Here is a 144,179-nt window from a genome sequence, read left to right on the forward strand (position 1 = left end):
TTATATGTTACAAACATCAGCACAAATCCAATATACCCTCCCCACTAAAGTGGTGTAGGGTATAAATATGCGAATGTCGAAATTTAAATGTTATTTATTTTTCCCAAAATTTTTATGTACGATTTTATGCAAGTATACATTCTTAAAGTTAGGTACCGAATGACAACTCCTTTAGGTACCAACTGACAATTCCCAATTTCTGTAAGAACTGTTAATTTTAAGTTCTGACAAAAGCAAACTCATTTAAAGTGGCCAAAATAAATTTTAATTTATTTTTTCTACAAAGTTTTACTTATGTATAATTTTTTATAAAAATGTTCATTATTTATATTTAAGAACCCGGATTCACAATGCTAGCAACCAAAACTCGCGATTATCTTTCAGCCATAATATCAATATTTGAATTACATGTTGAACTTTTCTTAAAGAACGTCAGTTACACTTTTGTACTAAAAATTAAAGAAAAATATATGACAAATAATGAACAAGAAAGGGATGTGAAAAATACAAAATTGTTGCTAGCATTGAGAATATGGCTTAAAAGAAAAATTTTACCTACTTTATAAAATGGGCTTTTCATAGATATATTAAAGTTTTATGTATTTGATTTAATATTAATTCATATTAAGGGTTTTTATTTAAACCTTCAATAACAACATTTAAACTTCAACAATCTACCTGCCTCCCACCAATTAAATAACAACGAATGGTTAAAAATTGAAAATTTAGTATCAGTATTAGCTCCAGTACATGAGCTAACTTTAAAATTACAAAATTCTCAAATGCTCTTAAGCGATTTTTACAAATACTGGATGCAGATGGTTTTCAATTTGAAACACATAAACACAGAAGACAGCAAAACACTTTTAGATCGAATTGAAAAGCGCCAAAGTTTGTTATTAGAAAACGACACCATGTATGCAGCTCTATATATTGATCCACGATTTCGACGGTTATTATCGTCTGAAAAAAAGGAAACTGGTAATAAACATTTGAAGAAATTTTTTTTTTACAAATTCAAAACTTTGAAAAGGTAAGTATTAAAAACATTTATGTTTTAAATTTTTTCATATACATTTTATTCCCCACACCACTATATTATAAGAATATCACCATATTAACCCCCTGTCCCCATATAACCCATCATTTAGAAAATTCCTTTTTTGTCAACAAAAATAAAGACCAAATTTCCAAAAAGGACCATGTTAAGCCAGCAATTTGTTCTTGTATTCTAAAATCAAAATTTGATTTTACAAATGGTAAAATCTTGGCGAAATTCATGGAGAAGAATGCTTTGAAAATCGGATGTTACCATTTGTATGATTTCACACTTCCAACCCGTCATTTTGTCCAGACATATCCATTTGTCGTTATTCCAGAGACACAATTAATTGATCTTCGTAATCAAATGAGTTAAAATGAACAAAAAAATCGTCTTTGTTACTGAAGGAAAATAATCTCACAAATTAACCATTATTACGTCCGATAAACAAATATTGGTTAATTATAAGAGAATTTTTAAACTTTTCGTTTAAGCTATGAAGCCATTTCCTACAAAACTACATGAAATATCAAAAATCTATTTACTTGAGCAAAATTAGGAGACTAAAGGCTTTTCAAACCCAAAACTTTATTTGAATTGGTCAATTAGTTTTGTAGATACAAACGATTAAAAATTTTTAGATTTTGGTGGGCTCAACCTTTATTTCAAAATTAAGGTAAAAATTAAATAAAATTTTTTATTACCTTATAGTCGGCCATGCCCGACTATAAATTCTTACTTGTTAATATTAATATACATATCAATTTTGATAAATTTTAGGAAAATGCCGAACTTCAGACAAATTCCAATTCAATAGAGGAAGAGTTCATCGATGAATCCAGTATGTAGCATACTGGATTCATCTTATTACTATTTAGAGATATTATTCACTTATCTACTTCAATCAATATGTACAATATGTAAAAAAAAAATAAAATAAAAACAATTTTATAAATAATAAAATGTATAACTAAATAAATCTGTATTTTATATTATTTGATCTTATAATAAAATAATGAACAAATAAATAAACAAACAGACAGACTAACGAACAAACAATTAAATAAACAAAGACATTGACGAATGAACAAATAAACAAACTAACGAACAAACAAAGAAACTATCTAAGATCAAATAAACAAATAAGCAAAGAAAAAAAATCAAGCGAATTAACAAACAAATGAATAAACAAAAATTATATTACCTTAATGATTTTTATTTCTGCCAAAAATATAAAAAAAGAAAAAAAATGCGCAAATTTGCTCAAATATTTTTTGCGATTTTTTGAAAAATTAAAAAATTTACCCTTTTTCTACCAAAAAACGAAACACACAAGACTTTTAAAACTGAAATAAAATACGAAATCTATAAGATTGCGCAAATTTGAGCAATTATTTTTGGCGATTTATTGAAAATTTTACTTTTTTTGAAAAATGAAAAAATAAACTTTTTCTACCGAAAAAACAAAACACACAAGATTTTTAAAACTGAATGTAGCAAGTGCCCAAAAATTGTAATCCTACGAATTATGCGAGGAAATTCAGCAGAAGCGATACCAATCGAGATGTCCTGAATAGGTTACTTTTTGATTTATTTGATATCGGACTTAGTAAAAAATATTAAAAAGTTACAATGTAACAGTGGGAGCATACCATTAATTATTCATAGAAATGTAAATTTGAAAGATATTACACTTTCGGTTTATAGTCTTGGTAGATCGTTTAAAAACTGTAACAAAAAATCTTGATGAAGTGGTAGAATAATGCTAAATTAAGTTAAATTTAACACAAAAAGTTCACAAAATTAAATTTTTTTTTTAAATTCTGGATTTCGTACGTAGATTACTGTTTGGTAATTGATAATAATATAGAAATAGTACGATTTTTTGTAAAAATAGAACATAAAATTCTAATAAAAGAAAACAAAATTTATGTTTTTATTTCATTATCGTTTTCTGCAGAAATCTGCGTTTATTTTGTTAAAAAAATCAATAAAAGTGAAGATTTTATGTGACATTTTTATACTATTACTGTTGGAGGCTTAATTTCTCCAACTGTAATATCCCCTTTTAATATTAATTTGTCTTATTTCAGCATTATTCGATCTGTTCATCAACATTCGTTGTCCAATAAAATTTTGAAAGATATGAATAAATAATAATGATATAGTCGGAAAAATTATATAAATTTTATAAAATTAATATATTTTAAATACACAATGGTGAAGGGTATATAAGATTCAGCACAGCCGAATATAGCACCCTTACTTGTTTCTAGTTCTAAGTTCTTCAAAGTATCATATACAAATTGTTTATATAAGGATGGGGAAAAATTTCAGTTTCTAATGAAATACATTTTGTTTCAAAATTTTGGCAAAATAAAATTCGAATGTTTATATAGCTTCGCCTCTTATAGGAGTAGGTCCACATGTCAAGGACTAGCGAAATGTTTGCTGGACATTGGTTATTTAAAAATGTTGATATAGTGGTTTTATAAGTTCTATAAACATCCTCAAGAGCAGACCGACTAAATGTTGTAGACGATGGCAATGTCAATAAATCCTGGTTGCTCTACTAGATTGAATGGCCGTAAGTAAGGCACATCTGTACAAGCAGACGTGCGTTAACAAAATTTTCTGTATCTGATTTTTCAAAAATTTTTTATTTTCCAGATAAAACGGATTTGGTTTTCGTGTTTGAAGTTTCCATATTTTTAGATTTCACCTTAAAGGTCCCTTCAGACGATCACACTTTACGTACGACAAGTCTAATGGAAAAGTAAAATGAAATTACATCCGTATGACAAAAAAGAGAATAAAAGTCGTATGATTTATATTTTTAGTGTTTACACGATTGGTATAAAACAGACATACGCGAAGAGCCACCTTAAGAGCTCTCTGGTTTCATTTTCTTTCACACGTACGTACTTGACAAAACAATGAAAAGAAATCATTCTCGGTTGAGACTTCATGCAAGTGTTGTGTTGCTATTTTTAAAGTTTTTTTCTGGTACACATAGAGAAATGTTTGATAACAACTATGAAGATGAGTTCTTGTTTGCCGAAATTTTTTTTTGGTAAACTTGAATGTTTGGTATGCCAACGTACCATTTTATATAAAGTTGGTAATTTGAAGAGACATTTTCTTTTGTTCCACAGCGAATATGCAAATATTGCTGGAGACGAAAGAAAGTGTCTGATTTTAAATTTAAAAAAAGCTTTCTTCAAAAAAATGATTATGGATTCCGAAGAATCCAAAATGGAAGAATCACCAGAACATGATTTGAAGAGGAAAGCCTCGTACATTATTGCTTCTTACCTTGCAAAACGTTGTCGTCCTTTCGAGGATGGTGAATTTTATAAGGAGGTAAGCAATGAGGTACTAGGGTGCCTTGCGGAAAAGGCAACTGAAGTTCGGAAAATTATTAATGACATTCCCCTTTATTCTCGGACGATTTCTCGACGGACTGAAAATATCAGTGAGTTCATCTACTCAAATATTAAGAATAGAATTTTAAATTGCAAATTCTTTTCTATATGTTTGGATGAAAGCACTGATATTACAAAAAGTAGGCGGACTAGCATTAGGGGGCGTGGTACCTCCTATAAAATTAAAAACAAAAATTCGTTTATCTGAGAAACTAATAGAACTAAATTCTTAAAATTTAGCACGAAGAACTTTAACATCCATGTAAACATTTTGGGTAATAAATTGGCGGACTACCCATGAGGGGAGCGGCACCTCCCATATTAATTAAATACAAAAATTCGTTTATCTGGGAAACTAATAGAACTAAATTCTTAAAATTTGCACAAAGAACTTTAACATCCATGTAAACATTTTGGGTAATAAATTGGCGGACTACCCATGAGGGGAGCGGCACCTCCCATAGTAATTAAAAACAAAAATTCGTTTATCTGGGAAACTAATAGAACTAAATTCTTAAAATTTTGCACGAAGAACTTTAATATCCATCTGAACATTTTTAAGGAAAAAAGAGCGGACTTTCATCTGTGGGGGCTTGGAGCCCCCATATGAATAAAATAGAAAAATTCGTATATCTGAGAAACTATTAGAGCTAGAATCTTTAAATTTTACTTGAAGAACTTTGACATTCATCTGAACATTTAGAGTATAACGGGCGGACTTCCAATGGGGTACTTGGTACCTCCCATATGAATTAAATACAAAATTTCGTTTAACTGGGAAACTAATAGAACTAGATTCTTCAAATTTTGAACAAATTATTTTAATATTCATCTGAACATTTTGGAGAAAAAAAAAAGGGCGGACTTTCATCCGGGGAGCTTGAAGCCCCCACATGAATTAAATTCGTATATCTGAGAAACTATTAGAGCTAGAATCTTCAAATTTTACATGAAGAACTTTGACATTCGTGTGAACATTTAGAGAATAACGGGCGGACTTTCAATGGGGGGCTTGGCACCACATATATGAATTAAATACAAATTTTTCATAGATAGATAGATAGATAGATAGATAGATAGATAGATAGATAGATAGATAGATAGATAGATAGATAGATAGATAGATAGATAGATAGATAGATAGAAATTGGCGAACTTGCAATAATTTGCTTGGCATCTCTCATATGTAACATATTGTTAATCTGGAAAACTATTATAGTTAGAATTTTCAAAATCGTTAAGTGGGTTTTTTATTTAATCAGTTTAAACGGCTAAACTGATTTTCTTGAAATTTTCACAATATCTTCCTGTATGTCTGGAAGGAGTTATAAATGCTTTTTATGTTAAAATTTCAGATGAGCGAGGTCCCACGTATAGAGTCCCCAAATTTTGTACAAGTAACTTTTGTTTAAATACAAATATTTTGGACAAAAATAGGGTGTTCAGCAAAAGCGGGCGTGCCACCTCCCATATGAAGTAAATACTAAACTCTAATTATTAAAATCTGTATATCTAGAAAACTATAACAGCTAGAGTCCCCAATTTTGGTGCCTCTCACGTGAAGTAATTACAAAAAATTGTATATTCCTATCTATATATATAAAAATGAATGTGTGTTTGTTTGTATGTTTGAACGTTATAGACTACTAAACGGCTGAACCGATTTTATTCAAATTTTCACAGGGTGTTTCTGTATCTCTGGAATAGGTAATAGGCTACTTTTTATTTTGAAATTCCAAGTAGGCGTGGAGCCACGCCTATATTAAGAAAATATTAAATCCGTATATTTTAGATAATATAACAGTTAGAGTCCTCAAATTTTGTCGGAGCAACTTTAGTGTCAATATAATTATTTAGGACAAAAAATAGGCGGACTATCATTAGGGGGCGTGGCACCTCCCATATAAATTAAATACAAAAATACGTTTATCTTCGAAACTATTACAGTTAGAATCTTCAAATTTTGCACGAAAAACTTTAACATCCATCTAAACATTTTGGGTAATAAATTGGCGGACTACCCATGAGGGGAGCGGCACCTCCCTTATTAATTAAAGACAAAAATTCGTTTATCTGGAAAACTAATGGAACTAAATTCTTCAAATTTCGCACGAAGAACTTAAATATTCATCTGAACATTTTGGAGGAAAAAAAAGCGGACTTTCATCTGGGGGGTCTTGAAGCCCCCACATGAATCAAATAGAAAAATTCGTATATCTGAGAAACTATTAGAGCTAGAATCTTCAAATTTTACATGGAGAACTTTGAAATTCATGTGAACATTTAGAGCATAACGGGCGGACTTTCAATGGGTGGCTTGGCACAACATATATGAATTAAATACAAAATTTCGTACATCTTGGAAACTCTTATATTAGTCAAATTTTTTATAGATAGATAGAAATTGGCGATAGATAGAAACTGGCGAACTTGCAATAATTTGCTTGACATCTTTCATATGTAACATATAATAAATCTGGTATTTATTTATACATATTCCTTTTAGGGTAGCAAAGCACACTGGGTATAGCTAGTATTAAATAAATTGTCATAGTTTAAAAAGCCATTGATTTATAAATTGGTAAGTTATTCATTAAATCTCAACAAAAAATGTATACATTTATTGTCGTGGTCTATTTGTTTATTCCTTGTAGATAGACGTGGATTTTCATCAATTATATCAAAAAGTAGAGTGTTTTCATGACAATTTTGAAACTTTCTTCTTAAAAATTGACTCCGTGTTTGCAGATCCCATAAAGGGCCAATCATGTAAACATTTATTCCTAAATATGAAACAAATGGATAACATAAGTCAAAGTAAGTGTTTAAATATTTTATCCAAAAATATCTTTAAACATAATTTTACTATTATTTGTTTTGGTATTTTTTTACATAGTTTTTTGGTGCCATCTCAGCGAAGCTTTTTATTGATAGAAACACAGTAGTCACTTGTGAAGAAGAATTGATGAAAAAATATCAAACAAGCCTTAGAATTTAGCCACTATTCAACATTAGAACCAAAAGAAATCGTAATTTATTTGAAAGCATAAAATACCGCATTAAGTGCAATTGATATCTGTTTTAAAATATTTTTTGTATTTAAAGCATTTATATAATATTAATTGTTAATAAATTTTTTATGAACAATTTTTCTATGTTTACAAATAATTTTTAATTTGATTAATATTTAAAAATAATTTATGTTTAAAGCATAGTTCATACCTATCAAACTTAAAATCGTATTGCTTATTTATTTTATTTATATGAATACAAATATCTATTCATGCATGTATTAAATATTTATAAATATCAATAATATTAATTTTTTATAATAAATTTTTACTTTTATGTTAATTATAAAATTTTGCTTTGTTCAATTTTATTTTGTCAATAACATTTTATTTCATTATAAATGACAACTTTATATAACTTATAAACAGTAAGGAAAAATTACAAGAACTAAATACATTAGTTAAATTGAAGAAATTTCTTCATATTTACCACCCCTAAACAACGAAACGATATTAGTAAATATGAAGAAATTTCTTCATATTAACTATTTACTAAAATACAAAAAATTAACGAACAAATCTGTAATCTGGAATAAAATTTTCGTTGGCTGTATAATAACAAAATTTCTTCATATTTACACCCCATTTTGCAGTATTTAGGTAAATTTTTGGTTCAGTGTACATAAAAATACATCGCTGATCTAATGCGACTTGCTTGTTTTTTGAATCATTTCAAAAAATGAAGAGAGCCATACGACTGTCAAATTTTATATCCGCGTTTTCTCTCCATGTGTAATGATTTCGTTACATATTGCGTTTAGACGATCCCATTCGTTCTCTTCTACACAAAATTTTGACAGATCATATTACTTGTGTGCTCGTGTGAAGAGGGCTTAAGCCGCGTGAACTTCTTAAATGGTTGCACAGGTTTGTGGTAGAGGTGGAAACGCCTTCCTAGAAATAATATATTTACTCACCCCTTTAGTCGCATGGGAGTCTCATCAAAGCAAACTTTGCATAGTTGGAACTTTTTTAGCACAGGTTTGTTTGCAATTACCAATTGACCAAAATAGTGCCAAACCACTGATCCTCCTGAGGATTTCTTTGTTAAAACAATTTTACTTTTTTCTTTTATTTGGTTTGTACTTGATAATATTTTTTTCGTATTCATTCATTATCTAATCCATTAAAAACATCCAGGTGGTCATCGGAATTGGATTCTGAATTAGATTCATTTAAAACATTATTATTTTAGAAAAAAAAATGTAATTTTTTGGCTCGCCATTTTGGTTAAACTTATTTTATCTCATAAAAAATAACGTACAGTTAAAACCAACCCCAAAACCGAAAAGGGTAAAAAATTAAAGGTTTAAGTCGACCCAAGTAAAATTTTAAATTTATTTTTAATACTTTTTAAGCAATATAAAAAAGTAATATATTCATATTTTTAGTTTTTTCATTGTTATTACGTCAGCCGACTGAAGCCGAAAATTTTTTCGTCGACGGATCGGCTTTTATTCGACCCTAGCCCCCTCTGAAATTTCTTGAACGTCATTAAACTACGCGGACCGTAGCAATATCCTAGCGGCTCCGCAAAAATGATCGAAAAAAATAGAAAGAATAACTATATTTTGCTTTTATAAATATATCCAAATTTTTCAATTCGTAAAAGCACACTAGATAATTGTGCTTTACTATATGGGCAATTTCGTGTAAAGTGACCCAACTTAAAAAATTGATTTGGATGAATTTGAACCAAGGATAGTAGTAGTGGATAATAAGTCAGAAACAAATTTTCAGCTCTATCGGTCAAGAACTTTTTCAATAATTTTTCTAATTTAAATAAAATTAATAATAAATAAATATGTATAAAACGAATGAAACATCTACCAAAAGAAAAAGAAGACTTGACAATGAAGAAATTAAACGTCAAGAAAAGCTTAGTATGGAAACACCTGAAGCGAAGCGTGAACGTTTAAGCACAAGGCCTTTATCTGATTGTAAAACAATATTATATTTGGTTTTTGTTTTATATCAGATATTGTGTTGTCACATGGCATTGTCGATAGTAATATAACCGATTTGTTCTTTTGTGATACATAGGAACAAATAGTTCTGTTTTCCCCATATCCGAATAATGTTGTATATTCTGGTCGCTGTGGTGATGCTTTGAACTCCGAGGGTATACAAGCTTTATTTTTTTTCTTCGACTTCATTCTCATTGTCGGAGTCACCCCCGTGTCCCCACTCGACAGGATATGAAGTGGTTTCAAAACAGATGCCTCATTTTCCACTTCTTCAAATATTATTGGTTATTACTCTCATCTGTGGAAACTGGTGGCGTAACGTCTGCTGCCATTTCTTCTTCATCAGAGTCAATGTTGTCAACCAGGTCATGAAAATATCTTATTTGTGCATGTAGTAGTAGTATTCATCTTCTAAAAAATTCATAGTTTCTTACCGAGACACTGACGAAACGCTCAAAAGGTTAAATTTTTTATCTTTAGGTTCCATTATGGTTTTAGATGCCAGAATGATAAAATAAGAGAACATAAACTGAACAACAAACTTGAACATGAAGAAAAAAATTATAACGGGACTTTCTAACAAATGAGTATCAAATACTTGGTTTCTCGGGTTATCGGTATCAAAATGTGAATGTTGGATGAATTAATACACTCTACTTTTTTCCGTTATTTTAATTTTTTTTAACACTTTAGAAGTTTTAATTAAAATTAAACACCCATATACATATATATTATCAAAAAAGAATGAAAGGTACACTTATTCAAAACATAAAGAATAATATTTGATTAAAACCATACTTATTTCCCCATTAAAAATATAAAATTTAAATAAATTTTCCATACAAACTGTATAAAATTAATCATATTTACATATGTAAATAGTGCCTCTATTTACTGATAATAAAGTTAAACATAATGTAAACATTTCCTCTTCAAAATGATGCAATTCACACGTTTCTGAAATATTAAATAATCTCAAAGTACGGGAATATTTAAGATATAACATCTCTACTATTATTCGAGCTGGATATTTATGGACAATTTTTGGGCGAAAAATCATTTAGATATCAAAATATGTATGGGGGTCCGTGAAGTTAAATAAATTCCTCAAGGGGTCTGCGAAGTAAAAAACTGTGGGAAGCGCTGGTCTAAACACAATATGTAATGAAACCATCACACATTGAGAAAAAATATGGATGGATAATTTGACAGTCGTATGACTCTCTTCATTTTTTGAAATGATTCAAAAAACAAGTAAGCCGCATTAGATCAGTGATGTATTTTTATGTAAACACATACAAAAAAGTGAAACAGCTGTTTCTATCTTACTTTGTTATTGTTTTATGCCAATCGTGTAAACACAAAAAGTATAAATCATACGACTTTTATTCTCATTTTTGAAATACGGGTGGAGTTTCATCTTACTTTTTCATTAGACTTTATCAATTCCGTTATAAACACATGTATTTCGATGAAATTTCACATAATTAACTTTTATGTCAACAAATATCCCTCCACCAAAATTTGTAAGGATGGGTTCTTATTTGACCCTAGCCCCCACATATAGCGTCTCAAAAACTCAGTTTTTCATCAAAAATGTATTGAAAATAATATTATATATAATATACAATATATAAATAATATTATATATAAATTTCGAATCGAAATTAATTTCGATAGTGCGTAATTTTCTTATGATGTTACTCGATACGAAACGAATTGAGTTGTTGCTTCAGTGTTGTAAAAACTTTCATAATATGTTTTACAATACTGAACGAAATGTTAACAAAACTCATATGTTTCATTAAAAATCAAAAATTTAAAGCAAAATTAAAAAAAAAAAAATTCAATTTCATGCAAAATATCGAGGGACTATATTTAATAGTGTCTATCTGTAATTTTCATGAAAATTAGATTTTGATGGCAAAATATCCAGCAAAAAATATATTTTTTGGCAATTTTATAGCAATTTTTAAATTTCTCTATATTAAAAAAAGAAAAATTCTGAATGCAAAACTCTCTATCTTATCCAAAAATTGCTTCAAACTCTATTATTTTGGATAATTTTCTCTTGCAAAACAAGTGTTTTTACTAATTTGGACATGCTGAACACAAAACCACAAAAATATTTGAAATCGGTTTAATAGTTTTCGAGATATTGCTCATTATGAAACTAATTTGATTAATTTTATTGCCGTGTTTAACCATATAACATTGATTTTGGACCAAAACCATATAATCGGTTGCTTTTTCAACAATTTGGTTTATATTGCTTCATTAAATTGCATAAAATATAATATTTATTGGTATTAAATCAAATAAAAAATTTATATTTTTATGCAAAACTCTCTATCTGAAGGTTGTAAAAAAATTTTCGTAGAAAAAAAGCTCTATCTGATATAAATTTAGGAATAATTTTGCAGATAATGCAAAATTTTAAATTCTTTTTATATAACGATTTAGAATATGGTCGTAAAAATATATTGTAGAAGAAAAAAACTCAAACATCTTCACGTACCAACGAAATAAACAGTTTTTTTGCTCTCTTGGAAACTTGTGTTATTTTAGATAGAGACTATTGAATATAGTCCCTCGATATAGTATTCCAAGTGATATGTAAATACAACATGGTGTTTTTTTTTAGTTATTAACTTTTATTTATTTGGCAGATATTTTCCGTATTGATTGGACCCATTTTGAATTATAGGCATCTTTTATTGGTGGGTCACAAACATTTGTTCCCATCGTTGCACTGTAGTTCCACATCAAAATCTAGGTGATATTATTATTAAAATTATTTTCTGAATTCGGATAAATAAAGGGTTTTTCAAATGGACGTTTCATGAGAGAATCGCGAGAAATTCAAATAATGGATCATATTTATACCTACCCTATTATGCGATTGTGCTAATATTTGTAACACCCAAAAATATTGGTCCTACACCTTCCTTAATGTATACGAATCGGCTCTGAGTCGATTTAGGTATGTCCGTCCATCCGTCTGTGTGTCCATGTAAACCTTGTGCGCACGCTACAGGTCGCAATTTTCAAGATAATTTGATGAAATTTGGTATATACTCTTTTCTTGACCCAAGGACAAAGCCTATTGAAGTGTTAATTGGTTCATTATTTCGCCTAGCCCTCATACAATCGTACCCCCCGAATACTGCTTTAGAGCTCATAATAATGTTAAATATTATTGTATCTCTGCAAAAATCGGTAATACTTAGTTTTATACAAGTCTAAATGATACTGCAGATTTTCGTAATGTCGGAAATCATTTGACCCTTAGTCCCCTTCAGAAAATTACTTGAAAGGTCAAAATTCACTTATAAACATTAATATCACGAAGAAATTCTGCATAAATAACTTTAATGAAGATCTAAATCCCTCTATCAAATTTTATAAGGATAGGCCCATATTTACCCTTGCCCCCTTATTAGCTCTCTTTCAGAAAATTACTTTTTTTACCAATAAACGACTTAAATGGTTTATTATTTAAAATAATTAAAATTATTTACACACTGGTGTAGGGTATCATATGACATATTTTACCACATAGAAATCCATATTTCAAAACTTAAACAAGGAATGTCTGCAATAAAATTATAACCGTCAACACCCGCCGAAATAGAGTTATTTCCCTTTTTATACCCTCCACCACCATCAGTGGTGATAGAGGATATATGTATATAACTTTGTCATTCCGTGTTTGCTATGAGTCGATTTAGCTATGTCCGTCTGTCTGTGTAAAATACGCTCACCGTATATTGCTCATATACAGAGAAATATTACTGTGAAATTTTTTTCGATCGGTTAATAATTGGTTATAGCTCCCATACAAGGTCCCCTCCCGAAAATCACTTAAACGCACATAACTCATTACTAAATTAAGATATCCATATAAAGTTTGGTACAAGTATTGCAAATTTACACAGAAATATTACTGAGCATTTTTTTCCGATCTGTCCATAACTGCTAATAGCTCCCATGCAAGGTCCCCTCCCGAAAATTAGTTAAACGCATATAACTCATTACTAATTTAAGGTATCCATATAAAGTTTGGCAGAAGTATTGCTCATATACAGAGAAATATTACTGTGAAATTGTTTTCCTATCGGTCCATAATTTATCATAGCTGCTATACAAGGTCCCTTTCAGAAAAACACTTAAAGGCACATAACTCATTTTACGATCGGTCCATATTTGGTCATAGCTCTCATACAAGGTCCCCTCCCGAAAATCACTTAAACGCACATAACTCATTACTAAATTAAGATATCCATATAAAGTTTGGTACAAGTATTGCAAATTTACACAGAAATATTACTGAGCATTTTTTTCCGATCTGTCCATAACTGCTAATAGCTCCCATGCAAGGTCCCCTCCCGAAAATTAGTTAAACGCATATAACTCATTACTAATTTAAGGTATCCATATAAAGTTTGGCAGAAGTATTGCTCATATACAGAGAAATATTACTGTGAAATTGTTTTCCTATCGGTCCATAATTTATCATAGCTGCTATACAAGGTCTCTTTCAGAAAAACACTTAAAGGCACATAACTCATTTTACGATCGGTCCATATTTGGTCATAGCTCTCATACTAGGTCCCCTTCAGAAAATCACTTAAATGCACAATATTCATTACCAAATAATGATATAGATACAGAATTTTGAAATTTTGTCTTTATATACATAATTGGTCATAGCTCCCATACAAACAAAGTCCTTTTACGAAAATCTCTTAAACACACATTACTCATTACCAAATAAAGCTATTGATACAAAATTTTGCACAAAATCTTGAAAATTCTATTTCAAGATTTTTTCACGATCGGTCCATACAAGGTTACCTTCAGATTATCATTTGTGTAGAACAAAATTATATATATGTAATATATATGTATTTACTAATTTGCATACATGCAAATTAGTAAATATTGCTAAGCGCTATAAAAATATAAAAGAACATGGAGTTTGCAATGTTCAATAAATCTTGGAATTGTAATATATTTAAGTTGTTTAAATCTTGGGATTTTTCTATTTAAGACATGAGAAAACTTATTACTACAAATATTTGATCAATTAGAAAAGTATTAACATAAAAGTAGGTGGTGGAGGGTATTTAAGATTCGGCTCAGCCGAATATAGCACTCTAACTTGTTAAGTATGTATATGACATTAACCTCTTGTGATTTGCAATTAAATTGCCAATGATTTATTTTGGCATAATTCATTTTTGACCTAAAAGCATTCGATTTATTATTTTTTCCCCGGATTTAATAAAATTCATATTCTTTCTCATTAATTTTTTTTCACAAACGATTGCTCGTTATCAAATGCCATCATAAGAAATTTCGATACGTTTTATTCGTAATCGAATAAGAGAATCCAAAAAGTAAAAAAAAACTTGTACGATCGAATATAAATTCGTACGTATACGAATGTGAGAATTAGCCCCCTGAATTGAATAATGTTTATTTCAAATGAAAAATTCTATTCCGGCAGATTAATTTTCAAAATTTAAATAAGTGCTTGAAATTATGTAAAACTTATTTTATTGTGAAAAATTAACATAAATTAGCACAAATTCACGAAAAGAAGATATTCCGCATGAATGAATCTTTATTGCGAATGGATAATTCTACTCCGGCTATCAATTTTCAAAGTTTAACCATATCATAGCTGCTGCTATCCGGGTAAATATTTCATATGCGGTTTGTTACTAAAGCATTCCGGAACAGATTCTTTATATAATGTAGGTAATCCGGAACAGACTTTTTTAGTTAATCACGTTAATCAGCATTAAAATAAAATATAAAACAATATTGTTTAATATGTTAACATTTAATTAAAAAAAAATGTGTTTCTTAAATAACATTTTTGTATACATACTAGGGCGATCGACTCGGTTTTGCAACCGGTTTTAAATCCGATTTTTCCTGTTATACCAGTGTCGGGTTTTTTTAAATGCTGATTTTTCGAATATCGAATAACACGGTTTTTTACTTTTTAAAAACCGTTTTCGAATACTTTTATTTGCTTTTATTCAAAGATTACTAAAACTAAATTTTAAAGTAATTAAAAATACAAAAATAAAAATATTGGAGTCCAGGAACTAAAGTATATTTTTCTATCGATTTTTATTTGTAAAATTTATTGGAATATCCTTTTGATAAAATTGTATTAATCTTAAGATTCAATTACAATAATTAATTTGCGGCTAAATATTACGGAAGTGTTGTAATGCCTATGAAAATTGTCTAAATAGAATATGCCAGAATTACATAGTTCCTAATCATAGTTGCCAGATGATTTGGATGCAAATCGTCAAATTTCAAGGAAATAAATCGTCAATTGATTTTTGGAAATCGTCATTAAATCGTCAAAACTATTTGTTATAGATAATAAACATATTTGATGGTATATAGTTTAACTATCAAGGCGTTTTTATCAATTTCGATTGATATTAGTTATCATTATCTGCTTAATTTAACAATTATGCTTCAAAATACCTAATATTGAAACGCAAATGGCCCTAACTAACCAAAAATTCAAAATCGATTTTATTGTTGATTCTAATATATTGCATCAAAACAAATGTCCACACCAAAAATTGGAGTTCTCCGACAAAAATTATCGATTTTATTGACAAAAAACAAAAGGCCCTATCTACCAATTTATACATTTTTATATACGCCATTGTCAACTATCACAACAGATGATAGGTTTCACTATTAAACAATTTGTTCATTTACTACAAATAAATCGTGTTGATAGAAACAAACTTTTCAATTTAAATAGTTTTTTGCTTCTCCTGTAAAATTTTAAAAATGTTAGGGCCGTTTGCGTTTTAGGTGACGATATGTGATATGATATACAGTAAATATGAATATAAGATACATATTTTCGTATTCAACTTTTTTACATGTTTTTCATGAATTTTTTAATATACATACATATTTATTGAGAATTTTTTTTCATAATTTTTATTTAAATTAAAAAAAATTAAGAATAAAATATGATCTAAAAAACTCGAATATGCCTGAAATATTCTATTAAAATTGAATCATGTATATTATGCTCTTATGGGTTAGGTTGATAGAAGTGTGTTTACTACATCAAATCAGAAGAAATACACCTAGGCCACTATCGGGCCTGTTGTGTTCTCCTTTTCATGAACTTTTTTTTCACTGAATGTATTATTCTTCAATGTTCAGAAACTCAATTTCCTGAACGAAATTCCTAAGAATTTTCCAATCAGTGTTAGTCAGGAATGTTATTTCCAGCGTTTAAATATGCAGCACTAGCACCACCTCTCTTGTATATGGCTATAAAATAAATATGAAAGTTTATAATTTTTGTATCACTTTGCTACTAAAAATTGCAGTCATATATATTCGTATTAATATAAAAATTGCAACTCGTGTTTGCAATTTCTAGTAGCAGGCAGACATAATTGCAGGCCAACACAAATATATTTTTGTGCTTTAGCAGCGCACACTCAAATTTGTTAAACTAATATGGCGAGTATTGATGTTATTTTTGTTTGCGTTTAGTTTTTCCTAGCAGCAATGTAACTTTTTAGTTTTGCTACTGCCAGTTGTAGTTTTATTTATTATTTTTTGGCAATATTAATGCTGCAATTTGTAAATAAACATACCTATGTAGGTATATATATGTAAGTACACAGACAGTTTTATGACATTTCATGAGCTTAAATTCAGTATTACACTCAGTGATGCCAGGAGATTTTTTTCAGAAATCCCTACGCTTATGAGAAAAAATCCCTTTTTTCCCTACACCCACTTTTTATTTTCCCTACATTTTTCCCTACACTACTTTTTTCCATTTTTTTAAAATAATATTTAAAATATTAGCTCCGTTTTATAATATACATATATGTATGTATTTTTTTTAATTTTTAGGAATGAAATTTCTAGAATTTAAATTTTAATTTTTTTTTCTTTCAATTTTACATCATACAAATCTTCCAACCCTGACTCTTCAGTTAAGATTAAAAAAAAACAATTGAAATATTTATGGCAGTATATCGAATCGTGATAAAAATTTATTTTATGTGCCTCCAACAAAAAAATTTTCATAAAATAATTATTTAAAATAAGGTTTAAGGCCTAACTATAATATGCTTAAACAAACTGAAGTCAGCTTAAGCAACTGTGCGAACACATATAAAATGTATGTGACAAACTATAATGTACTTAAGAGAGTTTCGTCAAGTTTCGTCAAATTTTATTTGCTTAAGCAAAGAGCGATACTGACAGCACATTACGTACGGAATCAATTGTTTGTTTATTATACACAAAGAAAATAAAGAAAAAAATGGAAAGCTAAAAGAAAATTAATTTATTTCAATAAAATATTTTGAAATATGTATTTTTTTTATTACGTGTGTCACATAAATGTGTAAATGGAGCTAAATTGTTTTGAATACACGTAAGTACATTATAGCCACCTAAAAGTTTCCTCGGATTTTCTTAAACATTTGAGAGACTTTTCGTTCGATTGTTACATTACCTTAAGCAAGCTTATGCACATTATAGTTGGGCCTTTACTTTTGCGTTTACTTTTTGCGGTTTACTTTTATAAATTTTCAGAACATTAAATTCATTTTTTCAATCCTGAGTTACTGCATTAAGCCCCCGACTACTCTATCTATAAGGAGTCAGAATATATCGCCCTACAGGATTGGCATAATCCAAAAAGTCGTTTCAAGAAAAATGGATATGAATATTTAATGACATTTAACTATTTTTTTAATAACTTTTAAACAAATCAAGGGGTTTTAAAAATCCAGATTCAGATAGTTGAGGTTAATATGTTTCTCATCTAAATTGAAATTAAATTTTTAGTTGTCTAATATTCACAAAAACGTGGGTTTTAGTTTTTACGTTTACAAAAAATCGACATATTTGAAATTTCATAAATCTATATGAAAGATTTTAGTATGTCGCATGTTTTGAAGACCTTAGTTCAAGAAAGCCGAATTTTGGATTATGCCAGTCTTGTAGCGATATGTAGGTACATATATTGTAGAAATTACAAGCGGAATTTTTACTAACGATACACTTAAAACTGATTTCATTTTTAATTTAAAAGTTTAATACATGAAAGAGTATATTTTTAGTTGTTAAAAACTATGAAATTGAAAAATCCCTACAATTTGACAATAGTAAGTAGGGATGCCAAACGGGAATTCCCGATTTCCGAAAATCCCGGGATTTTCGGGATTTGAAAGTACCGAAAACCGGGATTTTAAAAAATGAAATACCGGGAAATTTGGGGATTTTAAAATCCCGAATTTTTAAGTGTTTTTACGCTATTTTATACATTATAAACTATTAAATAAGAGAATTTTAAAAGTTTTTGGACTTAAGATGACTATACTAACTTACAAGCTGAAATATCAAAAATAAAAAGGGCAACAAATAGACATAGATACTATCGGATATATAAAAATAACAAGTAAGAAATTATTGGCGGGCGAGGACGACCATATAACCCCCTGCACCAGTTATGAGAGTAAAATGTGATTTAGTTTTCATAATAAATCATTTAAGTTGATTTATACCTCGCCTCCGATATATTTTAGCAATTTATTGTTAAAAAACTATTTTCTGAAATATGCTTGGGGGAAGCCTTCACATGAGTCGATCCTCATAAAATTTGGAGGAAGAATTTACGGTTACATAAAATTTATTTATGCTGAATTTCATTACGGCACTTCTCTTTTTAAGCGAAATGTGGACACTAGGCTAGGATGAAAAGAAGCCCGATAACTTCAAAATTCATCAGGGTATTTAAGGACAGTATAAAACAAAAGCAATACTCCGAAGATACCCAATATACCTTCCCCACTAAGGTGGTATAGGGTATAAAAAGGGCAATAATCGGATATCTAATGGGTGTATTAGAATCTATAATGGATGTCAATAAGATGGCGAGATGATAATTCCCTTATTTGGGTTAGAGAACACGGCAAAAGCTGGAATTACTATGGAATTACCATTTCTCTACTGACCATTAAAAACCATATATCTGATATTCATCTCAAGACGAATGGTCTCATGAGTACATAGGTGCAGTACAGGAGCTTTATGTAGCCTCGTATGGATCCTCATTACGCATACTATCTAAATATTAGGTTTCATCAAATTGTAAATTTAGAAACCATTGTAAATTTGGATATCATGGGTATTATTTTATATTTATAAGATATAAAAAGCTTTTGCTCAAAAGTAGGTTTTTATTCTACTATTCAGTACCTGGGATGGAAAGATTTTTATTATAAGTACTTTGAATTAATTTGTTTTTCTTTTCACAAAATGCTTATTGGAAAGTAAACACCTTCTAAGTGTATTCATATTGCAATATGAAATAGAAAATGTTATTTTTGTCGGTGAATTATTAAGATTTTTTTGAATTTTTTTATATTTTTCGGGATTTTGAAATCGGGATTTATTTAAAAATCCCGAATCCCGGGATTTCTAAATATCAGTCCCGATTGGCATCCCTAATAGTAAGAAATCTTTCCCTTTTTCCCTACACGTGAAATTTTTGAAAAAAATCCCTACAAAAAGGGAAAAATCCCTACACTTGGCATCACTGATTACACTTCACATTTGTACGCATGTATGTATGTATGTATGTATGTATGTATGTATGTATGTATGTATGTATGTATGTATGTATGTATGTATGTATGTATGTATGTATGTATGTATGTATGTATGTATGTATGTATGTATGTATGTATGTATGTATGTATGTATGTATGTATGTATGTATGTATGTATGTATGTATGTATGTATGTATGTATGTATGTATGTATGTATGTATGCATGTATGTATGTATGTATGTAATACAGAAAATACTACCTTGATATTTGTTTGTTTTTTTCCTTAATGTATTACACAATAATATTAACTACATTTCTTCAAAAAAAAATATATAATAATCTTCCACATTTTAACAGTGTGATTTGAATAATTTGTAAAGTAAGCTCATTAGAATTGAACGAAAAATATTTTAATTATGTGTGTTTACCCTGTTTTATACAAGGTGATTATAAATTTATTAATTTCTACAACAAAAAATATTTAAAACTATCATTTGGTTATAAAATTGTTATAAGTACAAGCATATTATCTTTCAACTACATTGCTCAAAAATGTTTATTCATTAGAACAAAATAATAAAAACATCTAAAGAACGCTTTTAATTTGAGTTGTGTTTTATGGGGTAGCCATATTTTCAATAACATACGTAGTTTTCCGATTTAACGAACCCATATGTTGTCAGGCCTGTTCGTAAAATTGAAAAGTTCGTTATATGCAGTACTAACTAAAACGTGGGTTTTTGGTAGGAAAATATTTAAAAATAAGTACATAAAATATTTTTTAAATGTATTTTATAAAAATTAATTCTTTTTTTATAAAAATAGCACAAAACACAAAATTCCGAATCTTATATACCCACCTTCAAACCATATTTGTGTCGAATTTAATGGCTGTATTTTTAATTCTGTCATGAGCTTTAAAGTTATTTCTCGAAGTTCATTACTTTACTCGTATTTTTAAGCGAGTAATGAGCGTTGAAGTAATTTTCTTAAGGGGGCCTGATATGGAGGGTAAGGTCAATTATGGACCGATTCCCATAAAATTTGTTAGAGATATCGGTTAGTATAGAACATGTTTGTATCGAATTTCATCGGCGTACTCGTATTGTTAAGCGAGTATTGAGCGTTAAAGTCATTATCTGAAGGACGGACGGACATAGCTACATCGAACTAAAATTTAATAAGAACCCAGAATGTGTTACAGTTTTGGGTATAAAAGCACCGCTTGCTACAACTTAGGTTATTTGTTATTTTTGATAAATGTCATTTTATCTTCATTTAAATAATAATATTTTTATTAGTTCGTTAAACAGAGTACAAAAAACAAGTTTTGTTTGTTATTTAAGGTAGTCAATAGGAAAAATTAGCTTGTTCGTTAAATGCGATGTTCGTAGAATTGAATGGTCGTTAAATCGGAAAACTACTGTATACATATTTATTTAATTCATATGGAGGTTCCAAGCCCCCTAATAAAAGTCTGCTCATTTTTTCCCAATGTTCATAATGAAGTTAAAGTTTTTCGTCAAAATTAGAAGATTCTGACTCTAATAGTTTCCGAGAAAAACGATTTCTGTATTTAATTCATGTGGGAGGTGCCACTATGTATATTTTACAAACTATTTTTTATGTTGCGAATTATCCTTAATTAGAGATTGTGGTAACACTGGTATAACTGTTTATTCATAAAATAAAATATAAAAAAAACAATAAATAAGTTTGCAGCTAGCAGTTGCAAAACAAAATTTAATTGCTGCTAGGAAAAACTCAGCGCAAATAAAAATATCATCAATACTAGCCATATTAGTTTAACAGATGTGAGTGTGCGCTGCTATAGCACAAAAATATATTTTTTTTTCTTGTACAAAAACAAGAGATTAATACTGTTCATTCCTGCTGCTAGAGATTGCAGTGTAACGTCGCAATTTTTCTAGTTAAACATAAAAACAGAGTGGCAATATTTAGTAGCAATGTTTTTTAAATCTGAAAAAGTTTAAATATTTTTAGTATGACTAGTGATAAAAATGTGTATTTTGCGGCAAATGCTGACTAATATATTAGTAAAAGTAAACACTGGTTATTTCCAGAGTTTCACTGTCCTCTCCACATGCTCTACATTCGTCTGAATCCGCACTTTCAATTTTGTATAGATGTGCTCGTAATTGTGTGCTTCCACTCAGAATACGTACATCTCAGATTTCTCGTCTTGCTCTCATCAGGGTCACCCCATAATGATTCTCTTATCCATATTTTTAATTCAGCTTTTGTTACCGAGCTCCCTTCCCTTTAAAGCTATTACATTCGCACTTTCGTTGCCGACTAATTTGAAAATTTGTATAAAAATCCTTTATTAAAAAATCGTCAAATTTAGATGTAAAATCGTCAACAGGCTACTTTTGACACTGAAAATCGTCAAAATTACGATAAAATCTGGTAACAGTGTTCCTAATGTTGAACAGAAGTGTTCCACTTTTTCCATTTTTTACATTAAAGAAATAATGTAAATCAGACGACTAGATCTAAAGTTATAATCTTTTAAACTCTTAAAAATCAGCTCGGGAGATGTTATTGATCAAATTTAAACATAAACGTCAATTTGTATATCCTCCACCACCATCAGTGGTGATAGAGGGTATATACAGTGTCTCTCATAATTATTCGAATTTGGGTAAACTATAAAAAGAAACCAAGTTTAATAATATATTTTGTGTGCAAAATAAATAAATTAATTTGTTATATTGTCTAGATAGTCGTTATGTTTGATATCACGCTTTTAAAACTTGAAAAATTTGCATTGACTTAAATTAATTATGGATTTTTAAAAAAAGTCCATGAAATTGCCTCTCAAAAGTATACGAATTTTTCCTGTATTTCATATTTGATCATATTATACGCAACACAAATTTTAGAATCGAATGGTTTTTATGCGTAATATTGTTTTAAGGGGTTATTATCCACGGAAAGGATATATTTTTGGACCATTTGGTCCACAATTTTGGGGAATTTATACCTTTTTTCAAGTAATATCATTAAAATGGCGATTTTTGGCCATAATTGTAAATTTTTCTCCTTATTTCCAGAGATAAAACAAAAATTTGATATTGGGACTTATAAGACCCCTTGGGGTATATAAAAATAATATTTTTTGTTACAAGAATCTGTATTTAAACGTTCCAAGATAAATTATTCGGATCATTCTTCTGTCGCTAATTCAATATATTGGAACTTAAGTCCATTTTTATAATACTAGGATCAACTATTTTCGGGGAAGTTTTCTGGTATATATTCTTTTAGATATCAGCTTTTATACATTTTAAGTTTTCAATGTGTTGTGGAAGTGTACAACTCCAAAACATGCCTCGAAGAAACACCATTCAAAATAGTAAAATCATTATTTTTAGATACCAATGGCCTCCATGCTGCATGGCACAATATCATTATGATCTAACTCAAAAATATTGATATATGTTTAAATATTATTTACTATGATCAAATTAAAACCAAAATTTTGGACTTACAGTGTTATTGTAACGGGCAACATAAGCGTGAAAGTTACGAGTAGTAAAAACTGAAATCTACTATATAGGATGACGTTTTATTAAGGCATGTTTTGGGGTTGTATACCGCTATAATATATTGAAAATTTAAAATATATTAGTGCCAATATGTACATGAATATACACTAGACAACTTTGTCGGAAAATATCGTCCCTAGAGGTACGAAAAGGGACTTATGATCCAGATAATTCAATTAGAAACTGAAAAACGATACCAAAAATACATCTTGGAACGTTTAAGTACAGATCCTTATAACAAAAAATATTATTTTTAGATACCCTATGGGTTCTATTAAATTCCAATATTAAATTTTAGTTTTATCTCTGGAAAAAGGGTGAAAACATTACAAATATAGCCAAAAATCGCCATTTTAATGATATTACATGAAAAGAGGGTACAAATCCCCCAAAATTGTGGACCAAATGGGTCAAAAATATATCCATGCGGTTGATAGTTACCCCTTAAAACAATATTAAGCATAAAACCACGCGATTCTAGAATTTGTGTATCGTATAATATATGAAATACAGGAAAAATTCGTATACTTTTGTGAAGTAGTTTCATGGACTTTTTTAAAAAAGCACAACTAATTTAAGTAAATGTAAAGTTTTCAAGTTTTAAGGGGCGTGATATCAAATCTAAGGACTATCTAGACAATATAACAAATTAATTTATTTATTTTCCACACAAAATATATTATTAAATTTGGTTTTTTTCGTAGTTTACCTAAATTCGAATACTTATGAGAGACACTGTATAAGTTTGTCGTTCCGTGTGTAACACCAAGAAATATTCATCAAAGCATATATATTCTGAGTCCTTATGAAATTCTGAGTCGATTTAGCTATGTTCGTCTGTCTGTGTAACTCACGTTAAAACTAAGCAAAGGAAATCAACCAAATTCACCCAAAATATTTATTACTAGCTGCGAGTACCCGGCGCTGCCCGGGTTTCTTCTAAAAGTAAAGAGAATATTTTTCTATCTGTAATGACTTTTTTTGAAATAGATATCAAAATTTAGCTTATAACGATAAAATAGTTATTATATTTTTCTGCCTTTTTTAATCCTTAGTCAGTTTCTAGACCAAAAAGTCCCTTAAAAATGTAAAATTGAAAATGAGCTTAAATTAGGAAATTTTTTACTAATTTGTAGAACAACTTAAGAAACTTTTTTTGAGAAATTATACTGAAATTCGCATTTTCAATCACTGGTAGGGAACTAAGGACACTTTCAAATTATTTGTTTATTTTTTCCATATGCAGTAGATTTAAAGAACTGTTCAATTTAAATTAGGTCACACCGTACTTTGAATTGTAGTGCTGGTGTACTTTGAATTGTAGTGCTGGTGTCTTCAGGGGTACCGTACAAAATTTCAAGCGATTTTTTTGCTGTTTGAAAAAGTACATGTAATTGAAAAACTCTGAAACGATTATAAGAAATTCTGCACAAAATCATAAAAAAAATTGCGCTCATTGATTTCAAATTCCTTTAAAAAGAACAAAATTAGTTTTTTTTTCTGTCCTAGGAAAATATGAAGAATCCTTGATCTTGGCAGAGAAAACAAAACTACTTTTAATTTGGAAAACAATTTTGAGGTGTTCATTAAAGAGTAAAACCACTGTTTTTTTGTCATCGTTTCTCAAAAATACATCCATTTATAAAAAAGTATGTTTAAAAATATTATTTTTATTATGTAAATGTATTTCTTCGGATTTGATGTAATATACATCCACCTATCAACCTAACCTAACGGATCTTTATTGTTTTCTCGAATTGAAAGTTATATAAATATAAATTTTAAAGGGAGATATGAACGACTTTCTAGATGGATTTGTAGATTTAAGTTTAAAATTCGAATTTTTGTGAAAAATGTAATATGAATATATTATTAACCCTATTTTAGGAGCGGTGATCAGTAGTTTTTATTCTGCATACCAAAGTGGCATCGTAGGTGGAAAATATAAGCGATGGGAGTAATATATACGGATCTACTACAATATAACATTGAAAAAAAAATTTCATATGCTATTTTTCGATCGTAGTAAACTACATCCGATTCTGTTTTAAAATAGTTTTACAGGTTTTGAAATAAGAATAGTTTTCCGGTGGAAAATATACAAATCTACAACCGATTTTACGCTTTAGATGAAAATCGATTTTTGATAATAAATTAAATTGATTGCAGATTTTTATTTTACATAATCGTAAAGTAAGTTAAGGGCCTTCAAACGTTTAAGAGTTTTCAAATAAAAATAAATTTTTGATTAAAATTTTAACTACCTAAATAATAATTCTGATATACAATAAGAAGCATATATCATGAGCATTATAAATGTAACAAAAAATGAACGGAAAAAGGTCATTGCATTTCATTAAGATCGCAACAGACCCGAAATTAGTGGTATAGGTGTATTTATTCGGATTTGATGTATCCTGTGCACCCTGTAGTAGAGCTACCAAATTAAAGAAGAAGCACATGAAACTGGTGGCAACTGTAAGAAAAAGGCAATTTTTTTTTTATTTGGAAAGAAGAAGAGGAAATGAAAAAAAACAAATAGCTGTAGAAAAAATTTGTATATAGGCAAACAAATTGCTGAACAATGGAATTTTGATTATAAAAAAGTCTTTAAATGTGCAAATTATGGAGTATTATTCAAAAAATATTGGTACTTTTTATATTCAAAAACTTTTCATAATTTAAAATATTTGTACTGAGAATAAGGAATAGTAAACAAGCAGATATGCCATGAGTTTTTCTACTTAAATGGTGTAAATGCATCTTATTGGACTTACTGGTTTGACTTATATCCCTTAAAAAAAAAACATTTCATAAAATTATAAAATAACGCATATTATTAGAAGAAATTTTTGTTCTATTCTTTGAACAAAACATGCTAACTTAGAACAAATATTTGTTTTTTTGTCGACCAAAAAGTGGTATCTTAAATAAGTCGCTAAAATGTGCAAAATATTAAAATTTTTTCATAGGTAAGAATTAGTAAGGATGTTAAAAACGTATTCTGGAAGAAATATTGTCTTTTAGTGCAATATTTCACGAATAAAATAGTTTTTTTACTTTCCTGAAAACTAGACTTTATTGATTTAGCACTTTTTGAATATTCTTGTATCTTATGAAAAAAATTCAACTAAACAACAAATTTAGTTTCAAATACAGAGTCATGTGTTCTTTATTCATAAATTTGAATGAGAAATATTTGTGGACCCTGTAACATTAACAAATATGGGCCGATTTTGATGAAACAAGTTTTTTTTGTATATTTTAGTAAAGTAAAATTATGCTGATTATAATAATTTTATTCTCATATAAACAAAAATATTTAAGTTTAAATTTTAAAATTTGAATTTTTGACCATGACTTTGCAATCTTTTTTTGCAAAAAAGTTCCCTACTAACGAAAGCAAAAACAATTTCTTTAATGGTAATCAATTATATACACCTTAATAAATAATATATAAAAAGTTTCGTTCAATTATCTTTCCCGGTCACTGAGTAATAGCTTCTTGAAGTTAAAATTTTACAGAGTCAAATTTTGCATAATGTATGTATATTATACGTTATGAAGGCGTTTTTCTTTAGGTTTTTGCATATGATATTTTTGTTAATAGGAAAGAAATAAGAAAACTTAAAAAAAAATGCTAAAATTTAATAGTTTATGATCAAAAACTATTTAGTTTATATATACAGACGTTTTATTAAATTAGTTTTAATAATTATCTGAATTATACACTAGAAACGTATAAAAAGATGAAATAGCCATATAAATTGTATGACATACCCGGGTTGTTGTGAAAGTTGCACATGAAGGGGGAAATAGGCATGTGGGTAATTCAAACTTAACGGGTAATTATGTGTGGTTTACTTGAGAAGTATTTTGCTGTAATCAGTCAAAAGGTATATTTTAGAAAAATTAAATTAAATTGGGTAAAAATAAAGTCCACACCTAAATGGCTGGGCCGACTTTAAGAAGTTTTAAACAGAGTTTCAATTGGTTATATCTATATTCCAATAAATCAGAAAGGGAAAAAATACGGAACGCGGTAAAATTATTTTTTTAAATGAAGAAACAAAAGTAATTTCTACTTATTTATATATTTAAAATTTTATATATTAATATTTTAATAAACTAAAAATTTACAGATAAAAGGAACGAATTTTGTTTTGTAATTTTAAGATGATATGAAGTTTGTGAATTTGTGAAAAGTTATACTCAATATTTTAAATTTATAAATATCAATATTTTTGACAAATTAAACTGCAAAGGAAATATTTGTATTTTTGCTACTTTTTGTGATGCAGTTACGTTTTATTATGACAACGACTGACTGAACCAAATTTAATGAAATTTGAACCCCAAACACCAAAATTTGTTTAGAAGGATACGGATGGGATCATCTAAACACAATTGTTCAATTCACAATCGATGTTGTAGCGTTGTATGCGTTGTATGTCAGCAGCTGCTACAATAGTCATAACAATGTTGTTGGTATTTTCTATGCAAAAGCTCTATACAACTCCTACGACAATTTTTCATATGTTTTTCGAATGTTGTAAGAAAGTTTAGTGTTGCCAATTGTTTATTTCAACATATAAACAAAAAATTCAAACGATTTTAGCATAAAAAACGATAAAGTGGTAACACTGAAATCAAAAACAAACAGCTGTTTACCAAAACAAAAAAACTTAAATTTTATTAAAAACTGTTTATTTATAAGTTTAAAATGTGGAATAAAGAAAATAAAAGAATTGAAAATTCAAAGAAATTAATTTGGTTTACTTCGCATGTTTAATTAATTTAATATTTTTGATTTTTTTATCTTTTGACATTCTTATGTATATTTGTTTTGATTGTTTTTTTCATTGAGAACATAAGCTTATGACTTGCTGCAAAGATCTGTTCACAATCACTGTTACTACACTTTAGTAGGTACAACTTGTTTGTGAATTGAACAAATATGTAATGAAACATTCATACATTTACACAAAATACGGTTGGAAAATTTGACATTCGTATGGCTCTCTTCGTCGCATTAGATCAGGGATGTATTTTTATGTAAACTCAAAAGTGAAACAGCTGTTTCCATCTTACTTTGTTATTGTTTTATACCAATCGTGTAAACACAAAAAGTATAAATAATACGACTTTTATTTTCTTTTTTTTAAATACGGATGGAATTTCATCTTACTTTTTCATTAGATTTTACGCACGTAAAGTGTTATCGTGCGAAGGCCCCTTAAGAAAATATATTTTGGTTTTAGCTTTCTCAATTTTTAGTAAAGTAGCTTTTCAAATGCTTTGAAGAGTTTAAATCATGCTTTAAAGGAGAAAATGATTAGAAATCAGAAATTTTAAGTATTAGTATTTTTTATAGCTTTATTAAATTAAAAATTTTAAAGGTAATTTTTTACCATTCAAGCCTTTGAATGTATATTTTAATTTAGCCATATAAATTTCAGGAGTAAAAAGCAAAGTCCATGTTAGTTTGCATATATTGATCTATAGACTTAATATTATTGAAGTTATTTTATTTTATAAAAAGGTTTATTTATTATAATAACTTCTTTGTACAAAATTTATTTGTTGAATGAAAAAATTATAAAGACAAGTTTGAAAATAAAAAAATATAAAACTTGATTTAAAAACATAATAACATAAAGTAAATAATACAAGTTTTTAAAAGAAATAGAAGTATGTAGTGATACACTACATTACTCCCCCACCAGTAATAGAATTAAAAGAAAAATAACTTATTATTGAATGTGGAAGGTTGTGTTAGGTTTATTATTTGATAGTTGTGTTGATTTGTCAATATGTGCTGGTTTTAGTAGATCAATTGAGTGAGTTTTAATAACATTACCACATTGGATATTAAAAGTGTTTTTATTCTTTTGAATAACTTTAAAGGGTCCTTCATAAGGGCATTCTAAACTGTTCGGTCTAAGTATTTTAACAAAAACATATTCACAATTCCAAAGATCTTTAGGTATAAAACAATTATTACTATTACTATGATGAATAACTTTGCTTTGAACTGTATTAAAATGTGATCTTAATCTTTGGAGTAGTTCATCAAAAGTTGGAATATTATTATTTTTAACTACCATATCACCAGGTAGTCTCAATGTTTGACCATAAACTAATTCAGAAGGACAACATTTGAGTTCTTCCTTTATGGTTGATCGAATTCCCATCAAAATAATGGGTAATTGTTCAGACCAATTTTTCATATTGTTACTAGATTTAAAAGCAGTTTTTAATTGTCGATGAAAGCGTTCAATCATTCCATTCGCTTGCGGGTGATAACTGGATGTATGGATTTTATGTGTTCCTAAAAGCTTCGTTAAATCGTTAAATAATTTAGATGTAAATTGTGTTCCTTGGTCAACCGTAATTTTAAGTGGAACGCCAAATCTAGGGATATAATTGTATGCGAAAGTGTTTACTATTGTTTGGGCTGTAATGTCTTTAATTGGGTATGCTTCCGGCCATCTAGTGAATCTGTCAATTATTGTCAAAATATATTTATTTCCATTTGAAACTGGAAAAGGTCCGACGATGTCCATGTGTATGTGTTCGAACCTTGCTTGGGGAATATTTATTTTCTCAATGTCAGATTTGGTATATCTTTGGATCTTTGATTTTTGACAATCAATGCAATTAGAAGCCATAAAATTTATATCTTTTCGCATTGATGGCCAAAAATATTTACTTTGTATCAGTTTTCGTGTTGCACGAATTCCTGGGTGTGATATAGAATGTAAATTATGAAAAACTGTTTTTCTTAAAGAGAGTGGAACAAAGGGACGATTAGTTTTATCTAAAATATCACACCATATTTTAAAATTATGTGATGGAATATCAACTTCTTTCAAATTATTTTTCGTTTTCTTATCACTTATAAGATTTTTTAATTCCTCATCTGCTTGTTGTTCTTTATAAAGTATTTCAAGGTTAATATTTTGGTTAGAAAAAGCAAAGATTTCAGGCGGTCTAGAAAGTGTATCGGCTACAATATTATCCTTTCCATTTATAAAACATATATTTGAAGTAAATTGGGCTATGTATTCTAAATGACGTGTTTGTCGTGGTGATCTTTCAACTTTAGAATCCAACACATATGTAAGGGGTTTGTGATCTGTTAGAATTGAAAATTCTCTTCCCTCTAAGAAGTGTCTAAAGTGTTTTACGGATGAATAAATCGCTAAAAGTTCTCTGTCAAATGTAGAATATTTGCACTCAGTTGGAGTTAATTTTCTAGAAAAATATGCAAGTGGTTCAACTTTATTGTTTTTACGTTGTTGTAAAACAGCTCCAATGGCTAAATTAGAAGCATCTACAGCTAAAGTTAGGTAAGCGTTTTTATCAAAATGAGTAAGTAAAGTTTTCTCGGAAAATTTAACTTTCAGTAAATCAAAAGCTTTTTCAGCATCAACATTCCATACTAGTTCTTTGCTTTTCGTTTTAGAAGCTTTGGTTATTATTTCATGAAGAGGCGAAAGAAACTTGGCAACCATTGGTACATATCGATGATAATAGTTTATCATTCCAATAAATTTTTGTAGTTTTGTTATCGAATTTGGTTTCTGATATGAAAGGATTGCATTAATTCTTGCATTGGATGGTTTTATACCCTCAGCCGAAATCTGATAACCTAAAAATTCGAGACTTGATACGCCAAAAATGCACTTTGATGATTTGATATTGAGACCATATTCGTCAAGTCGTTGGAAAACTAGTTTAAGATGTTTCAAGTGTTGTTCTTCATTTTCGCTAGCAATTAACACATCGTCTATATAAGTGAATACAAAATCTATATCAAAGAAAACTTCATCGATAAATCTTTGGAATGTTTGTGCACTGTTTCTAAGACCGAAAGGCATTCTGGTAAATTCAAACATCCCAAAAGGTGTAGTAATGGCTGTTTTATGAATATCATCTGCAGCCATGGGAATTTGGTGATATGCTTTTACTAAATCAATTTTTGAGAAGATTCTCTTACCTCTAAAATCTGTTGTAAGATCTTGAATATGAGGTAAAGGATATCTATCTGGTATTGTAATGCAGTTTAATCTACGATAATCCCCACAAGGTCTCCAATCGTTAGGTTCCTTTTTTGGAACGAGATGTAGGGGGGAAGATATATATGAATGTGATGTTCTACAAATACCAGATTCTACCAAAAATTTGATTTCGGATTTTGCTATTTTAAATTTTAAAGGATCTAATCTGCGAGGTTTTGAAAAAGGAGGATTTCCTTTAATTTCAATTCTGTGAACTGTATTATGTTTAATTGGTTTCGAATAATCTGGTTCAGCAGTAATTGAAGGAAATTCTGTTAAAAGTTTCAAGTAAATGTCCTTAATTGGTAAGATTTTAAGTGAATGTATTTCTGAAATTCCTAATGAAGCAATAGTAGAAATATTTGTATTTGAATCTTTAATTAGTTTATTTTTTATATCTATAATAATACCGAATTTTTCAAAAAAATCGGCTCCTAATATAGGATGAGAAATATCAGCTAAAATGAAAATGAATTCGAAAGTTCGATGAAGACCTAAATCAAGTATCAATGATTTTGTTCCATATGTATTAATAATAGAACCGTTAGCTGCAGATAGTACTATATCTGAATTGTTTTTGAATTTACTATATTTAGATGCAGGAATTACCGAGACTGCTGCACCGGTATCAATTAAAAATCTTAAATTATTATGTTTATCAAAAATAAAGAGGCGACGTGATTGTTCATTTTGGGTCCCTTTATTCATCGCTGCAATATTGGGATAATTTAGTTTAAATTTTTGGTGTTATTCTCAACGAAATTGCAAGGAGAAATGCATTTTGAAGCTTTGTTGCCAAATTTGTTATGGTACCAACAAAAGTTAAGATTTTTATAATTTCTTTGATTTCTATTTTTGCTATTTCTATGATTCCTTATTTCCGATACTTCAAGAGATAATTTATCTATATTTTCTGCTAAACTTGAGGTAATTTTAATCAAATTATTGAAGAGATCTGAAGATAATGTAAAAGTAGATGGACTAACAGAAGATATTTGAGTTTTATTTGACAATTCATACATTTTATCAGCTAAGGCTAATTTATCAGTTAAACATGTTAAAGTCGATGCTGTAAGATGCATTTGAATAGCAGATGGAAGCTTTCGCATCCACAATTTTGTTAAGAGATCATTATTTACCATCGAATTATTTATAGCAAGTTTCTTTAAATCATGGAAAAACTCAGATGGTTTCCTATCTCCAATATCAGATTCGTTGAGAAGTTTTTCAAAACGAAGATCTTCACTCATAGAAAAACGTTGAAGTATAATTGTTTTAATATATTCATATTTATTTTCTAAAGGTGGATTGTGAATAACATCTATCAATTTACTTAGAACTTCTTCAGATAATGAAATAACAACAAGTTGATATTTAGTTATGTCGTCTATAATGCCTTTAAAATTAAATGTTAATTCTGTTTGTATGAACCATGTTTCAGGACAAGAACTCCAAAATTGTGGTAATTTTATAGAAACTTGTGTTGGGTTATGGGTTTGAGTGTTTGTACTTGAAGTGCTATTAGAAAATGGAGTTGATTGAGCATCCTGAAATTCTGTATTATTTGTATTGTTGTTTTGTGTTGTATCTTGTTCTCTCATTGATCGTGTAATAACCATTTTGGAAATATGTAATGAATTACTGGTGAAGGGTTTACAAACAAGAACTTGTTCTATATAATGTTCACTATAATTGTGATAAAATTACTATTTATAACAACAATTAAATATGTATATAAACAAACGTACTTATTTATTAATATATACCTAATATTTATTCTTTATTTTGTAGACTGATTTAGTGATATCTTCTTAAATTGAATAATTTCTCTTGATAAACAATCTTGAATAGTTTGAGATCTTGAAGTTTTCTTGAATTGAACAATTTCTCTTGATGAAGTATTTTGAAGTTTAATGTTTGTTGAGTTAATAGATTCAAATGGCAAACATTTTTTTTAAATATTCCTTTTTTTTATTTATTTATTGATCCAAGTACCACATACATATATAATTATAAAGCTGGGTTATTCACAATTGAATGCTGAATTTGTAATGATTGCTTGAGAATATTGTTATTTAATTTATATATTTTTGCATCTATTTAATTTTTGCGTTAATTTATTTTGTTTTTAATATTGGTTCGCTATTTATATTTCATATAATTATTTGCAGGATCGCCAATGAAGTTATTTTATTTTATAAAAAGGTTTATTTATTATAATAACTTCTTTGTACAAAATTTATTTGTTGAATGAAAAAATTATAAAGACAAGTTTGAAAATAAAAAAATATAAAACTTGATTTAAAAACATAAAGTAAATAATACAAGTTTTTAAAAGAAATAGAAGTATGTAGTGATACACTACAATTATAAATCACTTAAAATCCCGGCAACGCCGGGTACAAAAAAAAAGAGCAAAACCACCAATTATAGCGACTTTTTATGAATATTAGAACTAGTATCAAACTGGTTCTAAAGAACCCAATTGGGTCCAACTGTACTAGTATAAGTCTAGAACTAATGGTACTAGTAATTTTTCAAACATACTCAATGTTAATTTGAGCATTATGATGATATAGGAAAATTTACAGTTGGGAACTAGTACTGGTGATTTTGGTACTAGTAAAATACTAGTTTGGTACAAGTTCCATTTCCTGCAGGGTATGTTCTGTGTATAGATAAATCATTCTATTAAAATGTTTTCGAACTGGCCTATATATATATATTTTTGTGGACCCAATCAAAATTAGTTCGACAAAAATTTTGGCAAGTTATCTAAAAATTAGATAGTTAAATGGCTTTAAATAAAAAGTAGCTTGCTGGTGGAGGGTATTTAAGATTCGGCATAGCCGAATATAGCACGCTAACTTGTTTCATATGATATGACTTTTAAACGACTTATACCTTCATATAGGAAGTTGGAGCACCGAACTTAATTTCATCCAAAGTGTTATTGGTCTCCACCAGAAAAAATGGTCTCCACCAGTTAAAAACATAACCTCACTCTGGGGTAAAACGAAAGCACGCGTTTAATGAAGACAACGCATAACTTAGAAACAGTTATACGATGTAGTGCATTAAATTTGTGCGGGGTGAGAAGTAATTCTGTCGAAAGCTCGGCAACGAGCACAAGCCTGACCGTCCTTAAGGAATAAAAACGATGACGCGAGAGTTGTTCCCCAACTAGGCTTGCCAGACGTACTGTTTTCAGCAGTACGCGTACTTCTTTTTAGTAATTGTACTTTTAACTGCATAACCCCTAAAGAAGTACGCAAATGTACTTCTTGTTAGTATTTGTACTTCTTTTTTGAATTTAACCATAATTTTATAGATGTAATCATGACCATATACAAATATTCTATAGAATCGCTAATTAAGGACTTCAGAGATACATAGTTTGAAAGTGGATTTACTAAGCTCAGAGAGTCAAATTCACTGTATTGAAAGTTTTTAATAAATTTTCGGCATAAAAAAGACTGCAAGTGTGAAGGACATGTTTGAATGTTAAAATGTAATGCATAATGCTTCGTCGTGTAGGTACCTATTCGATAGCTTTATCCAGTCCCACTGTGGGACGATTTATAAAAAACTATACTGCCATTCTTATTTTTCGTAGCAGGGTGGCAAATTTTTCGGAAATTAGGTATCTGAGGATGTTTGAAGAATGACAAATTTGAATAACAGAGTAAAAGTTGTAACGTTTTTGTAACAGTTAGAGATAGAGAACTTTTATATTTTACTGGACATTTTTTCTCCATAAAAAGATATCAAACATATGTTCACATCAAATGGTTAATATTTGAAAATGTAAACAAACCAAACGAAACTAAAATTAGGGAATTTTACACTTTTTAAAGAAAATATATAAATTAATAGCACACTAATATTAAAAAAATGATTTATAATTGGATTATTTTATTGTCATAAATTAGTTTTATATAAGTTTTTTTGTGAAAAATCATAGCAACCAATGTCAATATAGCGTTTTTAGAACAATTTAATTTATTTTTTTTTATAAACAATTGTACTTCTTTTATTCAATTGTACTGCTTTTTTAACTACGATGTACGATTTTCGTTGATTTCAAATCTGGCAAGCCTATCCCCAACTCAGACCTGAATTACAACTGAGTAATAAAAATTGAACATCATTTTTATGTTTTTTTTCGCGTTACGCCCAATACGCAGTACAATATTTTTTTGTTTTTGTAAAATAGTCATATTGTTTTGTTTAAGTATATTTCTAGAAGACTAAAATTCGAAATCAATTTATTTTGTTTTTATAAAATGTGCGTTCTCCTCTGACAATTGTCCAGAATGCCCAACAGTTCTGCCTTCTAAATGTTTGGAGGGAAGAAGTACAGGCAAATCCCGGTATAATGAATCTCACTTTAACAAAAATCCGATATAACGAACAGCCAAATTTTGAACATTAACTACCTTATATAGCGAACGTTTTATACTCGATATAACGAATAAAAAGAAAAATACCAAAAAAATATTTATAATGTCAAAAACGTGATTGAGCAATTAGAATATAATATAAAAATGAAAGAATTCGTTCGTAATTTTAGATATTCTGTTATGAACACGAACAAAGAAACTAAGTTTCTGTACAACGCAAGTTTCAACAGTGGTTTTGTTTTTATAGACTCCCTATTTAGATAAATGATAAAAGAAAACTATTGCCGGGCCAGGATGACCATAAATCTTTTCTACTGCCCGTTTATGTCAATGGAAACAAAAAACTATTGCGAAACATATATTATCATTCATTGTATTCATTCCCAAAAGCTTCTTCCAGCTGTTGTCGGTGAGCTTGGTCTCTTTACCCCTTCCTTTCATTGTCTTAGCGACAATTATCCATATTTTAAGACCCCTAAAGCAAACACCTAAAACAATTCCAGCCTTATTGAAAAGACATAAAGTTTATTTCATCATTGTAGAAATTATTTCATTTATTAAGAGAATTCGCTTGAGTTTGTTTACTTATCTTAGATGATAGGTTAGGTTAGGTTGATAGGAGGATGTATACTACATCAAATCCGAAGAAATACACCTAAGCCACTATCGGGCTAGTTGTGCGCTCCAATTCAAGAAAAAAAATTGTTCACTGAATGTATTATTTTTCCATGTTCAGAAACTGAGTTTCCTGGATGTAATTCCTAAAAATCCTCCAATCGGTGTTGGTTAAGAATGTTATTTCCGGAATAACATCACTTCCAAGATACTTGGATCTAACTTCGACGAATGCCTGACAATGACAAAGAAAGTGCTCCAGAGTTTCACTGTCCTCTCCACATGCTCTACATTCGTCTGAATCCGCACGTTCAATTTTGTATAGATGTGCTCGTAATCCTGTGTGTCCACTCAGAATACGTACCATCATACTAACCTCAGACTTGCTCATTTTGAGGAGATTTCTCGTCTTGCTCTCATCAGGGTCACCCCATAGAATCTTTGTAGTTCTACACACCGTTTCATTATTCCAAGAGGCCTTATGGGATTCTCTCATCCATATTTTTAATTCAGCATTTGTTGCGTCGAATGGTTTTGCGTTTGTCAGGTTAACTACATCGAGCTCCCTTCCCTTTTAAGCTATTACATTCGCCCTTTCGTTGCCGACTACTCCCGAGTGGCCTGGTACCCATATGATGTGAACCTTACCTCTGGGAGAGTATTCAGTTAAAGCTTTCTTACAATCCAATACGGTCTTAGATTTAATTCTATCACCTGATATCGCACTAATTGCCTTCTGGCTGTCGGTAAATAGATTAAGCCATGTGGGCGCAATATTTATTCTAATCCAATTTACACATTCCGTTATTGCTCGTACTTCTGCCTGGAAGCTTGTGTTATGATTAGGTAAACGGTGGTATATTTCTGTTTCTGGGTCTTCAATATAGAACCCCAGGCCCACTTTGTCCCCTAATTTAGAGCCATCCGTGTAGCAACGGATTCCTACTGGTATTTGCTCTAATGTTCCGCTTGACCAAGACATTCTATCTGGGATTAGCGTTTCAAAGTTTCCGACATATTCTATGTCTGGTATGCGATCAAGCACGTCCGATGAATGTGTATAACCTTCCAATGTGTCCAGTATACATAGATAACGTGTCCTATAACCGTTTTTGGCCAGTTCGCCTAAAGTAAAGAGCCGTTCGGCTGTAAGTGCCGCCTCATATCTGATATATGTTTCAATGTTTGGAATATCTAGCAACGTTTCCAGAGCCTTGGTTGAAGTAGTACACATGGCACCACTTATGTATACCCAAGCAGCATGTACGCTGAACTCCCTGTAGTCGTTTGATATTACACTTTTTGTCCAAAGCAGTCCACCAGATTATTGAAGCATAAGCTAGAATTGGTCTAATTACACTTTTATAAAGCCAATTTGTCATAGTAGGACTAAGACCCCATTTCATGCCTATGGTTCTCCTACATATCGCCCAGCACCGATGTGCGTTATTGATCCTATCCTCTATGTGGTGTCTCCTTTTTAATTTCCGGTAAAGTATTACACCTAAGTACTTAACTTTGTCTGTCACCGGTATCTTCTTGCCCAGGAAGCAAGGTTCAGTACATGTAGAAATTTTTGTCTTTCTTGTGAAAAGACAGATTTCCGTTTTCGCCGGGTTAACATTGAGGCCTCTCGGATGAGCCCAGCTCAAGGCCGTATTCAGAGCCTCCTCAGCTCTTCTACACAAGTAATTTGGATCCTTTCCCTTTAAAAGTATTACGACATCGTCTGCATAGCAGACAGGTCTAAGTCCTTTCTCGGTTAGGGTCCTTAGGAGGCTATTAATCGTGGTAACCAAGAGTAAAGGTGACAAAATGCCACCCTGTGGTATACCGCGAAATACCTTTTTCCTGATAGTTATATCGTACATCTCGCAGCTTATCGATGTCAATGCATACCGCCAGTGTATACAGTTTGCTATCGAAAGATTCAGCTATGTAGTGGACAACTTCGTTTAAAGCGGTTTCCACCGATCGTCCCTTTACATAAGTATGCTGCTTATATTTAGGGTCTTTGTATGGTATGCTGCTTTTAACCATGCTATCGACTATCCGTTCCAAGGTTTTAAGTAGGAAGGACGTAAGACTTATCGGTCGATAGGACTTAGGTGTCGCATAGCTATGTTTCCCTGGTTTGGGTATAAATATTACCCTTGCATCCTGCCATTTAACTGGGGTATATGCCAATTTTAAGCATGCAGTGAATATCTGTGACAGATGTACCGAAACCAGTCCCGCCTCCATCTGCAAAAGTGCCGGGGAAATTTCATCCGGCCCTGCAGCTTTATAGGGAGCAAAGCTCTTGATTGCCCCTTTAACCATGTAAGTTGTAATAACTATTTCCGTGTTACCCTCCCCTTCCTCCAATATCAGTTCATCTATGTTATTCGATATACCGGGTGGGAAATGAGAATCCATTAGGAGTTTCATTGTCTCCTCCATATCCTCAAGCCTCCTGCCCGTGTCATCGATCATAGATTCCGGTTGGACATGAGTTTTGGATAGGAATTCTTTTATCTTCGATACTTCATTTACGCTATCTACCTGTTAACAGAAAAGTTTCCAGGAGTCTCGTTTGGCTTTTCGAACGATTTTCTTATATTCACCAAGTTTATTACGATACTCATCCCAGTATACTGCGGTCTTTTTACGCCGTGCCCGGTTAAATAGTTTGCGAAGAGTCTTCCCAAGGTTCCGGATCTCCCCAGTTACCCAGGGTTTTTCCTGGGCAGATCTCCGCTCTCGCAGAGGGCAGCTGTCCTCGAACGATTCAACCAGGGCACTTGTGAACGTTTCCACTTTGGCATCTATATCCTCTTTATTTCGACATTGAAAAGTGTCCTGACCTAAACGGTTCTTTAGTAAGGTCCCGAACATTGTCCAATTAGTTTTAGACTAATTCCGAAACTTTATCGGCTTTGGTGGTGGCCTTAGTATTTTTAATCTTATGTACCGATGATCAGAAAAGGAGTGCTCGTCCGAAACTCTCCAATCCTGAATTTCGTTTATAAGGTCTTCTGAACATATAGTTATATCTAATACTTCTTCTCTGATTCTATTGACGAAGGTAGCTTTATTACCTAAGTTCAATGTTATCAAGCCTTTAGTATTAAGGAAATCCATGAGGGCTTGTCCCGTACAATTGGTGTTTGTACTACCCCAAGCTACATGATGCGAGTTGGCATCACAACCTATTACAATTTTCTTATTATACCCTACACCACTTTAGTGGGGAGGGTATATTGGATTTGTGCTGATGTTTGTAACATATAAAAATATTCGTCCTAGACCCACCTTAAAGTATACCAATCGGCTTAGAATCGTTTTCTGAGTCGATTAAGCTATGTCCGTCCGTCTGGCTGGCTGGCTGGCTGGCTGTCCATGTAAACCTTGTGCGCAAGCTACAGGTCGCAATTTTCAAGATAATTGGATGAAATTTGGCACGCATGTTTTATTTGACCCAAGGACGAAGCCTATTGAAAATGGTTAAAATCGGTCCATTATTTCACCTAGCCCCCATTGAAGAGAACCCCCCGAAAAGGGCTTCTGAGCTCATAATTATGTTAAATATACAGATATATCGATAAAATACGGCATAACTAAGTTTTATAGAAGTCTTGATAACCCTGCCAAATTTCATAAAGATCGGGCCCCATTTGACCCTAGCTCCCATACAAAGTCCCCTTCAGAAAATTACTTGAATGTCCCAAATTAACTTATAAACACAAATATCGCGATGAAATTCAGCACAATAAAATATTATGTAAATATTAATATATTCACAAAATTTTATCGGGCTTGGTCCATATTTGCCCCTAGCCCCCATATAAAGCCTCTTTCAGAAAATTAGTTTTTCATCCGTAAATTGCTTAAATGTATCGGAACAAGGGAATATTGAAGATAAATGCGATATTATGAAAAATAAATCACATTTAATATTCATAACTGGTGTAGGGTATCATATGGTCGGCCACGCCCGACTATACTTTCTTACTTGTTTTTTCTTTGTGCCTCTTCAACCAGTTTCATCAGATCCGACGTTGGTGGTAGTGTCGGAGAATCGAATGGCAGGTAAACAGATGCAAGGAATATGTTACCACGACCTTGCTTCAGCACCGTTGCATCCGATGTTGATAATCCTGTTGAGAGGAGAAAACATAAGTTCTTGTGACATAAGATACATGTTCTCGGGCGAGATCCTGTATCAGCGTAGAAAAGTTGGAAATTTACGTGATTTAATCCAGAAACCTTGTTGCGAATCGTCCAAGGTTACTGGATTAAAGCTATATGTATTTTACCTGTGTTGATTTTAGCCATCAGAGCGTTGGTAGCTGTCTCGCTCCGATGGAGGTTTATTTGGATAACCTCAATCATGGTCATCCATTAAACTGTCTTCCAGCGAGTTGTTGGTCACCTCCTCGCTCTTTGGATTTGACTCCTCCGGATAGCCTGAACTGGCTATTAATGCAGTGGGTGTAGCCCTTTCAATCGGCGCCTTCCCAATTTTGGAAAGGGCAACTACACTTTCTTCTGGCGAGTTAATGGTAAATTCCTCGATTTTAGGATTTAACTTCTCAACGTTAACAGAAAAGTTTCCAGGAGTCTCGTTTGGCTTTTCGAACGATTTTCTTATATTCACCAAGTTTATTACGATACTCATCCCAGTATACTGCGGTCTTTTTACGCCGTGCCCGGTTAAATAGTTTGCGAAGAGTCTTCCCAAGGTTCCGGATCTCCCCAGTTACCCAGGGTTTTTCCTGGGCAGATCTCCGCTCTCGCAGAGGGCAGCTGTCCTCGAACGATTCAACCAGGGCTCTTGTGAACGTTTCCACTTTGGCATCTATATCCTCTTTATTTCGACATTGAAAAGTGTCCTGACCTAAACGGTTCTTTAGTAAGGTCCCGAACATTGTCCAATTAGTTTTAGACTGGAGGTTTATTTGGATAGCCTCAATCATGGTCATCCATTAAACTGTCTTCCAGCGAGTTGTTGGTCACCTCCTCGCTCTTTGGATTTGACTCCTCCGGATAGCCTGAACTGGCTATTAATGCAGTGGGTGCAGCCCTTTCAATCGGCGCCTTCCCAATTTTGGAAAGGGCAACTACACTTTCTTCTGGCGAGTTAATGGTAAATACCTCGATTTTAGGATTAAACTTCTCAACGTTATCAGTAGTGGATACTGATGCTATGGTCTTAGGTTTTTTAGTGTCCTTTTCGAGGCTTGTTGTTACAGCCCTTCCAATCGGCACCTTCCCAATTTTGAATATGACAGCTTTCTTAGATGATACTAAATAAAAAAATGATCAAATTTTACCTCTCTTTGTTTGAAGGACATTTTGAGACCATTAAATTTAATACTTGGAATTAATTTAAGTATCAAGAATAACAATAGGAAATACAAAAGCTAAATTACAAAAATAATAATAAAAAAAATCAGAAAAAGTAAATAAACCAATTCAAAAGTTACAAACAAAAATTAAAAAAATATATAACAGAAGAAAAAAAAATTAAAAAAAAATTTTAACAAAATTCAAATTAATATAAAGAAAATAATAAACAAATAATAATGTAAATTAACCAAACAATTAAAAAAAATTAACAAAAATCAAGATAATATAAAGAAAAAAAATAATATAAATTAACAAAAAAAAAAAAATTAACAAAAATCCAAAATAATATAAAGAAAAAGAAATCAAAATATATAAAGAAAATTAACAAAAATTTTATAATGCAAATTAAAAAAAAAAAAAAACAAAATTTAAACTTTCTACTTCAATAAGCAAAAAAAAAATAAATAAATAAACAAATAAAGCATATAAAAATTGGAAAAATTACCAAATTTAAAATAACAAAATTAAGGAAAGCAGTTGTTGTTGTGTCGAAGTTCTCGAAGGCCTCCGGATCTTGATGACAACTGAAATTTGGAATTGTGGGAATACTTAAAATTTCGGATTTCTAATCATTTTCTCCTTTAAAGCATGATTTAAACTCTCCAAGGCATTTGAAAAGCTACTTTGCTAAAAATTGAGAAAGCTAAAACCAAAATATATTTTCTAAAGGGGCCTTCACACGATCACACTTTACGTGCGTAATGTCTAATGAAAAAGTAAGATGAAATACCATCCATATTTAAAAAAAGAAAATAAAAGTCGTATTATTTATACTTTTTGTGTTTACACGATTGGTATAAAACAATAACAAAGTAAGATGGAAACAGCTGTTTCACTTTTGAGTTTACATAAAAATACATCCCTGATCTAATGCAATTTTTTACCCAATATAATTTAATTTTTCTAAAATATACCTTTTGACTGATTACAGCAAAATACTTCTCAAGTAAACTACACATAATTACCCATTAAGTTTGAATTACCCACATGCTTATTTCCCCCTTCTGGTGCAACTTCCACAACAAATCTTTCCCAATACATATTTCTGACACTTTAAAAGCTAAATCGAAAATATTTAGCTTTAGAACAGACAAAAAATCACTTTTTAATAACATAACAGCAATTTTGCCTGTTTTGCATCATTTCTCCCATTTTTTACCCGTTTTGGTCAAATTTTCGCCGCGGAACTTTGCTAATAAAAATTTCTTACACTTTAGATGGCTAAATCGAAAATAATTTCGCGACAGAATATACAAAAATCAGTTTTCAAGCACAAAAGTACCGATTTTCCCAGTTTTTCGCCCTTTTCCCAATTTTTGGTACCCGTTTTGTTCCTACTTTCGCAACGCAAATTTGCTAATACATATTTCTGATACTTTAGAATGTTAAATCGAAAATATTTTCGCATTAAAGTACACAAAAATAAATTTTTATGCACAAAAGTACAATTTTGCCCGATTTTCGTCGTTTTCATCCATTTTTTTTATCCCTTTCTAGTCCAATTTTCGGAAAGTAATATAGCCTATTGACGCTTCCAGACATATATCTTTCTATGTTCCAAATTTGAAGAAAATCGGCTCATCCGTTTAGGCGTGATTGACGCACAAACAAATAAACAAACTAACAAAGAAATTTATATTATATGTTAGGATTAGGATTATAGACTACACTTCCTTCTTGCAACAGCTTTTTCCAACTCTTTCGGATGAATTCTTTCCAATCACAATTTCAGCTTGACCCTAGGTACTGTCTCGAGGAAAACCTCGTGGCCAAGTCTTAACACTCTTTTCCAATGTATTAAATAAGATTCTCTCCGATTAGTTGTGACAGAATTGAATTAATATTTCAATTAAACTTTAAACTTCATTAGATTTTAAAATTATCTAGGTTGTTATATTTTTTTTTTCATTTAAATTATATAAAATTTCTTTTAACGTTTAATTTTTTTTATAATTGATTTCCTGGTTTGATCTTGTTTTTCAATTATTATATTTCTCGAATGATCAAACCGACGCCGTTTTTTTCTTATAAAACTAAAAAAAATTCCAAGCAATCAAAAAACAAATAAGTCCCGTTAGGATTTAAGAAGAATGAATTAAAGGAATACGAGTATAAATGTCATTGCCAGATTAAAATTTCCTTATAAAGAATATCAGGGTTGTTATATTTCATGTCATTATTTATGTTACATGTTTGGCTATAATACCCCTAGAGAAATTAATTGTATCAATGTTATTAGGTAAATATTTCATATAAAATAAATATCTAAATAGATTAATTTTCAGTATTAAAGACCAAATGACCAAATAAATAAAACTGACAACTGAGACAAGCCAAAATAACTTCTTAGCTAATAACTGTTCATTACAATTCTGCATATCTGACCTATCGAACAAAATGCGATACACTATAATCTAAAAAGCCTAAATCCGTTAGATGTGAATTTAATGATAACTTTAGCTTGAATAAAGTTTAAACCGGATACATTGAATTAATACAATTTTACAGCAAAATAAATTATTTCGAGGAGGACGAAGATAAAACAACATAGCATATTTATTCCAGAGGTTTGAAATTATCAGCACGAGACTCAGTTGCCGATTCTCATGTTCAGTTTTCTCCTAAAAAGAGTTTTATTTTATATTTTAGATTGAATTTGGATCTAACAAATAAAATTAAGTTAAAGAAATAGCAGGAAATTAAAATAGTTAGAAAACAAAAACAATCAGAAAAATTTTCAAACCGTCTAGATGTTCAAAATGGAAAAACGTGTACGTTGTTCTTAGTTATTTTAAATAAAATTTAAAGTAATAATTTCCTACATTATTTTGAATAGTTTTTTGTCCATTAAATAAAGAAATTTACAAGAAAAAATAATTCCGATATAACGAATTTTCCTGACATTCGTTATACCGGGATTTGCCTGTATAAACAACATGTACACAATTTTTGATCAAACTTTTGACGTGTGGCCATACAGCTTAATAATTCCGTCCGTTTTTTACTTTTCGTTTGGCTTTACCGTGCCAGAAAAATATGAGTCAAAATATTTCTGGCAACACTGTTAAGAATTATTAACAGGGGTTGTGAAACCGGCTATAACATAGTAAATTACTTGAGTAGTACGTTCATGAACCAACAAACCTGACGCGTTGTCATATAAAAGGTGAAAAACTTTTGTTGCAGCTATGTGGTGAAAAGCTAAAAATCACAAATTGAATACCATAGAATATTACCACAGAAGGTCAACTCTTCCGCAAAAAAACCTAACTCTGCTGTCAAAAAAACCTAACTCTAAATATGTATTAGTAATTAGTAAAAAGTACCAAAAAGTCCCCTACTACATGTTCTCACTAACTCCGGGCCCTACATGTTGAATTTCATGTTTCTATGTTCAATATTATAGAAAATTCAAGATGTACCTTTTGTAGAACGAAAAAGTACCCTTTTATAGGTTCTTACCTAGTCAAGGCCCTACATGCTAAATTTCATGTTTCTAGGTTCAATATTATAGAAAATTCAAAAAGTACCTTTTTTAGAAGGAAAAAGTACCAAAAGTCACCTTTTATGTGTTCTCGCCTAATCCGGCCTCTACATACTTAATTTCGTGTTCCTAGGTTCAATAGTATAGAAAATTCAAAAAGTACCTTTTGTAGAACGAAAAAGTACCAAAAAGTCACCTTTTATAAGTTCTCACCTATCCGGGCCATACATACTTAATTTTATGTTTCTAGCTTTTGTTTTTTTATAAACAAGTAATACAATAACAAAATTTACCATATGGTTATGTGTGTTATTGTTTATAATTTCTGCATCAGCATTCACGAGAAATCTCAATTTTTTATGAAATTTTCAGAGGTTGTCTCCGATTTTTGCTCATATCTCTGTTATTTATGAACCGATTTTGCTGAATTTAAATAGGAAACTTTTCGAAATGTCTGACAGAATTGTTAAAGATTTGGATCCCGAAGATATCTGGGGTCTTCAGAAAATTGATTTCAACAAACATACATACAGACAGGCGGACATAGCTTAAACTCCGCTATATATAAGATATTACAAACGGAATTACAAGCTTCTCACGAAGGCAAAGGGTATAAAAAGAGAATAAAAGTAGTATGTAAATTGGGTAAAAACGGGTAAATACCCAGGTGTTTGCCAAAAAGGTGGGAATAAACTATGTGGCAGATAATGTGGAAAAGAAACACATCATGCAGTATAAATTAATACAATTTATATTATTTTTTTAAAGAAAAATACAATTTTTTACATATCATTTGCCAAATAAAGACTTAAGGCGATGTCCTATCCTGATGTATTTACACTGTGTCGCTAAAACTTCCATTATCAGTTTCTCTTTATAAATACCAGTTGAAATGGAAGGTTCATGATCAAATGAATCAGCAAAATTTTAGGGAAAAGTTCTTCTGTTTTGTATATTTATTGATGATTTCCAATTGTGTGAATTTATCGACAATTAATCAATTGAGTCCTTTGAATGAATGAAGCTATGCAAGCAATGGTTGTTCTGTAGCTGAAGTGCATGGAATACCGCTAATTTATATGGACGCGCAAATACGTACTTTTCCACCAGGTGGATGAAGATGTTTCTTATATGTTGCTACATACAATATCTCTTGTCCACATTTCCATTCTTTAACTAAAGAACAGTGTTGCCATAACGGCATTTAAAGTGCAATTCTAGCACTTTTATTTCGTCAGCTGCACTTTTTTTTTAAAAAAAAGATGCTAGATGCTTTTTAGCACTTTTTGCCATTTATTCTATTTTTTAGCATTAAAAGTGCATTTTTTCAACCATTTTGCACTTTTTTTAAATTTAAAATTATTTTATTCACATACATATTTTTTTTCTAAGTGTTTCAATTGTGACAGACAAAACAATACTTTTTATTTATTACCCTGTAACAATATACATTTATTTACAACGTTGTTAAAAATTCCACGCCAAACGAATAACGGAATTAAGAAAATATAAAATTTATTCTACATGTTTTCTGTGGCTTAGTTTTAAAAAGTTAAATAATTTTGTCGAGTTTGTTAAATTTTTTATTTTCTAAAATATGTAAGTAGCTATTAATTAATGTATAAACACCAGCAGACGTTATGAACATATAAATAGAATTTTTGCTGTTTGTTATATGGAGGTAGTATCAATTTGGACATCATCCTCGCTAGAAATTTTAAAGTGGATGTGAAAACTGTACTGCTGGTGTGATCATGATTATTTGAAACTTTTTAAAAAAAAATGTTTAATTGACTTAATTACCTCTAGGAATCGGGATAAGAAAGAGCCCCCAAAAAAAGCTAACACTTTAGAGAGGTAAGCATTAAAATCTTTTAGAATCGATTTATTTTATTAACTTTTTTGTTTTTTATATACTAGATTTCTTTTAAAAAGCAATCCTAAATGCAATGACAAGCCTTGAAGGTAACATCTGTGGAAGAGGAAAATTACACAAAGGAACATCAGGCAGCCCAGACCATATATTTATTGATAACAGTGATACATATAGTAATGTATCAAATGGTTCTACCCATGTATCAAATTGTTCTTCCCAGAAAAATGCTTTAGAAGTCGAGGACAATTATCAGGGAACACAAGGAAATCGGGGGTAAGTTTTACCTTTGATTATGAACAGTGAACCTTTTATAAAATAAATTTTAAAAATAGTGTATTTGTTTAAATAAATCGTTTGAATATTCACATTCCATATAACACTAAGTATTGCTTCAAACGATTCATTTGTTATTCAGAAATGTCCTTTTCTAATTGCTTTTCAGAAATTTTCAATTTTCTAATTGAAAAAATTTGTTCTCCTTTTTTGTAATTTTTTTGTTTTTGTTAATTATATACTAGATTTCTTTTAAAAAGCAATCATGAATGCAATGACAAGCCTGAATGTAACATCCGTGGAAGAAGAAAATTGTTCTTCCCAGAATAATACTTTAAAGTCGAGGACAATTATCAGGGAAAACAAAAAAATTAGGGGTAAGTTTTACCTTTAATTATGAACAGTGGCCCTTTTATAAAATAAATTTTAAAAATAGTGTATTTGTTTAAAAAAATCGTTTGAATATTCACATTCCATATAACACTAAGTATTGCTTCAAACGATTCAAATTATTCAGAAATTTCTTTTTCTAATTGCTTTTCAGAAATTATCAATTTTCTAATTGAAAAAATTAGTTTTAACGTAAAATTTTGAAATAAAATTTCATTCTTTATGCCTTCAGACTACAGAAAATATTATAGACTAGAATATAGACTAGACTATAGACTAGACTATAGACTAGACTATAGTCTAGACTATAGACTAGACTTAGACTAGACTATAGACTAGAGCAGCCAAGCGCAGAAAGAGAGACGATAAGAAACTGTTATTGTAGTAGTGATAAAATACTAAAAAACACTTAGAAAAAATATTGCCTAATTACGCTTGTTATGATCAAATTTCATAACAAGTAAAATTGTAAATTTTACAGATAAAACATATTCAAAGAAAAGAAAAATATATCGCACACCTAGTACAAAAGTGACACAAATCAAAATTTTATTTTTGCGTTTAAGCCTTAAACTATACACAAGATACTTGTTTAACTCTACAAAAATATTAGCGTATTTTGTTGCTGTTAACTGTTCAAGAAAAACGTTATGTCTTTCTTTATCTTTCAGAATTTGTAAAAAATTTGTTTCCTGTATTAAAAATACAGTTTTTATGTGTTTTCATTCTTATGCATTAGTAAAATTTTTTTGGAGTTTTTTGCAAATAATTATCTTGTTTACAAATTGTGTTGTTGTTTTTACAAATTGCTTTTACAATTTTTGAAACAAAGCGACATCAGCCTTCATTGTTGAATGCTGTTAAGCAACTGAAGATAATTTGTTTGTATTTTTACGCTCTTGCTATGAGTTTTGTTTACGATCGGGTAGTGTGCGTGTGAATTGCCGAAAATCTTCGTAATTTGAACATTATGAACGAGCAACGCTGGACTAGACTAGACTATAGACTAGACTATAGACTAGACTATAGTCTAGACTATAGACTAGACTATAGTCTAGACTATAGACTAGACTATAGTCTAGACTATAGACTAGACTAGACTAGACTAGACTAGGGTTCTATAGTTGAAACGAAAAGTCGACTTTTCGACTTTTCGACTTTTTGCATTTAGTTAAAAGTCGACTTTTCGACCTTTCGACTTTTTCCATTTTATGAAAAGTCGATTTTTCGACTTTTCGACCTTTTTCATTTATTTAAAAGTCGACTTTTAGACTTTTCGACTTTTAGTATTTTATAAATGGTTGACTTTTCGACTTTTCGACTTTTTCCGACTTTTCGACTTTTTCCGACCTTTTTCGACTTTTCGACTTTTTCCGACTTTTTTCGACTTTTCGACTTTTTCCGACATTTTTCGACTTTTCGACTTTTTTCGACTTTTCGACTTTTTTCGACTTTTCGACTTTTTTCGACTTTTTTCGACTTTTTCCGACTTTTTCCGACTTTTTCCGACTTTTTTCAACTTTTCGACTTTTTCCGACTTTTCGACTTTTCGATTTTTTACGACTTTTTGACTATTTTCGACTTATTTCGACTTTTTTTTGACTTTTTTCGACTATTTTTTACTTTTTTCGAGTTTTTCCGACTATTTTAGAGTTTTTGACCTCTTTTCCACTTTTTTAAAATTTTCGTCTATTTTCGACATTTCGACTTTTTTCGACTTTTTCCGACTTTTCGACTTTTTTCGACTTTTCGACTTTTTTCGACTTTCTTCGACTTTTTTCGACTTATCGACTTTTCGACTTTTTTCGACTTTCCGACTTTTCGACTTTTTTCGACTTTTATTTACAAAGTCGACTTTTCGACTTTTTCATAGACGATAGTCGAGTTATCAACTTTTTTGGAACAAAATAGTCGACTTCGACTTTTCGACTTTTTTCGACAAAAAGTCGATTGTTCGATTATTCGAAAGTCGATTTATAGAACCCTACTATAGACTAGACTTAGACTAGAATATAGACTAGACTAGACTATAGACTAGACTATGGACTAGAATATAGGTTTCTAATTATAACTGCAAAATAAATAAATATACTATACACTGTATAGTATACAGTCGATCATGACTAGATTAGATCGCCTTAGAACTTAATTATATGTACTTCTGGGGGTATACGATCAATATTTAGATATGTTACGAAGGGAATGAAAAATCTTTATATCCGCCATCTCATTTTATTTCTTTTTTTTTTAATAAAACATTTTTAAATTATAAATTGATTATGAATTAGCTATGAATATAGAAAGATTTTTTTATAATTGGTCGCACTGTACGTAGAGAAGTACATACATATCTAGAATTGTTCATAAATGCTTTACGATTGTTTATAGAAAAAGTAAGTAGGGTAGAAGGAGGACCATACGCCACTTTTTTTTTGAGGCGGCCTCAAATTAAAACCACAATACATATTCTTAATTTTTTTCTTGATTTAGTTTTATTCCTTTCAATCATTCCTAAGTCATCCCCATGTACATATTTTTTTAACTTTTCCGCACTGACCAAAAACGGCGATACCGCCCCATCCATTGGGTAAATGCGCCAAGGGGATGGGGCAGATTTGTCATTAGTAAAATGAAAAAAAAAAAAATACAAAAATAAAAACTTATTTTGCTGTTTTATACTTTGATTCATTAAACAAAGTATAATAAACCAGATATTTATTGTTTATTTCACAAAACTTAACAAAAAAATTTAAAACAAATTATTACTGATTTTTTCTATATTTTAACCAAATTTTGTTCTACATCACAAGCATTACATATATTTGGAGCATGTGCCCCACGGGCAGTTCTGGCGCTCTAATACTGACGCTCTAATACTGACCAATATATTTTTTCTATCACAAAAACTAAAAAAGTTAGCACAAAAAGTTCACACACTGAAATATTTTCACAGCCCTTTGAAAAACAATTAATCCTGTCTGCCTCCCATCACACAGTGGTATAGGAAAAAAAAAAGAGGGAAATAATGAAATTTGGTATGCACAAAGAGGAGGTGTTGTCGAGTTTAGGTTTTGAATTTGGACCTTATAGGCCAACCAGGGGCCCGGCGGGGGGTCCTCAAATTAGGACACCTCGGCTATGTTAAATTTTTAAAACGATCCTATTTCTTCATTTGAGTTCCGATTTAAAAAAAATTTCGTATATAGAATCTCCTCATCGAGCACTATAAAAAATGTAGCAGTAAATTATCTCTTATAGTTTAGGAGATATTCGCATTTGAAAATTAAAATTTTAAAATTTTTACCGTTCTTACTTTAGTTTTTTGATAATAGCGGGTCCAAATATTCCCGATTTTCGCCATTTCTTTTTTTTATTCGCTTAACAACAAGTTTATATATCAAGCAGTGAAAGAATTATGTAAAAATCATGACTGAGTCCAAAGTTATAGGCATTTTAATTTAAAAAATTAAAAAAAGGCGATTTTTTGCCATTTTTTGGGAAAAAAGTATCTTTTTCTTTTTAAGTTATCTAAAAAGTTTCTAAGAAGATGTATATAGAATTTATACTTTTTGAAAAGCTGACTTTACATAAAATACGATAAATGAAACAAAACCTAAAAATTTTTGATACCGAGGGGACCAGGTCCATCCAAAAAACCCTATTTTTTTATAGAAAATTCAATTTTGAGCATAAATTCTCAAATCGCATAGTCGATATCAAATTATAGTGACCTGTTTTATATGACCCAATATGTTCTTAATCATTTTGTAACGGGTTTCGATAACCCCGCCCCTGGTATGGATATAATAGGCAAAAAACCAAAAAATCCCATTTTTGGGATTTTTTAAAACTTTTTTGGGAATTCCGGGATTTCTAATAAGAAAATTCGAACTTTTTATTTAATTTTAGATTTTGAGTAAAAAAATCTACCTAACTGTAAAATTTCATCAAAAAATATTCATAAATAAAATTTTTATTGCAATTTGAAAAATTTGTATCTTCGCAAAAACTGAATAAAAAACATTTTTTAATTTTTTTAAAAAAAGTATTCCGCGAATTTTTTAATTTTCAAAAATTATATACAGTTTTGAAAAATAGACAAAATTACCTTTCCATTGATATATAACATGCCTACCTAATGTTTTTTAAGTGACAAATTAATTAGGGAAACTCAACATCTTTTAGAAAATTTACCTAGCACTATTATTTTCATCCATAACGTTAACTCTTAAATTTGTTACATATATTAAAAAATTTTCAGGTATTATTTTTTAAACTGTAATGATTTTTACCCCTATAGGTCACTTTAATAGGTAGCTTATTAAAGTGACCTATTGAGGAAAAATTCATTACATAAGGATACGTTAGACATATTAGGTAGAATATCATAACCCTTTAAAAAATAATTTAATTTAAGTACCTGTAATTAATATATAAGACAGGTTTATATCTGTTTGTAATTATTTGTAATTTTCTAACCATGGCGATCGTACTGAAAAAAATGATTTGTGCTCCATTTTATTTGAACACTCTTCAGCTCCTTTTCAAGATAAAGTGAACTTCTTATTGAAATATATTGAAACTGCACATAAAAATAAAGTGGATAAAACTGATATATGTAAAATTGAAAATTTTATAAAATCAGTTGATATAAAACTGAAGAGTGTTCGGTATTCCATTGCTAAATTTCGATCGAAATTTTCTGATTGGCTGGATGAATGTGTAGAAGTTGCTATTTGCGTATCAACTGTTGGTGCTCCCTGTAAGCAGTATGAGGATTTGAGCTCAAAATCTAAGAGGAAAAGGTTATCAACTTCACTAGAAACCTTATCTAACGAAGAAGTTTCGGACACTTTTAAAGCAATGTTAAGAAAAGAAAAACAGCCTTTGGATGCCATAAAAATTGCAAATATTCTTCCAACCGCATCACCAAGACGACTGAAAAGAATTGTAAAGAGTATACCCACACCATCATCTGATACAACGTTCACTGAGGAAGAAGCTATTGCGCTTATGTTGCAGCTGGGATTAAGTCGTGATAACTACATAACGTTAAGAAAGGCGCTATCTGAAAAAGGAGTGGATGTTTTACCATCATATGACAAAATAAATGAAAAGAAGAAAAGCATTATACCACCTCCTATTGAAATAACTGATCGGAAGGCTGTTATTGGACTCGGCGCTCTACTCGAAAATACTGCTTTAAGGATTGCTTCTGACTTTTCTTCAGACCAACTAAAAAAAATAAATTCTTGTGATCTTCAACTCATTTGTAAGTGGGGATGTGATGGATTATCAGCACTCTCGGAATATAAACAAATCAACACAAGTGAATCATCTTCCGAGTATAAAAGTGTATTTATGGCATCGCTAGTTCCATTAAGAATTCGAAAGTATGCTGACAGCGATTCTCCATCAACCAGTTTCGATGATATTTGGAAGAATTCGACTCCAGGATCCAAAGCTTTTTGTAGGCCAATAAGCTTTGAGTATATAAAGGAATCCAAAACAACAACGCAAGATTTGATAAATCGTATTGAAGCAGAAATTAAAAACTTGGAACCTATAACAATCGAAATAGAAAATTATTCGTTTAACATGTCCTATGATTTAAAACTTACAATGATTGATGGGAAAGTTGGAAATGCCATTACAGGAACATCATCTACTTGGTACTGCTACATATGTGGTGATAAAAAATCAGAATTTTCGAATATTTCCAAGCAAAGATCAATAAATGAGGAAACATTACAATTTGGAATATCCCCCCTACATGCTCGCATACGATTTCTGGAACATTTTCTACATTTAGCATATGATTTAAAGTACAGAAGCATACCGGAAAATGCAAACAAAAGTGCAAATAACAATAAGGAGTTAATGGAAATGAGAGCCAGTGAGAAACGAAGAATTCAAGAGGAATTTAAAAAGCGGATGGGATTAAATATTGATAAACCACTCACAGGATATGGAAGCACAAACGATGGTAATACCGCTAGACGTTTTTTTAAACATTTTGAAACTACTTCCGAAATAACCGGAATTAGTATGGATTTACTGCAAAAGGTCAATATTATTCTAATGGCGATAAATAGCAAGCATAAAGTGAACGCAACAAAATTTGGAGAGTATTCTACAAAAGTTTCTAAATTACTTTTGGAATTATATCCCTGGAAAGAAATGACACCTACAGTTCACAAGATATTATGTCATGGAAAGGTCATCATAGAACATAATATTCTGCCTTTAGGAGAGCTTACAGAAGAACCCCAAGAATCGAGGAATAGAGACTTTAAGCATATTCATCAGTTTAGCTCAAGGAAGTGTTCTAGGCAGTCTCAAAATGAAGATATTTTTAATAATCTGATTCTATCTTCTGATCCTGTTTTATCTACTATAAGGAAACGTTGGATTTGCTACAAAACGTTAGCATTTGAAAATATTCATGAATTTAAAGATTTACTTTATCTTTTAGATATGGACTACTGTGATACCGATTATTTTACAAAATTATATTAATTTATAAAAAAAAAAATAAATAAAGACTATTTTTATATAAAATAAATACTTGTTAATTTTTTTTAGGGATAAAGAATAAAAGATTAATCGTAAAAAGTGGCTGTAAAAATTCATAAAAATTTAGGTAGTAAAACATGCCTAACAAATGTATGGATGAAAATAATAGTACTAGGTAAATTCTCTAAAAGATGTTGAGTTTTCCCTAATTAATTTGTCACTTAAAAAACATTAGGTAGGCATGTTATATATCAATGGAAAGGTAATTTTGTCTATTTTTCAAAACTGTATATAATTTTTGAAAATTAAAAAATTCGCGGAATACTTTTTTTAAAAAAATTAAAAAATGTTTTTTATTCAGTTTTTGCGAAGATACAAATTTTTCAAATTGCAATAAAAATTTTATTTATGAATATTTTTTGATGAAATTTTACAGTTAGGTAGATTTTTTTACTCAAAATCTAAAATTAAATAAAAAGTTCGAATTTTCTTATTAGAAATCCCGGAATTCCCAAAAAAGTTTTAAAAAATCCCAAAAATGGGATTTTTTGGTTTTTTGCCTATTATATCCATACCAGGGGCGGGGTTATCGAAACCCGTTACAAAATGATTAAGAACATATTGGGTCATATAAAACAGGTCACTATAATTTGATATCGACTATGCGATTTGAGAATTTATGCTCAAAATTGAATTTTCTATAAAAAAATAGGGTTTTTTGGATGGACCTGGTCCCCTCGGTATCAAAAATTTTTAGTAAAGTCAGCTTTTCAAAAAGTATAAATTCTATATACATCTTCTTAGAAACTTTTTAGATAACTTAAAAAGAAAAAGATACTTTTTTCCCAAAAAATGGCAAAAAATCGCCTTTTTTTAATTTTTTAAATTAAAATGCCTATAACTTTGGACTCAGTCATGATTTTTACATAATTCTTTCACTGCTTGATATATAAACTTGTTGTTAAGCGAATAAAAAAAAGAAATGGCGAAAATCGGGAATATTTGGACCCGCTATTATCAAAAAACTAAAGTAAGAACGGTAAAAATTTTAAAATTTTAATTTTCAAATGCGAATATCTCCTAAACTATAAGAGATAATTTACTGCTATGACGACATTTTTTATAGTGCTCGATGAGGAGATTCTATATACGAAATTTTTTTTAAATCGGAACTCAAATGAAGAAATAGGATCGTTTTAAAAATTTAACATAGCCGAGGTGTCCTAATTTGAGGACCCCCCGCCGGGCCCCTGGTTGGCCTATAAGGTCCAAATTCAAAACCTAAACTCGACAACACCTCCTCTTTGTGCATACCAAATTTCATTAAAATCGGATTAACCGTTTAGAAGTTACCGAATTATTTCCCTCTTTTTTTTTTCCTATACCACTGTGCATCATATGTAAAGTTAATGTTTCAAATTTTCAGGGATGATAGATAATCGATAAACGAAAACAAAATTTGATAATGCGATAAAATCGATTACTCAGTTTTCAAGTTATTCGCTATTGGCAGATGTGCCCCTATGGCGTATGATCCCCCTTCTACCCTATGTTCAGAAGATGAGATCAGTATGGTTGCAAAATCCAAATTTCAAGTATTGGCTTCAAGGATGTGAAAATGATGAGAACTTCGTGACATGTAAATTTTGCTCGTGTGAAATGCAGGCGAAACTATCGATTATAAAAAACATTCTCAAAAGAAAAAGCATAAAATATATGCGGATTCATACGGATGCCTCCAAAGAAAAAAAAATTATTTTAATGCCGAAAGCAGTAAAGATGCCAAACTAGCTCGACTGTGGGAGAGTCGAATTTCTTTATATGTCGCCTCTCATACATCAATAAATGCTGTCACACATCTTACGGAATACGAAAAAGTTGTATATAAAAATCAACCAATTTCATCAGAATTAAAATTAGCTAAATAAGTCCGCATTTTAAGAAATTGCTTAAATCTGATATATCAAATAGCGCATTTAGTTTAATTATCGATGAAGCGACCGACATCAGTAATATTAAATATCTTGGAGTTATAATCAAGTATTTTAGCATACAACGGAAGGAAATAATTTCAACTTTTTTGGCTCTAGAAGAGTGCGAAGATTCAACTGCAAATAGCTTGTTAAAAGCAATAAAAGATATTTTAAAAGAGTTTAATCTATGTATAGATAATATGTTTTGGAACTGATAACGCGGCAGTAATGTTGGGTTCGAAAAATGGACTGTATAACAAACTGCAAGAACTTAAAAAAACAAGTGTTTAACGTTGATTCCTTGCGCTTGCCATTCCCTACAACCGGCAGTAACTGAAGCGGTATCTAAAAATTTCCCACCTGATATAGCATATATAGGAAGCGAAATCTATAATTGGTTTGCCAAATCCCCTAAAAGAACAATAGTGTACAAGAATGTGTATGGAGCAATAAATGATGGAGTGAATCCTTTAAAAATTAAAAAAGCCTGCCAAACTCGATGGATGTCAATTGAAGTTGCAATAAAAAGAACAAATGAGCAGTGGTTAGAGTTAAAAACGAATTTCGGGATTGTTTCTGTATCAAAAAAATGTTTTTCGGCTAAAGTTCTGTACGATCTGTTCACATTTTTGAAAAATGTTTTAAAGGAAACTCAATCGCTCAACAAGGCCTTGCAGGCAAAAAATGCGGACCCAACAAAAATTTTTAATGATATTACATTTTAAACTCAAACCTTATTCGGCATGATATACATCAAAGACAAAATAAATCTAATAATTGAACCTAGTAAGGAAATGCATTTTGAACAATATTTGCTTCCGCAACCATACTTAGGCTATGAGTTTGAGACCTTGTTGGAAGAAATAAGAAAAGAAAATTTATTAACAGAACAAGAAGAAAGGAAAATTAGAGATTCATGTATCAACTGCATTAAAGATTTGGTTTCAGAATTAAGAAAACGTCTGCCTCAAAATATCAGAGTTCTTAAACAAATATCAATATTTTCCATTAACAACACATTAAACCCGAATAAAGAGCCCATATTTGAAATTGTAAAAAACACGAAAAAGAAGCCATCACACAGAGGGAAAAGGAAATATACACTCCTGCTACCAAATTGACACCAAATAGTTTATAATTTTTCAATAACATCCGTTGTCAAAGTATATACATACGTACGACAACACTATGTAATGTTGACAATGCAACGTTGTCAATATTGCAACAATTCGTTGTCGAAATCTAAATTGTTAACAAAAGTGGTAAGCTCACTATTGGTAACGGATTGTTTGTCAATAGTGAGCTTACCACGTTTGTTAACATTTAGACAACGCATGTGTATAAGAATTAGATTTCGACAACGAATTGTTGCAATGTTGTCAACATTACATAGTGTTGTCGTATATACTTTGACAACGGATGGTATTGAAAAATTATAAACAGTTTGGTGTGAATTTGGTACCAGGAGTGTATATTTCTTTTTCCCTCTGTGCAGAAATCGGTACTATACAAAAGCAATGGAAACATATCGCAGACAAAAAATGGAACTCTAAAGCAAATACTGCAGATTTTTGGGTAGAAATATACAATTTTCAAAATTCTATCGGTGAAAACACTTTTAAGGAACTCTCAGAGTTTGTACTGTCTCTTCTTGTACTATCATTTTCAAATTCAGACGTTGAGCGTCTTTTTAGTATGATAAAAAACAAACTCAGAAACAGGATTAGAATACAGCTTCTTTGCAGTTTAATAAATATTAAACAGGGAATGGCCATAGACAAAAAATGTTACAATTCATATAATACACCAAAAGAAATTCTAGATAAAATTGGAAAATCAGAAAAATATGAGAAGTATGAAAATGACACTGAACACTTGAAATTATGAGCGACCTGCAGTTGATATAGAACTATATCAGAGCATTCAATTAAGATAATTAAGATAAGAATTTTTCAATATATTTGCATATTTTAAAATAAATACTTAATTGCAAAACAAAACTTAAATAGAAGTAACATTTAACGATATACCAACTAAAAAAATATTTGTTCTAGTCAAACGTTTTTATTTAAAAAATGAAAATCTTAAAATTTTATGGCTACAAATTTATGAGAAATTCTAAACAATGAGTTTAAAATAAATTCTTAGAGTGCCTAAAACAACGCCGAAAACATATTCCTCAAAATAATATTTAAAAATATAGAAACTGCAATATTTATTTTTATATATAAAATTTGTAAACAATAAGTTATACTTATTTAACTATGTACTTAAATACATATTATTTAAAGAATTTTACAATATAACACATATTTGCTTAGCCACCAATTTCCATTTCTAAAAATTTTAAATTCATAAATTTAACTTAAAATGAGTTTAAAATAAATAATTAAATTGCAAAACAAAACTTTTGTATGAGTCAAACATTTTTATTATAAAAATTAAAACTTAAAAAGTTTAAAGCAAAAAATTTTTAAGAAAATTAAAAATAAAAAATAATTCCAAATAAATGCTTCAATTGCCTCAAATAACATTGAATAATATTTTAAAATATACAAATACAATATTTATTTTTATATATTAATTTTTTTATTAAAAAGGTTTATTCAAATCTAACTACTGAAAAAGTAAAATGAATAAAAAATGTATAAATATTTAAAAAATATATTTAACATTATTAAAACAATTTTTTATATTATATTTATTTTAGTAAAAAAATGTTTTTAACTGATTAAAAACTGAAAATTTTAAAATTGACTTTGAGGAACTTAATAATAAAACAGAGATTAAAACAACTAATTAAACACTAATTTTGCGTATACGAATTAAAAATATCTGATTTATCATAAATTTTAAATATTTAAAATCTTTATTCTTAAAATACAATTAATTTGTAGTAAATATTTAAAATAAAAGCATAATTACAATTTGAAAAAGAAACTCTTTTTTCTTCTGATATTATCTAACCTGAAAACCACATAATTATAAAATATGTATGTACATTATTAAATGTAGAAAATCCTAATATATATTATAAATTTCTTTGTAAGTTTGTTTATTTGTTTGTCTATTTGTATATGTCTAGAAGCGTCAATAGGTTATATTACTTTCCGAAAAGAAGTAAAAAAATGGGTGAAAACTACGAAAATCGGTCAAAATTGGTACTTTTGTGCATAAAAATTTATTTTTGTCTATTTTAATACGAAAATATTTTCGATTTAGCATTCTAAAGTGTCAGAAATATGTATTAGTAAAGTTGCGTTGCGAAAGTTGGAACAAAACGGGTACTTTTGTGCTTGAAAACTGATTTTTGTATATTCTGACGCGAAATTATTTTCGATTTAGCTATCTAAAGTGTAAGAAATTTTTATTAGCAAAGTTCAGTGGCGAAAGTTTGACCAAAACGGGTAAAAAATGGGGGAAATAATGAAAAACAGGCAAAATTACTGTCATGTCATTAAAAAATGATTTTTTGTCTGTTCTAAAGCTAAATACTTTCGATTTAGCTTTTAAAGTGTCAGAAATATGTATTGGGAAAGATTTGTTGTGAAAGTTGCACCAGAAGGGGGAAATAGGCATGTGGGTAATTCAAACTAAACGGGTAATTATGTGTAGTTTACTTGAGAAGTATTTTGCTGTAATCAGTCAAAAGGTATATTTTAGAAAAATTAAATTAATTAATGGCTGGGCCGACTTTAAGAAATTTTAAACAGAGTTTCAATTGGTTATATCTTTATTCCAAAAAATCAGAAAGGAAAAAAATACGGAACACGGTAAAGTTATTATTTTTTTAAATGAAGAAACAAAAGTAATTTCTACTTACTTATATACATATTTAAAATTTTAAATATTAATATTTTAATAAACTAAAAATTTACAGATAAAAGGAACGAATTTTGTTTTGTAATTTTAAAATGATATGAAGTTTTTGAATTTGTGAAAAGTTATACTCAATATTTTAAATTTATAAATATCAATATTTTTGACAAATTAAACTGCAAAGGAAATATATATTTTTGCTACTTTTTGTGATGCAGTTACATTTTATTATGACAACGGAACCAAATTTAATGAAATTTGAACACCACACACCAAAATTTGTTTAGAAGGATACGGATGGGATGGGATCGTCTAAACACAATATGTAATGAAACATTCAAACATTTAGACAAAATACGGATGGAAAATTTGACATTCGTATGGCTCTCTTCGTCGCATTAGATCAGGGATGTATTTTTATGTAAACTCAAAAGTGAAACAGCTGTATCCATCTTACTTTGTTATTGTTTTATACCAATTGTGTAAACACAAAAAGTATAAATAATACGACTTTTATTTTCTTTTTTTAAATATGGATGGAATTTGTAAAAAAATATTATTATATATTATTTAAAACCTTTCTGCATTCTTAAATTTCATAACGTAACATACAATTATATATTGTATATTTCATTCTAATTTATATTTCAAATTATTACTTTTTTTATTAATGCAATAATAAAGTTTTTTTTAATTTAAATAAATTTTTTAAATGTATATTTCTTTATGAAAGCTTTCAAAGAATGAAACAAAAAAAAATAATATATTTTTTCTTCAATCAATTCAACTTTTCAATATGTAATACATATTTTTTGGAAAATAAATAATTTTTTATTTATATACTTGATTAAGGGCGGGTTTTTTTGTTTAAACCTAGCTTAATCTAAATTTTGAGTTTTTCAGTAATCAGTTATTTTGTTTATTATCTTGGTTTAACCGAGTGTTATTGTAAACCCAAGTTATAAGTGTCAAAACACAATCAGCAAAAGCAATAAAATTAGCAATTCTCAATAAAAAAACTTTATTTTTTAAGTTAATAGTAATGCATTAATTAGTTTTATCAATATTACTAGCATTTTGAATGTTTATTTTAATTTTCACTTAAAGTATAATTTATAAAAACAGCCGAGGTTAATCTAATAGCAAGTTAAGCCACATTATACTGAGTAGTAAGAAGCCCGCGCTAAGAAAAACTAAGTTCATTATTTATTAAACCAAGAAGATAAACATTTTAAAATTTTGAATAATTTTAAAATTTAACTTAAATTCAAAACAAACAAACATTTATAATGACTAGAGTTCGCCCAGCGGTCGAAATTCGACCAGAACCAATGCTGCAAAAATTGCATAAATATGCTAAAATAAAACCCTATTTTTGTAGTTCAAATCTGTGGTAAAAAATTAACTTTATTGATATTATCAAAGTGTATAATTTGCTTTGATTAATGTTTTCTTTTAGAAAATGTGATATATTTTAGTAAAAGTCCCATCAGAAGTTTAAAACCTCAATTGTCAAAATTAGTTATACAACTTGTTTTTCAAAAGTATTTCAACTATTTTAAAAGTAAAAAATAACGAACATTTTTTCTATCAACTTATTATTCCCTACACATATACGCTACCTTCACAATGCTGGAGTACTCTACTGTACACACCAGTAAAGAAATGTTAGCTGTTCAAAATCAAAACAATAAAAATATTTAAAATAAACAATGTCTTATCTAATTATAATGGATGTCATTAGTAGTCCATCCATCAGATATGTATATGCTGTATAAATTATCCCTTATAACACTCGACAAAGACTTCAGCAGACCAACATTTATTAAAACACTCTTCATCCCAAAAGACATGATTTATATTTAGCAGTTTTATCTAGCAGTTTCATCTTTTTTATATAGCATATAACTATCACTTATTCAACTTACAGTTTTCACTTTACACTACTATTTCCTAATTGGTTAGAATAACCCAAAAAAGAAGAATATCAACAAATCCTCGCTGTGCTAAACCTGCATATAAGCGATATACCTATCCATTTATTGCGGTGTATCATTTTCCGGCATGACCAACTAAACTTTACTTATATTTTATACAGGCTTTTTTTATTACTTACTGACACTGAATCAATTCGTTAATCCATCATTTAAATCTTCCAAATCAATCAAAACTAATAATTATGTACCGCAATTCAGTATTTTATTTCACCGATTTTTTTTTTTCGTTAAACATAATTGAAAAGTATCGGCAGTGTAACGACCAATAAAAAGTTCACGTTAATAATTTTATATTTTAAAAATATTTCAATACATAACTTTTGACATTCTTGTATTTTTAAGATCTTTGTCTTTAAAATATTATACGGTCGTTAAAAAGTTAGGGAATTGAAAATTCATTAATGTAACCGATATTTGTCATTACTTTACGATATCAATACTTAAAACTAAAAAAAAAAAATTACTGATGTCCTCCCAATATTTTTCCAGGGCAAATACCAATATCAGTACATTGTTTGACATATCTTGAGGTGTCCCCAAGCATTATTTACACATCTTTTTATATTCCCAGTTCGTTGTTTCCTCGGGAATGTACTTCAATTTAATTATCTTGAAAAGTTTAAATAATGAAAAAACCTCCAATAGAAAACTCTGAATATAAAACTGAAGTCCTAATTCTTATAAAAATATTCCTTTCGATTTGGTAACAATCGTAACGATATTATAACAAAATAGATCATTATCTGATTCACAATTTAGCTCTTTACACAAAAATATGAAACAATAAAATCCTATTTTCGCTTTGCCAAAAACAAATATCATGCGAAATACAGAAAGAAAACAGTAACAGAGAAGTTAAACGTTTCAGCACTCTCCTCTCTTTTTTTAAAAAAGTAAACAACACGGTTTACTTTTTTGTTTTGTTTCTTGCTTTGTTTGTTTGTTTTTAATTTCAAGAATACGTACGTGTGACTATTGTTTCTATTGTTTAGTAACAACTTTAAACGCTTATAGCTCGTAAAATTCTGAACCGATCTCATTAATATATATATTGTGCACATCTGCGAACAAATACCGTTAAAATGATATATTTTTTGATATATTTAAGAGTAAAAGGGGTCACAAAAAATCGTCTTGCCTATTAATTATATAGATAAATGCTGTTAATTTTTTTAGTAAATCGTTGTTCTTTTTTTAATGACCGGATTTTTAGTTTAAGCATTTTTTTATTCAGAATTGCACTTTTTTGACAAACTTTTTGCACTTTTTCCAAAACGACTTCTGGCAACACTGCTGTAGAACAGCCTTTTTAATATTTTAATATTTATATGGAGAATTTATCAATTTCTTATTCGACCTGGCTCTTTTTATTATTAAAATATAAAACAACTTAAGGGCCCTTCACACGGTCACACTTTACGTACGACAAGTCTAATGAAAAAGTAAAATGAAATTCCATCCGTATGACAAACAAGAGAATAAAAGTCGTATGATTTATATTTTTTGTGTTTACACGATTGGTATAAAATAATAACAAAGTAAGATGGAACAGCTGTTTCACTTTTTTTTGTATGTGTTTACATAAAAATACATCCCTGATCTAAAGCGACTTGCTTGTTTTTTGAATCATTTCAAAAAATGAAGAGAGCCATACGACTGTCAAATTTTCCATCCGTATTTTTTCTCAGACGATCCCATCCGTTCTCTTCTACACAAAATTTTGACATATCATATTACTTGTGTGATCGTGTGAAGGGGGCTTTACTAAACAACTTATAAAGCTGGAGGACCACACCACGCGTTCTACGCTTCTTCGCATTCTACGCGGCTGTCAAAAAAGTAGAATCAATGTTGTTGTGTGCTACTAGTTACAAACACAAAAGCGTAGGATGCCTTGACGCGTAGAATGCTTAAAGTAGATCTACTTTCTACTTTTGCAAGCGTCATAAGCGGCGCACGAATATGTCAGCTGATTTTGACAATTTATATTGTATTTTTAATATGTATTTATCAATTTTAATAAACTAAAACGAGTTAAAATGTGAAAATATAAATAAAAAATTTAAAAAAACGCGAAGTTCTTTATAAATAAAGCAAAAAAATCGACGTAGCATGTAACTTGATGCTTGTAACTTGATGCTTAGGGTGCAAAGAAGGTATGAAAAGCACGAAATGCTTTGACGCGAAAACGCTTTGTGTGGACCTCCAGCTTAAGAGAAATTGCCTCCAATGACATCACCGCGTTAAAATAATGATTTAAAATGCTAATGAAGAAGTAATGAAAATAGTTTTTATTAGCTTTTTAACTCATAACTTTTCAATGCAAGTTTTTTCTGGGTTACTTTATCAAAGCATTTACAAAATTGTCTTTTTGTGATGAAATTTTCAGAGGTTGTCTCTGATTATGTATATCTTTGATATTTATGGACGGATTTTGCTAATTTTAAATAGGAAACTTCTCGAAAGCATGTCTGACAGAATAATTGATGATTTGGATCCCGGAGATATCTGGGGTCTTCAGAAAACTGATTTCAACGGACAGACAGACTGACCGCTATCTATAGGGATTCAGAATATAAATACTTTATAGGGTCGGAAAATTATATTGTGGAAATTACAAACGGTATGACATACCTTTCTCACGAAGGTGAAGGGTATAAAAATTATTTACATACATGCATCCATACATACTAGACTGACCGGATCTTATATGGGGAGAAAAAAATGTCGGAATCTTGTTCGTATTAACCCCACAAAATGATTCCCCTTTCCAGATATTAAGATAGCCGAAATTTGTGCTCGATTAAAAGACAGCACGTGCCGCTCGTCGCTCAAATATTGAAAAAAATCCAAATTTTTACCCTAACAGCAGGGATGGAAAATGAGATTTTGTTTCAGTATCAAAAAATATTTCAGAGGGTACTTTTTTGGATCTTAGAGTACTAAAATATTTTTTTGCTGAAAGTTGTTAATTTTTTAAATACACTTTAACATATTTAGGCATTTTTAAATAATTAACAACAGAAGTAGAAAAGGTATTATATATACCGTAGGGTGATCGATTATTCGACATTTTCCAAAAACCGGTTTTCGAGTAGTTCGAATAGTTGACATTAAAAAAAAACCGGTTGATATTTTTCAAATTCAGAGAAAACGATTTTTTATTATATATAAAAACATCTAGTTTAATTTGAAAAAAAATTATGACCCGAACTGATTTTTTAAAATAAACATTATTTCTTTAATGTAAAAAATTGGGAAGAATCATAATCCTAGTTTATTCTAAAGTCCCTGTTTAGTAAATTTTCATAGGCATTCCAACACTGCTATAATATTTCAGCGAAAAAATAAATTATTGTAATTAGAATATAATCCTAAGATTGATAAAATTTTATCCAACAGTTATTTATTACAAATAATTTTTTTTTATTAATTAGGAAAATCAAAAAAGTTTAGAAAAATATACTCTAGTTTCTTGACTCGAATATTTTAAAATTTAAACAGGCTGTATTATTATTTATTTCAAAATTTAATTGAAGTAATCTTTGAATACAAAGCAAATAATAGTATTCGAAACCGGCTTTTAAAAAGTTAAAAAACCGGGTTATTCGATATTCGAAAAAATCAACATTTAGAAAAAAACGACACTGGTAAATAGTTAAACTGAAAAATTTGATTGATACTATAATGAAACATAAACTGTTATATACCATTGTAATTACGCGTATGCTGATGTACATATTAAGTATGTTAGATAAATATAGCTACCTGGGACAAAATAGAGTTTAAAATATTAAGATAAAATACAAAACATAAAGAATTTCGAAAAACAGAAAAAAAACATTTCGGTGAAATTTAGGTGAGGTTTATAATATAATAATTTCAATTAATTACATTATATATTTCTATGTAAAAATATGAAAAACTTGAAATTTTTCCGAAAAATGACGACATTTGTAATCATTTTGGTGTTGTATACAAATTTGTGTATGTCATTGAAATCGTATTTTTTCAAAATTGAAATTTTTGGTAATTTTTTCATATAATATTAAGAATGGAATTTAATTACATTAATATTCATATAATGTCAATCAAGATAAAAATTCGAAATGAGCTGCATTGGTTATTTGCAAAACAAACTTCTAAAAAGTGGCTTTTAAAACTAGATTTCAAAACATTCTTAGAATTTCAAATTTGAACTTTTGAAGATACTTTGACCCCCATTTTCTCATTGTCTGATTATGTTTTATCATAACGATAAATTGACATTTTACATACAAAAATAATTTTAACCCGCAGTATATCCACCTGTTAAACGATAACCGGAGGTTGAGATATTGGCCTGAGAGTATCAAGTAAGACTCGGGAGTATCACGGTACTTTTGAACATCAAATAGTATCAAAAAAAGTACCATCGTACCAAATTTGCCATCCCTGCCCTAACATATGAAGCTATAACTCCAGAACGGTAAATAATAGAAACACGCTTAGTACCTTTGCACTTCATAATTTATGTTATATACATAATTCTTGTTACTTTAAGTCAAACAGAGTTACAACAGATTTTGTCTCCAAAAACGTGACCTGGTCGCGGTAGGAGCATACTTCGTATATTTTAATATTATATGATAAATGTTGCTATTAGGTAAATACATATGTTACATATTATTGTTAAAGAATTATAATGTACATAGATTTAGTATTTCAAAAAGATGTAAAACAGAAAAATTGGTTAAAAAATGTGAATGTTATTAAAAATTCTCCAGGCCATTAACGTGTCTCAGATCACTTCATTAGGAAATGTGGAAAAAAAAGTAATTTATTTTGGAAAATATTCTAATAAATCTATTTTATTAAATAAAATACATCTATATTTACTCGAATATAAGTTTTTATCCTTAAAAGAAATCGTGAACCTGTTCTTAGCTATGATAAAAAAATATAATTTTTTACACGGCAGTTTCAAAACTCCATTTTTAGTTTTTTATACCCTCCACCACCATCAGTGGTGATAGAGGGTATATATATGTGTCGTTCCGTGTGTAACACCAAGAAATATTCATCTAAGACCCAACAATTTAGCTATGTCCGTCTGTCTGTCTGTGTAAAACACGCTCACATTAAAACTAAGCAAAGGAAATCAACCAAATTCACCCAAAATATTTATTATTATCCTAAGCAGTTTGGTATTGAAAATCAGCAAAATCGGTTCACAACGTAAAAAGTTATGAGTAAAAATTTCAGACTACCTCGAAAAAAATTACGTTTTTTTCAACATTCTTTTGAAGTTTTCTCAGAAACTACCAAAGATATTTCGATTAATTTTGTCACACATTATTTTTTTATGCCTGTGATCAATTATGTTCAAGATCTTTACAATCGATCGAATATTTCCCATAGCCCCCATACAAAGGTATATATTCCCGGAAATTAGTTTATCGTTAATAACTCCCTCAAATATATAGGTATCAACACAAAATTTTGTACATGCAAATATAATATGAAAAGATATCATACAGTCAACGTAGATCTCAGTCGGTCCACAATTGGTCATAGCTCCCATATAAGGTCCACTTCCGAAAATCACCTAAACGTACATATTTCATTGATGAATATAGCTATTGTGATAAAATTCGAGTTAAATATGTTTTGTGTATATACAAATCAATCTACCAAATTTTTTACGGATCGGTTCATTATTGGTCATAGCTCCCATATAAGGCCCACTTCCGAAAATCATTTAAAAGCTCATAATTCATTGTCAAATAAAGCTATCTTGAAAAATTCGACACAAATATGTTTAGTCTAAATATGAATCACTCTACGAAATTTTTTCCGGATAGGCCCATAATTGGTCATAGTTCCCATATAAGGCCCAATTTAATACATTTCAGTTTAATCGCTTAATAAAGATTCTCTTAATAGCCGGCCTGTGGCCGGGCGCAAGGACTTTCTACTCTATGGTATGTCCAAAAACGTCTTCGCTTAATAAATATTTCCTAAATAGCCGGCCTACGACCGGACGCAGGGATTTACCACTCTATAATTTGGGCGTCATGAAATAACTCCCCACGAAATAACTCCCTAAAACAAAAATGAAATAACTCCCTACAAATTTGTTCAGAAAGCAAAAACAACGAAATTTGGGGATTTAATTCGTTTTTTTGGGGGAAAGTATGAGCGACCTAATTTTTTTAGAAATGTCACTAAAACCGACTTGTTCCATAATTTGTTATTTTTAAATGGGAACTTATTTCAGGCGCTGCGAATTATGGCCCCAGGTAAAATGGCCCCAAAACATAAAACGAAATATTGCCCCAACAAAGATACAGGAAACAAAAACACGAAATTTTTGTGTTTTTTATATATTTTTTGGGGTATTTCAACATTTTTACATTTGGGGTAATACTGCATTTTACAAAAAATAAAAATGACCCTAATGTTGTGAAATGAAGAAATACCCCAAAACAAAACTTTTTTTCCTTTGGGGCTAATTTTCATTCTTAAATTTTGTAAAATACGTGAATAATATTAAAATATTAAAAAGGACCTAAAAACCATATAATAATTAGGGATGATCTTTCATTAATACTATTTATTAATATTTTATAAAAAAGCAGAACATTATCGCGCGATATTTTATACATAAAATACAACAAATATTATTACATAAAATATTTTTTTTAAATCGCGCGATTTTATAAAAAATATTTTATGTAATAATATTTGTTGTATTTTCATAAAATGTTCAAAATTAACAAACATTTTATGAAAATAAAACAAAAATTATTAAATATGAAATTTTATAAATATATTAGCATATATTTGAGGTGGGGTGTCATAATGTCCATTGACGTTATGACACACCAAAAAGTTTCATAGTGTCCAAGGACGTTATGAAAATTTTTAAAAGTGTTATAATGTCCATTGACATTGTATCACTTTTAAAACAGAACTGTATTTGAGAATTTGTAAAGAATTTAAGAAAGGGATACTCTTACCCCCAAAGGAATTTATCCTAAATTTGGTGTATGTCACATTTTGGTTTCCATTTAAAAAGTGTTCTGGATAGCCGGCCTTCGGACGGGCGCAGGGTTTTAAACTCTGGGGTATTTCGAATACCGGCTTCGCTAAATTAAGCATTCTTTTGATAAATGGATTCTTTGAAATCCATGGACTTTATGTTACATTGCTCATATGCATTGTGACACTTTTGAAATTGTTATAACGTCCATGGACACTAGACTCAATTTAGTGAGTCATAACGCCCATGGAAAATATGACACTGGACTTTATGACACGGCACCTATATTTGAATTAAAATTAAATGGGGTGAAATTTCATTTACGTTTTTGGCGTAATTCATTACGAAAAATTAACCCAACATTTGGGGCCACTTTTCATTTCAACCTTGGGGAGATTTTTCATTCATTTTGGGGTAATTTTTCATAAAAAATGTTAGGGTTATACTTCATAATGAATTTTGACCCCAACATTGGGGCAATTTTTCGATTTATAAGTCCCCAAATTTAAGGACTTATTTCATTTTTGTTTTGGGGAGTTGTGGGGAATTATTTCATGACGCCTAATATGACCAACACCGGCTTCGCTTAGTAAAGTTTTCCTAAATAGCCGGACTAAGGCCGAACACTCTTGATACAGGGAGAATTTTGAGGAATTATTTCATAATTAAATAACTCTCCATTTTAAATGTGAAATAATGCACCAAAAAACGAATTAAATCCCCAAATTTTCTTGTTTTTGCTTTCTGAACAATTTTTTTGGGGAGTTATTTCGTTTTTGTTTTAGGGAGTTATTTCATGAGGCGCAAATCATTCTAAAATTTTTAATCAAAAAGTCGGTTTTCAAATTGTTGGTTGTTACGTCTTTGTACATTTCAAGTGACGATATGAAAATTTCAAAAATTAAGTAGAATTTCTTTCGTTAGTATAAACTATAAATCCGGCCTTTAACTTTACCAATTTATAAAACACAAATGACTCAAAAAAATATATATTAAGTATATTCATTACTTATACAACATTGGCCATCAAGTGGCGGTATGCCAAAAATTTCACCAAAATTAGTTACATATTACACATGTTAGGAATATATCTATGTATGTGCATATATTACGTTTGGGTAAATTAATAAATATTTAATAGAAATCAAAATTTAAATTTTCTATTTATCACGTTATTTTTGTCAAATATTTAGGTGTGAACTTACCTTAAAGTTTATTTTTTTTGATTCCTTGTCAGAATTAAAAAAACATACTTTTAAATCTACATGTATGTTTATATGTATACATATGTAGTATGTGTTTTCCTTATAAGTATGTTAATAGTAAATTCGTAAGACATTATTGAAGTGAATTGTTTACATTTGACAGTTAAGAAGAAAGTTTATTTATGTCTTGTTTTGGTTTCGTTTGACATGGAAAAATAACACTAAGAAAAGATTCATTAACCATGCCGTTTATTTGCCCATCAAACAATAAAATTAGCTTTCCTTTCCAATAATTTACACCACATTTAAATTTCAACGCTTAATTAAATTAGCAAATCAACAAAACAGCCATGTAGACAAACAATAAAGCAGACAATACGAAGCAGCCCAAGAATATATGCATATTAAGGTGGTTCAATATACAAAATTGTTTTAAAATTATGGTGAGAAAATTACAAATAAATGCCTTTTAGAGATATCCAATAATTCAGTTCTGAGTCAAAAAAAAACTTGCGAATTTAAATTTGCAACTTCATACTGGTGATGTACAATTGCGAAAACAATTTTATTCGCCAGTTTATTAAAGCCCCCTTCACTGAAGCACACAAGTAATATGATCTGTCAAAATATTGTGTAGAAGAGAGGGGATGGGATCGTCTAAACGCAATATCTAACGAAATCATCACACATTGAGAGAGAATACGGATGGAAAATTTGACAGTCGATCGTGTAAACACAAAAAATATAAATCATACGACTTTTTTGTCATACGGATAGAATTTCATTTTACTTTTTCATTAGACTTGTCGTACGTAAAGTGTGATCGTCTGAAGGGCCCTTAAGTGATGATAAACATATCGCTTATTTATAACAATACTGACATAATTCAAAATTCGGGTTTTTTTTTTTTGAATTGAAAACAATACATATGTATATGCGCAGTTCTAAAGTCTTTCATTTAGTTGTATCTTTGTGTACCTTCTATTTTCGCTGTGAAAGAATTGTTTTATTTAATAGTTAAAATTAAAAGTCATGTCTTGTTTCATTTTTCAAATCCTTTAGGATAGAGAATCGCATTCGCACCAACTTCGGATACACTTAGTTATACACCTCAACATTTAAATTTAAAATAGTTCAAGCAAATATGTATATGGATCAAAACAAATATTTTTTCAAAAAACATTACAACTTTTATAACGGCGAACTATCCCGAATTTACTATACATTCGGACTTTCCAAAAGTAATTTAGAGTGCGAATTAAATAATTCAAGTGGTTTTCCATCCATAGATTTTAATCAAAATTCCTTTCAAGTTTGTAGAATTGTAACAGGCCTAATAAACAAATATATATTTACATATTTTCTTTGTTTTGTTGTTGTATTTGTCACGTCCCTTCAAACATTTAAAAGAGAAAACTATTGCGCATCACCCCAGACGCCACGTCAGAAACACTTCTGGACGATTGTCAGACGAGAACGCACATTTTACAAAAACAAAATACATTGATTTCGAATTTTCGTCTTCTAGAAATATACTTTTAAGTTACTTCCGGATGATAGTTAGAAGAGTGCATCCATTTTGCTTAAACAAAAAAACATGCCTGTTGAATTTTTTTCATCTGGAAGTATACGTTTTAGTGACTTCTGTATGAGAGTTGGGTGAGAACACACATTTTACAATAACAAAATACATTGTTTCCTAATTTGTATCTTCTTGATTTGTATGTTTATGTCACTTCTGGAAGACAGTTTGAAGAGTGTTCACATTAATGTTGTATTTTATTCATCTGGAAGTGTGGATTGTAGTCACTTCTGTGCAATTGTCAGACGAGAGCACACATTTTACAAAAACAAAATACATTGATTTCTAGTTTTCGCCGTCTGGAAGTATACTTTTAGGTTACTTCCGGATGATAGTAAGAAGAGTACAAAAACAAAAAAATATAAATACTCCATTTTTTAGCGTGAAAAAAAAAAATAAAAATAAATAATGCAGAAATTTTGCTAAGTTCAGTGATGTTTTGTGTTTTGTTCAGTCATGTTCAGTTTTAATTATTCATCGTAAAACTTAAATGAGTTATTGAATTTAATGTTCATAGAAAAATAGTGTAATTAAAATATTGTGAATCTTAAGTAATAAAAAACAATATGACAGTGTTGTGTTAAAAATCAACTGTTAATAAACATTTAAGAAGGTTTTCTTAATTGGCGAAGTGTATTAAATATATACCAAAAAGTATAAGGAAGGATTATATAAATAAAATTAAAAAGTAAGTTGTCATATTAAAATACTATTTTAGGAATATGTTAACAACTCTAAACGGCTTCCATTTCCATTATTTTTAAAAAAGTCTAATATGTTTAATTAAAAATGTTTTTATATTAAATTTCGACTCTCTCTTAATTCGTTTAGGAGGTATAAGCATTTAAAGACTTTTTCAAGTTGTACATTTCGGCTTTCGTTTGATGAACATTGCATTTTTAACATATTTAGATTTATTTGAGTTAAATCTTAACTTTCAATATTTTTAAAACTATTTGCTCGTTTAGGTCTGGAATCATTATATTGAAATTAATACTACTGTTTTATACATACATTATTTTTTGACTTGGGTCACTCGACACGAAATTGCCCATATAAGATATTTAATATTGAAATCATATAGTTTTAAACCCACCTTTTTTAAATAAATACAATTTAATTAATTTTCATATAGCTTTGGATTTAATTATTCTAATTATAGGTACTTTTTTAGTTATTAACACCAGGTCTTTCTATGACCTATCATATGATACTAATATTCTTAATATTTAGCATGCCGTTCCCAAGATATTGAACCTAAGTATTAGAAGAGAGCAAACAAAAAATAGAATTGCAATATTAGTGTCAAAAGCAATATCCCGTTTAGGGTCGTTAAGGTGTTTCTATCGTTAGTGACTGTAAATAATTTAAAAAATAATCCATGACTTAGTAATTTCAGATCTTTATAGACGGTTTAATTCCAAGTTATTGAAAAAATGTTCATGAAAGGTAATGTTTTTATTGATTCAAAACAATAAATAAATAAATTAATTTTTAATTATTTTATTTTTTAGAAAGCAGTAGCTAATATTGTACCCCCTATTAAAATACTTCTAACCGAATTAAAATATAAAAAAGGGATCTGGTAAGTTATATATGTCTTATTTCATCACGTGGTTCCATTAAAAATGTCGATTATTTGCAGAAAATGTAAAAAATGGATCTGACCGTTTAAACTTTGGTGGTAAATGTATTGGACATGAGAGAATCCTATTTTTATTGCTTCCTAAAGTATAACTGGTAATTTCAATAAATACAAAAGTATGTATATTCAATATTAATTATAAGATTATTTTGGTTTATTTCGTTGAAGGATTAATGCGTTCCATAATATAACTCTTACAATTTGATGGATTAATCATAAAATTGATGAAGAACTACAAAAATATTTTAGAGTCCAACGTTTTACAATTTTTGGAAGTATACCAGTCAGCAGTTGGAATATTAATACAGATTCCCTGAAAATTATCTTATTATAAGGTAATAATTCTAAATTTTTGATACATATGTACATTAGACCTACTCACTCTGTATGGAAAGCAAAAACGTGTTTTTGTTACCCCTCCCAAAATTTACCTTGCTTTGTTTTATGATGATTCCCAAAATAAAAAAGGTATTTTGGAATTATTTTTTTTTAATTTTTGTTTGTTTTGAAACAAAATATCCAATACGGGGTATCGTTTAAAAGGTATTTTAAAGTCGCGTCCAATGATGTATTAATCATAAATAACCGTTTGCTTATAATTGTCATATTCCAAAATATTTAAAATTGTTAGGTTTTTACTAAGAAAAATGAAATATATGCACAATTTTGCAAATTTTGCGCACCACTAGACTTGGCTTCAAAAAACCTTTCAAATGATACCACATACTGTATATATTGTTTAAGAAATGCTGTATAATTTAAAACAAAATAACTAAAAAGGGACTTTTTTGTAACCGGTTCAGCTCACGAACGGCCATCGATAGACTAGAAATATTTTGGGAACCATTATAAAACATAACAAAGATTTTTTGAAGCTGGATAAAATATTGAATTTAACATGAAGAATCGTGTTCCCATACGATATTTTCTTTAAAACTGTCCAGCTCACGAATGGACAACACTTAACCGAAAATATTTTGGGTAACATCATATTACATAACAGCGAATATTATGAGGGGGGTAACTCAAGCACCATTTTTTGTGAGTCGGTCTAATGTACATATATTACTTTTTTTAGATTAGTTGTTAAATCAATTATATTTTCTACTATTTTAATTTCAATTAATTCAATAAAAACTATAAAATTTCATTTTATTTAGATTTATTTTTATAGATTTTATTTTGGTGAGTATACAAATAGAAGAAGAGAAAACTCATCTTCTAGAAGACGAGAAAACTCATCTTCTAGAAGAAGAGAATACTCATCTTCAAGAAGAAGAGAATACTCTTCTTCTAGAAGAAGAGAAAACTCATCTTCTAGAAGAAGAGAATACTTATCATCTAGAGGATAAGATAGGAACACTTCTAGAGGATACTAGGTAGTCACTTCAAGAAGTGACTTCCTAGTCACATCTAGAAGAGTCTTTGGCAATACCTTACTTCCAAGAGTCATCTAGAAGTTTCTTCTGCGGGTCTTCCAGAAGTATCTTCCACGTTACTCTTAGACGTTCCCCAGCTCGGCATCAGTTCTTCCCGACTGGTGACAAGAATTCTTATACTTCCGCAACATCGCTGGCGAGCTTTTAGCACGTTTGGAAGTTTCACACGGGTAACTTCCGCAATAGAAAATGTTTGTAGGGGTGTATTTACACTGCGCTAAATGTTTAAATATTTACATATCCATATAAATAGACACACGCACCCATAGATACTCGTCTATGTCTATATGCCGCGTATCTTTGGTGAACAGGAAGAAATATAGGAGGTATTTTGTGCAGGAATCTTACAAAATGAAGCAGCGCGTAAAATGTTCCTACATAAATACGGAATGCTGAATGATGTAGAAGTAAAATGCAAAGAAAACTTGTTATTGTTAGAATAAAAAAAAATTAGAGTGACTGACAGACAGACAGACTGGTTAAATGACTGAATGAATGATTGACTAAGAAAGAGCGAGAATGTAAGTGAGTATTTGAATGACTAAATGTCTAAATAAATGATACAGGTATAAATAGACAAGTAAAAGGACACGAATTCAGGTAAACAAACTTACATACAGATGAATATCTATACATATACACATAAAACATATTTACAAATAGATACAAGATGCAAATAAAAAGTACAACAATTGGAACTGTTGTGTGTATTTAAATAATATGAATATGTACTTGAAGTGGAGTGAAGACAATTGCCATATCGTCGTCTTTAGGATATAGTCAATGTGCCAACAAAGGCCTTTTTAAATATTTGTGTTCCATTTACAACCATCAGCAGATATTTACGTCAACTTAAACGTTTGTTGACTAAACCACTTCATCTTCATTTCCATTCATTTTCGACTTCATTTGCCGAACAAATAAAAGACTCAAAAATATTTTGTCTTATTTTACATACACATCTACCCACAACCATCTTATACACATACAATAAATATGAAGAACAAACAAATGTTCAGAGGGACGGACACATCCTCTCAAATTTTAGTTGACTCTACTGCACACAGTGGTCGGAATACATACATTCGCAATCTAGTGTCTTTAAATTCTTAAATGTTTGAATGTGTAAGCTCAATTAACTAATACCTATCTAAAATAAGAAGAAAACTATACAGTTTCTATCTTACTACCGTTATAATCGAATATTTCAATATACTTAAGCATTTAAAATATCGGGTGCCGTTGACTGTTCTAGTCTGTGAGTCCGGAGGTCAATTTTTCGATTGCCAGCAGGGACTCTGATTACGGAATGCAGTTTGAATATTCAATATACAATTACGAGATTTTATCATAATCACCTGTTTATTTTGATTTACTAGAACAAAAAATAGAACGCGGTTTAGAGAGCAAATTAAATAAATCACAGTGCCGAAAGATCATGTTATTACCAATCGATAATATGGATAATATTTTATTTTAAAATTAAATGGCGCTAGATCATTGATTTCGACCAGTGTGCTGTGCCTACAAATTTGACAAAGGTGGGGACAAAAAATGAATAAACTACTGTACAAATTTGAATATGTTGGAATATGCGTTTGTAAGTGAAGTAGATGTAGTATCCGTAGTACATAAATAGTACTTATAGTTATATTTTTGTAGGTTTCTAGTTGGTTGTCTTTATGTTTCGTATTTTTTGTTTTTCCACAACTGCTTTTAAGCATTCCACAAAATGACATGCATTGTTTGTCCTCGAAGGACGCGTGCCTGTTTCGTTTCCTCGTTTCAATGATTGTTAACTGCAATACTCTGTAGTGTATTTATTCATTCATGTTCAGTTGTATGAGTACATTTAGTTTCGGTTGTTGATATTGGGCTTCTCTGTCTCTTACTATTTCTTTTTCCACAATATTAGGGTGTATTCTTTTTTTCACAAAACAACTGTTTTGAAAAAGGATGTAATGCATGTAGCAGAAATTGTTATAATATCCAATTCCTCCTGCATATCTGCGACTATAACCATTGATTTTGACGGACTTAAAATGAAAACCACTAACGCTATAAGTCCCAATATTTGTCATTATACAAACTATATACAGGAAATTATTAAAATTACTAAATTACTAAAACACAAATTAACATTGTTCATTGCAATAATTTGTGGAATTATTATAAAATTAACGATGTTGTTCCCGTCGTTCTGAAATGATATTGGTCGTGGTCATGGGAAAAAAATAGTTTCATTATATATACATATATGTATGTATGTAAAATTCACAATTACAAAAAAGTTATCTCCCTACTTTCCATATGAGCGCGTGTATATTTGTATATGTTGGCATCTTGCCAGGCTTTAAATACGCACACTTGACGTATATTGCATATTTAGTTTCTGGCAAATAAAATAGTGTTTGCTGGTATTAATAATAGTAACTTTTGGTGGAAATGCAACAATCTGCAAATTTTGGCGCTATAGTTATGTAAATACATTTATACATGTACCTAACGGTAAAAGTATCTGATGAATTAAAAATATGTATTTTTTCAGAAAAATGTTGCAGCAATAAAATACACGGATTTGAAAAAAACTAAATAAAAATATCATACTGTTGAGTGGACCGACCTATCCTTATAAAATTTTGTAAAAAGACTTTGGTTCCTGTAAAATTTATTTATGTAGAATTTCATTTTTAAGCCATTTATGAGTCATTTTCTAAAGGGGATCTTATATGGGGGTAGGGCGAATTATAAATAGTCAAAAGATTTATTAGACAGCTTTTAGATCGTACAAAACTTGTTTTTGTCGAATTTCATAGTTGTACTGGTAATTTTATGACATTTATGAATCTTTAAAGTTCAAACTGTGTTCTAGCCGGGCACTTGTATGGAGGCTTAGCGTATGCAACAAATTGAGGGTCATGGTCTGGGGGGTGAAAAATTCCTATGATATCTTAAAGTACTAGGTTAGAGTATTAAAACCCCCAAACCGTTCGGCGTTGGTAGGTCAAACTTTTATGTTATCGGTCATTGAAAGTTGCGCTTTTTAACACTAAATTTATTAAAACTTTACAAATACTTTCACAATTCACATCAAAAACATTTTTTTGTCTAGCTATCTGCAGAACAATTTTGCAAGGCATATTTCTGACAGTTTTTTGACCACAAATATTGAATTTGAATGGGTCATTTAAGTCCATTTTGTAAACACTTGTTTTGCAAAGATATAAATGTTTATTGGAGTAGGGTGATATTGGTATCATTTAAAAGGCGCATTAGGAAATGTAAAAATCTTCAATATTCATAACGCAGCTTAAAATATTAACAAAAGATTTAATTTTTTTGAACAGTATACAGATTATTTTGACAAATTAGCCGAATTTTATTTAATTTCTATGTGATTAAATAAATCTTGTTATTTATTACATTTTATATTCGCGGTTTTGTCCATTCCTTTACAGTCTCAAAATTTATATCAAAAATATTTTATATGGGCATCAAACTTTTACATTTGTCATACGCATTTCTAAAACGTGGAATAATTTTCAAATTAAAATTTTTTTCCCGCCATTTTATACAAAATGTGCAAAAAATCAAAAAAATTCTTTCCTAAAAAAGATTATTGATTAAAGTTTCCAAATAAACCATGTTTTAAGTTTTGAAATATATTTTAACTTTCTGCATTTAACTTATACACAGTAAGCAGTACATTTCGCTGAAAAATTTTTAATTTGGCCATTTAGTTAGCCGTTTAAAAACTATTTTTTCGATTTTCCAAAAAAATATGCTTTAATTCGGAAACCGCGAAAATTTCGAAATGGATGTTCTTGATTTACATATTATTCAATGGCCCTTCGAAGGAGCTTTCATATGATACACCATTCATTAATAGTTTCTATTAAATTTAAAAATCCCCTTAACTCACTATGAACTTTCAATTAACGATAGCGTAAAAGTTTGACCTAGCAGCGAAAAATGCTTCGGGGGTTTGAATACACTAATAGCATAGTTTCAATTTGTGAAGGAATTTTTCGCCTCCCAAAAATAGTGTTGCATAGTGTAATCCAAAACTTTTAAACATTTTCTCAAGTTAAGCTTATTTTTTATTGACAAATTAGTATTTGAAGAAAAATTTCCGGTTTTTGTTTTAATTGCGGAAATATGGAACTTACGCCCTTGAGAATTTGTTTTTTCTGAAACCCAAAATTTTTAACTAAATTAAAATCGGTTTTTGTTGGTCAATTATACCGAAACAGGGAACGCATAAGGCTTCTTTGTTTTCATAAATATTTTCGGAAATTGGATTTTTTTTAATTCTAAAGCTGTTAAAAATATCTATAAATCGCAAAGTTTCGCTAAAAGTGCCATTTTTGTTTTATTTGATGCCAACTTAGGGTAGAAGGGGGATCATGCGCCATAGGGGCACATCTGCCAAAGCGAATAACTTGAAAACCGAGTAATCGGTTTTATCGCGTTATCAAATTTTGTTTTCGGTTATCGATTATCTAACATCCCTGAAAGTTTGAAAGATTAACTTTACATAGGATGTGAAAATATTTCACTGTGTGAATTTTTTGAACTAACTTTTTTAGTTTTTGTGATAGAAAAAATATATTTGTCAGTGATAGAACGCCAATAATAGTATAATAATAACAATAAAACATAATAATATTTTCGATAATATAATTTTAAGCCCGAAAAAAATTGATACTAAACCCCAGAACTGCCCGTGGGTCATATTCGCCAAATATATGTAATGCTTGTGATGTAGAACAAAATTTGGTTAAAATATAGAAAAAATCAGTAATAATTTGTTTTAATTTTTTTTGTTAAGTTATGCGAAATAAACAGTAAATATCTAGTTTATTATACTTTGTTTAGTAAATTAAAATATAAAACAGCAAAATAAGGTTTTATTTTTTAATTTTTTTGGCTTATTTTACTAATGACAAATCTGCCCCATCCCCTTGGCGTATTTACCCCATGGATGGGGCGGTATCGCCGTTTTTGGTCAGTGCGGAAAAGTTAAAAAAATATGTACATGAGGATGACTAAAGAAAGATTGAAAGGGATAAAACTAAAGCCAACATATCTAAGCATCCGAAACAAGAAAAAAATAAAGAATATGTATTAAGGTTTTAATTTGAGGCCGCCTCAAAAAAGTGGCTATGGTCCCCCTTGTACCCTATAACATTTTCGAAGATAGATACGTTTTGATTGTAGGAGTGCAAAATTTAGCAGGAACATGTATTTTTATACGGTGCATATAATCAATCAAAAAGTCGATTTTGACTTTTATACTCTTCCAATGACGAACTCTTTGAAAATGGTTGAAATCGGTCCATTATTTCGCCTAGCCCCCACACAACCCCCGAATAGAACTTTTGAGTTCATAATTATGTTAAATGTTGTACAATCTATACAATAGTCGGCAAATCTTGGTTTTATGTTTTAAGTTTAAATGATACTGCGATGAAATTCATAAATAACTTTAATGTCATCGTAAATCGATCTACCAAAATTTATACGGATAGGACCATATTTACCTTTCCCCCATATAGCCCCTCTGTCAGAAAATCATTTTGTTTAACAAAAAAATGTTAAAATATTTCAGAATTACGGTAAAATGCTTTATTATTAGAAAAATAATCCACATTTTTAACATACTCACTGGTGTAGGGTATCATATAGTCGACCATGCCCGACTGTACATTCTTACTTGTTTGAAGACTTCTAGTTTGTTTTTTTGAAACCACAAAACGGTTCTTCAAATGCACATACTTATGAAGGAATTTTTGACACCATCTGTGTATGGTTTGCCATTTTTAAAAGTGGGTAGGTATATTAATTAAACGTCAGCGAAATGGTTCGTTTATTTTTCATACATTGCTCGTTAATCGATTTAAAACTAGTTGGAACTTCCCCATGTTACCTTGATGAAAGACACCATCTTGGTGTGATTGTCTGCCGGGACTATAAACTGGTGATGATCAAATGTATCCTCTGCCTTTCCTTGGAATGATTTGACATGGAGTCGAACCAAAAAACCACATAATCTGGTACTACGGGTGGCCAGTTGCCGCAGGACTTCGTCCTGGCTGGTCAGTTGGTTGAGGTTCCTTCGGGATCCACGTAGTGGCTGTGGTTTAAACCCAAATTCGCGGTAAGATAACTTGACGGTTAAATTACTGATGTACGGCAAAGTTTACAATTCGGGATAAGTTCGGTGCTGTTCAATAGATACCCCACAGAGGAGTGACTGTGGGACTAAGCGTTGGAAATGAGTTGGTGTTAAGTGTATAATACAGGATAAATGTAGGATCTTACCCGCCAATATACCTAGAGTGAGTGTGTCGGATGAATGAGAAGTGTGCCGGGTTGATTGATGATGGATGAAAGGTATCTTATACAAGTGATACCATTGAATTTTTCTTCCTTGTCCAGGTATTCTGTTCACAGCAAATTTACCACAGTGTGTTCTCTGTGAGTAAGAACAAAGTCTTCGGCTTGTTTGATGGATTCATGTTTTGGTCTACCAAATAATGACTCTAGGTGCTGTTGCCGACTCAACAGAAGCCATCCCATCTGCGTGGTTGTAAACGGAAGTGATGTTCTTGCATCTGGGAAGTGCATCCCGGTGAGTCGTCACAGAAGCTCACCCAGTGGTTGAAAAAGACTACCGTGAAATAGGCCAATACGTCAGGTGTTCAAGTAAATCATACCGATTTGATGGATTCATGTTTTGGTCTACCGAATAACGTATCTAGGTGCTGTTGCCGACTCAACAGAGGCCATCCCATCTGCGTGGTTGTAAACGGAAGTGATGTTCTTGCATCTCGGTGAGTCGTCACAGAAGCTCACCCAGTGGTTGAAAAAGACCACCGTGAAATAGGCGGGTGTTCACGTAAATCATACCGATTTTTGAACTCAGTGGGTGGAAATCAGCTATTTTTATTTAAAACGCATTTTCAGTATTGGCACACTGTGGTTCAAAATCAAAATCTAGGTGAACAAAATTAAAAAAATCGTTATCTTCAGAATTTGAAGAAACGTATTTTTTTAGGTAGTTAACAAATTGCTCTCTACCAATGCAAAAGACTTTTTCAACTGGACATTTCATTTTTATGATAGAAGCGCGAGAAATTTAAGAAATGTTTGATCATATTTGCTTTCATTTTTTTTTAATTTATTTATATATTTCAAAACTTATATCTATTGGAATCAACTTTTGCATAATGTAATTTTTATATTCATTGGACCCACACTAGTGCCGTTTTAATCCTTAAACATGGGTCAAATATATAAATATTTTTTTTGTTTTTTGTTTTTAAAATATTATATACATAGCTTGCCAAAAAAAGACCGTCCAGTGACTATATTTATCTCCAATGAATGTCTCTGCAGTAAATTTGTAACCGACAAGACCCGCCGAAATAGGTTTTTTCTATTTTAATAAAATGTAATTTGGGGAAATTTATTACTAAATCCTATTATAACGGGAAAAATATATATGGTAGACATGGCTAGATTCAGATACACATGGAAATTTTGTTAAAAAGCATGTTTTTTAATTATAAGTTTAATATATCTATACCATACTGTAACTTCGAAAATAGGTAATACAGATCTTTTTAACAATTTTATTTGAATTCAGAGCCATCAATTTTATTAAAAAAGAACCTCAAATAATTTTGTTCACTTAGATTTTAAATTGGAACCACAGTGTGGCGGTGTAATTTGCATTTATTATCAAAAAAAAAAAAAAAAAACTGAAAATTTTTCCTTTTTAAAAATTTTATAACTATATAATTTTTTTGAGTCTCTGCTTATTGTATGTATATGTATATACATATATTTTTACATCATTGTTTGATGTCCGTATTCCAATTTACAGATTTATGTACCTCCATATTCATTATCAAATTTATATTTTATTAAAAGTTTACAAAACAAAATTTTGACACTAAATTTGATTTAAAAACATTTAAAATATAAATTGTTTTATGAATATTTTATGTTTTGGTTAAAATAAAACAACTTTCTGTAAAAACTGCAAAAATTGAGAACTTTCAAACTAAAATAATTCATACACATTACATCAAATTCACATATGTATTAATATACTAATTTAAATTGTATTGAATATTAATACATAACTAGACTAAGTTAGCTTTAGGTGGTGGGTTTTAAAAATTCGGAACAGCCCAATGTATCGCTCTAACTTTTGGAATTTAAATCGTTTTCTTTCTATCAGTATTTTTCATTTACTTCTAATTTCCCCAATCATAAAACGGAAAGCAGCATTTTTTTTAAAAAATACACTTACTAAGCGTACTTATTTCCGATTTACATATAAAGGAAATGATTCATAGGAATGTGTTGGGAAAAGTCTTTTAAATAAGAACGTGACTAAGGTTTACACGTGTAAGCATAAATGGATGTATTTCCAATTAAATAAAGTAAAAAAATCCATTTAGGGTGCTCAATACATCATAAATAATACATATGTACTTATTTACATTGTTCATATTATATCTATATAATTTATTTATAATGTTGATAAAGATAGGAAAAAATATATTTTTTGGAAATTTTTATAAAAATTTGTTACGCCGATTTATAAGCATTTTACATTTTAAAGAAATTTAAAAAACTTTGATAATTAATTTCAAATTTGTTAAAAAAATGGTTTTTAATAGATAACTTATATTTTAATTTCAATTATGCCAAAAGCAACTATTTTTAAGATTTTTAATGAATCCAGAAAAATATATATTTTATTATTAATTTTATATTAATTAATTAATAAAATTAATCCATTTTGCTGGTTTAGTAATTAATATATGGGCATTTCCACCGAAAAGTATATTTTTTGTCACATCACGAACATTAATTGACAATATCTTAACACAAATCCTTTTGATTGGCCCTTACTTCATCCTATGTATAAAGCTATTAGAGCTCTACATAAAAATATAAATAATTTAAATATATATAAATATTTTCTCTAGTCAGTTAATGGTGCGTGACGTGATGTGACAAAAGTAGACTTTTCGGTGGAAATGCCCATATGTATATTAGGGTGGCCCCAAAATGGAAGTTGCTGATGTTCCCGCCGAAAATTAAAATTTGGTTTATTCTAAGGCATGGTGTCAAAATTTTTGTCCTGACGTCAATATTTGATGAGCTGGATCAAAGGATAAAAAGGACCTTTTTTAAGGTTTTTATGATTTTTTATAATATTTCTTGCAAATAAATCATATTTAAATTTAGTATCATATGAAAGGTCTTTGGGAGACGATTTCAATGACATAATAAAATTACAAATGTCGTATTTTTTCGGAAAATTTTTAAGTTTTATAAATTTTTACAAAGAATTATTTAATATAAATATTGAAATTGAAATTATTACATTATAAACCTGATATAGTTTCACCGAAATGTTTTTTTTCTGTTTTTCCAAATTCGACTATATTTATCTAATATAAATAATAATATATAACACTTTATGGTTTCATTCTATAAAATAAACACAATTTATCCTAAGTACATATATACTTGTTTGTTATGCTTGTTTTGTCAATAACGATTTTTATTTTGTTGTTTACATTATTTTGCAATGTTTTGGTAGTATAAATTCAAATAAACTTCGATCTAGATTGAATTTTGAAAAACGGACTAACTAACTAACTAATTTAAAGCATCTCTGAAGGACCTTCCTAATGATACCAATATTTCATATCTTTCCTTTGGAAGAAATATGAAAAAATCATAAAAACCTCAAAAAAGGTTTGATCAAATCCAAATATTGATGCCAAGACAAAAAATTTTGAGAAATGGTATCTTAGAATCAATTATACTTTAATTTTAGTTGGGAACATTGACACCTTATTTTTCCTCCATACAAATGTACATTAGGGTAATGACCTTTTGCAATTTTTGCAAATATCAAAAATACCCTAGCAGGAGCTTGTAAGGCTTGAACACATGTTAAGGAAAATTATATAATTTTTTCGCGATAGTGAAAAAAGTTCCCTCACCAAAGGCGATAAAGTTTTGTATAAATTTTACTTTTTCTAAATATATTTAATATTTATTTTTGCCAACATTTTTGCATTTGGGTTACAATATCTTAAAGATACAAATATCTTTAAATCCTTCTTATGGAAGTTTTAAAAAATCACGATTATATAGCATGTTATATAAAATAGTATACTTTTATATGAAAATTATTAAAATAATTTTTAAAAATAACGAACGAAAGCATTTCAGAAATTGCTTTCGGTGCCGGAAGTTTTTTGACCGAATTTACATAAAAAATTGCATTATATTATCAGGACAGTATTGGCTATAAGGCAGTGCTATGGTATTTTGCCGCCCAAAAAAAGTCATAACCCCAATATACATATGTATGTATTAAAGTATAATAATATAATCGTATTTCAATAAATAAAAATTTTAACAATTCTTTTGACGGGAGGGTAAAAAGTCTGGTATCACTATAACATACTCTCTATAATAATTATAATACATTTTTTTTTATCAAAATGGGACCATTTTTTTCTCAAAAGAACTCTTATAAAATTTCCATTAAGGGCTTTCTAGTCGTTTGCGAGTATAATATATAGTATTTTTTTATCTCAAAACTAAAATTTTTCAAAATTTGGCACATGTACCATTTGATTTTCCCCTATATAACTAAGCATTAAAAAAAGTCCATTTTGAAAAAAAGCATTAAAACATTTTTGGAAAGATTGAAGAAATAGCTATCTAAAGTCCCTTTGACAATTTTTGCTGGGACCAATACATACCCAGCAAAAACTTTCATTACCAAGTAATGAGTTAAAATGCTAAAATAATTACTATTCACTACTTATACATTGGCATTTTAACTCATTATTTTAACATGGTGATGTCATTGGAGGCAAGTACTTACAACTTAAGCTTACAAGTAGTGACTTAAATAAGGTATTACTTTGATGTCACCAAAATGATTAATTACATGTAAGGACATAATAATTTCTTCATCGTAATGAATTAAAGAAGTCAAAGTTAGTAATAACTAAATGAACTAGTTACTTTAAATGTCACCAATCACTATTGAAATGTAAGTTCCAAAATATGTAGTTCTAATAAAATGGATTTTATTTTGAATCAATTCATATATACAAATGTAAAACAATTAACATAAAACATAAAAAACTTAATAAAAGAGCAAAAAACTAAATTAAATGTTAAGAGTTCTTTTACATTTCATCTAAATTTATAATTAATAAATAACTTGTGACAATCTATATATATAAAAATGAATGTGTGTTTGTTTGTATGTTTGTATGTTTGAACGTTATAGACTACTAAACGGCTGAACCGATTTTCTTGAAATTTTCACAGCGTATTCCGGCATGTCTGGAATAGGTAATAGGCTACTTTTTATTTCGAAAATTGAAGTGGGCGATGAGCCACGCCCACATTAAGAAAATATAAAATCCGTATATTTGAGATAATATAACAGTTAGAGTCCTCAAATTTTTTCGGAGCCACTTTAGTGTCAATATGATCATTTAGGACAAAAAGTAGGCGGACTAGCATTAGGGGGCGTGGCACCTCCCATATAAATTAGACACAAAAATTCGTTTATCTGGGAAACTAATATAACTAAATTCTTAAAATTTAGCACGAAGAACTTTAACATCCATGTAAACATTTTGGGTAATAAATTGGGGGACTACCCATGAGGGGAGCGGCACCTCCCATATTAATTAAAAACAAAAATTCGTTGATCTGGGAAACTAATAGAACTAAATTCTTAAAACTTTGCACGTGGCACCTCCCATATAAATTAAATACAAAAATACGTTTATCTTGGAAACTATTACAGTTAGAATCTTAAAATTTTGCACGAAAAACTTTAACCTCCATCAAAACATTTTGGGTAATAAATTGGCGGACTACCCATGAGGGGAGCGGCACCTCCTATGTTAATTAAAGACAAAAATTCGTTTATCTGGAAAATTAATGGAACTAAATTCTTCAAATTTTGCACGAAGAACTTAAATATTCATTTGAACATTTTGGAGGAAAAAAGCGGTCTTTCATCTGGGGGGTCTTGAAGCCCCCACATGAATCAAATAGAAAAATTCGTATATCTGAGAAACTATTAGAGCTAGAATCTTCAAATTTTACATGGAGAACTTTGAAATTCATGTGAACATTTAGAGCATAACGGGCGGACTTTCAATGGGTGGCTTGGCACAACATATATGAATTAAATACAAAATTTCGTGCATATTGGAAACTCTTATATTATTCAAATTTTTTATAGATAGATAGAAATTGGCGATAGATAGAAACTGGCGAACTTGCAATAATTTGCTTGACATCTTTCATATGTTACATATAATAAATCTGGTATTTATTTATACATATTCCTTTTAGGGTAGCAAAGCACACAGGGTATAGCTAGTATTAAATAAAATATTTTACAATATGGGTTTTAAACATTTGCATTGAACATCGTGAATATTTAATTTCAATTAAAACTTTAATATTTTTAGTTGTTCTCAGTACTTGTGGCATTTTTTCTTTTCAAGCTGGCATTTTTAAAATGGCGATTTTTGATATCCTTGATGGCTTTTCTCATATCATCTTCAAAAGTATGAAGATCATTAGGGTTTACGGTGGCGTCTAAAATATAAAAAGTAAGATTATAATTGAATTATTTGTTAATGAATTGAGAAAAGTAATCAAGGAAAAAGCTATTGATCATACTTACGTAAAAAAACATCCATTATCTTAGAATAATTGTAAAGTCTCTTTTTTGTGTGGCTACCGTGCAAATTGTAATTAATTATTAAATTGGGACTTAAAACCAATTTTAAATTTTTTCTTAAACCAGATTTACCAACGATGCTTTTTACCGCATGAATCTAAATGAAAGAGATACATACATATAAATGGTTTTATTTATATTATTTAAAAATTTAAAAATACGTACCATTCCACTTTTATTTTCATCATTTATGTAATTTTCCCAATCTTGTAATGCATCATCGGTTTCTATTGGAAAACGCTCTAAATGTTTTGGATTGTTCCAAAGAGAAGTTATTGTTGATTTGAGTGCCACAGTTTGCTCCGCCAAAATGTTTCCAACATTTAGATTTTGATTAACAATTTTATCTGAAAAAACATAAATATTGACAAGTAAGAGTGTTATATTGGATTATAGCGAATTTTATATACCCAACATTAAAATATTGTAATTTTCAAATGCTGGGCTGATTTTGCCTATTTCGTTTAGGCCGTTTAGGTGTTATAAACGGAATGTCAAAATCAATATATGTATATTGGTATTTAACTTACCAATAAGATGATTTTGATTTGTTGATTCACTTTTGTTTTGTATGATGTGTGCTAAATTAATAAATTTTAAAGTTATTATTTAATATTCTTGATAAGTAATTGTTAAAAATATAAATAGCTCTCATATACTAACCTTTAATTTCTTTCACTTCTTCTTGAGTATTAGTTACTTTTGATAATATATCGGCCAGTATACCATCAGTTGTTTCATTTAGTTTTAATTTCTTTTGTTTTGACATTTTTATAATTTGATAAAATATTTTCAGCAACCGTGTAGTTCTGGAATTAATACAAATCCATTTTAAATTATATGTTCCTTCTTCAGTCAATATATTTTGTGCAAAAACTATATCGAGATAAGTCGAATTCAATGGGGAGTTGAAAAAATTCTCAACATTTAAAAAGCTTTTGGCAACAAATAAGTCTTTGTTTAAAATCCGTGTTATTTTTAAAAATAGTTTGTTCTTCATTAAGCAGACATTGTCTGGAGAGCAGCTTGAAAAATATCCTTTAGAATTAACAAAAGCTTTTATATTACCATTTTTGAATTTGAAGCCTTGAAATGGCATTGGGAGAATAATAGAATCTTCATAAAACATATTATGTAATTGTTGAGTTAAATGCTTTGGCATTTTTAAACTTCTTTTTATTTTATACATATAACTTTCGAAACTGTAGGCTGAAAATGAATCCAATTTGCCAAATTCTTGTACACAATCTACAAGGTGTAACAAATTGTGAACATTGTAAGTTACACTCGATCTGCCGTAAATTACTGGAAATGTTTCCACAAATTCCTTGATCATGCATTCGGCTTTTTCAATATTTGCTTTGTCAACAGAAGTTATTAAAATTCTATAAGCACAATGTATTAACAGAAAATGGTCATAAATCTCGCTTGGAACATTATCTTTTAAAACCACGATACCCGTGTATAACACGAATTGCCTAAGTTCGGTGGCTTTCCATCGTGAAATCTCGGATAAACTTCTCGGCTTTCTGGAGAATTCACGTGGTATATGATCACTTAATGTAACAAGATTCTCTGATATTAATTGGATTGAAGATTGTGATACCGGGTTAATAGTCTTTTTGTTTATCAAAGACGTCAATATTTTCTTAGTTAAACCAAGATCAATGAGGTGCATTGAGTCAATTGGGAATTGAGACACCATTTTAATACCTAGAGTTTCTAGTTTCATTTGGAACTCTAAATGCATTGGTTGATGAAAATCTTTGAATGTTCGAAGTTGAAAATCTACATCACTTCTTTTTTCACCAACACTTGTTAAAAACGTGTTTACATTATCTATTCTTGATCCAATCTGTATACATCTAGGACATCCAATCAGAGACATATGTCCTTTGATTCCACATATAAAAGCTTTTGCTGGAGCGTCACAGATGAATGCTCGTATTTTAACTTTAAGCTTTTTTCCATTATATTCAAATCCTTCTTCCTTCAATTCCATGAATTCAGAAACAAAATCATGCAAATAGCAATTAACATCTACTGGTTTCTGTTTGCCAACATAACAACCTATCAGAAAAACACTACACTCTGGAATATTTACCAAACGGCCTAATATTGGCCATAAACCAATACCTGAGCTTTTAAAGATAGGCCAATGTCAATTGAAACTTCTTCTGTTTTCCGTTTTTCTAATAACCATGTTATTTTTCCGAGTTGTTTCTTCAGACCAATATGTATATATTTTCCGGGAGATGTTGTTCGTTCGTTACATTGATCATTTTTACCTAAAAGGCCCTGAACTGAACTAGGTATTCTTAAATTCTCGGATTTCAATATTTTTAGTAAATGTTGAGTACACTCGACTGTTGGTTTGTGCACAATGATCCAATCTTTTAATTTTTGAGCCAATGTTTCAGCAGAATGCAATGGAGATATTGTAGATAGTTCAAGATCATAAGAATCAGAAGAGTCAGTACAGTTTTCTGTTTCATTAGGCAATAAAGAGGAGTCATTTGAAACAGTAGCAATGGGCGTAATAATATGGGGTGCATTTAAAAATTTTAAAATATCTTCTTTTTGTTTTTTAACATTTCTTTTAAATTGTCGTTTACTGAGCATAATTTAACAATTGAACTTACTTTATTTATATGTATTTGCGAATCTTCACTTGGTATATTTATTTTATTTTATTAATTACACTATATTTTATTTTTTTAATTTTTTCAATATTTTAATATTAAAATTTTTGTCACAACACGTAATTTTCTCAGTATACTTTTTCAAAATAATTTTTAAATTTTTAGTTTATAAAATTATATTTTTTATATAAACATGGCATAGCCGAGCAAGTTAAATAAAGGACTTTTTATAACACTATTTTATAATCCAGCAAAAACAGATTACATATGGACCATATGCATGGAATGAAATATATTGATGTGGTAAAATTTTTCATATATAGCCAAGTATGAAGTCAATATATAATCAATATATTTATAACAAGACATATGACAGTTTTTAGCTGGATGAGGAAATAATATTTAGAGTTTTTTTTTTAAATTTATGGATTGTATTGCTTTTATATTTTCAATTTGAATCTACTACTCATGTAACCGAATAAACAACTATCCTTAACTTATTAGTATTAATTTTTATGTTAATTTACATAAATAATACTGAGTTTTTACAATTCTTTTGAGCGAATTTTGTTAGCACCATTTTCATTACAAATCTTGGTACATACAGTATAAGTAAGTACTTATACATCAGAATAAAAGTAAGTAATTACTAGATAACTTCTAAGTAATTCAAACGGTATGTTGTAGTCATTACAATGTAAGTACTTATGTAATGACTTGCCATTATCAAGTTTTTGCTGGGTAGGTGAAAAGTTACACTAATTTGAAAAAAACCCTGTATGACCAAAATGGCCAACTTTGAGCTCTAACTCCGACAGATCTTGACCGATTTGTATCTGCCCTACTATCCAATAGTACTAACATTGGTGTATCCAAATCGGAAAACATCGATTTTAAAATTTGTATAGTTAAAAACATTAAAATGTTTATTATTATTATTATTATTATTATTATTATTATTATTATTATTATTATTATTATTATTATTATTATTATTATTATTATTTGAACGCCCTAACACATAATCGCAATTACATTTATAAATAATAAACATAGCTACATATTTATAAAGGAATGTTTGTACGTATAACATACCCATCTATTGACAAACATTTCGATTTGAACAGTTTTTTAAATACATATGTAGTACATTCTTACATACATATGTATGTATGTATGTATGTATATATGTAAAAATACACATGTAGAATGAGTATAATAAATATATTTATATTAATTGTTAAATAATTTAAATAGAATTCTAAATGAATTGTAATAATTCCCATTCATAACGAAATGAAAATGTCTAAAAACATAAACGCATATCATTTCATGACATTTGCACAAAAACGTAAATTCTATAGACTGGTTCAAAATTTTATGTACAACATATATGACATTTTCATATATGTTGTACATACCCAGGAAAAACATACATTGAAAAGTAATGAGTTAAAAAGCAAATAAAACCTCTTTTCACTACTTTTTCATTAGCATTTCAAGTAATTATTTTAACACGGTGATGTCATTAGAGGCAAGTACTTCTACGCACGCTTACAAATAGGGAGTTAAAGAAGTACTTGCAATTTCTCTTACAAAACAGTTGTTGAGTAAGTTATTTTGTTTTTTAATAATAAAATTTATAGAAAAAAGATGTTTCCCATAAGTTTTAAGTTATGTACATTGTACATACATGTGTTTTGAAAATATTTTTATATTTGCTAAACTTTTAATAACCTTAAAAACTGTAAAATTTAATTACAATTATAATATAAAATGATCTACTTAACAAGTCATCTGGTTGTCATTACTGACTGGTGAATATGACTGCTGATCTTTGACTGAAAACAAAGAAAGTCATCAAGGTTCTTCAATTAGACCACTTTTAGCTGAGGGGACATATCGCAGCGTTTGTCATGACATGCCATGAAGTTTTTTGTTTGGGAACAATTGACAAATTCAGCTGTAACAAATAATAAAGTATTTACAAAAGACGTCTTAAGGAAATTTCTAAATGGGCTTATACTATAGAAATTTAGACAGGATTGCCTTGAGATTAGTTACGTTTTTTAGTAGATATGTATAATCATAACAATTATATTTTAAAATCTCACTTTTTTTAACACTAACCCAGGAAAAACTTACATTGAAAAGTAATGAGTTAAAAAGCAAATAAAACCTTTTTTTACTACTTCTTTATTTTACATTTTACCTTATTACTATAACACGCTGCTCGCTCGCTTACAAATAAGGAATTAAAGAAGTACTTGTGATTTCTCTTACAAAAAAGTTGTTTAGTAAGTGGTTTTGTTTTTTAATAATAAAAAGAGCCAGCGAGAGTCAAATATTCTACTCACTGCACCACTGCCTAGCTATTTTATTGCGCGTCAAATAATGGTTTTCATATACAAAATTAATTTTGTTTTATTTTTTGTAAAACACAATTCTAAACACGCAATTAAATAAAATGTGCAAACAAAATAAAGCCGAAAATAAAGTACTTCTATATTAGATTAAAAGAAAGTCATTACTAAAGTACTTCTAAGTAAGTACAACCCATTGCTGGAAATATGTATATGGGCAATTTCATGTCAAGCGACCCAACTCAAAAAATTGATTTTGATGAAATTTGAACCAAGCTTAGTAGTATTGGATAGTAGGTCAGACACAAATTTTCTGCTCTATCGGTCAAGAACTGTCGGACATTTTGATCATACAGGGTTTTATTCAAATGAGTATAACTTTTCACCTATTGGTCCTAGCAAAAATTGTCCAAAGGTCAGACAGCTATTTCTTCATTGCTTCCAAAAAACGGCCATTTTAAAACGAAGTACTTCCAAAAGAAGAACATTTATCACCACTTCTAAAGTAGCACTAAGTGATTTTTTTACCTTCTGTGGAAGTTATGTTTAATGACTTCCGAAGAAGCGAAAATAATCCATTTTTTTCAATGCTGAAGATATATTTTTGTTGATCTTACATTTTTTGAGTTAAAAAATTTTATTTTTGGGCTTTTGTATTAAATGTGTCTATTTCCCTTATTAATGTTAATATTATTTAAGTCAAATTAGTTGTATTTCATAATACAATTTCGAATCCAAATAACTTCCTAAAAAAGAACATACAAATTACTTCTTGAGAATGAGTTCAGAAGTAGTGAATTTGGAATCAAATAAAAAGGACATCCCTCCTATGACAAGCCTGTGTTAAAATCATCACTTCTGCAGGTCTTTTTCAGTACATCCATGGAGTAAATTCTACAGATTGGGCTTTCAGATGATATAATAGATTTTATAAAACTGTTATGACGTCTCAGATATGACCAAAAAAGTTTTTTAGTGATGTGAATGATAAATTTTGAATACAGATTCGGATTCACCGCTTTCTCTAGGTTTCGACTTTTTTAAATTTTGTGTTACTGTGTAATTAATCAATGAATCAATATCTGTACGCTGAGCTTGATGGACAGATCCTCCTAAAAATTGGATGATGCCGGTCATGGTTTAGAGGAATTGAATGTGCGTGGTATGATGTGATAAAAGTATTATTTTTTATTTTCATAGAGAATTATTGAATGACGTTTGTTAAAATTTTATTTAGCTTCCCCAAAGTGATGAAAAAATATTTGTTTAACGCATCCATATTATAACAAAATATAAAAATTCATGTGACATGAAAAATTGCAATTTTATTGACCATATTTTTACTATTTGTTTTCGAATTCGTTAACCTGACATTCGCTACATCCTTACTATTCACCTTTTACGAGTAGTTATATACGGTGCATTAAATTACTAATACTAGATCGTACAATATGAAAGTGCACTATGTGGGTGAAAAATGCATACAGATACGGTTGGAAGTACATACTACATACAAAAATATGTACAATGTATGTGAATACATACATATTTCAATTTCAATGCTTATCATAAAAATAAATTGTTTTCAAATTGGTGCAATAAGCAATCTCATTGGAAGCAAAATCTAAAATTCCATTTTGATATTAAATTTTACACTTTAAGTACATAAAGTGTTCATATTACGAAATCATACATTTTGTATGTTCATTTAGCTAGAACACAAAATGTTCGAGCTACATCGGATACACATTCATAATCATATAATAAAACATATGCTTTATATGTACATTAGGCTGGCCCCAAAATTTAAGGTGCTGATGTTCCGCCGAAAATCAAAATTTAGTTCATTTTATGATAACATTACTCAAATTTTTTAGACTGACGTCAATATTTGATGAGCTGGTTCAAAGGATAGAAAGGTTATTTTTGAGATTTTATAAGTTTTCTTATTTCTTACAAAGAAAGTATATATAAGCAATTTTGGTATTATATGAAAGTTCAACATCATAATATCAAAAATGTATTTATTAAAATCTTAATTTTTCGGAAAATTTTTGGTTAAAAAAATTTTTACGTAGAGCTTTCTAAGGTTAAAAACGCTTATAAACTATTTCATATAAATATAATTTTTTTTCTGTATTTCAAGTTTCCATTTACACTTATACGCCATTGAAAGTGCTTCATAAAGACCTTTACATGATATCAAAATTTCATATTCCTTTGCGAGAAAGATGAAAAAATTTAAAAACCCTAAAAAAGGATATTTTTATCTTTTGGCCCAGTTCACCAAATATTGATCCCAGAACAAAAATTATGAGAAACGGTATGTTGGAATGATCCAACCTTTAATTTTTGGTGGGAACATCAGCGCCATCTATACAAACGGAGCCCCCCTAACGTACATACATATGTGCATATATTTGTGTCCGGCAGAAATTTTTAAAGGCTCTAACTTTCTAAAAAGTTCAATTGACACATTAATCTGTCTTAATTTTCTTAAAAAATAATGTACTTCCTGCATTAACCAACACACGAATACACATACACACAATGTGTAAATATGTATAGGTGTGTCACACATAACATTATTTTAAAATTACGAATTAATATGTTAACGTATTACAAACAAATTGATAGAAGGTCATGTACACATGTGTAAAATAAGGCCTCTAGAAAGGCTCTTAAGACTATGTATAACTACATTAATATGTACTGAGTAATAGGTAATAGTAACGTGTTCGGTATTGCATATTATGCAGAATTCAAGTCATCGTTTGAGGTTGTTAATTTTAAATTCAAGAAAATTTTAGCTTTTTCAGCGTAGACGAAAATGGTAGTGTTCATACTTCGGTTTTAGAAAAATCAACTTAAATACAAGTTTATATAGTAGTATGTTTTTTAAAATATAGTAGTATGTCTGTTTTAATATTTTAAATTGTTAATTTAATTTTCTTAAAACAAGTATGTTACGAGACAAAAATAATTAGTTTGTTCTGGTCTGAATGGTATATTTATTACACATATTGTCAGAACATTTCTGTCAGAATTCAGTAAAAATCTGAAGTATATTCTTTCTTATTATGGTTTAATTTTATTAATTTTAAAAATAATGAATAAATTTAATTAAATGTTATACTAAATGTTATTAAATGTTATACTAAACGTCAAATTGTTATCATGATAAAAAATTGTCAGTTATAGTCACTATTTGATAGCGTTATAGCATCGCTATGACAAAGTTATCATTTTATTATATAATTATATTATAGCATTTTGTTTTTGTGCAATTAAAATTAATTTTAGTTTTATAATTAAAATACATTCATCAAGAACATTCATTTCTGGTAGATCGGCCAGCGGAATCTCTTTTATTTCTGTACCACTGTGTGCTGGTCCAAGAAAAATCTAAATGACCTAGCCTAAAATATCAGAAAATGTGCAGTCTACATATATGTATATTCTGTTAAGTAACCAGCAAAAAATCTTAAATTTTTGGTAATGTCAAGCACATCATTTTATAAGTAGTAATTCAGCACAAACGTAAGTAGTCTTTAACTAGTTTCTACATTACTTTCCTGCTTACCTGGTAAGTAAAATTTAGATGATGCTGTTAATTGTATGATAAAGTTACAACAACAATTCTCTTCAGATATTGTACACATTTGTCGGATATAAACCGTATGTCATTTCCTCTTTCACTTTAGAAAATGTCTGAAAACATAAATATGTAACAAGAATTTTGTTTTGAATTATTATGTCTGACAATTTGATTTTACTTTTCCAATTCTTAATTTTAAAAACTATTTTTTAAATAACTTAAAATTTTCGAATTTCAGCATATTTGGGCTACAAATTCAGTTAAAATGTTCAACCATAACAATAGTGTGTAGCCTTTTATTGAGAAATTTGTTGTTGCTGTTGTACTTCATCGGAGTTGAAACAACAAAATCAAGGTAATTTACTATTGAAAATAAATGACTGATTTTTACTTTAGGATACAATAAATGATCCTAATGTAAAAATCACCTGTTGACAACTCTAAAAATTTAATGTCATCATTTAATGCTCTTCATTTTTTGAAATGATTCAAAAAACAAGAAAATTTCATTAGATCAGGGATGCATTTTTATGTAAACAAAAGAAATCAATTGCAAAACAGCTGTGCAAAGAAGAAAACAAATTCAAATATAATTTGTGGCTCAAACAAGTGTTCTTATTTTATTCAATTGACTAATACATAGAAGAGTCAATAGATTATTAATTAGACTAATACACAGTCTATTGAATAGATTACTCAATAGACTAATACATAGTCTAATCAACAGATTAGTAAATTTTTCAAACTTTAGGACATATTTGACCCTAACACTCATATAATGTACACTTCAAAAATAGTGCTAACGTTTATAACTGGGTTTTTATATTTTCAGATATGCGATGATGGTTCGCAATCTGACCTGGAAGAGCGTTCAACGTCAAAAAGAAATAAATCTAAAAGTATGCCATAAGTATCAGATGCGGATGATATCCTGCATAAAAAAAATAATATTTTGAAACTAACCGATTTCTGTTAAATTATATTAAAAATAACACTTTTTTGCATTTAGTATATCCTCCACTAAGTTATTTAGTTGATGGTGACGTTTGTAACGCATTATTAACAAAATTTTAATATATATGTATGTGTATAAGATTCGGCATATGAGAATATAGCACTATTTTTTTTATTAAAAAGCAGTCTAGTCTCGAAAAATACAAATAAACATAATAATTTTTTTAAATTTATTTTGTTTATTTATTATTTAATCTTTTATTTATGAATTTTTTTTACAAGTTTTTAAGCTTTAAAAAGCTTCAGAAACTTCAGGAATTTCCTGCAAATTCTTTAAAATCTATGAAAAAATTAAATTTATATACAGTTTTAAATTTTGAAATTTGAAAATTTAAGAAATGATGAAATGTACAAAATATTTTAAAAATTAAATTTTACTTTTGCCTCATTCTGCCAAGAAAGTATATCAATATTATTGAAAAAATCTTTGAACGCATTTCTAACGTCTGAAGCATCATCAGTGCTTCTGTTACCAGAAAATTTTTCTAATTCAGTTAAATTTATAATATCCCAATGTGACTCTTCTTCCCCTTCTCTGCACAAACTCTACTTTTTCAACAGACAAATTTATTTCACCTTGAAATAGGGTAGGACTCATAGGGCGTTTTCAACTACACGTTTCAACTACCATGATAAACGGTAGTTAAAAATTTTATTCTCCTGCAACTGTCTTTGGCTGTATGGTTTTAAAATCCTAGATGTCAAACGAAATGCATTATCCGATACAAACATATAGGGTACCTAAAATAATAACAAAACATTAATATTAAATATAAACTTGGTTAACAAATGAATATACCTTTATATTAAATCCGGGAAGAGTGTCATTTTCTGGAAAATTTAGTAAATTTTTCTTTACTGCATCACCAACTTCTGATGCATTGAATGCAGCAGAATCATTGGCTCTACCGTTGGTTCCAACATCTATCATAATAAACCTATAATTGGCATCCACTACCGTCATCAATATAATGCTATTAAATCCTTTTTAGTTGTAATAGTAGGAACCATCTGCTGATTTTGGTCTAAATGCTATGTGTTTGCCATGTTTATTATATATTATTACCATTTAGCTTACCAATTGCACCCAGACACATTGGAAAATTCCATTTTTGGTAAGAGCTTTCAGCTATTATTTTCCACTCTGAAGTAGTTTTAGAAACCTTAAATAGTTTTACGTTAAATACACTCATAAGATACTTAATTAAACGATGCAAACTTACTTTTAAGTATTTATTATGTAAAACATTATATATTGCTTTTGCGGTTTCGGAAATTATATCACAAATTGCAGGCACTGAAACACAAAATCCTGTGTAGGTGTTTCCAGATGCAAGAAATCGTAATGTTATTAAAAGTTTGAAAAATTAAAATGGAGGTTAGTTTTTAGATCAATATTTTGTAAATTCGCTTACCGTGTTGTTACTGAAATTGATTCCCTCATATTTGTGTTTTGGTCCAATAAGCTGTAACAAATCTTCAAATAATTCCTTCGATATACGGATGGAATTTCATTCTACTTTTTCATCAGACTTGTCGTACGTAATGCCATGTTTCCACTGAGGCGTTTTGAGCAAATCTAGTTGATTTGGGCAAAACTAGTTGAAATCATGTAGATTTCCCATACATTTTTGACACATCCAAATCTAGTTAATCTACTAGATTTGATTTAAAACATGTCGAAAATGTACTTCTTCGAACAAGATTTGCTTATGCAACACTGCGATGTGTCTAGGATAAGCAAATACTTCTTTGGGCTATCCATTCAAATTGAATGTTTTCATCGAAAAAGTGACAATTAATTTCGAAGTGAAAATAATAACAAATTATAATTTTAATATTAGTGCCATTTTGGTTTACGCAAATCTAGCAGATTTCAAGCCAGTGGAAACATACCATAAAGTGTGATCGTCTGAAGGGGCCTTTATCAACACGAATGAAGTCAACGATGTACATACAAATATCCCAGATCATCAAGATTAAATGCGTTGCAGAATAATTTTGCTCAATTGGAAATCTTTATATACGTTGAAGGAAAGACAATTACAGAAGAAAACAATGTCGCACTAACCCCAACAAACTCAAATGTAGATCTTGTGGCAATAATACAGAACACAGTCACTGTATTTCTATTTTATAAGTTATAGTAGGTTCCAGATATATAAAAATATATAATTAAAAACATGTTTATTACCAATGTTTCCAACGTTTGGTGTCTCTGAATCTAACTATGCAGTTTAAAATTGTCTAGCATATATATTTTTTCTCTTACAATACGAATTTCTAATTTCCCGGACGTTTTCCAATACCGGGAATTTTCAAATTTGATTTTAAATATGATAAACCTTTGTATTTTTTATAAGTTTTGGTAATTTCTGTATCAACACATTCCAATTGTAATTTTTCCCCGTGTTCTTTTAAATAGTTTCACCGTCTCTTTTCAAAGAAAGACATTTAAAATAAAAAATCTGCGAAAAAATTCAAGATGACGGACAAATGTCTTGAAACATTAACAAAGTTTTTGCAAAATCACGATGCAATACTTCAACAACTTTTGCAGAAAAGCGAGAATAGAAACATAACCTCAAATTCGGCATTTGATCTCTCAACTCAAATCACAGAATTTTGTTACGACGCAGATTCAGGAGTTCATTTTGAATCATGGTACAACAGATATGAGCAGCTTTTTAAAGAAGATGGCAAAAATCTTGATGACTCCACAAAAGTGAGACTTCTGCTGCGTAAAATTCATACTTCAAATTATGAAAAGTACTCCAACATTATTTTGCCAAAAATGACAAATTATTTTAGTTTTGAAGAAACTGTTAAAAAACTTACAGACCTATTCGGGCCAAAAAAAAATCATTGTTTCATCGCCGGTACGACTGTCTTCAGCTGGAGAAAAATTACGCAGAAGATTTTACTACTTATGGAAGCAAAGTTAACAAACTGTGAAGGTTTTGAATTGTCTAAAATATCAGGGGATGAGTTCAAAAGCTTAATTTTTATACCCACCATCAAAAAAGATGGGGGTATATTGATTTTGTCATTCCGTGTATAACACATCGAAATATTGCTCACAGACCCCATAAAGTATATATTCTGGGACCTCGTAAGATTCTAAGACGATCTAGCTATGTCCGTCTGTCTGTTGTTGGCACGATATCGTCCACAAAAAAAGAGATATTGAGATGAAATTTTCCCAAAATATGTATATCTTGTTGATCAGAAATGTTTGTTATTGAAAATGGGCAAAATCGGTCAACGGTTTCACATAGCCCCCATACAAATATACCCCCCGGAATATTGTATAAAGAGTTTCAAACATTCACAAATTCGTTGTTTATGAAGCAAATGCCACAAAATTTCGAATAAGTCAGTTTTTAGACTTCTGAAATAAAATTCTAAATTATGGCGGACATAGGACCATAATTGGCCCTACCCCCCATATAAGGTCCCCTTTAGACAATGACTAAAAAGCTGATTACTGGCTTAAAAATACGAATATAGCGATGAAATTCGACACAGATAAGTTTCATGCGAGCAAATATCTCTCCACAAAATTTTATGTGGATCGGTCCATAATTAACCCTACCCCCTATACAAGGTCCACTTCAGAAAATGACTTTAACGCTCATTATTGGCGTAAAATTACGAGTATAGCGAAGAACTTTGACATAACTAAGTATATTAGGAGCCAAAACCTTTCCACCAATTTTAATGTGAATCAGTCCATAATTTACCCTACCCCCCATATAAGGTCCCCTCCATAAAATTTCTTTAACGCTCATTACTGGCTTAAAAATAAGAGTATAGCATTGAAATTCAACTCAAGTAAGTTCCTTGCGAGTCAAAATCTCTTAGCCAAATTTTTTGCGGATCGGGCCTTAATTGACCCTACTCCACATATAAGATCCACATCAGAAAGCGATGAAATTCGATATAAACATGACTTTTTGAACCAATATCGTTCTACAAAATTTTACGAGGATCGGTCTATAATTGACCCTCCTCCATATAAAGTCCCTTCAGAAAATGACTAAAACTCAGTACTGCCTTAAAAATACTAATAGATCTATGAAATTCGACATAAACTAGTTTTGTATGAGCTTACATCTCTCTACAAAATGTTGTGGGGTCGGTCCATAATTGATTTGTATAAATAAAAATCGTTCTACAAGATTTAAGGATGATCGGTTCATAATTAATGACGGCACACTCAACGGAATTGACAAACTTATAGCCGAGTGTCAAATGCTCATAAATCTAAAGTCAGATGCTAATTTAGTTGAGAAAGCCAGCACATCAAAGACTGCTGTAAATTCTGTAAAACAGTCTCGTGTCAAAAATCACCCAATAAGCTCACATCAAGTGGTAAATCTGCTAGCAGATCATCAAGCATTCCACGTACACCATGTTGGGCATGTGGCGGAATGCATTATATGAAATTGCCAATACAAAAATCACAAGTGTAGGCAATGCGCACGAATTGGATACAAGGAAGGTTATTGTGGCTGTTTCCCCAGCAAGCAGCCGAATAAGATAAGTACTTTTTCTAAATTCGATCGTGATAAAGCTTCTGCCAAAGAACTTTTTGTTAATAGCATAGGTGATATGCAAGCAAAGCGCAAATTCATTACATTGCGCATAAATGGTGTTGATGTGACCCTGCAGATCGACTGCGGCTCAGATACCACAATCATATAGAAATCTATTTGGGAGCATATTGGCAAACCTTAATTAACAATGCCCACATCCACAGCATATAACGCTGACAAGCGCTTTTCATAGAAAAATTTAATCTGTGAGACGTTCTTCTTCCAGAAGTTTGTAATCACATACCAGAAGGTCACATATCAAAAAACTCAGTCGTTTCACGGTTCCAAAAATTATTCGAATGTTTAGGACTTTGTACCAAAACAAAAGTTAAGCTTAATATCAAGCAAAATGTTAAACCCGTTTTCAGCCAAAACGACCAGTCGCTTATGCAGTTTGTCCCTAGTAGACGAAGAGTTGCAGTGACTGCATAGTTTAGGAATCATTTCCCCCGTTGAATATTCTGACTGGGCGGCACCCATTGTCGTTATAAAAAAGAAGAAGGGCACCGTCAGAATCTGTGCAGATTACTCAACAGGTTTAAATGATTCACTCCAACCAAACCAATTCCCACTCCCACTGCGTGAAGGTATAAAATCAGCTCCGGGAGCATTTCAATGAATAATGTTGCTGCATACATGGACGATATAATTATGTCAGGCACTAAAAAAAATAGAAAAATGTAAATTTGGCATGTAGTCTGTACGATAGCTTGGACAAGTCATAAACCAGGACGGAATTCGTCCTGACCCTGGCAAAATTGAAGCCATAACTAACATGCCACCACCATCTAATCTGTCAACTCTACAATCATATCTGGGTGTGCTATAAATTATTATGGAAAGTATGCACGAGCTGCGCCGACCTCTAGATGCACTTCTTCATAAAAACGCTGTATGGAACTGGACATCCGAGTGCCAGCGATCGTTTGACAAATTCAAGGAAATTTTGAAGTCGGATCTTCTTCTCACACATTTTGACCCGGGGTTGGAAATAGTTGTTGCCGCAGACGCATCATATACAGGCGCTGGTGCATGTATGTATATACCACAGGTATGATGATAAATCTATTAAAGCTATCAGTCATGCATCGAGATCGTTGACGAAAGCCGAGCAGGGCCATAGTCAAATAGAAAAAGAAGCGCTTGCTTTAGTATTCGCTGTTACCAAGTTTCACAGATACATTTTTGGTCATAGATTCACCCTCCAAACCGACCACAAGCCCTTGTTGTCTATATTTGGCTCGAAGAAAGGTATCCCAGTATATACAGCATATCGATTGCAAGGAAAGGAAAGAACAATTGCAAGAGCCATGTTTTTTTGGCCAGGTATGGATATGCAAATTGAGGATTTGGTAAAAAACTGTTATAAATGTGCCGGTGCCGCCAAATCACCCACTAAGATGCTTCTTGAGTCGTGGGAAACACCAAATGGTCCATGGGAACGTATACACATAGAATAAGCCGGTCCAATGGAAGGTACATATTTACTTGCACTCTTATTCAATATGGCCAGAAATTCTTGCAACAACCACAACAACAGCTAGCAAAACTATTCAATTGTTAGAAATCTATATTTGGTATTCCACAAACTTTAGTTTCCGACAACGGTACCCAATTCGTTTCAGCACAATTCGAGATGTTTTGTCAACAAAACGGTATCGATCACATTCGAACAGCACCATACCACCCGCAGTGAAATGGGCAGGCTGTAAGGTTTGTCGATACGTTGGAAAGAACTCTTCAGAAAAAACAAGGGGAAGGAGGCTTACAGGACGCTCTTCAGGTGTTCCTACCTACCTACCGTAGTACGCCAAAACCCAACTCACCTATGCAAAAATCTCTAGCAGAGATAATGCTAGGATGGAAAATAAAGACGCCACTAGACTTGCTTAAGCCAAAAGTTCAACACAATGATAAAGAGAGCGAAAGAAATACGCCAACGCCAATTCGCAGATCCGCTAGAGAGCGAAGATAACCCCAGCGGTTCAAGGACTTTTAGTTTTAACGAGGGAGGTGTTGGCATCACTGTTTTTATAAATGTCATATCAAAAGAAAAATTAATTTTTAAACAAGAAGTCATAAAAGCTCTAACAGTGAACAAATTATGTTGTTCATTAAAACACAACAGGTAAAAATTAATTATAATTTTTACGGAATAAATTTTAATTTATTTTATACATTCTATGAATATATTCTAAAAAAATATCAAAAAAAAAAAAAAAAAACAAGTATTAAGTAAAATCAGTAAAAAATTTAAAATTTATTAAAGAGTTTTCTTAAATAGTCTAATATGTCCAACAAATTTATGAAAAAATGAAATTCCCAAAGTTTCCCGACAAAACTTTCCCGGAATTTACGGAAAAAATATTGTCGTGACATGGACACAAAAAATACTAGCGATAACTTCAGCACAGTTATTACGTTACGCGGAATTCTTATCTAATTATACCCTACACCACTATAGTGGGGATGGTCCCAGTTGGGCATGTCTTTAAGACACGCTCAACGATGGGTACACGACAATGTAAAGTTTTGGAAGACAAATGTAGGACAGCCGGAACAAATCGTCAACCACATTTTCGAACAAGTGTCGCGAAAATCGTGGACGATTATAGAGGATTAAATCCACCGCTTGATCGTCTACGATTACATTGATGACAATGTCCCCAGCTTCGTAGTTTACGTATAGGCAACAATATCGTCAGCGAATATATTGACGACAATGTCGTCTACTTTATCGTCAAGGTTATTTTTGGACGACAATATCTTCTACTTGGTCGTCAACGATTTTATGACGACAATATCGTTTACTTTGTCTTTAACGATTACATGGATGACAATGCTAGAAATATATTTTCTTTGTTGGTACCACTTAGATCCTATATCGATGTAGGTACGTCTCATCTCCTTGTTTAAAATGTAGGTATTTTTAACTATATAATTTAAATATTTTAAATAAACGGCCATTTTACCGTTATTTTAAAATTTTTTGCATCGCAGCATAGCGTAGAAGACAAGATGCAACAAAATGTCGCTTATCTTGTCGTCAGCAGAGTCTAATATAAGACAACATTCCAGACATTGTCGCTTATCTTGTCATCATGTCAATATTGAAGGCAATATCGCTCATATTGTCGCCAATAACTGAATTATATAATAACATTGAAAAAGTGTCGTTTGCCTTGACTGAATGTAAAATTATTGGCTACAACGTTTAAGAATCTGTCGTTCATATAGTCGTCAATAGAGTTAGATATATGACAACATTCAAGACATTGTCGTTCATCTTGTCATCATATGCGTTCGATAGAAAACATTTTTGAAAACAGTATCTTTTGTAATGTAAACCTTGTGCGTAAGGTATTTTCTAGGTTTAAAAAGGCGGTAATTTGAGGTTCCGATATGGTTGTGAATAACTTTGACAGCTTTCATGCTATGAAATTTATGCATAATTTTAAAGCATTATGATTGCACAACTGCCTACCGTATAGTTCATGTGTTCATGCTGATATCATATACTGCATACATCTCTTCGGTTACTCTGTTCCTGCCGATGATCATTCCTATATATTTCCTTCCAATCGGTGCCCTTATACCTACTCTGATGTTAAAAATTCTTATGCTACTGCTTCCTGACGATGTCCTTGCTAGTATCCATTTCCTTCTTTTTTTCGAGATCCAGTTCCAGTCGATGTCATAGTACCTACTCTGACGCCACTGATTTTTAATACATTGTTCCTGTGTTCTTGCTGATGTTTTTCTTTCGATCCCTGATGATGCTTTTCCTGCTTTAAATTGCGTTCATATCTCAATTTCCGATCGATTTTTTATGCCTACTCCGATGTTAAAATTTATTACATACATTCCTAATGTTGCTGCTTCCTGATGACTTCTTCTCTAATAACCATTTCCTGCATTCCTCGAGTTCCAGTTCCTATATACCTACTCCGAAACTATAAATTATAAACAATATTCCCTATGTTCATGTGTTCCTGCTGATTACCGGTTACATCATATTCTTCCATTTCACAGCTTTAAAAACGCGGTAATTTGAGGTTCCGATATAGTTGCAAATAACTTTGACAGTTTTCATGCTAGTTTTTACAAATTGGTCAACTTGATAGATCGGTAGAATTATTGTTTATTGAACGCTGTAATCTGAGGTTCCGATATGGTTGCAATTAACTTTGACAGTTTTCATGCTATGACAGTCATTTATGCATCATTTTACAGTTGCACTTTATTTTGGTGTAAAATTTGTGGCATAATGAATTTTTACAAAAATTGGATAGATCGGTATATTTATTGGTACAGGTTTAAAAATGAGGTAATTTAAGGCTCCGATATGGTTGCAAATAACTTTTATAGTTTTCAAGTTATAACAGTCGTTTATACATCTTTCTATTGCATTGTAGTTGCCATTTGTTTTAGTATATAATTTATTGCATAATGTATTTTTAGAAAATGGCCAATTGAATAGATCGGTAGAATTATTTTCACAGCTTTAAAAACTCGGTAATTTTAGGTTCCGATGTAGTTGCAAATAACTTTGACAGTTTTTATGCTATGACAGTCATTTATGCATCATTTTAAAGCATTATGATTGCGCCTTAATTTGGTATATCATTTGTAGCATAATGTGTGTATTTACAAATTGGTCAATTTGATAGATTGGTAGAATTATTGTTCTATGTTTAACAAACGCTGTAATCTGAGTTTCCGATATGGTTGCAATTGCAGTTTGCTACAACAGTCGTTTATGCACCATTTTAAAGCATTCAAATTGCCATTTGTTTTGGTATATAACTTATTGCATAATGTATTTTTAGAAAATTGCCAATTGGATAGATCGGTAGAATTATTTTCACAATTTTTATTTATGCATCATTTTAAAGCATTATTATTGCACTTTAATTTGGTATATCATTTGTGGCATAATCTGTTCTTCGAAAAAATGGTCAATATGATGGATCGGTAGAATTATTGTTCTATGTTTAATAACGATGTAATTTGAGTTTCCGATATGGTTGCAACTAAAACTACCGATTTTTGTAATGATTGGCACTTATTCGACCCTAGCCATACAAGCCACCTTTTTAAAAATGTTTTCAACGTCGAAATGACCCATAATCATTAATATCGCGATGAAATTCAACAAAACTAACTTCTATATAAAAATAAATTCCTTCTCCAAACTTTATGAGTATTGCTCTATATTTACCCTAACTCCCATATAAAGCCTCTTTTAGATATATTCATTTGCATCAATAAATTGCTAAAATATCGGAATTAAGGAAAAATTCAACATAAAAGTTTCTTTATGAAAACTAAATAATTTTAAAAATTTTCTCATGGTGTAGGGTATCATACGGTCAGCCATTCGCGCATTCAAAATTTAATTGCCACATTCAAACACTTAAACTTTAATTGAAGGCTATGGCGTCAGAAACTCGATCGCTAAAAAAATTAAATGAAATCTTGCAAAGATGCCGAGCAACTCCAATGAAACCTGGAACTTGTTAGAAATATACTTTATAAACAAAACACTTTTCATATTCAACATATATATTTTAGTTAACTTTGAAATAATTTTTATATTGTTTTCTGGGAACTTCAAACATTTTCTACACACAACTTTTAGAACTTGTTCAATATAGTTTATTGTTAAATAAAATATTATTATTTTATATAAAAAGAAAATCTGTCTTAAATTTATTAAGAGGATGATGTAGTTCCAAGTACATACCAAGATGCATTATCCAGTCCAAATAATAAAAAATGGATAGAAGCTATGGAAAAGGAAATTCATTCATTACAACAAAAGGGAACTTGGTCGTTAGAAGATTTGCCAAAAGGTCAAAAAGCAATTAAGAACAAATGGGTATATACGTTGAAGAAAAATAGTGAAGGAAAAATCGAACGATATAAAGCAAGATTAGTGGCTAAAGGATGTAGCCAAAAGTATGGATTAAACTACAAAGAAACGTTTTCCCCTGTTATAAGACATGAAACAATAAGAATGGTTTTGGCATTAGCAGTTGAACACAATATGCACCTACACCAATTAAATTAAATTGAGACTTACACGATGTTATTTACATGCAACAACCAGAGGGTTTTGAAGATAAGAATTCACCGAATAAAGTTTTACATTTGCATAAGTCTTTATACGGCTTAAAGCAAGCTGGTAGAGAATGGAACTTTAAATTAAATGATGTTTTATGCAAAATCGGATTTAATAGTTGCGAGCCCTGTTTATATAAAAAGATAACTAATAATAATCTAATTATTGTTGCAGTTTATGTGGACGATATTATTGTTGGATGTACGGATCAAAATGAAATCTTAACTTTTAAATCAGAAATAGCCAAAGAATTTGATGTCACCGATAAAGGATTATTGGAACATTTTTTGGGCATCAAGTTCAAACGAGATGGTGAAACCGGAAATATTGAGATCAGCCAAGAAATATATATTAAAGATTTGCTGAAAGAGTACAATATGGAAAACTGTAAGCCATCATCAGTACCATTAGATCCCAATTATCAAATTAAATGTGATGAAAATACTGAAAAAGTTGATAGTACTTTATACCAATCACTTATTGGAGCTTTATTATATCTAGGACTAACTACAAGGCCAGATATATTACATTCCGTATCAAAGTTAGCTCAAAGAAACGCAAATCCACATGTAGAACATTTTAAAGCGGCGAAAAATATACTACGTTATTTGAAAGGTACGCAAAGTCTAAAATTGAAATTGGTTGGATATGCAGATGCGGATTGGGGTGGATGCACCACTGATAGAAAATCATATTCGGGATACATATTCTACTTAGGAAATTGTCCAATATCCTGGGAATCTAAAAAGCAATCAACAACAGCCTTAAGCAGCACTGAAGCTGAATACATGTCAGTATCAAATGCGTCGAAAGAAGCAGTATACTTGAGAAGGTTGCTACAAGAACTTGGTTTTTCAAATGAAGAAAGTGTCGAATTAAACGTCGATAATCAAGGGGCCTTAAAATTAGCAACAAATCCAGTATTTCATAATCATAGCAAGCATATAGATATCAAACATCATCACATTAGAGAAGTTGTCAATAATAATGAAGTTAGTTTGAAATATTGTCCAACAGAAGATATGGTTGCAGATATTTTTACGAAAAATTTGGTCAAAGCAAAACATAATAAATTTGTTGAATTGTTAAATTTGAAATATTAATTTTAATTTGTAAAAATATACATGTTGAGGAGGAGTGTTAGAAATATACTTTATAAACAAAACACTTTTCATATTCAACATATATATTTTAGTTAACTTTGAAATAATTTTTATATTGTTTTCTGGGAACTTCAAAAATTTTCTACACACAACTTTTAGAACTTGTTCAATATAGTTTATTGTTAAATAAAATATTATTATTTTATATAAAAAGAAAATCTGTCTTAAATTTATTAAGAGCATTTCCATCAGAACTATGCTCCAGCGCACAAAACCTCTTATTATCGTTTTGTAACACCCAAATATATTGGTCCTACACCCACCTTAAAGTACCAATCGGCTTTCTGAGTCGATTTAGCTATGTAAGTCTGTCCGTCCGTCTGTATGTCCATGGAAACTTTGTGTGCACTCTACAGGTCGCAATTTTCAAGATAATTTGATGAAATTTGGCACATTCTTTTGTTCCAAGGAAAATGGTTAAAATCAGTCAATTATTTCGTATAGCCCCCATACAACCTTACGCCCCGAATAGGGATTCTGAGCTCATAAATATGTTAAATATTCTTGTATCAAAATCGGCAAAACTTAGTTTTATATAAGTCTTAATAATACTGCTGATTTTCGTAATGATCGGGCCTCATTTGACCCTATTCCCCATACAAATTCCCCTTGATGGTCAAAATTCACTTATAAACACAAATGTCATGATGATATTCTACATAAATAACTAATTTAGACGTAAATCCTTCTTCCAAAATTTATAAGGATAGGTCCATCATATAACCCATCTTTTAGAAAATCCCTTCTTTGTCAGCAAATTGTTGAAATAATACTGAATTAAGGTAAAAATTAAATTACATACTTTATTATTATAAAAAATAATCAGAAATTGTAACATAATCACTGATGTACAGTGTGACCAGGTCTCAAAAAATGTTGCGGCTAAATCCCATCCAAAATAATGCTAAATTGATTTTAAAATGCCAAAAAAAAAAAATGCTAACATTTTTTAAGTGTTTTTATGAACAATTCATATTAATTTGTAACTGAAATTCATTGTAATTTATAACAAGTAAGAAAGTATATTCTGCCGTGGTTGACCATATGAGTATAAAATTTGATTTATTTTTCGTAATAAAGCATTTATGTTTAATTGAACCTTGCTTCCGATATATTTAAACTAATTTTCTGAGAAAGGCTTTATACATTTGTATATGTATGGGGGCTAGGTAAAATAAAGGACGGACTTTAACCATTTTTAAAAGGTTTTGTCATTGGATCAAAAAGCATACGTGCTTATTGTTTTGAAAATTTCAACCTCTACCAGACGGTCAGACTTACATGGCTTAATCGATTCAGAAAATGATTCTTAACCGATTAGTATACTCAAACGTAGTATAGTGGAGTAGGGTAAAAAATTAAGTTCCGTGGTATTAAGATAAACAGAAATGCTAAAAATTATTTCAAAATTTTTGTAAATTTAGCAATATGTAATGTCTCTAACTTTAAAATATTTCTGAATGCAAAAATTACATTAAAACTCTATTAATTACACTAGTTGCTCATGGTATAAAACCTATATGTGTTTTCGGAAGGAAAAGTATAATATTTCTAGTTGAAATCTCGGTGAATAGATATCAGGTTTATAACTCTTACTTCCAAGATTTTTTCGGAAAAATATATATGAGAATGTATGAAATGAATTGAGAGATATATTCAAATCCGTAAGTTTGTAATTCTGGAATAAATTGTCAATAATATTTTCGAAAATTATGTATTTTTGTAATTAAAAAAAAAACGTGACAACAAAATTACTAAAAATTTGGTAAAAATAAAAAGAACAGAAAGTAGGTTGAGAAAGTCTTAATTATATATTATTGATTTTGTTCAATACTTATTTTCAATAAATTAACAAGATCTCCTGAAGGATGATAAAAATTAAAACCTCTTTATTTCGTATAGGAAAAAATAAAATTTGTTAATTAACCGTCATACATAGCCTTTTCCAAAATTATATGTTTCAATCCATGAGCAAACAAAAAGTATTAGTTTGTAAAATAGCGTACTGAACGTATTTGTAAAAATATATGAAATCTCTGGAATTATTTCTATCACCTCGAATTTAAAAAAAGCATTGGGTTCCAGAAAAATATTTTAGAATACAACATTTTAAAGTATTCACTTGTATTGGCGTAATTTTAGGTTATTTATCTTCATGAATCTTTTTGCATTATTTTGAATTACAGTGTAAATTATTACATTTCTCATATTTCTTGTTGCTTGTGTTTGGGTAGACATTTAATTCTAATTTTTTCCGGTTAAACCTATTTCCAATATAAATCTTTTTCGCAACAATTTGTCTTTTTTTTGTTTATATACTAAAATTGCAAAAAAAAGCCAAAAATGCTAAAAATATTTTATAAAAATGCTAAATAAAATGCCAAATGCTAAATTAAAATTTTACAGCTAAATCTAGCTGCAAAAATGCCAAAATGGTCACACTGCTGATGTAGGGCATGAACATCTTTTAATATTCTGAATGAAAATGGTTTGAGAAAAAATTAAGTTCAATTCATACAATTTATTACAAAATTTCTTCCAGTTATGTATTAATTTTTTCTGTGTTAGAAAAATTAAAATTTATTAATTGATAAAGTACAAAAAAAAAGTAAATACTAAATGTTTATAGTTGAGAAAACTGTATTACCTACATCTGTGTGACAATTTATTAATATTTTTGTATTTCTTATGCGTTTTTATGTAAAACTGAAAAAATAACGAAATACTGAACAAATACAGAACATTAAATAAAATACAGAACCAGATAATTTATAGAGAACAGGGCTCTAAAATACAGTACTGTTCTGTATAATACAGAACGACGTCTGGTCACCGTAATTATAAGGGAATGTATGTATTTGTCTACCCTTAAACTTTTTGAGAAAGATAAACGGTTGTATTCATAAAAAGTTAATTTAGGTTTATTAAACATTATTAAGCAAAATCCACGAAAATGGTATTCATAAACGTCAAATAGCTTAAAATACCTTCAATAAACCAATGACAAATAGAAAAAATTTATTGTACGCTCGACCCTACTTTAAGCCAACAATAAGTTGAATTCTTACAAATTTTGTCTCTGATTAAGCTTTTTTCATTAATTTTAGGTTGAAGACGAAAACTAATCATGTTTTATTCTGAAATGAAATCTAAAAATTGTAATTTTAACGTTTACAAATTTGTAAATAAAATTCCAGATAAATTTTAAAAATTTCTATTTTGATGAAAAAACTAAAATCTAGGCATTATTGGATTAATAGATGAATATTTGACAGTATTCCAATGGGTCAATACTATTTTTGGCAATTTGGAAATGCCCGCCTGTCAATCAAATCATGGCCACAATCATTTTATTTGTCTTTTTCATAGTTTATTCGCTAAATATAAAGGCATGAAGTAATTAAAGTATCAATGCAAAATATCTTCTCCGGCAATAAAATGTAGTCTTTTATCAAAGAAATTTATCAGTATTTGCAAAAATTTATTAAAAATTGCTATAAAAATAAGTAAAAATAACAAAATGTGCATAGTGATGTTTATTTTGTCACAAAATATTCGTTATTCGAATACTTTTAATTATAATTAAAAATATATATGTTATATTCATTCATCTGAACTAAATATATATTTATTGTAGCCATGTATACATTTATTTTTCTTAAAAGTTCGTTCTTATTTTCAAAAATGTGTTATAACCAAAAATATAAAATTAAGAAAACCGACTCAACGAATATTTTATCCTAATTGTTCGCAACACTAACACAGAAAATGACAGCCAAATTGTACAGTGCTGCCAAGTTAAACAATAAACAGCACAATAGTTAATGTAGATTTATTATTTGTTTATGAATACCACAATTTTATTAATGGCTTTTAAGTCTAAAGTGTACTTTAACTATTGTGTGATTTAAATCTAAAATAAGCATTTTTTATGAATACAACTGAAAAACTTTAAATGTGGTAACACCAAATATAATATAAAATATAATAAAAGGTAGTTGTAGTATATTTTTAGGCAGCGTCAAAAATAATAATCGATCGAGGCCAGTGTGACCATTTTGCCATTTTTGCATATAGATTAAATTTATTTTTAAATTAACTAATATGATTACACAAGTTTACAAACTAATACTTTTTGTTTGCTCATGGAATAAATCATATATTTTTGGAAAGGGTTAATTTAATTAACAATTCTTATTTTTCCTATACGTCGAAATTTTGAGTTTACGTGGTTTTCATTTACCATCTTCCTTCCTACCATCTTCCTTCAGTTGGAAAAATATTTCAAAATGAGTATCGATTTCTGGGTGCTTGCACCTCTTTTGGAAACCTAAATAAATTACGAAAATATTATTGACATTTTATTCCAGTACCTCGTTTTTATATTATTCAACTCGAGATACTTTCCGCTAGGAACGAGTGAACACAAACAGAAATAATGTGAATTAAAAAAAATTTTCTTTTTTTTCACACAACTGTTTCTGAAATATTGTTTTATGGAAAATGTTACGTATTTTTCTAAAAAGAAAAAAATCATATACATAGTTCGAAAAGTAGGTAGGTCACGTGGGTGCTCGATAGCAAGCGAGTTCACTCGGAGGCCTCGTGGCCCATTGTGATACCCTTAGAATTACCATTCCCTAATATTGAGAGAATGGATTCCCTCCCTAATTTCGTTGAGTACTTGGTTCTCAACGAAATGAGAAATGATGTTTATTAGTGACGCATCTCTGAGATCTCTAGATCATGGAAAAGAGCTCTACCAAGATAAATTAGTCTGTGCTCTTGTAATTCTGGGCAGTCACATAGAAGGTGTTGTACCGATTCCACTTCTTCTTCGTCCAAGCAACTCCTACAGTAACTATAATTTGGGTAGCCCATACGTTCCGACATATGTATGTCCAATCATACAGTGCCCAGTAATTATACCAGTTAGAAGCCTAATAGAGTCCTTAGTAAGAGACAAGAGAGACCTAGTCCTATCTGTTGTCAGTATTCTACAAGTGGTGATATTTGACCACCTGAGTTCCGTCTCACTCAAAGTTCATTCAGCTATCAATTTTGATACGGTCGTTAGGGGAGTGTGAATATCCTTTTGCGCAAGGGTTAAGTCTAGGGACGACCCTTTGGTTGCACATTCATCAGATATTTAATTTCCCCGGATGCCCTCATGTCCTGGAACCCATATCAACTCAAAATGATGTTTTGTCAGTTGTGCCAATGATTGAATACAATTGAGAAGACATTTCGACGTAATAACGTTGGATTTTTGGAAAAGATTCCCGATCCCGTGCCACATTCTGTATTTGAGCCATCAGTATAGATTGAGATCACGTCGTCCCTTAGGACAGTGTTCGCGGGCCAATCATCCCTTGTCGGTATTGTGGTCTTGAATGACCTATTAAAATTCAGTGTAGATAGAATGTAGTCTGTATTCCGCCCAATGATTGGCCTGCTTATCTTTTGTAGGATGGGGAGTTATGTTTAGCATCGTCTCCAGACTAGCCTGAGGGGTGGAGCCCAAACAGCCGGTGATTGCAAGACATGCTAATCTTTGTACCTTGTTTAGAATGGAGAGATAAGTTTTGGTATCCACCGCTCTCCACCAAACAAGAGCTCCGTAGGTCAGAATAGGTCTTATAACCGCGGTGTACATCTAGTGCACAATGTATGGTTTTCCCAAAGGTTTTCTTACATATATAGAAGGCACATAATGCCTTCTTCATTCGACTCTCAGCATTACGTTTCCACGAGAGCTTAGAGTCTAAAATTACGCCAAGATATTTGGCTTCACTTGAGGTATTTAGAATAGTACCATCCAAACGCTGAGGTCTGAATTCTGGAATTTTGTACCTTCTGGTGAAAAGAACCAGTTCAGTTTTGGTCGGGTTGACACCCAGACCGTTTTCCTTGGCCCATGATAGTAGAACACTGAGGGCTGATTTCATGAGTTCACTTATTGTGGGAAGATATTTCCCTTGAATAAGAAGCACAACGTCGTCAGCATATGCGACTACTTTGAAGCCCATTCTACTGAGTCTGAAAAGGATTTTATTTACGAAAAGATTCCACAGGAGTGGAGAGATGACATCACCTTGTGGTGTGCCCCTTGTCACAACTTTCCTTGTCTTGCCAATACCCATATTAGAGTTAATGGCAATGCATGTTTTTGGCCAATTTTTTATCCGCTGATCAACACCTAGGTCACCCAGTGCATCGACTATTCCGGATATGTTCACGCTGTTGAACGTACCTTCAATGTCTAAGAAAGATGCCATAACATATTCCTTTATGTCAAGTGCCTTCTCTATGGTTCCGACAACGTCATGTAAGGCTCTCTCCACCGACCTCCCTTTCAGGTTTTGTGCCCTACAGAAATTATCAGGAGAGATGATGTTCCTGGCATGGATGTCGACCAATCTTTCCAATGTTTTCAATAAAAACGATGACAGACTGATCGGCATATAATATTTGGCAGTATTATGGTTTACATAGTTCGAAAAATAACTGTAAAATTTTTTCAGTTTTAAAACATAGAGTGGTTTTAAATATTAATAATATATAATTAATATAAATTTATAAAAAATGGCTGCGATAATCAAAGAAAATGTATTTTATATTTTTTTTTATTAAATTTTTATATTAAGGGTTTTAATTTAAACCTTAAGTTTCCTATTTGTGTAAGTTTATTCGATTTGTTTCATGAAACCCTTATTCAAATTCTGTTCAATTACAATATTTGTATACATTTTAACACAATGTCAAATGAAATTAAAAAATACAAAAATATATAATTTTAAACAAAAAAATATAAAAAATCGTCAGTATATTATTGGTTTGACCCACCGGCAAAAAAATAAGTTAGGAGTGGATTGTATATAATTTGGACATCCTCTTTCCGATTCCGAAACCCATTTTTCAATATTTGGTACCAATTCCGAGATATCGGGTTTTAACTTTGGTCTATATCCACAATATTAAGACTAAATAAATATTGTTTTGCTCCATACGCCACTGTTTGGCGTATAGACAAAAATTGAAAACAAATTAGTCACTATTGTTTTGACGTAACAAAAACGTAGATCAAAGCATACATAACAAGGTGTTTTTAAACTCTTGTTTACATTATTTGTATATCGATTTTGACAGATATATAACACTGAGTGTTATTTTTGCAGCTTACAGCTTTGACAGTTTTTGTATACATATAAAATATGTGTTGGTCTGGTAACAACATCTTATAAATTTAGTGAGAATATCATCAACAAATAAATAATTTGAGCGCTGAAGTAAAAACGGAATTTTCATCACCACCGCCGTTTTTGTCCGAAGAAATTATTCAGTAAGTAGTATTTAATTGTTTGTCTGACATATTGTAATATTTCTATGCCATTTAGTATGTTTGATGAAGATTTAATACCCATAAAATCACCATCAGAATGTGCATTTAAAGTAGCAGATCACGAATGTCTTGCAAATAGGTAAATATTATTTTTAGGTTTTTGGAATACTTTTTTACAAATGAAGTCAGATTTTTAACTTCAATATCACCAAACGTTGATATAACATAAGAAGAACTGGAAGAAGCTAATAGGTAAGTTGTTTGCAATTTGTTTAAAAACAAAATTTAATAAAATACCTATATCCAATTTAAAATCTCTTCATCCACTCCAAAGAAAAGGAGGAATCATGGAAATGTAACATACAAAAAAAGCTCAGAGAATCGGGAAAGGATCACATTAGCATAACTAATACCAAAATGCCAGCAAGAAAAATGAAACCAGCATGCCACAATTGTTTTCTAAAATTTACATATATTTTTTCTGAAGAAGATCGTATGAATTTGTACCAATATTTTTGGAATATGTCTGATGACGAAAAAACAACTTTTTTATTAAATTTGTTTCCCAGCATCCTGTAGTACGCCGTAGAACATAAAAAAACAGTTTTCGTTTCTATATTATTTGGAAAAAGATAAAATAACCTACCGTGTATGTCGAACTTTTTTTTTTTTTGAATACATTAAGCATAAATCAAAAGAGAATATATTATTGCTTTGAACACTTAAATGATGCCAGCACGGGAATTCCTCATCCACGAAAAAAGGCAAGGATATTAAACGAGTGACACCTCCAAAAAAATTAGCTGAAGTTCGAGAACACATTTCAAGTTTTCCGGTCATTGATTCTCATTATTGTCGAGCAAATTCTAAAAAAAATATATTGAAAACCCTATTGCTCTACATATTTTACGATCAGTTTTCAAAAACGATTTTAACATTTCTTTTTACAAACCTAAGAAAGACCAATGCGACAAGTGTGCTTTGTTTAACAACAAGGATAATGTTTTAACAACCAACGGGAAATCCATTTATGAAGAACATAAGACTGAAGAAGATGCATTGAAGTCAGATCATGATAACGATAGACAAAATTCGGAGCAGACAAATTGCACAATTTGTTATGATTTACAAAGTGTATTTAGTATGTCCAAGGGAAACGCATGTATATTTTATTACAAAAGAAAATTAAGTATGTATGACCTTACAGCTACTATTATTATACCAAATGTACCAATATTTACTTATAGTGGTCGAAGTGATATAGCAAGCGCACTAATTAAAATTTTAAATCAATTAGTAAAAGATTTTCCTGACATTAAAACTATAAAATCATGGAGTGATTCTTGCGTACCACAAAACAAAAATAGAATAAATACCACCGCAATAAAAATGTTCCTTAAAAAAATAATATTGACATGATAATACACAAATTTTCGGAACCGGGGCATTCATTAATACAGGAAGTGGATTGTGTTCATGGAGTAATAAACAGATATTTAAAAAATATGGAGATCCACAGCCCTCTCCATCTCATCAAACTATTTGAAAATATGCCTACTAATAAAACAAAATTAAAAGTTTTAAGGATGCTTCCAAATGATTTCTACTCCTATTCGCTGGTTGCAAATAAAATGGAACATCGAAATGTCCCATTTTCTAAAATTAAAGTTATATTATATCAAAAACCGACAAATTAAATATTCATGTAGAGATAAAGAGTTTTGGAAAGCAGCGTTGATAAAACCAGCGTCAAAAAATTTTTTAAAACTCCAAAAGATATTTTAGCACATAAATTACAGATAAAAAAATATATTAAAGACTTACTTATATTTTTACCAAATATTGACAAAGGTTGTTTTAAAAATTTGCTTCAAATTTAATTTTTGTCTTAAAAGCAACTTTTTCTTAAAAATGTTATATTAATACTTTAGAAAAGTTTTTTTTAGTTTTTTATAAAAATAGTAGGACTGCTTTTTTATTTTAATAAATATAAATACAAAATTTAATTAAGAAAGATCTTTATTCCATATTCAAGGGGATTTCCACAGAAAAAATACTTGATACAAAGAAAAAACAAAAAAGAAATATTCTGTATGTATGGATATAGACCCTAAAAATTGAACACAAAAATAAAAAAATACCAAATGGAGAAATTGGTAGAATTAATGACGACCAATTTAGAACTGGCAAGAGGGCAGTTCGATGTTATCAGCGGAAAAATAAGTTCTAAAGAACAGTGGGAATCCATCGCTTTAGCTATGAACTCATTGAGAGGAAGTCAGAAGACTGTTGGTCAATGTCATCTATTTTAGTGTTGGTTAAATTTAAAAGGATCCGTTAAAAAACATACATATGTATCAACAACAGAAGATCTTTTATAAACGAAACTGGTGGTGGCAGTTGGGTCGATGTGCCACGGGATTTAAATTATTTTGAAGAAAAAAATTTACAAATTATGACGGTGGATGCCGTCGATGGTGATGCACGAACCCCGGAATCAGGGATTAATTTAAACGTGGTGAGTTGTAATGACTTAAAATGTAAGACTCAACTAGTAATCTAATAATTAGGACCAACAATATGCATATGTAAGTGCATTTATGGATCTAATACTAATGTTTTGACGTGTTTGACAAAACAAAAGACAAATTCAAAATAGTCCCCCCCATCCAAATGATCTGGGTATATTTACAACTCTTATATGGTCGGATCGGACACACTCCCCTACATTGTTATTTCTTTAATATTAAATATGTATTAACAAGTTTTTTTTAAGGTTTCTGATTATAGTGTAGAGTGTTTAGAAGATGTTGACGTTTAAGAAAAAAAAAAATTGATTTCTCTTGACAATTTAAGTGACCACAAAGCTCTTAAAAGAAATGGTCTAAGCTTTAATTTGAGAAAAAACAACAACAAAAACGTCCATTTTGAAAAAAATAGGGGAAAATTAAGTCCCAAATATTGAAAAAAATCTTATTCTTAAGTTAAAAAATACTTTTTTTTTTTATAGATATCCCACTCGTATGCCATTATGGGACTATAAAGCCCTTAAAGGAAATTGTCTAAGGTTTCGTTTGAGCAAAAAAAAAAAAAAATGGAGTTTTTTGAAAGAAAAGAATTAAAAAATTATTTATATACAATTTTTGCTAGGACCAATAGGTGAAAAGTTACAGTCATTTGAATAAAACCCTGTATATCAAAAATGTCCAACTTTGACCCCCTCTAAGTGCGGCAGTTCTGGACCAATAGCGCTGATAGTCTGGTCTATATATCCAATAGTACTAACCTTGGTGCAAATTTCATCAAAATCGGAAGACATCGATTTTTAAAGTTGGGTAACTTGACACGAAATGACCCATATGTATGTAGTATGTATATGGCAAATAGTGGTCAGACCAACATATATATTTTTATGATGATAGTAAGGTATAGCTAGTAACATACATACATAAACCCAGTAAAAAATCTGAAATTTTTGGTAATAGCCAGTAGTTATTTCATACATTACTTGGTAATGAGTGTTCATTATCATCCACATTATTTCATTTAGCTGAATAGGTTATTACTGGTAAAGAACAAAATAATTTGGATTTGTTATGGCTCAATTGTCTAGGTCGTTCATTTAACAAACAGGGGGTTCGTGGTTCGAGCCCTGCTGGATACTGTTTATTTTTTTTTGAAAATGACATTCATTTATATATTTTCTCAAAATTATAAAAAGCAACATGTTAATGGAGCATCGAGTAAGCGGCTGCAGTGAGAAACATAGAAAAAACTGAATGCCTGGGTTCAAATCCCGGCCGAGGAATTTTTTATTTTTTTGTTTTCTACATACAAAGTCGGCCCAAAATAACTAGCTATCACATAACATATTTGAAGGTTTATTTGTAACTAGTTATTTCGCAAAGTTTTTGTAATCAAATTAGTAACCATTTATTAATTTGTTTAAGGTAGGTACATATTATTTGAACCTCGTCGAACAAAAATAATTAGTTATTCACCCCAAAAGTAATTAGTTTCCACGTGATTGCAATATTACTTTCTAGATTACTAGGTAATGAAAATTTTTGCTGGGAAGGGTTAAAACAATATACGCTGTAGTTTTAGTCAGGATTTCCAACAGTAAAATTATATTTCTATATTAAGCATTTCTTGTCTTATCTTTGATATAAAGTAAAACCCAAAGCGATTATTAAAACTAATACGGCGATAGATAGCTTGCAAAGTGAATTCCCCACACGGATTTAATTTATTAACAAATATTTATTTATTATCATAAATCACTTCTGCATTATCTTTTCACTGCTTTTAACTTTTAAACAAACAAGTTAAACTTATAGCGTTTCAATTTAAATGAGAGATTATTTCATAAACGTCATGTATTTGATAATAAATATTTTAATTTAATTAACAGTACAAAAAAAGCAAATGCTTTTCAAATAATAAAATAATAATTAACATTTTGAATATTGGGTTTACAATAGTATATGTATTTATATTTTGAAACTTTTCCACCAATTAATGGTTCTTGTAAAGATAAAGAGGGAGTAGTATTGTTAGGAACCTCATTTTTGGCAGAACGGAAGACATTTACGGACGAGACCTTTGATGACTTCTTTAATTCAATTTCGTCCTTAACTGACAGACTAGAGGATCAAATTTCTGACAGTGTCTTGTGTGCGATATTTGTTCGAAATCTTCGAACTGATATACGACACAAACTTTTACATTTAGATATATTTTTGTTTTTTTTTACTTTGATCTGCCTTGAATTACATCAATCCATTTAAAACATTCGAAAAAATTACTAACGGCCATATCTAAATAAAGACGTTGCGTCCCATATATATTTTGTGAAAATAAAAACAAATTACAAGTAACGCAACGCTCAACGCCTTTATTTAGGTACGGCCGTAAGACATCTAAATATGTATATAAATAGTTATTTCGAAAAAGTATAATTTTGTATGTAAGTTTTTGCTGGGAATGTATTATATACAATGTAGGCTATATTTTCTGAAAAATTAATATATTTTTTTATACATGATATAAAAACTATCATAGGAGTGTTGCTTTTGTCTCAGAATGGACCCCCGAAACCAGCATAATAATAATCATTCTTTTTGATTTGTAAATTAAACATTTTCGACGTGACAAAATTTTGAGAAAGTACGTTTTTCAAAAACTTTGGAGGACTTTTATAATTTTTGATAAAATATTAAACAATTATGAACCGTTTTTAAATCGTTATATATATATATACTATTCAAAACGAACCAACATCCCCCCCCCCGGGGCATGTTTCCTTGATGAAAGACCCTCACCTTCGTTTATTGCAATTCCGGGGTAAAGAGGTGTTACCAGTACCTCTAGTCTGCCGAGAGTATGAACTGGTGATGTCATTGCACTCCTTGGCTAGTCTTTGGAATGATTTGACATGTGGTCTAACCAGAGAACCACATAATTTGGTACTACGGGTGGCCAGTTGCCGCAGGACTTGTACTGTCTGGTCACTTGGTTGAGGTTCCTTCGGGATCCACGTAGTGGCTGTGGTTTTAATCCAAATTCGCTGTAAGAGTAAATTGCGGTTAAAAGACTGATGCACGGTGAAATCTATATTTCGGGATAAGTTCGGTGCTATTGCCGAATGACAACAGTACCCCACAGAGAAGTGACTGTGGGACTCAACGTTGGAAATGAGTTGGTGTTAATTGTATACGATACAGGGTGAATGTAGGGGTATACGGAACTCATCCGCCCTTATACCTAGAATGAGTCTGTCGTATGTTGTTCTCTTATGAGTCCAATTGGACCGAAATTGGTAGTTTCAAATCTCTAAAATGACTTTTGGTATGTTGGTTGGCAGGTTTACATTTTGTTCCAAATTTGGTAGGATGATATAATTTTGAACTCATACATATGTACATATGAATTTATGAAAATGTCTGACCTTGCCGTAGCAAAGTAATAAGAATTTTAGTAAATACATCAATCTTAAGTTTATCGTTGTTAATTGTAAACCTTCTGCTTAATATTTATCAAAGAGCAATAAATTGTTTCACTAGGTTTCCTTTTTAAAGGACTACAAAGTTTTAAAAAGTATATTTTTTAAAAAAATATTTTAAAATACTTCTTTAATGACAAAAGAATAAGAAGAGTTGGGAAATATTTTATATTATTTTTATTTTATACTGTCAGGATATCCCTTTAATATCTATTTAGGGTTTCAATATTATTTTTTGAAAACAAATTTTGAAATACATTTTTGACATTTTTTTGGTTCAGAAAATAAATAAATAACGCAAAATATTTTACAACTCTTAGAAATCATTGTATGATGTTGTTAGTTTTAAGAACAATGGAACTCTAAACAGAAGTAATTGTCCTAAAAAATCTAAGGAACAGGTGAAAATTACTAATTTATTGTTAAGCCCTTTTGAATTTAATGTTAATAAAGTCGGTTTTGGTCCTATATAAATGTCACCTAAAGTTAAACATAATTTTAACTTTTATAAATGTCTTTTGTCAGAATGTAGTCATGTCCTCTTTAGGACGATCTATTACAGATATCAATTGGACTTATACATATCTCCTATTTATTATAAAATTTGATAAAAGTGATAGTTATTTAAAAAAATCGGAACAAATCAACTAACCTAATACATAGATGTCATTTTACTGATATAGAAATCCAAACTTTCTACCATCAGATAGAATCATAGTTATGTACATACATATGTATACGAATGTGTATAAAATACTAATTATCATTCTACCTGATAAGATTTTATCTCAACATTAAAAACTTTGACAATTACTAACAATAACCAGTAAAAGATTTTATAGAAGCATAAACGACTTGGTCATTAGCTTTATGACTTTGGACTTATACGAACACTCATTCAATGGTAGTAAATGTGTTGGAATCTGCCAACATCCATCCGAACATACATACATTGGTATCTATAAACTAGCACTTATGAACGTTTGAATTTGTATGTAAGTATGGATGTAGAAAAGAAGTATCATCAACAAATCTACCATCATTGGCACTCGAATGATAAACATTTCGTAAGGATGTGATAGGAGAAGATACATCATATGTACATTCTACATGTTGCACAGTTTATTACTTTGGCGCCAAAATATTTAACGTTTTACATCATCTGTGACATGTGTGCGCCTGTCTGTATATTGGCAAAAAAAGCAAACTACACACACTCAAATATAAACCCATCTATTTCTATTTACAATATGTATGTAATTGCTAGCATTGCCAGATATTTTCAAAAATATGTTGTAACTCTATCTAAAAGACAGACAAAATTACTCTACATTCAAACAATTTTTTTTTAGTTTGCCAAAGATTTCTGATCAAAAGAGAACTAAAAAGGGCAATATTTCTATAGAATCCTATACTTATATCATAAAAGTCTTTTCAGAAGGTTTCCGTGAAATTCTGAATCGATTTAGCTATGACCGTCTGTCTGCCTGTGTAAAGCACTCAGGTAGGAAGGAAGCAATAGAAATTAAGTCAATAACCATCATTACGTTAGTAAGTTTGGCAATGAAAAATAGCCAAATCGATCTTCGTATTGGAAGTTCCAAAATGTAAAAAAAACTCTGAAATTTTTTTGTGACATGTAAATCATTGTTGCAGTGTTGTGAGGAAGACTCATAAAGTTGTTTATATAAAAATAACTAAAGTTCGAAATATTCAATTTTGTTTTCCAAATTGAACCCTTTTTTAGCATTTTCTTTTTTAATGAATAAGTAAAAACTTTGACATCCTTCATATTTCCAATAGAATACCAATATGTTTTCTGTACTTAGATGGCCTAAACAAAGAAATCCATATAGTTTTTATATCATAAGCAAATCGTTGTAAACTAATGTAATTATATAAGTGATTTCACGTCACTAATCTTTTCGACCTTGAAAACTTTAGGTGCCCAATTCCTCCTAAACCTAAAGTGTATATTTTTAATCAGCATTTAATAAATTTCTTCTCAAAAAGAGCAGACGTTAAAAAGATTTTCTGCCACAAAGTAGAAACTGTCCAATGCCAGGAACCAAACCATGAGTCCTTCATTACGAAGAGGATTGTAAAAATCAAAACTATATTAAAAGTTTGAGCAAACAAAGCACCCTTCTCATTGGATGTTAGAAATATTAAGCCACCGGTAAAGGTTAAAAGTTAGATAAGAAAACTTTACGGCACCAAGTCACGAAGTCCTAAGGAAAAGCCTTTAGCATTTGCTGTATTCCAACCGCATCCACTCACAAATAACCTTGTATTAGAGGAGTTAACTGTTCTCACAGAAGCTGAATCTCAACTAGTCAATATAAGTCTAGAAGATGTTCCGAAAATCATAAAAAAATCTTAGTCTAAAGAAATTCTCACGTTATGATTTAATTACATGTTCTAATAATTATCTCAACGTGTTTGAAAAATTGGGAATACAAATAATTGGAAAACAAATAAATTAATTCAAAAGTATGAATGTAACGATTTCACTTAGGAGAGGATGTTGTCCTCATGTGGCAACTAAACAATATGAACATCCGACATAACATACATATCTTTTTATTGAATTGGATAGACGTCTTACTTTGATTCGACATCTACATTAGTCAAGCGGTTCCAAATGAAACACCAAACTTCTAACTTATATTGGGTAATCAACCAGTAATCGAAATTAACCTTGACAGCGAACCCAATTTGGGCATATACAATCCCATTATGGGGAACGGCAATCAATATTAGTATAGACTTTATACGTATAAAGGACCGATATACAAGAAATAAGAACATCCTTAGATTTGTCAAAGAACAAACATGTGAGGCATATTTATCAAAATTACTTACCTATCCCAAGCCTCTTATACCGAGGCTTCCATTAGAATTAAAAGTTTATTCTACATCTGTGATATTTGATGACAATAATTGGAAAACCTCATTAGGCTAAACAATACCTTTACAGACCTTTGTCATTTTACAATATCGACAGAAAACCTGTTTGATTCATACCCCAAGAAGTGGCCGTGCTTTTTTCTATTCTTTCACTGCTATACACAGAGGGATAAAGAAATGTAAACCCCTGGAACCAAATTGACATCAAAGTGTTTATAATCTTTCAATAACATCCGTTGTTAAAGTATATACATACGTACGACAACACTATGTAATGTTGACAACGCGACGTTGTCAACAATTCTTTGTCGAAATATAAATTTTAACACACCCTTTGTCTAAATGTTAACAAACGTGGTAAACTCTCTATTGGCAACGGATTTTTTGTCAATAGTGAGCTTACCACGTTTGTTAAGATTTAGACAACGGATTTGTATAAAATTTAGATTTCGACATTACATAGTGTTGTCGTACGTATGTATATACTTTGACAACGAATATTAAAAAAAAAATTATAAACAGTTTGGTTTTAATTTGGTACCAGCCGTGTATATTTCTTTTTCCCTCTGTGTAGGGCATAATATGGTCGTCAACGACTATATTTCCTATTCCGTTTTTTTTTTCATTCATATTAACTCGATTAAATTTTTTATTTTTTGATAGAATACGTACAATGGATATTTCAATAGAAATATGAACAGACCCGACTTTGAGAAAATGGCTGTAACTCTATGATTTTAGGATAATCAACTTCTACAAATCGTATATCTAACATATATGAATTATAGAATTTGGTATGACATGTTGATATATGTATGTATAAATGAACAAATGTTAACATAAAAGAACATAGAAAAAATATAGTTGTTTTATTTAGAAATTTAATTAATAATTAAAACTTACAATAAAAAAATATATATGAATATCATTCTGGCAACGCCAACTATTATCTATTGCGGTAGGTTAGTGTATTTCATTGACTCCCCCAACCCCCATCACACCTTATAGTGACGAAACTGCCAAGTGACGTTCGTTTTGTTGTGGAAAATAAACATAACTACCTGTTGTTATCGTGTCTGGTAGAGTGGGGTGGTGGGTATAACGAAAACAAGTTGTCTGGTGTGTGTTCCTATGGATGGGCAACATATTTCTGCAACATGTTTCAGACACATAAACATTTTTAATGTCAACAAGAACAATTTATTTGGTTTCAGTATTATTGCTTCGTTCGCGCCGAATGGTTGATTTGCGGAGGTTACTTATGGGTCTTATATATTAGATCGAAAAGTTTAAAATTATATCAACTCGTATTCACAAAAAAAAAAAAATAATTCAAAAATAAAACCGTTTAAAAAGTTTTAACGGCGCAATAAGTTATTAAAAAAGAAAACAAATTATTAATAAACAAGATTTTAAAATTGTGTTCAAATTTTAACGTTAATTGAAAATTTTATTATATAGGTATTTCAGTGCATAAATTAATAATAAACAAAAACAAGTGTAAGTTACTTTCAAACCTGTTTATATTTTTCTTGAATTATAAAATCTGCTGGCTGTTCATGCATGTGCATACCTGAGAAATGCAATTTAAACTAAAAATAAATATAAAAAAAAAACAAAAAACTAAAGAAAAACCAACTACTAACTGCACCATTTTGCATTAAAATAAAATAAACAATTCGCTTTTATAACCCATGTTAATGCTCAACATTGAGAAAATTAAAAAATACATCCATTTATACGAATGTATGTTGTTGTATGTTCTCACATGTTCATATATTATTTATTGGATTGAAACAAACTGCTCGAAATTTGTATGATCTGTCGCGAAGGGGGTTTTAAGATGAGGGGCTTGTACAATTGCTGTTGTAATTGTTATTACGGGTATTTACCTTTTGTCTCCATTCATCGATTCTTCTCCTATTAGAGTGTGATAATGAAGAGTAAATAAGAACCAGACTCGAAAGCATAAGTAGTTGCCAGATTTCACGTTTTATCATCAATTTAAAATTTTAATTGGGAAAATAGTTCGAATTTTGGAATTTTCTTCTGAATTGAAAGATTTTTAGAACATATAAATTTAATGTAATACATAGTTATTTAATTATTAAACCCTCCACTAAAATCATGGTTTCATAGCGATACTGATATTTATGAATGATTTATGTAGGTTAACGTGACTTTCAGAAGGAGAATTTGTATGTATGATTTAATTACATATTGTTAGGCCCAAGAAGGTGGATTCAATATTTTAATTTTAATAAAATGTATACAAATATTTCTCCTTATCGACTAACTTAACTTTTAACTATGTACGTGTGAATTAGACACCCGACTCAAAGTTTTTTTTAATTTTCTCATTTGAATCTTGTAGTATCATCATGTATTATCATTATTATAATCCAGACTTGCAGATTTTGGATGAAATAGATTCGATATAAGTGGCGATGTTAGGTTTATGTTATTATTTCTTGGAAGACTTACCACCACTTTCGAGATAACGCAATTTTTATAGTGTTTAAAGGAGTGAAAACACCGAATTTGTTCTTCGCCCTTCCGACGGATGTGATTTGCTTTGGATGAAAATTAACTGAAAGGTCAAATCATATATTTATACATATAAAGGGTATTCTAAAGGTGGATTCTTTTTAAATCAAAGGTTATTTTGACGTGAGCGAACTATTTATTTACAAAATATTAAAGAGAAATGAAAAGCAAATTAGTATCATACCTCTGAGGACTAAAATAAACCATGGTCTGCAGGATTAGGCATTTTTTTCAAAGGTCGTAAAAAAGTCAATCATTAGTGCATTAAGTTCGGTCTTGTGGGGTGCTTTTACAGATCAAAACATACCTATGTATATACTAATATCGCCCAAAATATTCGAGAGATTGGACTGACGGGAAATCTGCTGCAGCCAGCCTTTCTATTTTTGTTTATAGAATACGGGTTAACCATTTTCAAATAAAATCAATATATACTAAAATTAACTTTAGTTACTTTTAAAAAGAAAGAACTAGTAAAAGATAATTCTGTGGACCCATTTCCACATGAACTTTAAGACAGTATGATTATCTTATTTTTAACAATTTAAATTTTTCCAGTAATACCAGAATAAATCTTACTCTATTTTTAATAATAATCACATTGAAAATTCCATTTAAAAATTTGTAAATTTCATAACTGTTAAAATTTCGATTATAAATTTAAAATTGTAATTTGGTTGTGTTAATTCCGTAAATTATAAATTAAAAATAATCATAATTTGATTTGACTAACCATATAATCCAATCATAATTGTTTCTTTTTAATTATGATCACCATTACTATGGTTTTTTCTCAGCAAGTTTGACAACACTAATTTTTAATCATAAATTATACAAATTATATATACTATATGCATTAACAAATTGTTTTATTATTTATTTTATTGAATAAACTCATAGCACTAAACATTAATTTCTTAAATTGAGACTTCTGTTAAGTAGGGCTGTTTCAATATTTAATATTACATAAAATAGGTGTAACAAATTTGTATGTAGGTTTATTTTTTACGGGGAGTATAAAGCTAATACCAGCAATTTTTTCATGAACTTTACTTATAGACAAGTTATCAAGTAAATTATTAAATAAATCAAATAAATTAATAATAAAAAAATATTTTTTTATGTATGATTACAGAATAATTCACAAAACTTGCCTATGAAAAATATTAACCAAATTTATCAATTAAGAAAATATGGCAATACTATATGTTATGTTTTGGGGGCCTGCTTGATCGCTCTCGATAATTTTGTTTACACTGAGTTATTTTTAAATACATATATATTTACTTGAATTCAAAGACACTTTTTATATGAAGGTACATATGTACAAATAAATTAAAAATCATTCCTACGCACACACTTATAATGTATCTTTCAGTGCCGTGTATATAATGTACAAAAATATATAAATAAATACAAATTAATTTATTTAAATATAAATATTGTTTATATTTACCTAAAGAGACGTCTCTTCTAGCAGTAATCGTTTACAGCCCACATTTCAGATAACATAGAGTGCTTATTAGATAAATAAGAAAATAAAAATCGTCTACATTTTATTTTACTCTCCGTAATTTTTCACTTAAAATCTTACGGTTGTATTCATAAAAATTTATTTTAGGTTTATTATATGTACCTATTTATAAGCTAAATTCACAAAATTCGTATTTCATAAACGTCTAATTCACAATTCTATTTAAAACTACCAATTCCTGTGCGAAATTCAAAAATTTGGAACAGTGAATTTATTTTTTAAATTTATTTTTTGATTACATTATCAAATTGTGAAAAAAGCTGACCTCTGGAGGTTTACGCCAGATATTCAAACTAATTATTGTGAGAGCTAGAAGCATTTTTGATCAAATCCCAAACGGGGCTGCTCAAAATGAAAGCTTCCCAAAGCCATAGAAATCTTTAACATCATGACCAGAGTGAACTGCCTTCTTCTTCAATTCAAGTAAGTAGGACCTTGATTATTCGTGATTCGATTTACCGGCAACATCGTTTATCCGGGATGGAAAATTAAAATTTTTTGCATCGACTTAATTTTATTTTGGATTAACTTAAAATTTTCTGCATCGGTTAACCGTGATAACCTCTATTATCCGTAATTATAAGCAAAATTCTATATTTTTTTTTACGACCAAGCAAAATCCATATTTACTGTTCACAGATTTCTGACAAAATTATTATATCTTGTTTATATTTTTGAAACATGTATTTAATAAAATTATTGAATTTTTTATTTTTTGTATAAATATGTACCTTAATTAATAAATAAAAATATCAAAAAAACTTTGCAAAATTGGTACTCAATTAACCGGGAAAATCGATTATACAGAATACTACCGGGCCCGACCATCACGGAAAATCGAGGTCCCACTGATATTTTTTGTTATTGCTTTGGAAATGCATAATTAGTAACTTAGATAAATTAAAATTTTAAATTACACATGTTTGTTTAAAAATTTCTTAAAGTATTTTACACTTTTCCTAAATGTGGCAATGCTTTCTTTAAATACTTACAAATAAATTAAACTTCAAAAATCTCCACTCTCTTCAAAAATGTAAATCAAAATTACCTTCTAAAATTTTTTACAATCGTTAAATACCTTTTAATTGTGATACAAATCATAAAATTCTAACGGGTAGTTCGAGAAAATTTAGTTTTTACCACATAATAAGATTGTTTCTATTATTTTTACCATCATTGCATATATGTATATATACTATATTATTTACGGATCTTGAAGAATGTTTTTCCAAATCAATGATTGAAATATGTGTGTACGTAGGTATGTAAAAAGTTTTTATACATCATTATATCCTACTCCATATGTTTTTAATGTTCTTCAAGCTAACTAACTATTAAAATCTATCGAAGCCGATGAATTTCAAACGAAAAATCTCTATTTCAACTGAGCTTTCCTAAATTTGAAATGAAAATTCTCATTATCAATTGAGTTTTTCTGAATTACTGTTGAAAATGGCGTAGAAACCTAATTACACAAATTTATAAATTAATACTTTTTGTTTGCTCATGGAATGAAACATACATTTTTGGAAAGGGTAGATAGCCCCTTCCTGTCCGATGGTAATAAACCTGGCATCTATTCACGTAAAATAAAACGGGTTTTTGAGCTGGCAATCAAATACCAATTAATAATCAGATTAGTTAATCTAAACATAAATTTAATCTGATATTAATCCCCTTTGATGTTTTTGAGTACAAGTTTAAACTTCGCAGCGTTGCCATACAAAAATGCAGAAAATGTTACTGTTTGTTATTAAAACAATGTATGTTTTATAAAAAAAGAAGACAATTGTAAACTTAATATGAAAATTAATGAAAACTTAAATTTAAAACAAAAAAATGTGTTTTAAATGTGCATAATTTATACTAATCAATAAATAGAACATTTTAGTGTTTATATTTATAAAAATTGTATTAATTATTTGCATTAGCTGTTTACACATTTGCATTTAATGCTTAAGTTTAAAACACCTCCATTGGGCGCTTAAACTTGCAAACAAAATTAACTAATTGAGTACTCAAAAACCACTTTCGATTCAATTTTTATACCCTCCACTACCATCAGTATATAACTTTGTCATTCCGTGTGTAACACCAAGAAATATTCATGACCCAACAAAGTATATATATTCTTGATCCTATGAAATTCTGAGTCGATTTAGCTATGTCCGTCTGTCTGTGTAAAACACGCTCACGTTCAAACGAAGCAATATAAATTCACGAAATTCACCCAAAACATTCTTTATTATCCGGTACAGTTTGGTATTGAAAAAAGTTATGAGTACAAATTTTTGGAATACATCGAAAAAAATAACGTTTTTTTTCCCAATTCTTAAGTAGTTTTCTCAGAAACTACCAAAGATATTTCGATGAATTTTGTCACACATTATTTTTTTATGCCAGGGATCAAGTATGTTCAAACTCATAACAATTGATCCAATATTTCCCATAGCCCCCATACAAAGGTATAATATGTATATTCCCGGAAATTAGTTTATCGTTAATAACTATCTCAAATATATCGGTATCAGCACAAAATTTTGTACATGTAAATATAATATGAATAGAAATCATACTACCAACGAAGATCTCAGTCGGTCCAAAATTGGTTATAGCTCCCATATGAGATCCACTTCCAAAAGTCACCTATGCACATATTTCATTGATAAATAATATGCTGAATATGTTTTGTGTACATACAAATCATTCTACTAAATTTCTTTTCGGATCGGTCCATTATCAGTCATAGCTCCCATATAAGGCCACCAGGTATCTTGATAAAATTCGATACAAATATGCTTCGTTTATATATGAATCACTCTACGAAATTTTTTCCGGATAGGACCATAATTGGTCATAGCTCCCATATAAGGTCCACTTCCGAAAATCCCTTAAACACATATATTTCATTGATAAATAAAGCTATCGGAATAAAATTCAACTTGAATATGTTTTGTGTACATGTAAATCATTCTACCAATTTTTCCCCGGATAGGTCCATTATTGGTCATAGCTCCCATATAAGGCCCTCTTCCGAAAATTATTTAAACTCACATATTTCAATGTCAAATAAAGCTATCTACATAAAATTCGACACAAATATGTATGTATGTGTACATACATATGAATCACTCTACGAAATTTTTATGGAGAAGCCCGTAATTGGTCATAGCTCCCATATAAAGTCCACTTAATAAATCTATTGGAGTAATATTCGACTTGGATTTTTTTGCAAATACGTAAATCATTATACGAAATTTTTCCTGATCGGTCCATCATAATTGGTCACAACTCCCATATAAGGAAATTTCCGAAAATTACTTAAACGCATATTGACAATCAAAGTCATCGGGATAAAATTCGGCATAAATGTGTATATTGTATATATAAATCGTTCTACAGAATTTTACTTCTGAAAATCACTTAATACCACTTAATTCATTATTAAATGATTATATCCAGATAAAATTCGACATGAGTATATTTGTGTATAGATAAATCATTAAAATGTTTGCAATTGGCCTATTAATATAACATTTTATGAACCTAATCAAAATTAGTAAATAAAACCCTTATAACTTCTGCATTTTTAAAGATAATTCAACAAAATTTGGTATATGATCTTTTATAGCACTAAAGACGAAGACTGTTGAAAATTTTTGAAATCGGCCTATTTTTACACCTCGCCGCCATACAAACGGAACCGAAAATATCACTTTTTAGCTCATAATTCTGTTAATTATAATACTATCCCTTCAAAAATCGGCAGATCTAAAATGTTTATAAGCCTAAACCTTTATGCAGATTTTCATAACGATTGGACCTCATTTGACCCTAGTTCCATTCAAAGTTTAATTTTAGAAAAACACTTAAAGGTCCGTAACTCACCTCTAATCACTAGTATTATAATAAAATTTGCCACAAATAAGTTTTATATAAATTAAAATCACACCCTAAAATTTTATGAGGATCGGTCCATATTTGACCCTAGTCGCCATATAACTCCAGTTTTTTATTTTTATCTATAAATTGCTTAAACATGTATATAGGTCGGCCATGTCCGACTGCATTCCTTTTGATTTGTTGAAGTGTGTGTATGCATGTATTTCCAAAGTATATATTTTATAACCTAAAAAAAAATCAGGAGAAAAATCTGTCACATACGTGGTGTCACGTACGATATTTAAATATGTTTATTATAAAATTATATTAATTTCTTTTTTTATTTAAAAATTATGGATTACTAATGAAAAATATGTCCCATAGTGTAAGAAATTAAAACAAAAAAGATACACCTACAGAATTCGCAGATTTTCGTAAATATTTACATGTACTTTAAAAATACTTCCGTTTTTTGTCACGTATGATATCGCCATATTTTAATCCATATTTTGGAAAACAAGGTTCCGAATAGGATGATTCCTTTTGCAAATATAGTATTCTTTAAATGGAACAGAATGACAAAATTGTTTTCCAAGTACTCCTAATTTTACAAAATCTATACCACTCAGAAGGCGTGCGAATGTCACATACAATCGTATGGAATTGCAAATATGCATAAATGTTAGTACTACGGAAACAAAAATTTGGACAAGTTAACTTAAAATTTGATAGTTAAATGGTTTTAATAAAAAGTAGCTTGCTGGTGGAGGGTATTTAAGATTCGGCATAGCCGAATATAGCACTCTAACTTGTTTCTTCTAAATTTACCCCCTTTTACGCATTATCTTTCTTAATGAATAATTAAAAAATTTGATGCCCAATATTTTTATCATATAGGTTTTATGTCATGAGAAAAATCGTTGAAAACTGGTGTTATTTCTACGATTGAAGAATTCCTAAAAAATTGGAGTTGTTCATCTAACATTCGCTGTTGCATTCTAAGGTCTTCATATTGCTAAAATATATTAAAATAAGATTTTGATCTAACTCATAAAATATGAGAGGGTTTATAATTTTAAACCCTGTTATCAATACTGTATAATATATACATACATATAATAAGAAAATATTAAATTTATATGATTAGTTTATTATGAAACAAAATCTGTAAGTTTGCTTGTGGTTGGCAAGCCACAAAAAAATCTAAATGGAGTATAAACATGATGACTTATTGAATACTTGTGAACTTATATTGACAAGTAATGAGTTAAAAAGCTAATAAAATAATTTTTCACTACTTACTCAGTGGCATTTTTACTCATTATTTTAACACGGTGATGTCATTAGAGCCACACACACATACCACACTCGCATGCATACATATAGGGAGTGAAAGAAGTACATACTCGCTTACAAAGAAGTAGTTGAGTAAGTAGTTTTGTATTTTTAATAAAAGGAACCAGCAAGAATACGTGTCAATTAATCTACTCACTGCACGGTGGTAAATTCCGGCCCAAAATCTATAACTTCTTTATTTCTTTAAATAAATAGCTGACATTTTCCACAAATGTTTCTTATGGGTAAGGTTTGTTTGGTACTGAATAAGGGCAATATCGGTTGAAGATTTCGCCTAGCCTCCATATAAGTGACCTCCAGAAAACTCCTTAAATACTCATAAATACGTTTAATAAGAAGCAATTTCCATGAAATTTAGCACAAGTCTGTTTAATGCACCCATAAATTTTACGGTATAGTATGGCGGATATCGGGTCATATTTGACCCTAGTCCCCGTATAAGGTTCTTAAGTGCTGATAATTGGGCTACAAATACTAGTAAAGCAACGAAATTTGTCACAAAATATTTTTATAGGAACCTATACCTCTCGATCAAATTTTCTGGCAATCGGTCCATAATTGATCCTACCTACCATATAAGGTCCCCTTCAGATAATTACTTTAACGCTCATTACTGGCTTAAAAATATCTGTATGGCAATGAAATTCGACACAAACAAGTTTTATAGGAACCTAAATTTCACTGTAAAATTTTATGAGAATTGGTCCATAATTGACCCTACCTCCCATATTAGGTTCCTTTCAAAAAATTATTTTAACACTCATTACTGGCTTTAAAATATCTGTCTAGCAATGGAATTCGACACAAACATGTTTTATATGAACATAAAAATGTGTATCAAAGTTTATGACAATTGGTCCATAATTGACCCTATCCCCTATATAAGGATCCTTAAGAAAAAGGATTAAACTGAGTAATAAACATCAGCATAAACATAAATATCAATATATACAAGTTTTATAGGCGGTAAAATCCTTCTGTCAAATTTTATTTCCCTCCTCCATTTGATTTTGTACTATTGATAATATGTCGTCCCGTTCTCTATTTTTATGAAGTTGAAATATATGGAAAAGTTCAGCATTTGTAATAGACGAAGTCATTAAAAATGATCTAGTTACTAGAGTTGCAGGAAGTTGCAGATTAAATTTATAATACTTTTTCCTGATAAATAACAGTACTAGATACAATGTTCACCCAACCTCTTATAGCCCCTTTTCCTTTTCTGCGGTCTTTCAAAATTTTGATTTCTATAGCTTTTTTAGTTTTTAAAGTACAGTTTTTAAAGCACTTAATTTATCGGAAAAAAGTAAACCGCACAAAATCGCTATAACCACATGGAATGATCACTTACTAAGACTACTTTAAAACACGTGCTAATTTACAAAGAAAACCTTTAAGGAAAAATCATAGCCCTCATTTATGTAAAAGTGTCTAAAATTGAATTTAAAAACCTTAAAACGACAACTTTGCATATGTATAAACAGTCACAAGGTTAAGCAATAATCAAAATATGATTTAAATTGTCCGATTTGAAGTGTTAGCTATAATCTACCGTCAAAAATTTATCAGAATTAAATAATTGAAAGAAATCATTTTTGACCGGAATTGACCACCGTGCACTGTTTAGAAATTTTAATATAAATAATAGTTTTCACAAATAAATTTTTTTTCTTTTTGTGTACAAAACCTGTTATTAACTCGCAATCAAATAAAATGCGCATACAAAGTCGTTACTAAATTTCTTATAAGTAATGCAGACTGTAAGTAGTTTTCATTGAAAAGTAAGTTGTTGAGAAAGTACAAGTCATTACCAGGTTTTTTCTGGGTTGTTTTTGCACCATTTTCTCAGCAAAAAGCAAAAAATATTTAAAAATGCATCTTTAGATGATTCTAATGCATTATTAATATGTGAAATTATGTTTATTCTTCTTGATTTTTCCTATAAAATCAATGATTACAGCATGATTTTCAATATATTATGTATGTATACATAATAATGAATCTATAGTTTCATCTCTAAAAAAAATGCCACTCAATATCAAATGAGTTGGAATTAAAAAAAGTATTATAGTATTAGTATTCTGCGTAGTCGGGTGATAGTTTAAATAGCTAGTTTGGAACTGTCCCCGCGAACTGCTTGGTTCGTAGCTTATTTTCAGGCATTATTAAAACGTATTTAATAGTAAGGAAATGTTAAATTTGAACCAATATGCAATTTTTAATTTATTTAATTTATACAGTTCAATGTGAAGGGTACTTAAGAATCTACATAGCTGCAATAGCCCACGAACGCGTTGATGATTTTATAATTTGTATAGAGAATTAATTTCCTACATTTGTTTTCGAGGTATAGGGAATATTTTTTTTTTTATTGCAGTGACATATTCAAATCTTAATAATTCTGGCTCATGGCGTAATGTCCGTTTATCCGAAATTTTCGAAAGGGTCAGAGTGAACATCTCAGGAAAAACTTACATTGAAAAGTAATGAGTTAAAAAGCTAATAAAACCTCTTTTCACTACTTCTTCATTAACATTTTAAGTCATTATTTTAACACGGTGTTGTCATTAAAGGCAAGTACTTCTACGCACGCATACTAATAGGAAGTTATGGAAGTACAACCCATTACCGAGTTTTTGCTGGGATAATCTACAAAGTCTAGAAATTATTAATACTACATTTTATTGGAATCAGATGGCAGCTATGAGAATATTACTATGGTGTCAGGTGTTTCGTGGTTTTAATAGAACTAACTTTATTTACAAAACAAAATCAAAATTGTACATGTTCAATTCAGGGTTGTACTTTTAGGTAAATAAAATAATCGTTAATTTAAAAATAGTAGTAAAATGCTTATATAAACAAAAGTAGTAAAAAGTTATATAATAAAGTATGTGGGATGGTGATGCCACATTACTCCCCTTCCCAAGGAACACGAAAACGAACTCTTCTTCCGGAGGCTGTCGTGTAGGCTGCAGGTTCTTCACTGGTTGTGGCTGGTTCTTCACTAGTTAAAGTTGTGTCCGGTTGTGGTTGTTCTATGCAATTAAATGCTGCTTTCAAACGATCGATGCTTACGTTAACTGGTTTGCCATTCAATTAATTTTATAAAATTTGTCAAAACGCTTGATTACTTCAAATGGGCCTTCATAAGGTTGTTGTAAAGGTCGACGTACCGCATCTGTACGAACGAATACAGCTGGTGATGTGCTCAAGTAGTTCTCGATGAAAGGTGTCCTCTTAGCATGGTTGGAAGTTTGTTGAGGTCTTATACTTTGCATTCCAGAACGTAAATCATTAAAAAAGTCACTTTGGGAGACGACTTTCCTAGACTTTGTATCTTCCAAAAACTCTCCAGGAACTCGAAGAGTACACCCGTAAACCAATTCTGCTGGACAAGCTTTAATGTCCTCTTTGTAGGATATACGCAAACCAAGTAATATGAGTGGCAACACTTCCACCCATTTTTCAGTTTGATAGCACTTTATTGCGGATTTAATTACTCGATGATATCGCTCGATTAATCCATTAGCGGCAGGATGATATGCAGTTGTCCTTAGGTGTGTAATACCTAGAAGATTGTTGAGATCTCGGAACAAATTCGACTCAAACTGCCTGCCCTGGTCCGTTGTAATTCTCTGAGGGACGCCAAACCGAGATATCCATTGTTGATAAAACGTAAATGCTATAGTTTCGGTAGTAATGTCCTCCACGGGGTATGCTTCGACCCAACGGGTAAAGCGGTCAACACATGTGAGACAGTAACGATAACCCATGGATGGCGGCAGGGGTCCCACAATATCGATGTTGACATGTTCGAATCTTGCACCAGGAAGAGCATAATTAGAAATCGGGGCTTCGTTATGTCGATGGATCTTGCTTCGTTGACATGGAATGCATTCCTTACACCATTTTCTGCAATCTTTTCTCATTCCTGGCCAAATGAAACGTTCAGAAATTATTTTCGTTGTTCTGGCTACGCCTGGGTGACTAATGTTATGCATTGAATCAAAAGCTATTCTACGATAAGGCGGTGTTAAAAATGGTCGTGCTCTACCAGTCGAGACGTCACAAAATATCACCAACTGTGTGCCAGGAATTTCAATTTCCTTAATTTTTAAGTTCGAGTCGTCCTCTAAAAATTCTTTAAGTTCCTCGTCGTTAACCTGACTTTCCGATAGTTCTGCGTAGTCAATGTTCGATGATATGTGTAAAGCGTTGATCCGTGATAGAGCGTCGGCTATAATGTTGTCTTTTCCGGGTATATAGCGGATGTCCGTCGTGAACTGACCCAAAAAATCGAGATAGCGGACTTGTCGTGGTGTTGCCTTTTCCGACTTCTGTTGGAAAGCGTATTGTAAGGGCTTATGATCGGTGTAAATACATACATTTCTCCCTTCTACCATGTGACGAAAATATTTAACAGCTTTGTAGGCCCCCAGCAGTTCCCTATCATAGGTACTATATTTTTGTTGTGCTGGGTTTAGCCGTTCTGAGTAGAAACCCAGGGGTTGCCATATGTTGTTCTCAAGTTGTTGTAAAATGGCGCCCATTGCGGTGCCTGATGCATCCACTGTAAGAGCCAATAAAGCGTTGGGTTTCGGGAAAACTAATAACGTAGCCTCACAAAGAGAAGTTTTGCAATTTTCAAATGCTTGCCTAGTCTCATCAGTCCATTCGATTATAGATTGATCATTCTTCTTATTGCCTTTTATAAATTTACATAAAAGGGCTTGGTGTTCAGCAGCTTTAGGGAGAAATCGTCGAAAAAAATTCATCATGCCAAGAAATCTTCGTAGATTACAAACACGTTCGGGCAGTTGGTACTCGGCCAAGGCGTTGATACGATCAGGTGGAGGGCGAACTCCGTCCTTGTTTACCAAAAATCCTAAAAATTGTACTTCCTGCTGTCCGAAAAAACATTTTGATGGATTTATTATGACGCCATACGCACGAAGTTTTTCAAAAACTTTACGTAGGTGTACACGATGCTCCTCTACGTTCCTAGAAGCGACCAAAATGTCGTCCAAATACGGCCAAGCAAAATCGAATTCACGTAGGATATGATCCATGAACCGCTGAAATGTCTGTCCGGCGTTACGTAGGCCAAAACACATGTGGGTAAATTCGAATAACCCGAAAGGGGTCGTAATGGCCGTTTTGGGTACGTCCTTGGGCTCTACGGGTATCTGGTGATACGCTCTGCGTAAGTCTATGGTAGAAAAAATTTCGCAGCCATGTAAAAAATGTGTAAAATCCTGGATGTGTGGAATGGGGTAACGATCGGGCTCTGTTATACTGTTTAGCCGTCGGAAATCCCCGCACGGTCTCCACTCGCCGTTCTTCTTCTGAACCATGTGTAAAGGTGAGGCCCAAGGACTTCGTGATGGGCGACATATACCCTGATCCATAAGTGTTTGTATTTCGGCTTTGGCCACTTTCAACTTTTCGGGGCTGAGACGTCTTGGTTTAGCAAAGACAGGCTGACCTTTCGTTACTATATGGTGCGTTATATCATGCCTCACTGCTTTTGTAGTTGAATTAGCTTGAGTGATATCCTTGAACTCATTCAAAAGTTCCTTAAAAGAATCGTTCTGATTAATAAATGAAAGACTTTTATAAAACTCACCGTTCTTGCGTAAAGAACAAATTTTCTGAACGTTGGTTAAATTATCTACGAGCTTGCGTTGACGTACGTTGACCAACAAGTTGTAAAACGACAAAAAATCTGCACCGATTATTGGCTGGGTGACATCGGCTATTATGAATTTCCATTTGAAGTCACGATGGAGTCCCAAGTTCAATGTAATTGTTTTTTCACCAAACATTTTTATTGGCGAATGGTTAGCAGCGTACAAATACGAATTGTCCTGCGGATGGTTCCGTTGTTTGGGTGAAGGTGGAATGACACTAACTTCGGCACCAGTGTCAATTAAGAATTTTAGTTGTGAATTTTTGTCAAATATAATTAGACGACAATTTCTTGTAACTTGTCTGTCGGTAGTCGTCGTGTCGGACAGACTATTTAGTTTTTTGCGTTCTGACAGGGCTGACGACACTTTTTTGCCTTGTCACCGTATTTACGGTGGTACCAGCATACATCATTTGATTCGCTACGGCTGCGGGAGCGAGACCTGTTACGTGGACGTTGGGAAAACTTTGTCCTCAACTCAGCCACTTCTTTGACAAGTAAGTTGATCTGCTGTTCAAGTGTTGATTGTGATGAAGATGAGTTCTGTGGTACAGAAACTGCACTGACGTGCGGTGAGTCGCTAACCTCAATTATTTTGTCGGCAAGTGTAGCCAGTTTGTCCAGTGGATCACTACTTATGGAAATTACGGTGCGCACATTTGGTGGTAGTCGGTTCATCCAGACAGATTTGAGCATGTTGTCGTTCATCTCGTTTCCAGCCAAATCTCGCATCTCGCGAAGCAATTGTGTTGGACGCATGTCGCCAAGTTCCAAATCCTGTAAAAGCTTTTTTATACGTTTCTGCTCTGAAACAGCATATTGTTCCAAGAGTCGTGCCTTTAATGTGTCGTACATGTTTTCCACAGGTGGATTAAGCACTATGTCGCTGATTTGTGATAAGACACTGCTTTCGATGGCTGCTACAACAGTATGGTATTTAGTTTTGTCATTCGTTATACCAGATGCAGCAAACTGGGATTCTATTTGTGCGATCCAAAGAGCGGGTTTGGCGTGCCAGAATGGAGGAATCCGTATTGACACTCTTGCAATTTGGGCAGCATCGCCATCAGCATTGCCAGCAACATGTCTGATGGAGTCAGTGGTAGCTGCTGCGGCAGCTCCTTCAACCTCATTGTCAACAGGCATAATTATTTATTTTCCTTATAAATAACGACAATTAAAATAGTTGTTTAATTGTTTCGCGTTCCAAAAAATCGTTTTTTCCAGAATCACGTCGGGGTCACCATTTATGGTGTCAGGTGTTTCGTGGTTTTAATAGAACTAACTTTATTTACAAAACAAAATCAAAATTGTACATGTTCAATTCAGGGTTGTACTTTTAGGTAAATAAAATAATCGTTAATTTAAAAATAGTAGTAAAATGCTTATATAAACAAAAGTAGTAAAAAGTTATATAATAAAGTATGTGGGATGGTGATGCCACATTACTTTAAGTAAAAAATGTAATAATTATAACAAATTTGTTTTCGGCGCAGTCTATATAGAAGCATCTGAAGTTGTAAGAAACACTATAAATGAGATATTTGTAAAAAACATATTTTTGTAACCATGGAAATAATGTTGACCTTTCGCCCCTTGATTAAGACTTCAAGAAGAAGCCCTGTGACAACCTTTATTAAGCATTCTAAAATTCCAAAGTTTGCTATTTTTTTGAAAAATTTCTTGGGCTACAATGATTTGTTTTAAATCGACTAGACACTTCAATATTCAATATTTAAATCAATGTTCTTGAGTGAACATGTATTAGGTACAAAAATAATCTACACAAAAATTTGTACATTAGACCGACTCACAAAAATTTGATTGTCATATGGTGATACCCAACATATTTTGGCTTAAGTGCAAGGTTGGCAACCAATATCGAAATAAGTCTAAATACTGTTAACGCTAAAATACCGATACCGAAATAAGCCAAAATACCGATAAGCCTAAGATACCGTTACCGAAATAAGCCAAAATACAAATACCGTTAGGTATTTTATTAAAAATTGTCAAAATGAAATAAATTTTCAAAAATATTATGGGAATCAATGTATTTTTTGAGAGGAATAACAAAAATACGATTACTGTAGAATCTGTAGTAGAACCTAATTTAAAAAGAAGAAGAGTAATAAAAAAAACTTTATTTAAAAAAGAAACATAAAATATATTTATAAAAAAATTCTATGCGGCTTTATAAATTACGGGATACCTCGTGTTATACTCCCACAAGTCATTCCGTGTGGGAGTTATATGATAGGCCAAGCGTGCGCAATTAGGTTACAGCTCTAGCCAGTAATCCTTAGAGTTTTCGCGGTATTGAAAATAGGGCCCAGAGAATAATTTATATAGCTCGTTTCATAAAAAATTTAATCAAATGGAGAAGATTTATTAAAAGGAGTATATAGAATATGTTTTAATTATTTACATACTGAAATACCTAACTACGACCGATATGTGCGGACAAAAAAACCCCTTTCTCATGCATTAATACGTCCCCGAATGTAACTGGAATTGCGTAAAACACATTTAGATAATGGAGTAAATCAAATAAGGTTAGTGATTGAGGTGAAATTAGTGCGAGTGGGTAGGATTAGTTAGCGGCAACTAAAATTGCAAAGTTGTTATAATAGGAGGTTTAGTCCTCTAGGAGGGAAATTAAGTCTTGTCAACTCCATCCGTTAATATCGATTATTATTTTCTAGTAAAAAAATGTAGGTAAATGTTTGGTGTGCAAGCAACAACAACTGTGCTTATTCATTGCGTTGTGTATATTATGCTGTCAGAATCGAAATATGTCATAAATGTATTTTAAAAAGTTTATCCTTTAATATCTACTTAGGTTTTCAATATGTATTATTATTTCAAAAAATTTTTGAAATACATTTTTGACTTGCCATAATAATGATATAGTCGGGAAAATAAATTCAAATTTTATAAAATTAATATTTTTTAAATACACTAAGGTGAAGGATATATAAGATTCGGCACAGCCGAATACAGCACTTTTACTTCTTTTTGCTAAAATTATTTTATAATTTTCATATAAATGTAAACTATTATCTAAAATATGCAATATTATCGCGATTTATTTGGAATTCCATAACAGGTTTGTAAATAACAATTTTATCTTTTAAATAATGTTACAAAACTTTTTATAAAACTTC

At 30.2% G+C, this 144,179-nt stretch overlaps 1 long non-coding RNA gene across 1 annotated transcript; it reads left to right on the forward strand.

Moving 5' to 3' along the window:
- The first annotated feature begins 117,003 nt into the window (after positions 1-117,003).
- On the forward strand, positions 117,004-117,564 carry LOC119614505. Its single transcript, XR_005232332.1, has 3 exons — positions 117,004-117,087; positions 117,143-117,339; positions 117,422-117,564. It is a non-coding gene; the product is annotated as an uncharacterized LOC119614505 (long non-coding RNA).
- The last annotated feature ends 26,615 nt before the right edge of the window (positions 117,565-144,179 follow it).

This window comes from Lucilia sericata, unplaced genomic scaffold (assembly GCF_015586225.1).
Source record: "Lucilia sericata isolate MDLA Ls3-8-SP2 unplaced genomic scaffold, ASM1558622v1 Contig000042F_arrow, whole genome shotgun sequence".
Lineage (NCBI taxonomy): Eukaryota > Metazoa > Arthropoda > Insecta > Diptera > Calliphoridae > Lucilia > Lucilia sericata.